Source organism: Festucalex cinctus, chromosome 10 (assembly GCF_051991245.1).
Source record: "Festucalex cinctus isolate MCC-2025b chromosome 10, RoL_Fcin_1.0, whole genome shotgun sequence".
Taxonomy (NCBI): domain Eukaryota; kingdom Metazoa; phylum Chordata; class Actinopteri; order Syngnathiformes; family Syngnathidae; genus Festucalex; species Festucalex cinctus.
In genome coordinates this window covers 21,578,598-21,718,105 of record NC_135420.1, presented here as the reverse complement: position 1 = coordinate 21,718,105, position 139,508 = coordinate 21,578,598, and the positions used below count along the sequence as shown (strand labels likewise).

The window sequence follows — 139,508 nt, the reverse complement described above, 5'->3', positions numbered from 1 at the left end:
ATGTTGTGAAAATGATACAGAGGATTGCTGTTGGTCATTTCTATGTAGGCCTATGTCTGGTTCAAGTATGTCCTCAACGGCTTCGTCGTTTGAAGATGACTGGTTAATACGTGCAAGAGCCCTCTCTAAAGGATTAAAGAAATCAATAAAATCCTCAATGTGTCTTATAGCCACAAACGGATCGCCATCATCGCCGCCGATTTCATCAGGCATTTGAAAAGGCTCGATTTGCATAGAGATCTCATCGTTTAAGGCATTTACAATTTCAGCCAAACCTTGACCTACATTATCTAAATCCATGTCACCCCCCTCAGAGTTTTCCATTTCAGATTCGCTTTCAATCGGTGGAAACCCGACGAATTCACCTTCCTCTTCGGCCCTCACGTTTTCACGCCTTAATATCTCTTCTTCTTCTTCTCCTTCTTCTTCTTCTTCGTCAGATATTATTATGACCTCAGGTTGAGCAGTCTCTGGGACCGTCTCGCTCAGTATATCACCACCTATAATCATACAACATTACCGGTTCATTTAAAAAATAGTAATACATAGGTTTTATTTTATTTTAAAAAAAAAAGGAAATTTACCGTTCACTCCTGCAGATAATTCGTCATCCAATTCTTCCTCATCACTCGTAATTACGAAAATCTCCGGCTGTCTAACCCTCTCGTTCACATCCTCATTCAATTCTGTAAATATCCATTACTAACAGTTAATTTTAAAGCAAGAAAAAGCTCTAAACGTTTCAAAAAAAGAAATACTTACGCCGGATTCCTGTCACAACATCGCCACCTTGTGACGCTGAATAATAATACAGTTGAATTTCATCCAACAACGCTTCTAATTCTGTAAAAATTCAAATTTAAAATAAGAAATACGAACTCATTCACTCATTCAAAAAAAATAAAATAAAAAAAAAACTCTCCTAACTCTATAAAATTAAAATAAAAGTAAAACAAAAAATACATATTAATACAGACTTATTCCAAAATCTCTCATAACTTAAAAATAAAATAAACGCTATAAGTATAAAAATAAAGTCATGCATCATTCCATTAAATAAATAAATCACTCACTAAGATGCTTGCTTTTCCAGAAGCTTCATTAAGATGTAGGGGTTTTTTATTTCATAGCAAAAACATTAATAGAAGTGAATATAAGTGCCACATTTGTATGAGTATATATACATATATAGATAATATCAAGAGTTAATTACCTGGATTCATCTTGGAAGCTCAGAGCCGATACCTCTTGAGAATTTTTCAGAGAAGTGAGTGTGGCATTGCGAAGGCCTCATATTACTTTTCCCCCTTCACCATAATAGAAATGGCTAGTACTTTTCCCCCGGCGGTTTTACCCATACTAAACCACTCCCTCCGATCACGTCATTCAATCTCAATATTATTCACTCAATCTAGGGGGGCGTGCACCGGATCCGGAAGTTAACCAAACAATTAGCATTTGAACCCGGGTCAGCCATGATATCTGCAAAAACAGGTAGGAACACCACCTACACATCATCCATCTTCATTAAGGGGTCATTAATCTTCATTAAATGACATCAGGAAGTCATTAAGGGTCATTCATCTTCATTATATAACACCTGGAAGTCATTAAAGGTCATTCATCTTCATTAAACGACATCCGGAAGTCATTAAAGGTCATTCATCTTCATTATACGACATCCGGAAGTCATTAAAGGTCATTCATCCTCATTAAACGACATCCGGAAGTCATTAAAGGTCATTACCCCTCATTAAATGACATCTGGAAGTCATTAAAGGTCATTAACCCTCATTATATGACATCTGGAAGTCATTAAAGGGTCATTAATCTTCATTAAATGACATCAGGAAGTCATTAAGGGTCATTAATCTTCATTAAATGACATCAGGAAGTCATTAGGGGTCATTAATCTTCATTAAATGACATCAGGAAGTCATTAAGGGTCATTAACCCTCATTAAATGACATCAGGAAGTCATTAAGGGTCATTAACCCTCATTATATGACATCTGGAAGTCATTAAAGGGTCATTAATCTTCATTAGGGAGGGGTCATGACCCATACATGACCCCCCTAATCTAATTAAGAATGTCATCCATCAAATTTTGACAGAAGCGGCCTTGTAATATTCTCTCTGCCGCTGTCTCGATAACCTCAGACGCAGAAAAGTGGGAGAGGAACTGAAATGGGTGCATTTGGATTGGTGGAAGCTTCCGGTGTTCCATCGTGCAGCCTCAAGAAAGTTTTCACTCAGGAGGGTCACTATGAGATTTCCTTTAAAGTCAAATATATTGGAAGGCAATCACTATTTTCAAGAAACGTACGGAATGAAGTGACAGCAACACCATAGTAGCAATTTTGACAGCTAAAACAACACATTTGAGTAAGCCTGGTTTGTTTAAAAACAAACAAAAAATAAATACATAAAAATTTGACAACTAGGAACTGCAATTGTGTTAGCAAAAGTGTGAAGTCATTTCATTTATTAAGCTGCCTTTTTAAAAAGTTGTCCAAATGCTCTTGCCAGTCAAAGTGGGGTACTAGCTTAGCAGCTAGCTGCTAGCCACAAGACGCTAACGCTGGTAACAGGCGTCGTTTGATATTATACAATGTCAGTGTAATCAATTCAAGGTTTTTAACATCCTTAATTAGCGATGGAACATGATTTGAAAATGATGTGTTGATATTGGTGGCGAGTTTGTGATGCCAAAATAAAGTTCACCAATGCATCCGTGGTTTAAGCTAGCAGAAAAGGACATCCGGGTATTCCGTGCGTTCTTGGTTTATACTTTCAATTGGAATGGGACTGATGGCATTTCATAAGATCGCAAGAACGGACAACAATGAGAAATGAGAGTTCACAACAGTTTCAATTACAAATTTAGACTTGCGTACTTGGCAAGTTCACAAGACCGTAATCTGCGTTCTTCATCTTGAGAAATGGACATCGTTTCCCTTCTCACATCGATATCTGTGTTTTTGATGAAGATATAATACAGAAAGATCCCTTAAAATACGATTATTGCTGCATTTGTGGTTTGTGTGTTTTATGTCAGGCACCTTGTTGGGCAGCCAAGTACCCGGAAAAAAACATTGGGTTTGTTCACGGAAATGATTCTTATTTTAATTACTGTTTAATGTACACAGTAATTATTGCATGATTGTTTTCTGCTATAGAAACACAAAATATATTTGAAGTTGTCTTGTGATGAGTGGAAAGGAACGGAGGGTGAGATTGTTGGAGGGAATCCGTAAACCTCATCCCGTCACCCGCAGCTCGTCGGCGGGGAAGGAAGCGGGAGGAAAAGTGCCTTCTCACTGAGTTTCATTAACCTGACCACATGCGCCAAAAGCTGCCGTGTTCGACTTAATCAAAGTGACACCGATACACTCGCCGCAATCTGACGCCTCACCTGGGAAGCTCATCCGGGGGCCTGCTGGCTCTCAACAGCACATGCATGTATATGCTTACACGCACATGCAAACACTATCTGCTGAGGTCCAGTTAACTGGGAAAAAAAAGTCTGTTTGGTGTGAAGCAGTTCTTTAGTGAGCCTCGTTGCGTTGTCTTAATGTGATTTCAACATCAAATGGAGCCTCCGAGGGTCTTGCGGCCTTATTAGCGACACTTTAAAATCATTAGACTGTTCAATTTAACTCATTTGCTCCCAATAACGTGTAAATACGTTTTTTTTTTAATGTTGTAAGTGTCCCAAAGACGTATTTATACGTTTTTATTTATTTATTTATTTTTATGCTAGAGCATACAGAAGGCTTTGATGCAGCCTCTCAACTGCAAAAAAAACGGTTGCGGAAATGGTAGTTATTACACAAACGGACAGCAGGTGGCAGCAGAGCAAAGGAGATCAACCAGGGCCATGTAGAAAAAAAGCTCAATTACTTACAATTTTGAATAGATTTGTGAAAACTGATGAAACTTAGCTCTCGTCTAATGCTAATTGCTGCAAAACGGAAACAGATAGAAACATACTTTTTTTTTTCCTGATAAAGAAGAGACTTTAATCTTTCTTTTGGTAGGTTCCATGCCTTTATAGCAATCGAACACAATATTCTGTGGGCCTTGCAAAATCAGTCAAAATCCAGTAAAACAGCCGGGAGCGAACGGGATTGCTTCTGTGAAAAATGTCTGGGAGTGAATGAGTTAAATACATACAATGCAGACATTCAATAAAAAGTTGTTGTTTTTTTCACTGTGCAAATGTACTGTACACAATTCTCTGTGAGACTAGCAAGCGTTATGTAATATGTCAAAATAGTATCAGAGCTTTTGATTGGCCTAAAGGTACGTTAGGAAGGAGGAATTGGTATTAATGGCACACTAGTCCGCATATGTACTCCACTTTTTGAAATTGGTGAATCACTGGTATATAATGTATTGTTTATATCATGTGTAAGTGTTTAAAATAGCATTAATATGATTTTAGTTGTGCTAAAATGATAGAATGACACGGCCCTCGAGTCCCAGGTGAATCCTTCATTGTAGATGTGAGGCAAAGCGAGCCCAACAACGCCACCCAGTATATTCTGAGAAGTTAAGAATTAGTGCGCGATTAGCCTAATGCTCCGCAAAGAGGAGAAAGTAGCGCTTTAAATGTGACAGAGAGTAAAAATCCACTTCTGTGGACAAGAATTACTCACGCAAAGGAGCAAAATGGGGGGTTTAGATGTGTACAGTAGGAGGACTGCTCGTGTTTAAGCTCCCTGCAAAGTCTCCCGCCGGCGGCATTATGGCGCCCGTGCACCTGTCAGACAACACAAGACGACGAGCCGACGCGCCTTCATCAAAAGCGGCCTAGCAAATATTAGACAACCTTCAAACATTAGCGACGGCGCGGCCCCCCAATGCCTCCGTTTGCATGCGGAAAATAATTTATTTTAATATATTTAAGTTTTTTTGTTTTTTTTACCGTCTCTAAGTCTTGCCATGTCAATATACTGTAATCATGGTTCGATAGTGAAAGAGGTGGTGATCAGGATGTGGAGGGTCAAAGAGGATTTTGTTATATGACCATTTTTGAGTATTGATGGTTTCTTTGATGGCGACGTGATACTATTAAGAGACGGATTAAGTCGGTGAAGGGCCAGGTAGCAAATGCGCGGCCCGTCACTGGCGTCACATGAGGACCTGAGGGTGTTTGCGGAGGAAAAGCACCGAGGTGCAGAGGAACAACCTTCATCTGAGCAGATCAATCTTCCTGTGACACTTCATTTAGGTTGCATTGATGTGGAATTAGGGCCCATTACGGCTATTGGCAGGATCTGACAGTGCTTCCCAGGCGAGGCCTCTGCTGAATAGCGCAGATAAGGCTTTTTTTTTTTTTGAAGTCACGCATTAGTTTTTTTTTTCTATTCAAGCCCGTCATCAGTATTGTTAATCAACTAAAAGAACGCGTAAGGGTTTTCTCCCCTGCAATTCCATTCGGTCAACTTCGGCTCAGGGGATCATATCAAAGCCTTTTCAAGGGTAGATTTCAACTCCATTAACTTTCAATATTTTCAATATTAAACTCCAATACGAATGCACTCTTAGCCAGCTCATATTACTAACTAACTACTAACTTGGGCCTAATCCAAACGGCGGGATTTTTATCATTCAAAGTACTTGAAAGGTTTTAGTCGCAAAATCGCAGGTGCTGAAGTCACTTTGCCTCCCATTTACACGGCAGAAAAGAAAATACAGTAAATGGATGGACCACATTTGGAATCTTACCGGGACACTTTGTGTTGAAAATGGACCCTGCACCAGAAGAACCATGTGACTTGACTAGAAATTAGAAAAATAGGGGAAAAGATGTGATTAATTTTATGCAATTTTAAGGAAATAATTCTACATCAGATCATTCTTTAAAATTATCTGCTTTTGTTTAAAGGAAATTTTATATTCTCAAAGGTACTAGTACTAATCGGTACTTAGTCTTGGTTTAACGTCAGTCTGGGGAAAAAAAAAAGTGGTATCAAACATCCCTCATGGTAATAGAGGTTAGATTCTGTTTTCAAAATCATTCACTACACCAGTGGTGTCAAACGTACGGCCCGCAGGCCGGATCAGGCCCGCAAAGGGATTTAATTCGGCCCGCGAGACAACTTTGTAAAGTAAAAAAAAAAAAAAATTGGGGCAAAGTGTTGCCGTGTTTCATTTGCATTCGTGTTATTTTTTTAAACAATAGATTACAGTTGAGCTCCGTAATTTAGGGCTGGCCCAAAAATCGCAAAAATCTGCATATAATTGACGGCAACTGTTTTTAAGTTATATATCATTATTTTACCAATTCGGCCCACTTAGTAATACATTTTCCTCCATGCGACCCCTAAACTAATATAGAACTACACATTTCCTAATAAACAGCCAACAGACAAAAAACACCAATTTTTGTGTCGTGTAAACAGCCATCCAAGTGTTAACATCCACGTCTTTGTGCTCTTTCCTGCCCCAGTGTTGGCCAGTGCAGGTGAAGGTTTGCCAGAGGTTGGGAGTCAGGTCAGCCTCACCCAACGTCCCCCACCTTGCCCTCCACTGCCTCTCGAGGCTCCACACAGAATCCCCCCCAGCGCATCCCTCACTGACCAAGCGGCTGAGAGGCACACAGATACCCCCTTAAGGAGCTTTGCTTTCTGCAGGAAACTTAATCTCCTTTTTAAACGCCATGCCGAGGCTCCTCACAAGCCCCTGAATGGAGCACGGGGGGGGGCAAGATGCGAGGGTGGGGCTGGTTGAGGGGGGTGTCGGGAGCCGGCGGCAGAGTATCTCCGAGCCCACATGGCAGCACGGCCCAAATCTGAATATGCGAGGCGATGCTCCCGACGCCAGCGCGGGAATTAAACCTCCGACGGGCCACGCCAAATACGCGCCACCTCGATCTCGGGCCCTCCTTCAGCGCCTCCTCGCTTTCAGCCAGCGTGACGGCCTGTGACGGACTGACATGACAACACAGACACCTATTGAAGGGAATTTTATGCTGGCTTTTGAGGAACAAAGATACCTCAATTCACTAGAAAGGAAACATATAGGCTGTTTTTTTTTCTTCAATACTAGTTAGACTGGGTTCCATCCAACAGTACTGAGATGCTGGATACCATTTACTTAACCATGATTGGACAATATCCTTTCAAAATTGTGTATATTTCAATAATATTTTTGTATTTTGTCTACATTTCTAGTACATACACCATCTTATGTCAATGTTTTTTTTTTTTGTTTTTTAAGACATTTCACTTTTTTAACGTAGCCTGCGTAAAAGTTATGTTTGATGGGTTTTGGTTGGTTGGTTTGTTGACATGAAAATGTATTAAAAAAAAAACATATCCATTCATTTTTATGGAGTGGCAAAGCACCCATTAATATTTGGGGAGGAAAAAAAAGGTACAAGTTAACCGTGCATAAACAAAATATTTTTGCATAGTTACTGAGCCTTTTCATAAATATTTTTTCTTGTAGTTTTATTAGTTATATAGTATAGTTTATGTATAGCTCATACAATGTACACTTTAGTAACATTTTTTATCTGAATTGCCTCTGGATCCAAGAGAGAAAAATGTAATAAGATTCTCCACAAGGACAGGAAATACATGCATAGGCCTTATAATACAGACTGTAATTATCTGAACATGTTGAAGTTTGTAAAATAAAAGTTATTTGTAAAAGTGAAATCCGGATTAAATCTAGATCAAACTTGATATCACTTGATACACATCATCCATGTAGCTATCTAGCTAGCAAACATGCTACCTAGCTAGAATGCTTTCATGGAAGCTAGCTAGTAAGCTATCCAGCTAGCTACGTGCACTAAGATTTACCAGTAAATTTAAATACATTTGTATTTTTATAATATCTTGATGAAGGAGGCAGTAAATCATATCAGTAAATGTTGACATCTCTACTATAGCAACATTAAAAAAAAAAGAAAAAATAGCTACTTATCTAGCTACTAGCTTCTAACTAGAAGTTACTGTACGCATTAGGATGCCTAATAAAATGAGAAAACTAGCAATGTCTGCCCCTTTTATTGGTTTATATTTCAGACAGTTGGTATGATACTTGTGAATAAATTATTTATAAAGAAATACAGTAGCCTGACTGTGTATTTAAATATCTTAGTAAAGACGTACATATGACAACATCACCTCTGCTCCCAATTCGAAGGGCAGGAAACTAAGCATGAACCCTGACGAAAGTGTGTCAAAATCTTTGCCGCGTTTTATCCTGGAGGAGGTGTGACAGATTATCAGGGAAGGAAGATTGCGGAATCTTCTGCGGGGAGCAGCAGAAGCACTGTGGGCCCCGTGCACCGACATGCTCCTTTAGCAGACTAGTCCCCAAAGCAAACATGGCCTCGGCTTTCTGCTGGCCCTCATAAACTCACTGAAAAGGACTTTAGAGTGCCGGGGAGCCCCAAGAAAACAAGATGTGTGCAAAGCAAACAGGCCTGACAAAGCCAGTGGACATGGTGTCTTTGGTTAACCTAACAGGAGTTACGGTGTTCACTTGTCGCCGCCTGAATGGAAAGACACGTTTTATCGCGGTGGGTGCAACAAATGGAGAACCGCAGCGCTCTATTTCATGCTCAAGTTATACTGTACTGGGAGAGGAAAGCGGGAAGCCAATATTCATTTGAAAGTGTTTTTAAACCTCCTACTTTATATGCTAAAACACATTTGATATTTGGTTTATCCCTTCGAAGGGTGCATTAAACATTTTAAGGCCAGGAAATTACAGAACACTTTTTTTCCACTTTCTCAAAATTTTCAAAAAGCTCTGTATCATATTTTCTGTTGTTTTATTTTTTTTTAAGCTGTCCTGTATCTTTTTCACGCAGCACAAAATGGAAATTTGCCTCTTGGCTATAGGTGGATGCATTTACAATTTATTTTTTTAAGAAAATGGATGGATGGATGGATGCTCATTAATGTAAACAATTATATAACAATTTATACATGAGCGTTATTAACATGCATTTACTTGATATTGTTATTGGTGATACATCCATCTATTGATTTGGTATTGATATCGACGTTAGCAATCTAGCCTTCAATTTACTTTCTTTTGATATTGGTATGGGCAATACTGGTCCTGTTTTCACTAGAAGGCATGAGAGGACACCACAAACTTGAATTTTTGTCCATCCTCACGCATCCCGAGTATAAGTTCCCTTCATGAAGTCCACCTGTAAGAGACGAGAATATCTCTCATTCTCTGAAAGCCCTTTCTTCTTCATAAGCTCCTTCTACGGATGTACGCCGGACCCTAAAAATTGGAACCCGCCTTTACCTCCCAGATTGCTCATCTTTCTTGAATCACCTCTCATTGGTCCACATCTTTAAGGGTCTTTATTAATGCAGTGAAAGAGATAGGGAGTCTTTAAAGACACATTGGCCAAAAGAAAGGGAAGACGATATGGCCTACTGAAGTACTTAGTTCTGACTAAATGAGTCTTGACAGCGAGGATGCTCAGCCCGGTATTGTAACCAGTCAATGGCCAGCCCACCCCCGCTCACCACCACCCCCAACACCATCTCAGATATATCTCACTACCTTAGATGCTCTGACACCCCCTCCCCCTGTCCAGCAGCAGCAGAGGTACTATTGCCCGACCACATCATAATCCTCTTAACGCTTTGCCTTATTAACCATTCATCTAAATGACATGAAAGCAACCGGAGCAAAAGTGTGTGAGAAGGAGAGCGAGAGAGTTTAGCGGGTGTTTTTCAAGGGAGGGGCGCACAAACATAAAGAAGCCAATGATGCCCCCAAGAATAAAGTGCACCAGGCATCCACTTGCTTGGTATTCCCCCGTTTGATCATGTGACAAGTGTATCTAAGTCCGCTCAAACGTACTTTAAGGCCCATCAAGCAGAGCCAATTTAGCCGAGAGCGGCCGCTAAATTGAATTCCAATTAAGACGGCTGTGCAGATGATGAATACGCCGCTGATCCAACGTGGCTTTTGACTTTTTCAATTTGGGAAATTGGGCATCGCTTGATCCCTCTTGAGCCCCCACCTCCCCCCAACCCCTCACAAATACCAGAGCTGGAGGAAGCCACTCATTAGGGTCCATTTGTGAATCAAGTTTTTATTTCGCCACATTTGGAAATTAATTTGCAGTCTTTTGACCCAATGTGCTCCCCCCTCACTGAGTACTGGGAAGACGATTAGGAAATAATGATAGTCTGATACCAGACTTCCTGATACAGTACTGAAATGGTCAATAAATGGTTAGCAATCTTGCAAGGCAATGAGGATCCAAAGCAAATCAAGTGCCACAAGGTGTTGCTATTGTTAATGTTGTCTCTCTCCTTCCTAAAAGACAGTGATTGAAAATACACTATTAAAACAGTTGGGTCAAAAATAACCCAGTTTGGGTAAAAAAAAAAAAAAGGTCCGCTACTTGGGTCAATTTGACCCAACTTTCTGGGTTGTTTTATACCAAACAACCCCAAAAAATGGGTCGTTATGTGGAAAAACAAAACAAAATTGTGTCGGTTTGAGTTAAAAAAATAAAAAATAAAAATAAAAAATATCCCCCAAAGTTGAGAAAGTCGGGTCAAATTAAGCCAAATAGTGATGAGTCCATTTATGACCCAAATTATTTTTGGCCCAACTATTTTTATACTGCATTTGCAATCACTGCCAGTCTGTCCAAAGTGTCAAAAAGGAACCAACACAACTTTTTACTGCAAGAAGCTGGTTTTGTTTTTTTTACTCAATGTGCGTTATCAAATTGCAATTGCAATTCAAATAGGTTAAATAAATAACCCCAAAAGTTGGGTCGATCTCGTTTGACCCAATTTGGGTTATTTTTTACCCAACTTCTAATTTTTTTTATTATTTTTTTTAACCTATTGAATTGCAATTGTAATTTAACAATCAGAATTGAGTCAAAAATGAATCGACCAAACCTTTTGGGTTAAATAAATAATCCAAAAAGTTGAGTCGATCCCTTTTTGACCCAATTTGAATTATTTCTGACAATCTGGTTTTAAAATGTACATTAAATCAAATGCAAATAACTAAACAACCTCATGAAAAGCCATCAGTTCAATCAAATATCTGATGTGACCAAAGCGCTACATACAGAAGAGAAACTCGATCATTGCATCGGTATCTATATACCAACCTTGGTATGAATATTATCCATATTTGAATCAGTCTGCCTACTGCTATATTGCCTCCTCAAGAGTGGGATATTTTTCCTGAGCCCACTTAAAGAAATCTGCATGACTCGCCCCCCTGCCACCCTCACACCTAACATCCACGCATAGAGAGAGTCTCACGCCTCCTCTTCAACACAACCTGGACTGTGCGGCTGCGCCCGGCACAGGGGCGTCTTAAAGGCGTCTTTAATTCAGCCAACTTTGAAGTGGCAAATGCACTCAATCAATTATAAATGAAATAATCTCCTTATAATATTAGAGATTTTTCCAGTCTAAGAAATAGCGGGAGATTAGGGCGCCCAAATCAGTTTTAGCGGTATCTAAAGTGACAGCAGCAGAATCATTGGAAGGAGCGGCGAGGAACTTAAAATGATTATGTAGATCTGTGTCAAACTGGCGAATGTTTCTGCAAATCCCTCCGCTGGATCGACCGCGACGAGGGAAACAGATTATTCCTGGCCTTATTTAAAGGGTTGCACTTCTTAAGACGGGGAAACATTCATATATATTTACACTTATATTTACACACACTCCCGCGCTACGCCGCCATCTTCCTGCCTCCGGGGTCAACGCGTTACACGAGCCTCCCTTTTGTGTAGAGAGTCAAGCCGTTGTTCGCTAATTCGACGAACGTGCGCGCACGCTATGTGCGTTTATGTGTAAGATTAAGACAATGGACACTTTTCATGTGATGCCTTTTGAATGATCAGTTGTATGGCTTCAGGGACATTCACAATGATGCCGTGTTTTAGAGATTGTGCAAATCACATGAAGTTTGGACGTTGTTCCTATTTAGTTTCTCTCTGTCCTTTTCTATCATTACTCACAGAGCCGGAAATTATGACCCAGCGCACATTTCTATCACGCCGGGGCTCATTCATCTTTGATTACACCTTTCAGATGATATAAATTAGGCCTATCCCACACTGTTAGCTTGATGGATTACAGGGGCCCATAGGAAACACACTGATCAATATCATGGATTAGCCTCATGAGTTTCCAGGCTATGCGATCACGCTTGTCGGGTTTGTTTGCGCGGCGCTGTTCGCCACTAATAAAGACCTCAGAATGCCGCGTTTTGAACTATGTAGCATAACAATGCTTAACTTCAATAGAAGTGATATATACCCCAAATTGCTACAGAGTGGTACGTTTACTAAGTGTGGCCTAGTGAGTGACCTTAGATTGGGTTCCCAGTTAGTCTGAGTCATGGTACAATTGGAATTTGCCCAAAATGGCTACTTCAAACTAAAATTACCAACTGTGTCAAGTAACTTGTCATTTGATGATACAAATGTGCCTTGTTTGTTTGTGTATAATTGCTCAAAAACAAAAAAAAACCCTAGTACAAGACCTGGAAATCGCCCAAAATGGCGAGTAGTACAAGCACTGGAATTCGGCCAAAATGGCTGCTTGAAACCAAAATGGCCGACTAGTACAAGCACTGGAATTCGCCCAAAATGGCTGCTTGAAACCAAAATGGCCAACTAGTACAAACACTGAAATTCGCCCAAAATGGCTGATTAGTACAAGCACTGGAATTCGCCCAAAATGGCTGCTTCAAACCAAAATGGCCGACTAGCACAAGCCCTGGAATTCACCCAAAACGGCTGCTTGAAACCAAAATGGCCGACTAGTACAAGCACTGGAATTCGCCCAAAATGGCTGTTACAAATCATACGAGACCTGGAATTTGACCGCAATGGCTGCTTCAAACCAAAATGGCCGATTAGCACAAGCCCCAGAATTCACCCAAAATTTCTACTTCAAACCAAAATGGCTGACTTCCTGTTTATTTTTGGGCGTCCAGAAAAAAAAAAAAAAGTTTTAGAAAATGATTTTTAGTTTGGAAATCCCTTTTGTTACACTAGTCGCCGAAATCTTACAAATATTAATTCAATTAATGTGTAACTCGGATGAAGGCTGCTGACTGGACATAATTAAACGGGTGAAGGGCGATTTGTTTGATATAACAGATAAAAATGACGCTTGAGGACATTAAATATCGTGTGTGCATGTGACAGGAAGCACACTGAAGCATTTATCAGGCTTCATGAAAACGTTCCCTCCGCACAAAGGAAGAGGCCAAATGAACATGCTTTTAAAAATCAATCTCACCAATTACTGTCCATCTCTGTGTCACGGTTGGCTCGGTATACATTTAAAAAAAAAAAAAAAAAAAATAGGAGGAGGAAAAAAGGGGCAGATGCTGAGGAGGAGGCGCGATGAAGAGTGACAACTTCATGTTTGGGTAATTATCACCACTCCCACCACGTATGTGAGGGGCCTCTTAACAGCCTCATTGTTGGTTAAACACTTTGGGCCACTGATTGATGAATGAAAAGGGAACACGGACACACGCGCACACCTCTCGTGGGACGGGCTGAAAATGCGTGTGTGCGTGTGCGACCCCCGCCAGCTGGGCAGCCTAAACACAATTAACACACCCATGGCGGGATTGTGAGGACGATACCACAGGGGGCTGACGACTAGCGATACATTATTCATAACCATCTGACAGGACGGGATGGCTTCTGAGGTACACGCGCACACACAATGTGAATGCGGCTACTTTATCATATTATTGACGGGTCTGAGTGAGAAGTCCCCATGCGTCCTTTTACTGCACTGTCATCAGCTTGCCTTGTGTGTTTAGTGCGGCTCATTCATCTCATTCATAGTCATGACACAAATGAACTCATATTAGCAAGTCCATTATGACCACATGTATCCCACTTGCTTATTCTTAGAAGCCCCAAAAAAATGGTAGTTGCACTTTCTGTTTGAATCTGCCCAGTAACCTCAGAATCTGTAGTGCTATTAGTCAAAATCTTGAACAAATGAGATTTCAAATTTGTCTGAACAGAGCCAGCTAGCTGGCCCACATAACATCGAGAGGCGTAAAACAAATTTGACTAGATGAGAAACAACGAGAATGTATCGAGAATCACGAGACGCTTAGCTAACTTGGGCTGTGGAGGTGCACAGAGGAACAGAGGTAATAATCCGACAAAAAAACACATACTTCTCAGACCAGCTTATATAGACCGCAAATCGATCTGATTGGTTGTGGCTCGACATGTGGGTAACAGGACTGACATGGAATTATCTGATTGGCTGTTGACCAGATAAAGAGATTAAAGATTCCTGACATCACATAGCGTCTTACCAGTTGAACCTAGATGCTGGTTACATCAGTTCAAAACAGACACTTGACCTCACAGTCATGACCCAAACATAACCCTAGTCATGACAGTAAGCATAACCCTTGCATGACACTAGTCATGACAGTAAGCATAACCCTTGCATGACCCTAGTCATGACAGTAAGCATAACCCTTGCATGACCCTAGTCATGACACAATTTATTCCAAAAATAGATACTATTGGTCTGTACCCACATTGTTATGCTTAACTCAAACAGTAACTTAATATTGCGGTCCACACGTTTTCCCTCATTCTATCCAATAAAACTGTCCCGAACTGTGAATTTGGGAAAGGCTGGCAGAAAATGCTTAATTGCAGTGTCATCCTGCATGCATTCATGCACAGCTCCCACCAGCCCCTGCCTACGATGTGTATTTTGGGTGGCATTCTCAGTTTACAGCTCAGCAGGCAGCTAAGCAGCACTCATTAGGAGTAGACAAATAGTGTAAATACACATCTGCACTGTGAGCTGGAGGGATGATTAGCGTACTCACACTAAGGCAGTGGTTCTCCAAATTACATATAAAAATACTTTTTCATGTATTTTTTTAATACTATGTAGCCTAAAAGTACTTGATATGTATATTATTAGCAGATGCACATGCGTTAAAATGAAGCAATGTCAGAAGTTGAGGCTCAAAGTAGCTCAGCACTAGTTAGCAACAAGCTTCGGCTGGCAATTTTTGCGGCTAAACGCGTTGCGTAGTCGCTCCTAAGTCAGTAATCGTCACCTCCGTGGCAGCGAATAAGCTACATTTGGTTCTGACAAGTATCGTTCTCACCACGGCTTGATGAGGAAAAAATGGAGAAGCCATGCTAATTGCTAAGCTAATATTGACACAGCTAGCACATTTAACACCAGAATTAAGTGCTTGGGTGATCAAATATACTTTTCACTGATGTATGGCTGGAACCGCATTACAATGGAGAACTTTGAACCACAAAATAGCAGCCAAATTAACAAGTTACTGGAATCTGGAGAGCAAATCTACTCCCTAAACAGAGACGGGAGTGGAAATGAATTATGGTATGCTATGTCTTTTTGTTTTGTAGTGTCCTGACTTTTGAATTTCGAAGTTTTCACAATAAATGTTCCCAAATTGCATTACAAGAGATCTTCAATTGAGTTTTGCTTCCAGGCAACACAACAGCATCTTGTTATACACATTGTGAATTTAAGAAATAAAAACTCAAATGAAGTGATTCATGAATTCTCAAAACTAAAATCTACCTGCCAGGTACCATTTGGCCATGCAGAACCTTTGGTTTTGTCTCACACGATTTTTCCCTTACAGTCTGTGGCACAGTGGCTTAACGCCGGATGCGGCTCTTCTCTGGAGGTCAGTCAAAGCCTTTCTAAGAAGGCTTTTTGCAGAACATGGTCTAAAACCAGATTATAAAGCAACAATAAAAACAATCCCTTATGCTCATTTCACAAAACAACACCGTAGAGTAATAAAGCTTACAAAAGAAGCCCTCCGCATGCATATACGCATGCTAACTTAAATATATCAACAGCCATTATTGCGATGAAGGCCTTAAAGAGAAAACTATGCTTAAGCTGCACAGATGAGCCTCAATTCTCTAAATGTCGGAATCCACATGACCCGCAGATGCTTTAGCGCCGATTTGACAACAAAAGACAGATGTCGAGAGGTACCTCGCACTATCACAACCGCCCGTCCGTTTGAATGGCGTAAAGACTGGGAGCTGTTTCTAAGTGCTCCCAAATCAGATAAAAACAGACGAAGAAAACTTCTCCGTGTAAGAGCGCGCCGCTTTGTGCGGCTCATGTGGACCAGAGAGGATTACTTCTGGATGGGAGCCTGGCTTTGGGAGGACTATGAAGACGGGAATATGGAATTTATAGGATCACCAGAGTCAAATAGTGGATGGGAGCCTTTGCGTGCGTGCGCCGCGCACGTTGCTCTTCGAGGGCAATATTCCTCCATTTCCACACAAATTCACCATGTGTGGCAGTGGCTGGTCTATAGGGGGCGCTATGGGTGCCACTGCACCACTCACCCAATATATTCAATAAGATAAAATAAAAATTAAATTAAAAAAATACAGTTAACATCTTGTTTTGTTTTATAACTCGTTTATATTTAATGTAATTCCATGAACAACCATGAGGTGGCAACATAGTTTTAGACAGTGTAAATTTGAAAGAAAAAGGAAAGAGGAAGTAATTCAGCACAGGCAACTTTTTGTTGAGTTGCCTTGTGTATGAAATGTGCTATACAAACTTGAAAAATATTTCTTATGCCATAATTCTGACTTTTATGCCTTTAGAAACTCTGACATTTGTCGGTTAACTTTCTCATATAAATCTTAGGGTATTATTTGATGAATATGAATTAAGCGGCAACCCATTTCTATCCATCTCAAGGGGCGGCCATTTTGTCACTTGCTGTCAAATGAAGGTGACATCACAGCTGCTACAACCAATCACAGTTCAGCTTGCGAATGTCACATGCCCAAACTCAGAAAACAGGTGATAGTAGGTAAGATCGTAATAAGAAAATAAATAAATACATATAAAAATAGAATAAAAAAATAATAAAAGTTTGAATAAACATTTTTGCCATATTTCTGTCATTTTGTTTCATCTTTGCAAATATGGTAATTAGTTAGATCATAGATGAAGTATCCGCACTTGCTGAAAATAAGAAAATATATATACCGGTAAATAATTACACCAAAATGAAATTATGAAAAACATTTTAATCGTAATAGTCTTTGGTTTATTTCTGTCTTTTATTTCTTAGCTTCTATTTTAGCAGATGGCCAATAATATTCGATCTTAAGACACAGACGAGGCGCTGCATGTGTCGTTCTAATTTTATCCATCCATCCATTTATTTATAAATAAATAAATAAAATAAATAAATATAATTTTATTTATTTGTTTGGTTATTATTTTGGGTTGTAATTTCATTTATGTAATTTATAGGAAGGTATTAACCCCACATGGGAATATCATAACATATCAAATATATATTTTGTAAATATATTGTATACCATTGCAATCCATTTGAAATCATCCCAAATAAAAGTGGTGCATGGACTCCATTCGGGGTTCCCCTCTAGTCTGACTCTGCTGTAGGTTTGGGAGCCCCCTTCCCCTGTGTGACAGTTAATTACTCTCAGATAAGTCCATTGGCAATTTCTCCAGTAGCACCGTCAGCCCCCCGCACTTCCCCACCAGACCACTTCCTCCTTTTTGCTCCGTCTAAGCTCATGTAATGAATCACTAATCACTCATTCCCTCATGAGCATCCCCAGCCTGTTATCTCTTAATTACCCCCTTGCAGGGGGTAACAGGGCACCGCGCTAGGGGGGCGGGGTGGGAAGACGACAAATTGCATTCCGGCAAAGTCCATTTGTAGCCAAGATGTATATTAAATTGTAAAATCCCGAAGTTTAGTCTCGTGAGGGAAGCGGACCGTATGTAGCGGCAGCTAGTAAATTATCATCGTCACCTGAGAGCCTCGGAGCGATGCGAGTTTATGGACTTGGAGAAGCGGAACAAAGCGACCTGTTCTCCACGTCAGCACGACTCCTTGGGAGCCAAATCGTCCTCAGGTGGCGCATTCAGAAAATGGAGTGCCGAAGTCGGTCATTTGCCCGACGCGACGCTCGGGATCGCGAAGGCCGAGACGCAAATTGGAATTGGCAGTGAAACGGGGTCACGAGGATTTGTCCGTCATACGCGAGATGGCGCGCGTTGACGTCCGACTCAAACAAAGGCCGACGCGTCCGCAGGCTGGTAGAAGCAGACTTCGGGTTTGTTGCTGCCATTTAGCGTCGTTTGGGAATCGGCTGCATTCTTCCTGACCCGGGAGCTTTTTTCCAGGACAAGCGACATTCCCATACTTTGCCCCACGAGCCAAAGTTCAAGATCTCGTAGTTTACATCATCGGCACAAACTCAGAATCTGACAGGTGCCCCCTCGCAAGTCCTCTTACGGTTCTGGAATTTAATCTGGCTAATTTCAACATATCCCGCCGGGGATCTAAAAGCTCAATTTGAGAATAAAGAGAGACCCTGAATGGCCTTTTTTGGATTCCCAGTGTCCGTTTTGTGTCAATCCTTTTAGTGAAAGGCTGTCAAAAATGGTTAGCTTCTCGGGAGAAACTACTTCTTTGCATCTTAGCTCCCGCTCTCGCCCTGCGTCTGCACAATTTCTTTCTCTCCTCTTGTTTCTCTCCTTTTGTTTCGATAAAGCGAGGGATTAGGGAAGATTTTCCCCCGTAAAGTAGTGGTTTGATGGGCTTTTATCCCACCATGTTGCTAAAGCTGTGTAGCCCCTGGATTAGGGCGCGACAATAGGAACCCTTGTGCTGGGCCGCGGGCCGAGGGGCACAAGCAAAGCGCGGCTCTGAGAAAGAGGGAGGAAACAAACCTGCCAACCTCGATACGTCAACGTCTGCGAGAGGGAGCGTTGGGGAGTGCGGCCTCGTTGTTGCCTCCGCAGGATCACGCCGGATAAAAGTAGTGAGGACAACTTGTGGTCGCCTTCACACAAGTGGACGAGGTCTTTACAGGATGTTCTGCTTTGCTTCTTTCAGCATGTCCTACGATACCTGTCCAGAAACTGAAAGACTTTTATCACTTTAAACAGAATCAAGCTCATCTTTTATTACCTTTAAAACCAAATCAGAAAAATTAATGTGCATGAAAATTCCACCTATAGGCTAAACTTCTTCTACCTCACTGACACGGGTAAATTTAGCACAAAGGTAACTTGCACCTATAAAAAATACATTTTAAGAAGTATGTAGTTGCTGGTAAGAAATAAGTGTATCTGCAGAAATGATAACTTGTAGTAATAGAAATCACCAGTAGGAGTCACAAGTGCTCTGGCTGTTGCTTTTCTATGCCTCCAAGTCATTATTTGACCCAACTTTATGGGTTAAATGAATAACACATGTTGGGTTAGTCCCTTTTTTATTTTTATTTTTTTTATTTTTATTTTTTTACACCCAACTACTTTAGAGTGTTGTATTTGAACAACAGTAGGCCTATGATATTTTTTTCATAACCACAATATGTATTTGATATTCTTTTTCCCTTTATGTGTGGGGTCTCTCACATTTCCAAAATCGGTTAAGATACAAAAAAAAAAAAAATCTGTATGCGTGTACCTACACTCTAAAAACACACGTTGGGTCAAAAGTAACCCAATTATGGATAAATAAAAAATGGACCGATCCAACTTTATGGGTCAATTTGACCCAACTTTGAGTCAAGAAATTGGTCTTTTAGTGTAAAACAACTCATAAATATCGGTCCAATCCTTAACTTGGGTAAAAAAAAAAGAATTGGGTCAAATTGACCCAAGTAGAGGATTGGTCCATTTTTGTTGACACATAGTTGAGTTATTATTAACCCAACTGTTTTTAGAGTGTAGCTTTACAGTAGCTGACCTCATCATTTGTGTCGCTCTAAAAAGTTGGCTGAAAAATAACCCAATAATGGGTATGTTTTGATGGTTATTCATTTGACCCAATAAGTTGGGTCGAATTGACCTAAATTGCAGTCTTTTTAAACCATTGGGTTACTTTTGACCCAACTGTTTGTTTCATGCAAAATGTTGGGCCAAAAGAATAACCCATTGATGGGCCAAAAAGGGACTGATCCACCATTAGGTCAATTGGGCACAACTTTCTGGATTGTTTTATACAAAATGATCCAGATTTTAGGGTTGTTTTATACGAAATGTTGGGTCAAACGAATAACCCTGATCCACTACTTTGATCAATTGGACACAACTTTCTGTGTTATTCGTCACAAAATGACCCAGATTTTAGGGTTGTTTTATACGAAATGTTGGGTCAAAAGAATAAGCCAATGATGGACCAAAAAGGGGCTGATCCACTATTAGGACCCAACTTTATGGTTTGGTTTATACAAAATGATCAAAATTTGGGGGTTTTATACAAAATGTTATGTCAAACGAATAACCCAACAATCGGCCAAAAATTGACCAATCCACTACTTGGGTCAATTGGTCCCAACTTTCTGGGTTGTTTTGTACAAAATGACCCAAAATGTTGGGTTGTTTTACACAAAAGTACACAATTTTTTTGTGTACAAAACAAATTCAGAAAGTGGTCAAATCCGAGTGGAGAATCGCCCAATTTTTGACTCATAATTGGGTTATTTTATTTTTTTAAGAGTGCAGTTGTCAGCTGGCGTCCAGCAGCAAGGGAGGCCTTGGCGACATGATGGTTTGCTGCAAACCTCCTGCATCAGAGCAGAAGGTCGCTCCGTGACAACACGTGGCGTGTGCGGGACAACACGCGAGACCAGCGAGTGAGTTGGAGGGCTAATTGCAAGTCAGACGATCGCTAATGGCAGCTCGCTTTGTTACTCCAGTCACAGGAGTCCCTTGGAAGCGCTCCATTCCGAGCCATACATCAAAATGATTAATTTCCGCCAAATGAGCGCGCGCGGGCTCACCTTGACGGCGAGCACGCGCACGCGGGCCACGCCGGCTAATATATTCATGAAGTTGAAGAAAGCTTAATGGTGCAAGTTAATGGGCTCTGAAGGCTGAAGGCGTCAACTTTCTCCTCGACTTGACGCGCGAGGCTGTACAGTGGCCACATGGAGGAGCGAAAAATGACAAACACGCCGGCGTTATAAAACCTGATTAAAAAGCGAACGAGGTTCATACGTCGCCTCGGCTGAGCCGCCTCGAGTCCTGATGCAGGGATAAAGTTTGCAGGCGGGAAGAGGATGATGGAGAGGAAAGGCGATGAGTTCGATCTGGAGAGGAGCTTAAAAGTGGGGGCTGAATGCGCACGGAACAATGAGAGCGCCCGGGAAATCCACGGAAATCGCAGATGAATTCGAGGTTTAGCAAAAGTTAGCAGCTTGAAGGTGAGCACAATGAACGGCCGCGTTTGCAAAAGGAGAGCCGAAACTTGCACCGCAGCAGCAGCAGCAGAAGAAGAAGACAGCAAAATGGTGGCCACTTGAAAGCCGTTGAGCTGAAACTTTGAATAAATCAATCAGAACAGAAACGACTGCTTGACTTGTTTTTCTTAGTCTAAAATTGTGTGCAGGAAATATTTTATGGAACGCAATATTTACAGTTCCCCATTGCGTTTGTTTTAGCTCGCAGTACATTTGCTATTCAATTTTTGCCTATTACAATGCATGCATTTTTGTTTTTGTCTAACTTTTACTACACTTTCTTTATCTATAACATTCTTTTTGACACCATCTTTAAACGTTTTTACGTTTTAGACAAAACATGGTTAAATCGTCCCTTTGAAAAAAAAACACGTGTGGTAAAAAAATAAAATAAATCAATTGTATTAAATCTGGAAATGACACACAAAAATAGTGTTAAAGATTTTTAGTCCATCTTGGATATTAACACTTTTTTTTCCATTCTTTTTTTTTTTAAATGTAACAACGTGACCAATCACCCTAAAACACACGTGCATGTGTTCCAGTGACGTTTGAAGGTTGATTTGTATTTGTTGTTGTTTTAATTGCTTCCTAAATTGTTTGTCCACATAAAGGGAATGCTGTGGCCTTATTTCTACTGGCTCATAAAGTTAATCCGATTTTCCTTTGAGGCCAAAAGGCAGTGCATGGCAACTTTGTGGCCTTGGAGAACATAAATTAAAATTATGTAAAACAATTGTGATCTGAATGCTTTTATTGATAAAATGAAATAGGCCTGCACTGATAATCATCTGTTGCATGGTTTATTTAAAAAGAAAAAAAAAAAAAAGGCAATGGTTACTTTTCTTCCCCACGCTGCATGTCTGCAAATGTTTCCAAACATGTCAGTGAAATTTAGCATCTCATAGCACCCAACTTGTGCCCCCCCCCCCTTCTTTTTTTTTTTTTTTTGTCCCTCACTCATGCACTCCACAAAATATTCAAGCTTTACTTACATTAAAAGGCTACTTCTTCTCCTTCTTTTGGCTGCCCTTAATTTAAAAAAAACCTAAACGCTTTTTTCCCTCACGGAAAAGAAATCTTTTGAGGGAAAAACCTTGAAGAGGAGCGGGGCATTATTGTTTTAATCCTCTTACCAGCAGTCATTTGAAGACATTTTTTTTTTTTTTTTTTTTTTAGGATAGGGTGTGAGTGAGATGGCGTCTTGTCTACAAAAACCCGACCCCCCCCCCTCAAATAAATCCCTCGGGGGCCCAACCGGGAGATGCTGCAGGCAGGAGCCAGCAGCCTGTGGTTCCAGCTCGGGTGACTTTCCGGTGAACAGCCTCCAACACCGGCCCGAACAAATTGCAGAAAACAAAAACATTATGCACATTATAGAACTATAATAGGTTTTGATTTGTTATTAGTATTAGATCAAATAATACCTGTAATAATAAATATAAAAGATGTGATCGTCCATCGTGAGATGTTGGCATGAAATTGCTACAATTTACGATGTGTACATGCACTTATTTAAATACAAATAGAAATGGCTATAATATAATATTAATTAAAAAAACACTAATTTAAGATTTAATGTTTTAAACAATATTAAAATTAAGCATGCATGGCAGGAAAGTACCGACGCGAAACTAAAGGGGCGGGGCTGCTAGTTGAGGAGAACGACGTGATTGGTCGACACCGTGTCAACGTCACTCCGCCCACTACGTTTTTAAACAGGCCAAGAGATGGACGCCACAAGCATCCGTTCCACTTTTCAGGAACCCACCGGGATGTTTTCAGGATACGCTCAAAGTCGCACGGGAAACTTATAAATTAGATAATAAAACAAATCATGAAAATATGAGGATTTTTGGCGAGACGATTTAGGATAATAATCGAGGATAGAGAGTGGAGATATTTCACTTTTAAAGAGCACGACGGGGAAAGAGGTAAGTAGGGGTAACGTTTTATGTTTTTGTTTTTTGTGACAATGTTCCTTTTTAATTTTGTGGTGCTTATATTTTTTGTTAAAGTAAGGAAAAATATCTTAAAATCCACGTAACAGTTTCTTAATATAATAATTATGATAAATTAAAATTCCCACTAGAGAACAGACCTCCGCCAAGGCTGAATTGTTTCTAAAAGATGGGTGGAAATAACAAGCTTGCATTGTTTTCTTAGTCCATCCATATTGTGACTGAAATGGTAAAAGCAAAACATAAATACATTGTTGTAGCAATTATACACATATTGGTGCCAACAGATTTTTGTTTTCAGATCTATGAATGGAAAAAATAATACTGGTAGCCTGGCCCATTAAACATGATACCCTAATCTATTTTTTTTTTTTATATATATAATTTTTCTATTTCAATTTTCCATCACATTTCTTCCTCTCGTGTTTTCAATATGACTTCCACGCCTGGAGGCAAATTGTAACTCATAAATCCACTGCAATTAGCATAATGAGGGTTAAATCACAGCCCGGAGCCAAGTGTCCCGAAAGACGACAGAAGAAGAAGAAGAAGAAGAAGAAGGAGAGCATTATGTGGATTTTTATTCTCTTCTTGAATGCTTTTTAAAACGGTGCAGATTACAGGAATACTGCCTCGGGCAGATGGAGGCAAAAGAATGGCAGATCATGTTATTTTAGAATAACATTTGATCACAGAAACACGTGCATGCTGGTCGCCCTTTCATGTGTCAGCCGGATGATAAATTAATAGCCCGGTACAGTTCAAACCTATTTGCACCCACATTAATATAGACAGGCGTCCACGGGGGCCCCTGCACGCAAATGTGTCAGCAGCCTGAAGGCGTTTCACGGAAGAATCGAGAGAGAGCTCGGAGGGATGTGTGGGGGGGGGTCTACACGGGTTAAACTGTCCCACAGCAAAGAAAAATATTTATTTTGCCAGGTCATTAATAATGAACAACATCCAACGTCAGTTTGATAAAGAACAGAAATATGTAAAAATATACTTAAAAGATATGAATGAAATCAAACAAAAGTCTAATAAAAGAAGAGCAGAAAAAAATTACATAATCAAGAAAATACAGAAAATAAAAATTATTTTTAAAAATGTATCCCTATACTAATTGTTCAAACTGGCAATTATTTTATATACAGTATATTATTGGGACCTGTAATATTGTAGAATTATTTTACGATGACAAAGAATCATCATCATCACCATCAAGCTATTTATTTTCTAACGTAATGATACCAGATTATTAAAAAATAAATAAAGAAAAAAAAACATTTAGGCTAATTGCAACATTTTCTGAGGGTGGCATTTTAAGGATTTTTTATTTTTTTTTTAATAATCTCGACTATACGACATCCTCATTTTATATTTATAAGGTATTGCCATTGTTCTTCTTTAGTTTTTGTGCGCCTCCCTTTACGTATTTAAACTAACTGGATATATCATGAACCATTAGTTTAAATACAACTAAATTGAACTTTATATTAATCGTAATACATTTTTTTCGTCGTGTAGTGGCCTAAACAAGAGTTTTTTGTTGTTTTGTTTTTTTAACTTACGCATTTGTCCACGGAATACAAACACACTTAAAAACAACAAAAAACAAACCAAGTATGACCAATTTTACTTTAAATGCAACCTTACATTTCTAGACATTTATTCATTTATAATTCACTGATGCCAATTATAAATCACACACACACACTAGTTGTTTTTCCACCTGTTGTCATTTAAGATTCAACGATAAAAATACATTAAAGTCGACTTTTATGTTTTTCAATTGTACTGATAACAGGGCATGTTTTGCTGCACACCACCCAGAAGCACGAATAGAAAATTGTTTATAAATATATCTGTATGTTTACTTATCTTTGTCAGTGACAAAGAACGAAAGGAAAATGTTCCTCCACTCGATGTTTAAAAATGTTCAAACGTAAAATGCACTTTAGTTCAGTAAAGTTGTGAACACTGCAGCAATTAGTTGCCTGACACTAACTCAGTACTTTCTCCAGGTGGGTCATGCAGCACTACGGGGTGAACGGCTACTCCCTGCACGCCATGAACTCCCTCAGCGCCATGTATAACCTCCACCAGCAGGCGGCGCAGCAAGCCCAGCACGCCCCCGACTACCGGCCCTCGGTACACGCCCTCACCCTGGCCGAAAGATTGGCTGGTAAGTATCAGCCACCGGTCACCGGGCGTCGCCGTCGACCACCATGCGTCGGAGGTGGGGGGGGCCTGAATTAAACGTGCCGCGTGGCTTGTGTTCCCTCTCAACGGCTGCACGTTTCAAGACATCATCCTGGAGGCCCGCTACGGCTCCCAGCACCGGAAGCAGCGACGCAGCAGGACGGCCTTCACCGCCCAGCAGCTGGAGGCTCTGGAGAAGACCTTCCAGAAGACGCACTACCCGGATGTAGTCATGAGGGAGCGTCTGGCCATGTGCACGAACCTGCCCGAGGCGCGAGTGCAGGTAAAATGCCGACGCCATCTTGAACGCAAACCTCTGAAGTACACGATTCATACAAACTTTTTGTGTACGCACGCATTAAGATTTTTCGACACTTTTTTTTGTTGCTTTGACTTGAGAGAGGAAAAAATCGACATACAAGCACTGTAATTCAGTAATTCACCGTAAAACAATTCGTAACAAAAAGGTTATTTACACTGTTGAACAAAGCTCTCTGCATTAATAACATCCGTTTAGCTTGATGCTAACAATAATCCAAAATTTCATAGATGGGCTAGCATCTATCATCCGTGCCAACACTTGTCGACTGGGGAACCCAATTTTTGTTGAGTTAAGTCTCTTTTGTTTTAAAACTATTTTTTTGTGTGTGGAATCCCAAACTGATTTATTTTTTTCTCTATCACTACCAGTTTTTCAACCAGCTTTCTTTAAAAAAAATAAAATAATTCAAATACTTCTGATAAGTCCTTATTCTATAAAAAAAAAACAAAAAAAAGACATACAGTGTGAAATAGAGACTCATGACTGCAATGTTCATTTAACACTTATGTTTTTACAAAGGATATGGCTATGCACACACCTGTCACCGCAGATGAGTCCAATCTTGATCATCTCTTCTTACAGTGGAATTGTCGCTTAGATGCTGTGAAGAAAAAAAAAAGTGCAATTTTGTAATTAGCATGCTAGTTTTAGTTTTAATAGGCATAGAAATCTAACTTTACCCTCCAAATTGTTCCCCAGTGAACTATAAGAATACTCACGGGCATATATTCTTTATCCTCTGTGAAGAAAGACTAGTTGCTGATGAGATGACATCCCCTGGCGCTCTGAATTGTCCCTAGGTGTGCTTGTGAGTGTGGATGGTTGTTCTTCTCTGTGTGCCCTGCGATTGGCTGGCAACCAGTCCAAGGTGTGTCCCGCCTACCGCCCAAAAGCCAGCTGAGATAGGCTCCAGCACCCCCCGTGACCCTTGTGAGGAATAAGCGGTCAAGAAGATGGATGGATGGATGGCATCCCCTCTGTCTCCATGTGTCTTTATTATACTGCTCCCAAGTGGCCAAGTCATGCACACTAGAAGGAAAAGCACAACGTCCATTAAACGAAAGCAAAAATGTGCCAAAAACTTCCATTCATTAAATCAGACAATTTACAAACTGTGACCAAAAAACAAAAAACTGCACGTCACCTTTAATGCACATTTTTTTCAGGTGTGGTTCAAGAACCGGCGGGCCAAGTTCCGCAAGAAGCAGCGCAGCCTTCAGAAGGAGCAACTCCAGAAGCAGAAGGAGGCGTCAGGAGCCGCCGAGGCCTCAGCCGACGACGCCAAGGCCGAGCCGACGCCCCCCGCCGAAACGCACGCTACCCCGCCTCCGCCTCCTTCCTCCTGCCACTCCGAGTCAGACAGGCTGGCGGCTGCGACGGTCCTTTCTCACGAGCCCGGCGAGACCAGCGTGGAGGTGAACGTCACCTCCCCCGAGCCGTCGGACGGCGAGTCGGCGGCGGAGGACAACGCGGACGCGGAGGAGGAACGAGCGAGGGGGAGCACCAGGGAGGAGGCGCAAGGGCACGGGGAGACGCAGCCCGGTGGCGGCTCGCCGTCCTACAAGCAACTCAGCCCGACGTCAGGTATGATTCCGTCTCTGCGGGATATTCAGATAGAACTTGTTGGCCTCAATGGGGTCGATGTCACTGACTTCCTGGTTCCACACATCAGCGCCGTTTCCGGCCACTGCATTTCGTGTCACAACACTTGCACCCCCCAACCGCGCGCTTCCGCCCATCGGCGGGAGCAAACAATGCACAACCGAGAGGCACAAAGGCGGAAGCGTAAGTACTGGGACATGGCCCACACGTCTCAAACCGGAAGCGGAAACAAAGCTGATGTGTGGAAAACCGGAAGTCCCGCCTCCTCCGTAGCATATACCCCATTCCAAAACTCTTGCTGTCCCTCAGAATCGCCCCTGAGCTCCCCCGCCCTGCCGTCCACCAGCAGCGTGCCGAGCGGCCCGGCCCAGAGCAACTCGTACGCGTCGTCGCCCCTCAGCCTCTTCCGGCTGCAGGAGCAGTTCCGGCAGCACATGGCGGCCACCAACAACCTGGTGCACTACCCGCCCTTCGACATGAGCGCGCCGTCCTCGCTGCCCTACCTGGGCATGAACGTCAACATGCCGTCCCCGCTGGGCTCGCTGCCCTGCCAGTCTTACTACCAGACGCTGTCGCAGGCCCAGCAGGTGTGGAACGGCCCCCTGCTGCAGCCGGGGGCCTCGGGCGGCCTTGCGGGAAGCCTCAACAGCAAGACCACCAGCATCGAGAACCTGCGGCTGAGAGCCAAGCAGCATGCGGCCTCGCTGGGATTGGACACGCTCCCCAACTGAAGGTGCCAAGTGCGCTCGCTCTCCGTGTTCGCCCTTCGATCCGGGCCCCGGGGACTTTGGCCTCATTTAACCTCCCGCCTGCGCACAACAACTTCACACGGCCTTCAGAGGCCACCTCGGTTTGAACTTTTCAACTGGCTTTGTTCTTTTTTTAAAGGCATCCGTCATGAGCATGTGTCTGCCGGGAGGACATAAAGAAACCTTCAAATTAAAAACAATATATATATTAAGATGAATCCACTGGACTGAAGTACAGTGAAGCCCAGCTATTCGTGGGGGATCGATGCCAAAATGCTTGTAATTGCCTGTAGATGCCACAAGAGAGTGCCAAAGCCACAAAACTCAACTCCATTGTATATGACAACAATATGGTCCGGAATAGGTGAGTTTTTCCCCAACTAAAAAAACCACACATGATAGTTTCAGTAAAGAAAAAAAATATATGAATAGGCAAATTTACACAAATAAGCAGTAGTTGACCGTACTCTACGCTTGTAATATTGTGTTTCCGATTCTATATTTGCTGCCGCACAAACAGAATGAGATATTCTTATAAGCCAGAACCATGCATGCAAAAATCTTGGACTGGAGCATTGCCATTAGCTTTCAACACAAAAATACGTCAGAAATATTAATACAAATTGGTCGCTATATAATCCAAAGTAATTTACATGTTTGTTTACTTTAAAAAATAGCTTTAGCTAAAAAAAGAATGCTTGACATAATTCAAAATGGCTTTAAGGTCAATTATAAACTCATTTTTTTGCTCAAGTGCTCCTCCAATTGATGTGAAGTGGAAATTTACTTTAAATAGTGTAAACCGTAAACTTATCACAAACCATGATCATAACGTTTCAAAATATTCTAATTACCCTTAAAAATTTGCTTCCAAATTATGTGGTTTAGGAAAAAAAATGCACGTAAAGCAGATTTTCCGCACCGTTTGTCTTGGACGAATTATACTATTTTCCAATTTTGACATATCTTTGGCGCCATCTTGTGGCATTTGCTATAGAGCACAAATAAGTGAGTTTTTCATTAAACAAGATAGGCTCCCCCCAAAAACGAATAGGCGAATTTGTGACATGTGAACGTGTGAGGGATTACTGTATAAAAAAAGTAAAAAATAAAATGCCTTTTGTTTTTTATTCAAATACGAATGATTATATTCACATTTGTTTTAGCGCTAAATAAGTCAAGCAATGAATGTACGTGCTAAAGGATAAAAAAAAAAAAAAGTCATCAGTTGTAATCCTAAATCTTGAAATAAACATTGTCTGAAACAGAAAAATTAACGCGAGCATCCATGTAAGCGCAGGTCTACCAAAATTATACACCATAAACGCTGTCAAAATTATACAACTTGTCGCTTAAAAAAAAAAAAAAAAAGCTGGTGGAATTAAATATGAGCAGGCTAAGTCTATGTATATTACCTCTGTAGATTTAAGATGTGTATCTTTCAATTGAGTAATTTATCTGTGAAATGTAAGGAAATAAATCAAGCCTGACAGATGAAAAAGGTTTGCCTCTTTTTTTTTATTTATTTATTTACCATTATGTTTGACTTCACAGCATTTTTTTTGGTATAAAATCCTAAAAATAATAATAAAAAAAAAATAAAAATCCACCACAAACACGCACAACCGTCGACATCAACACATGGCGCAGTTTGCTTTCATCGCACGACCCGTAAATAATTCCGACACGCGGGCGTCCCTCGCACCCCAGGTTGACGACGTGGCGCACGGGGGAGAACCCGCCGCGGTAGAGCTAATCCTGAATGAAGCGGGGGTGTCACAGCCATCCATACCCCCCATCACCCCGCAGCCCCGCCCTCATTCCACATCCACCCTGTCAGCTGAGGTTTGGCTGCACCGAAACCGAACGCTTTTGCCATAAGAAGATTACCTTGGGTCGGGATATCGATGGATTAAGTAAGAATAGAAGGAGATAAAAATGGAGTGAAAGGGTTCGTGCAGTCAGCAAAGTTCACACTTCTGTTTGTTTATTTATTTATTTTTCCATCTAACCACTAAAAACAAGCGAGGACTTCTCTGCTGACCTATATTTACAAAATAATTTACATTTGTTCACTGAAATGAACTCATTCACTGCCAGCCATTTCAGAAAATTTCAAAATTTTTAATACCAATGTGATATTACATTCAATAATGATATATAAACCGAATCTACCAAATAACAGAATAGACTTAGAATGCCTACATATAGTCCCGTCCCGTTCTTTTATAATTGACAGTAGAAAAATGTAGGTTTGCCAAACAACAGCCATTTCTCCCATGGAGTCTGAAACTGTTTATTTCGTATAAAATAGGGCAATGATGTCATCTACCTTTTTCGCCCAAAAAGGTGGGTCAAATGAAGAACCCACAAAACAACCCAAAAAATGGGTTGATTTGATTAGTATGTTATTAATTTCATTTGGCCCAACCTTTTGGGCGAAATACCTCAACAAGTTGGGTTGGTTCACTTTTTTTTTTTTTACCCAATTAAATTGGGTTAGTCAATGAACCCAAAATGTTGGGTCAATAAATAACCTACAATAATAAAACCCTAAAGTTGGGTTTGCTTTGAGGGTTATTTCATTTGACCCAAATTTTTGGCCTAAATGCCTCAAAAAGTTGGTTCATTTATGATCCAATTCAATTGGGTTCTTCAACAAACCCCAAAAGTTTGGTCAAATGAATAACCCACAAAACAACCCAGAAATTGTGTTGCTTTGAGTTATTAATTTAAATTTTAAATTTTTGGGGCTGAATTTGACCCAGTTTGTGTTATATTTCACCCCTCTTTTAGTGTACATATTGGTCTGGCCCATTTGGGTTTTAAGCGGCCGCTTAATTAAAATGAGTTCGACGCCCTTGTTCTAAATCATGTATGCATTATAATCAAATGCTATGATTTTGCATTTTTTTTATTTTCTATAATTGTGACACGACAGTGGCAGTATTAAGAGTTCGATTAAGTCCCCACTGAAGGCCCACCACAATAAACTATATTAGATCACTTTCTTGGAGGAAGCGATTGTTGTTTTTACTAATGGGACACGTTTACACAAGACTACACTCTCTTTAGCGCATGCACTTCACATCCTTTTAAATCTGAGGTCCATTTACCATCAACAACTCGAGTTTTATTTGCAGCACGGTAGGGTGGAAGTTAATGCGGTGTGTGTGCGCGCGCGCTAAGCCGCTGAAGGTTTCCAGGAGCTCTTTGATGTGTATCTCGGCAATGCGCTATTAGAGGGATTTTCCTAGTTGACAGCTCAGAGAATGTGTGGAGGAATTGCGATGCCAGCGGGCCTAAAAGAATGCTGGAAACAGGATTAGGATCATATTCTGGCAGCGCCTGTCACTTCATCAATGGCTAAGGTTTCCTCAGTGACAGCCCTCCTTCTCTGCGAGCCTAAAACCTTTAGTGGGACCATAAAAGGGGTGAGAGAGGGCGAGGGGGGTGAAAAAAAAGGGGGGGAGAAACAACACAATGATTGAATGGCGCGCCGTGATTTTCTGGGCCGGTTTGGGTGCGAGGGGCTTTTGTGCCGGGAGGTCGGAGAGGGGCGGCATTGATTTGGAGGGAGGGGTAGGATAGTCGGGATGAGAACGGGGGTAAAGGAAGGGGGGGAGATTTACACCAACAAACACATGGTGAGTGTTTTTTCTACGCACCCTTTTTTTACGCAAAGGGGAAAGAAGTTTGGTGTCCTCCAGCAGGTGCACGAGGGAGGGTCTCCTGACAGACAGACCAGGATGTAGCCTGCTTTCAAGTTGTCGAGTGAGATGTCCTATCAAGGTGGTTCTCAAACTGGGGTTTGGAGACCCCCCTAGGGGATCATGGGCCATAACTTGGGGGTCTATTAAAGAATTAATTAATTTTGACTAAAATCAATTATCCCATAATTTGAAAATTGAAATTCAAATGAAGTAATGGGAAGCAAGCAAGGGGACTAAATAGGACAGGAGATTTGAACCACTCCTTTTCTATGTTCCAATCAACAAAATAACAGCTGCTCAAATGACTGCAGTTGTTTGTTTACATTCAAACTCATGTTAGCTAGCAGCCAACATGAGGAACAGTTTCGGCATAAAAAAAAACTTAAAACTATCGAAAACATCATTTAAAAGTGGGGGCAGGGGGCAGGTTTTATTAAATTGGATTACTGTAAGTGCTTGATGTTTGTCGTTTAGGGGCGTGGCCCAATTTGTGACATCAGGAGCTAGATTTAAGCTAGCTGATTATAGTCTGATTGTGAGCGTCTACACTCCTTCTAAGTGTCCTCATTTTGCATTTGTGTGTCTGACTTTTTTGTCCTGTTCAATGAACGGCTGAAGACTTAAGATTTATTTCTACATTTGAACATTTGGTAAAAGAAAAAAAATCTAGTATGCAACTAGCATCTTGCTCTGCCTCACAAACTGACATCTGGAATTTGGCCTGTTTTACTGCTGCTTCTCCTCTATTCTACTGCTCATATGAAGCTCGGTGGTGAAATCGGCTTTTTTTTTTTTTTTTAATTGTTGTTCAAACTAAACAATTATGAAATTTGTAAGTAGAATCAAGAAAACGTGCCATGAACGCACCGCACCCCGAAAGTCAATTTTTGGGATATTTTAGCCACTTCCATGCGTCCTTCACAGACAGACTAGTCTGAAAGATTTTTGATTCCCCAGAGCTAGCTTCATTTTACATTAAATTTAGTATTCTATCTCAAATATAATCATGAAAAAGTCTCAAGAAGCCATGTAAAAAAATAAAAATAAAATAAAATAAAAAAAATAAAAAATAAAAAACAGGAAGTCAGCCACTCTTGTCTGAATCAGACATTTTTGGGGTCATTTTCGCCATTTCCAGAGGTCGAATTCATCTGTAATTATGAAGGACTAAACTGCAAATAATTTTAGTTGTCATCTTTGCACATGGGTGAAGTTTGCTGACTCATAAAAGAGTCAACTCTAATAAATCAACTCCAAAAGGTCAGATCATGAGCAATGTTTTGAGTCTGAGACTGTGCTATGCTGTGCTGATCAGGTGGTCTCGTTCAACTGAGTGTCTTCACATTGCGAACAAGCCACAGCGCCAAAACAACAACCGTCTTTGCAGCAGGCGTCTAACTGCACACATTCTGAAACATTACTTCCACAATGCGGCAGGAGTTTGATTGTTGGCGACAAGTTACATAATGCCAGGAATTAGAACCTGGCATGCAAATGCGAAATCCTCCCCTGGTTCTCCCGACGAGATGGACTCTATCTGCAGGCTTCACTCGGGCTCCCCCAGCTTTGTGCTAACAGAGGCGCTCTTCCTTTCTCCCCACCGACTCGGGCGATAATCCTGACACGCGCTGTCTGCATTTTCTTACTGTACGTCTTTAAGCGCATTTGCAGAGCATTTATCTCTCCAATGTAAACCAATTTGCCTATAAGGGCCCGGGGCCAATCAAGGCGCTGGAGGGGGAAGAATGTGGGAAAAAAAACAAAAACAAACGTAGCAGATGTGCAGCAGAGAGGGCTCGATGGGAGAGCTTGGCAACGATGCGGGCTTTGACGAACGAGTGAATGCAGAAAGTGGGGAGTAAAGCGGAACCGACTGGAAGAAAGAGTGTCCCTTGTCCGAAGGGTAAGCTTTTCAAACTTGGGATAGGGGCCTTTAAAGCCGATAGAGAGTGGATCAAGGAATTGTTGAGTCACAGAATCGGAGGGAATCATACCGAGCTCGCTTGGTAATCCTGTCATAGGGAGAGAGAAAAAAAAAAAAACGCCGGGCATACTTTGGGAATCCCAGCCTCCTTGAGAAGCTGCTGTATTGACAGAAGCTGTTGTTCAATAGCGGCTGTGCACCTGTATCAGCTCTCTGGTAATCTCCAGTTGCCTCCTCCCACTACAGCACTGCGCCGCCAGTGAAAGTAATGGCTGATGCAAAATAGGATGACAACAAAAATAAATCATAAGAGTTGATATTTAGCTATCTTCCATGTTTTGTTTTTTTTTGTATAATAACCTAAGTTCATGACAACGTAAGCAGTCAAATGAGCAATGACGGTCGGACATTTCACGAAATTCTTCTCCAATTCAGCTGATTGGAAGACGAGATGGCAAAAAACGTGATTAGCGTTAAACATGGACACAGAACACCAGTTGACTAACACCCAGCTAATTACTGTACAACTACATAATGGACGTATGTAATACCGATTTGTTGAAATATTGCTTCGCGTGCAACCAAACTGTGGCGCAAAACAGGCTGGGGATCTAAAAGAGAGGAACCACCCGCTGTGACACATATAACTGTGGAGGCCATAATGACCACAGGCTCCTTGGTCCCTGAAATGGGACATTAAGACAGAATCATCCCAGGTTAGTTGGGATGACAGCAAGGTGTTTTATTTGCTCGCGCAAAAGCACAAGCACGGTAGGAGCGGAGCCGGATGGCTTTTGAAGTACCCGATATTTTCGCCTAAGGTTCCTGGAAATGAGGTGTTTGGCGCTCTTATCAAGGCTGAATGCGTTCAACAGGCTGATCAGCGTCGTCCTCCATCACGGCGCGCACTTCATATTTCACGATACACTAGCTCGACACTTTGCCTTCCATCCCGGGGAGGATTGGAATACTCACACAACAATAACTAAATCAAGACGTCTGGAAAGTTTTCAAGCCATAATGACAATGGGGGTTTATGCCACATGATATCAAGCAATGAGGGGAAAAGTATAGAAATCCTTTGGTTAAAAAGGATGTTGACTCTTTACGAACCATTAAGTTTTTCTCCGTAATGTGTTTGATTGTACAAGCTGAGAGTTCCCAATGTATGTTTTTGTTTTATTCATGTTTTTTTTAGCAACACAAGAACTTTGATTTTAACATTAAAATCTACAGTGAAACCTTTATAAACAAAAGCCTTTCTGAGCCGTTGGAATGTTGGTGACAGTAATCGTTCATTTTTCTTTTCAAATTAAGTGTAAGTTAATTAGAACATGAAGTAACTTGTGGACTCATGCCGATTTTGGTCAATGAAATTAAAAGTAGGCCCCAGGCCTCACAATATATTTATGATTGTAAAATTGTGTTACAATGACACGTTGGCACAAGAATGCAGGTATGGCTTAATTTTGCTAATTTTTTTAAATTGATTCATTAGTGACAAACGAGCCAGAAATAAAAGCCGTTTATTTTCTGGAATTACTCAATGAAATACGCCTCACGTTTAAAGAGTAGGTGACTTGGAGTCACTTGACGCCTGACAGATAGATACTAGATAGTCTCATTTTTCTATTTAAAAAAAAAAGAAAGAAAAAAAAGGGTCATATGAAAAGGGGTGTGTAGACTTTTCTTTTTTTTTTTTTAATATCTACTGTTAATAGCTATAATATCAAAAGATAGCTGGCTGGCTTCCTGGCTAAGCGAGAGCTAGCTCTCTAGATAGATAGTTAGCGAGATAGTTAGCTAGCTAGCTAGCTAGATATAGCGAGATAGTTAGCTAGCTAGCTAGCTAGATATAGCGAGATAGCTAGCTCACTAGCTAGCGAGATAGCTAGAAAGACAGATAGCCAGACAGACAGATACCAGAAGATGCTACTTTCTTACATTAAAGCCTGCAAACATTTCACCATTTTTACAAAAATGTTTGAGTATTGACGTTTGATAATGGGTCTTTAGTAAGTGGAAGCCCACACTTCGTGATATAAACTAATTCAATAACAAATGGGTTAAACCCCCCAAAATATAATTACTGTATGTTTCATTTGTGTTCTTGTGTGATTGTCACTGCCATAGCTCCACAGTTCCTGCGGGATTTATGAACAATGTCAAGTTCCCCGAGGACCCCGCGAGTCTCTCCAGTGCCTCTTAAAGCTTAACGCTCCCTGACTGAGTGGCACAGCGAGAGCCACTCGCTCTCTCTCCACGCGCCTCCGATAAGAGCCGAGAACAACCTCTCAATTGCGACTCCCCTGCTCGTCTCGTGTGCCCGCCTTTTTTTTTTTTGCTATTTCCCCATTCAGGCGATTGTAATGGAAAACGCCGGCGCTGTACCTAATGGCTTGGCATCCCTGCAAGAGCTGGGGGGGGAAACATATGTAAATTTATGTAAACCCAACAGAAAACACATATTTACAATAGCGCGGAGGGTAATGTGACGACACGCTAGATGGAGGCGCCATGTGTCATTAGGCTGCTTTATCGCTTTTCTTTTACCTGGGAGGTGCGACAATCACTCAGTGAGCGGAGAGGGAGAAAGGAAATGATGTGAAGCGGTGATGAAGAGGTGGGATACAAAGGGAGAGTTTTGGGAGGGAAAAGAAGGTGCACAAGTCATTTATTACATGAAAATTCATTGACAAAAAGTTTACTATCAGATATAGAGTACATGACACACATAAGAATGTGTGCTGTGTTCATAATAATTATACATAATGCTACAAGACACGTTTTTCCTGTAAACCTTAGAAATTCTAATTTGGGATCTTCCAAGTGTTTGTTAATTGACCTCAATCTAAATATCAAATAATGTCAAGAAAAATAAGCAATGATCATGTAAGTGCCAATCAAAGAAAAAATAATCAGTGAAATGTGAAAACTTTCAAGTTTGTCATTTCAATACTCAAAAACAGGAGTGCAGTATTTTTGTCTTGTTTCAACTTGTTTAAGTCTGTAGTGCAGCAAAAGGAGTGGATACACACATGGTAGCTACAATAGTGCCTTGAGAGAGAAATTTAATTCGTCCTATGATTAGGTCTGTAACGTAAACAATGGTACATGTTTGACAGTAAACCTGAAGTGGGAGTGGCAATAAACTTGAAGCCTTTTTTTTGTTGTTGAGAAGAATACTTTATTATCTACCAAAGTACGTAGTGCTTGCTGTGAGATCAAAGCATCTCAATGCACTACTGTAGTTAGCCACCAGATGGTGTTCCTTTTTCACACTCAAAGCATGCCGAAGTAATTCACACTTAAGTTGTATATATACCTTTACAAAAAAAACATGATAGACTCAGAGATTTTTAGTGAGTTTCCTATTGTTTTGCATGTAATAACTTCCTAAATGTCAGTAGTTTAGTTATATTGCAAATAATAGACAACCAGAAACACATGGAGGAATAAATCGAGTCATTTCCACTCCTCTGATAGCTTTACAGTACTGTTACATTTTCAGCAGGACACAATTTCTCATTCAATAGCACTAGAATGTAAGTTTAATGTTATGCATTGTGGTTCCTTATTAAAATAACCACAGTGAAATAATCTCGAGTGCAAAGGGGAAAAAGGATGTTTTGCGATAAGGTCGCAGACTCACTTATCTTAAGTGTCCCGACGTTCACTTAACAGACTGATACCTGAGGGCGGCCTCACTTGATCCTGCTCTGTTTAACAAGCTCCTCCACCTCCTTCATGAAGCGCAGACACAGCTCGTCCTGCCACGGCGGGGCCACACACTGCACGGCCATGGGCAGACCTTGGCCTCCCGACAACGCCTACACACAAACACAAGTATGAAAATGTCAGTGCACAAAAACAAAACAAAACACAACATTTCTAGACGCCAGATAACAGTTAGGGCACGGTCTGATGTCTCCATCTGTTGGCTGAGAGTGGAACTACAGCTAATTTCTGCCCATTTGAATATAAACTAACTAAAAACCCTGTAAGATTAAAGAAATACTTTACTTATTTAGCCATTTTTGGCAGTCGAATATTAATATTTTGCCTATAATATATTTGATATTTTCATTATTTTTTTTAAGTACAATTAGTACCTTTAAAAACACATTTTGCAACTTGCTGTGCCCTTGTGATGTCATTTTCCTTCGCCAGCAAGATGTGAAATGTAAATGTAAAATGTGTTTTTAAAAGTACTAATTGTATGTGAAAAATAATGAAAGTATCAAATTAATTATTGACAAAAGATTAATTTTTTTATTGCTATAATGTGCTAAATAAGTGATGTTTCCCTTTTAAATTTCTGTTTGGATTGCTGGCTTGCAGTTTTTATTTATTTTTTAATAATATGCACACCACATATAAATGTAAAAATAAAGGGTTGAAATCCCACAAATTAAATATTTTACACGTTGTATTTCAGGGTAAAGTATTTTTCTCTGTTCAAGTGAGAATAAAATTATAATGCATAATTTAAACCTGTTAGATTTTGGTGGGAAGTTAGGAGCTGTAAATTGGACAAAATGCTGATGATGTGATACAAAAGCAAAGTATATATTAACGCAAATGATTCAATGACCTAATCAAGAGGAAAAATGGTCTATGGGGGCACAGCAATGAAAGCTAAACTATAGCTAACATGTAACACAGAAATGATGATTATTATGAATGTTTTCCAGTTGACGTGTTCATGAAGTCCCCGCTTACTTTTGCGTGTTGCATCACCTGTTTGAGAAGCTTGTCCCAGAAGTCCTGATGCAAGCCTTCGTAACGGCTCAGTTCCTCCTCATCCTCTGGCGTCACCGTGGAAACGGGAACGACGCCGGCGGGAAAGTTGAGCAGATTGTAGATTGCCGTGTAAGCCAGAGGAACTGGATGTAAACAGAACAAACATGAGGGTTTCACGTTATTTTAATTGCAATCGTGACATAATGCAAAATGTGAATAAATCTCACGTACAGCTAAGCCTGCCGCAGTATAAGAAGTTGTAGGCAGGTCCGAACATGGGGCAGAGCAGCACGTCCATCTTGCATCTCCTCCATTCGGCCAAGGTCTCATTCATGTAGTCCTGATGGACACGCACAAGAAGACGCTTCAGTGTCTCCTTCAAACGTCATCTGCTCACGTTACCTGCACAGCCGAATGTTGCTCCCACAGCTCCGCAACCGATCTGAAACATCAGTGGAGAAATAACGAGTATTGTTGCGTGTTATTCATTGACGAAGAAAGCTTTAAAAAAAAAACTTCTCACTCGAGTCCGGTGGTGCCTTGCAGGAGGAGAGAACCACGAGGAGACTGCAGACAAGTGAAACCGCTTTTAAATTAAAGCGGATTCATCAAGCACGGTGGAAACAAATCTTGTCGCGTAATAATGTGGCCACATTTTTAGAAAGAGCTCTCAGTATGAGATAGCAGTTGGACAGCACAAAAACAGACTCATTAGATTTTGCTGGTGTGCAAAATGACTCACCAGAGGCCTCAGCAGGAACGAGAGGGTTTTCCTCAGCCAGCAAGGAAGATAGAAAGGGAACACTTGTAGTTTGAGAGTAGGATCAAGAGGTCCACCCTTCCTAAAAATATGAAGCAAGACGGTCTTAATATTTCTCTGGTTCAGCGCACACAAATTGACAAGTGGAATTTGGCACCCTGGAGGAGTGAAAATCATTGACATGTGCAAAGTTTATGGCTTAGAAAGTACAACGTGTTCCTAAACATTAACACGCTACATGACCTACAAAAACTACACCCAGAAAAAAAAGAAAACATTCAACTTAAACTCAAGTTTAACATTAAACTTTGTTCGTTTTTACACGTTAATATTCAAGATTATTTGAGAAATTCTTTTTTGGGAACAACCTGTGATATTCGAATTCACTCAGCTCCAAACTTGGATGACCTGCTAACCAAAGTCATTCTCGCGCACGCACAAGTTACACGTTTCTTCAACCAAACATACACGAGAAAAGAGATACAATGCTGCCATCTGCTTGCCATAGTTAGGTGTTTTTGATTCCACAATCCATTGACCAGGCATCACTGCCCTGCACATTAATAATAATAATAATAATAATAATAAAACATCGTTGTCGTCATTTAACGTTTATGGCGGCATACATCGTGATTTTACTAAAGGTTTTTAAACGTTTTTAAACGTTTTTGGCAGTCAAAAAGTTAACATCGTGACATGATGACAACTATATATGGTTGCAGTTTTAATATCGCAATATCACGACATCGCCGTTATCGTTAGATCCCTATAATTTACCAAAACAGTAATCAGAATTAATTCCTAAACTTCAAGCAACACTTCACAAAACTTATCACATATTTAAAAACTCACAGTTTTCGGACCAGGCTGGCCCCTCCATCTGCAAAGACGCCTTTGGAAATGAGCAGAAACGCCTCCCTCAACCTCGGAGGACTGTATGGCACCACCTTTGTGTTGATGGAATCATAACAACAAAAAAAGATGTAAAGCCACACTTCAGTTCTCGTTGTGCGCTTACGGCGACGACGACGACGACGAGGTCTTACGGTATGGCCTGCCTTCTCCAACAAAGCTTTGACTTCTCTGAGGATTCGGGTCATGCTGGGCGTCAGTTGATTAAGGCCATCGCTTTCCAAGTAGCCGATTCTTAGAGGCTTGGTGCTCTTATACATCTGACACATACGTACGTTGAGACAACACCATCACTATTTCTGTGTACACTTATACAATGGTTATGAAACCTCAAATTTACTGGACTTGGTGCGGCAAAAAGATTTTACTCATGTCAAATTAGTGAATGATTCATCAAGCACACACCTGCACATTAAAAGGCACGGGCGGGACAGTTGGGTCCAGGGCAAACATGTGGTCGCAGAGCAGCGCCTGCATACACAGAGCCAGGCCGTCCACATCCTTCGCTAATGGGCCAGGTGTTGCCGATACTAATTAAAAAATAAAATAAAATAAAAATACTATAATGTAATTTTTTCTCTCTCTCCACCTAAGAATGTTGCTGTTAAGTTTAAACTATCGACGTTATTATATATTTGCTAAAATGCTTCATAGTCATATGAACATTAAGTGAACTATTTTGTACCCATTTCTTCAGATGAACTGTACCAGACAGTGTGGCTGTGTTTAAAATAAGTCACAAAGTCTGGAGCAGAAGCGAAAACGAGAACTTTCATTGCTAATGGATAGTCACATGCTTACTTGCAACACACATCTAAGCAGACAGATATGTTATTTTAAGATAATGCAGCGTTGCACTATTGTGCTTTCCCCACCCCTGAGTAGTGCAACGCTATTATTTGTAACCGGATATTAACAGTCCCAAATAAAAGAGAATCGCCAGAGCATCTTTGACATCTTGTACCTGGCAACTGCTCTCCTCGCTGCGAGTAAAAACGAATAAGTCTTGTCTTCTTATCCTTGTGTTGTCATTTGTATGTGTTTTGGTGTAAAAGCTAACAGTTGCTAACATTAGGACCAACTCTTGTCCTTTTTACAAGTCTCTTAGACTAGAGATAGCGCAATTGCGGGCATTTAAGGTGGCATGAAAAGATGATTTGACGGGAGAGCGACCGTGGGGCCAACTTCAGCGTCATTTGAAACGGAACGCCCTGAAATTGAACTGTGATATAGCGAGGACAAACGGCCAAACAGGCACAACACAGAGACGTTACTCACCTGACTTTTGCCCGGGACAAACACTGCTCATGCCCAGTTTGCTAAAACACAAATATGACAATTTATTGTGAGCGTTGACTGCAACCTCATCAAAAAATCAAACGATGATGACCTCAGTCGCCCCGATGTCGGCTTGAAGCTGCAGATCCCGCAGAATGCGGCGGGGATCCGGACGCTGCCCCCGATATCGCTGCCTATGCCAAGGATGGAGCCGCCTCCGCCGATGAGAGCCGCCTCACCGCCGGAAGAACCGCCGCTGGTCTTCTTGAGGTTGCGGGGGTTCACCGTCCGCCCGTAGATAATGTTGCTGCACTCGTAACTTGACACACGAAGGAAAAAGCAGTTTGGCGTGACTGCTTATTTTCACCCCCAGGAGGACAAAGTGTGCAAATGTTTAATATGGAAAATGGTCGACATTACCTTAACATGCCTTGGGAGATGTTCGTCTTCACAAAGGGAATGGCGCCTTGTCTCCTCAAGACTTCCACAATAACGGAGTCCTTCTCGGCCGGATGGCCAAGGTTGGACACCAAGCCGCAGGAGGAATCGTAGTTCTGTGGGAATGGGACAACAAGCCAAAAAAATTGCACTCGATTTTATGAACCATTTGCAGGTGAAGGTGCAACAAATGAATGTCGGCCGCTACTAAAAGATGTTATCTGTCAATGTGTAACTCTACTGTTGTGATAACTTTTATTGCTCCTCTGCCACTTCTGTGGTTCTTGCATGGGCCTGTGCATCGACACTAGTAACGATTTCCTTTGTGGTTCGATAATGCAAATACAATGCCTCAAATGGCTGAAGCATCAAACGTATCGATGTTTAGACTTTTGAGAACCAAGCTTAGTTGTATTAGCTCAACCTAGGCTCCATGATATCGATGATAATCACGTTTCCTTTGGCCACAATTATACAATTTAAAAGTTGTTGAAATTAGCTTACAAATAAATGTTTACTATTTAAATCACACTTCTCTTTTTTAATTTTTTAAACTTTCTTCCCTAGGGGCTTTGCTAAGATTGCTAAACATTGGCAAAAATGCTTGAGAACACTTCTGTTGATGCTCAGTAAACAGTACACTAGTTTACTTAAAATGGTACAACCTGAACAGGGACTACAAATAGTAGGCAGGACTCAAGGATGTTTTTTTTCCCTCTCTCTCTTTAGAATATCAAAATGTTGGAGGAGCTGGTGCGACGCATTTTTAACAGGGCTATAGCACCTCCTCGCCCCAGTGTAGCACCATCCGAGACAGATAGAAGTGACACATATTCATGACTATACATTGTCCCCTTTTAAACATGGTAAATAAGCAAGTCATTTAAACAGACATATTGCTCCATATTATGATCTGATTGGTCTCAATAATCCTGATCATGCAAAGCCTATATAATAGATCTTTAAAACTTGTCTGGAAATTCAGCGTACACCTTACTATATACAGTGATCATCTGTGTCAACGGTATGGCCGATAAGCCACCTTGCAATTACCTTATACGCAACGTTATCCTTGACGCTAACGGGAACGCCATACAGGAGACCTCGCTTGTTGGAATCCAGCGTTTTCACATGGTCAAAACTCTCCAGCAGGATGGTGGTGCAGCAGTTCAAACTTTTGTTTTCATTGATAGCCTGTCAAAAGAATGACAGAATAACCCACTTTATAATAAGGACAGACCAATAATTAACTGGATGGTAAGTTGTTTTTTAGAATGTTATTTTGCTAAATATCTAAATGGGCATCGGCCTGAAAAAAAAAGTCCAGATTGGACACATTATACACTTGAAATAAATTAATTAAGAGTGGATTTGGTATACTGGACCTTTTCCATGTAGGAGTAAAACACATCATCTGGTCTCAGCAGGCCATCCTGCAGTTTATTCGTCAGCTCAGTTAGGGATAAAGACAAAATAAAAGATGAATCCATCTTTGGATGCTGAAAGGAGAGTCACAAGTTGAAGTAAATATAACCTCATTTATTGATTCAGTACACGCACACACCAAAGTCAATAAACTCATCCTTAATGTATGCAAAATGATATTTCTCGTTAATGTTTCAAAATAAGACGATGAAAATCTAGTGTACTTTATAATGTAGGCCTATCTAAGTATTTTTTTATGGTACTGTAGGCTACTTCGTTTAAAAAGTGTGAAAACCACTGATTTATGGCAAAACATTATAATTTTTTTTTTCTTTTTATTATTATTGTATCTCAACTCACTGCGTTCTTGTAATGAAGCACAGCCTCTTCCGCTTTCAGCAGGCTGTCATCTCTCAACTTTCTGGCTCTTTGAATCTTCCTCTTAGCGTCCAGGCGGCCGTCGACCGCCCGGGCGAGCACCACCAGAGCACCCGCTAGGCAGGTGGCAGCCCCGGCGAGGATTGCGGCTGTGGGGCGGCTGTCCAGCTCCAACCCCGGGAGGAACCGTTTGACATTGTCCATACTCGATAGCTTAGTCCGCTAAAGCCAATTTACAATTGAATTGCACTGTGCTGCAACCTGTCTGTATGGAGCCACAACAGTCTGCGCCAGGTTGACTGCTCGTCTTGTATTTATGAGGCGGTTTTGGCTCGTTTTTAAAATAGGGATGTTGTCAAGTCTTGCGCCACCTAACATCGGTCATCGGCGTTTCCTTCAAGAAATTACAATCGACGCATGCGCATTTTGGATCCAGAATAATTACCTGAAACGGACCACTAGGGGGCACTACTGTCGCCCTCCTCTCATACAGTATTTTCTAACCAGTTCCAAAACTAATTTTATGTATTTTGCCCTTTATTTTATTTAGGGGGAAAATGGATGGAACATGATTATGAAAATATTAAGTGTTGATAAAATGCAAGTATTTATTTAATTCATTGAAAATGTATCCGTACTTGTATTTTTTTTTGCACAAAAAATGCCATATTGTTCTAAAATAGATTTAAAATGGGAATTATAAGTTTCAACCTACCGTCATATTTTTTTCTGAATAGTCCTTTACAGTGCCATTAAAAGTTTTGCCCCTTCCTGATTTTTTTCAACACACAAATATTTATGAATAGATCATTCAGAACATCTCAATTTTACCCCAAGTGAATATAAAACTAGTTTGATCGTCCAAAATATGAGTGTGAGAAATGTGCATGAAAAAAATGAAATCATGATAGAGGCAAATACTTTCTCAATATGTACTAAAGGAGCATGATTTAATTCTTAAGTAAATGAAGCAATACCTTACTTTCCATAAATCAAAAAAATCTGGCGTTTTAAATTAGAAATAAAACACCAGGCAAAATGTCCTGAGCCTTCCACTTTAATATTTGCTTCCACTTGCTCTACAGTTTCATCACATGATCATAGATATAACAACATACAGCATATTCATATACATACAGTAACTATTTTAGATGCATTGAGAACCATATTCTCCTTTCTTCAGGCCACTGGCACGGCCAATTGGAAGAGAGGATTCATTTAACAGAATGGAAAAGTTTGTGCGCCACCTGGAGACAACAAAAATGGGGGAAAATAAATTATATGAGTTGACTGCTCGTATCGCCAAAAACTATTAAGTTAAACCAGCATTGGACCATGCAGCGTTAATCCAGCTCGTGAACCATAAAGCAATCACTCACACAGTGGTCCCGAGCATGGAGGAAGTCAAAAAGTTCCTCTGTGCAGTCTTCCGTTGTGGAGGAACGAGAGTTCACTCGGGTCTCGCATTGCTCCAGACGTGCCTGAGTGTGGACGCAGTGCTCTATCTCTGCACACTTTTCTCGCATCATTTCCAGTGGATCCTGAAAAATAGCAACATTAGGCAAACTGACAGTCATTGATTATTTCAAATTCATTCTGTAATAAACAGGGTACGGTGGATGGACGATATGGACTTAAATTATTCGGAACACGTTTTATTGTTTTCCATTCTGAGATTTCGTTTGACGCCACACACACTTTGAAACAGCTTTTTTTTTCTTCAAACATTTGACTTGCATCGACTTTTACAGAAGTTAAAACCTATACCGTAAACAGAATCCTTCATACTGCATCGCTTGGCTTTTACAATTTTTTTACTGTCAAAGCTTATGTTCATACCCACCTCACACTCTTTCCTCATGCGGAGTTGTACAGGTGAGGCAAGACATTTTATTGTCGCTGGAGGGGTTGGGAAAGTTGCCAATTTAGTAACAGCGACCGGGCTTTTGTAAACTAGTTTCTCTCTGTGAGCATGTGTTGTTGATGAACTCAATAAAGTAAATTTAACACCCAGCCCTACAGGCTTGATACAGTTTCTCAATTGCATGTGGGCTTTTCAATATTCTAAATGTGACAAATTGGAAGCAGTACACGAGTACCGTAAATTTACAGTAACATATTGGAGGTTTATCAGCGGTTTTTGCTTTTAGGTTAAAAACAAAAATAAAGGCATTTTAGTGGGGGTCAATTATATGCGAAATTTCGCTATTTGGCGTCGCAGCTCAGTCCACATCCCCAGCATACCACTAAGTCTTCTGCATCCTCTTCCTCCTGAAAACAAACAGCGATCAGAGTAGTAATAGTTAGTTGTTCATATGTTCATTCATACAGGTCATTGTATTCTCATGGCAATAAATCGACTACAACTGCCATTGCGTCCCTTCTGAATGAAAAGTCCCCACAAGCTAGCAGTTACACTAACAACAGTGAGAGCTCCAGTTTTTAGTCAACGACAAACACGTTTACTGATGACAATTTCACACATAAAATGCGTCACAAAGCAAAATAGACGAACGTTAATAAACGTAAGAGACGAAGCTTCCTCCTCATCTAGCTTAGCCGCATTCAGCTAACTACAGCTAGTTTTAACACACATTTTAAAGATGAGAAATTCGTTATTCCGCCTTTATAACATCTACTTACCTCGTCTGGCTCTCCGTTCGTGATCATTTTGTCGTCAATGACCATATTTGCTGTCGTCCAGTGTTTTTACTTGATCATAAACCTAACCGATTGTTTATTTGGAGGACACTGCAGGAGGTCACACCGGTGAGAAAGCGTGTGAGCCGGTCGTTTCCGCTTTCAAAATAAATGACCACCACTATCCCTCGATAGTGTCACTGTCACTAATATGGTCTTATCTGTACTTAACATTATCAATAAATCGTATGACATGAAATATGTCACTAATAGCCACTTATTTCCTGGGTTATCTTCAAACGATAGAACATATATCTTTTAATTTGTTAACTCGAAAGCGGAATTAAACTGCGCAATGTCATCAAACATTCTTTACTACCATCGTGTGGCTTAAAAAGGTACTACACGAATTCTCCGGCTGAACAGTTTGGCCACTTGTGGGTAATTTAAAGCTAAACAGCAAAACGGGTTGACTCAATTGCGTAATGCACATAATTTCAGAGGATTCACGGCTGTTTACATTATGCATGCTCACATGGCTTTCATTTGACAAATGCTTGCCAGGTGTCCTGATATTATGGCATTGCAATTTGCAGTTTGAGCCCTTGGCTTGGCCAAAAAGTGGTAAAGCAATTCTCCACTGTCATTTTGAAACTCTCTACAATAAATTCAATAAAATAAATTAAAATTCAATTCAAAGTTCTTCCAATGTATCTCCATCTATCAATTCATTCAAGTCAGTGTGGATATAGTAGCTATTAAGTAATAAAAACAAAGAACGTTTAATCCACCATTAAAAAACAAACAAACATAACAATATAAAGGGTGCATTGTATAGTCTACCTTCAAGGAAACATCACTGAAATGGAAACAAAGATAATTGTCACTGGCTTGTACAGTAATCTTGCCTTATTTCAACAGTTTGGCAAATTGCGTTCGTCACAGCAGTTGTTTGTTTCTGCACGGGCTAAAATGTTGTTTTTGAAATGTTTACTTCAAACAGTTCGTCATCTGCCTTTCATTTCTGGACACTGGATTTTGTAGCCCACCCTGTATGCTTGCAGGTACACACGTGCCTGGTTCATCCTGTTGGGGAACACCACATCACATTATAATTAATCAATTGAAATGCTAGTGCTCCATATGCTAATTTCCATATGCATTAACCTGTATTTGGTGCAAAGCTGAATCCCCATAGGTCCGCAACGGTCAACGTAACTTTCCCTAAACGCTTTTCTCACCGCTCGAGCCATGCTGACCACGGTGGTGACCACAGGACAAGTCCTTCGCACGTGACATTAGAAGACCAAAATAGTTTCACACCATGATTGATGCTAATATATAATACATTTGTTGAGTACTTACAGTCTCTCACAGCGCAGGCCCGCGGTGCCCTCTGGACATGTGCAAGTGTTGAGAGGACCGCAGGTGGCTCCGTGCCGGCAGGGAGGAACGCACGGGATGATCACCGCTGCGCATGAGTGCGCCAGAAAGTCAAGACGTGCAACGTGCAACGCATCGTGGCGCAAACACACACTGACCTGTTTCACAGAGGCTTCCGGTGAACCCTTTGGCACAGCGACACCTGTTTAGGCCTTCGCACACGCCGCCGTTTTTACAAGCCTTCTGACACTGAACAGGCTCTGAATGAGGAGAATTAAGTGTAAAACGGAATGCCGGAATGGCAGGGGTGTAAAATTTAGAAGCTGCTACAAAGTACGAATACAAATCTTGGCAGAATCGTACCTATCTGGCAACGAGCTCCTTGCCATCCGCCAACACACGTGCACTTATTGACGTCCGCGCATCGGCCGCCATTTTGACAGGCGGGTGTGCACAAGGCTACGAAACACACACAAACAAACACTATCTTGTAGCCGCTTGCTATAACTGGCCAGGCTGTATGAGTTACTCACGCCAAAGGCACTGGGGACCTGTGTAGTCTGAGGGACACTGGCAGGTATCAGGACCCACACAGCGGCCGCCATTAGCGCACGGCAGCTCACATACGGCTGAGAGGAAGGGTTTAAAAATACAATTCATTTAAAAATGTACTTGATAGCAGTAAGAATGTTATCGAAACACCTTATAAGAACATGTGAAAATCTTGAAAAATGTCGAGTACCTGTGTGGCAGCCTTCTCCAGTCCAGCCGGGAGGACATAAACATTTGTTCCAGCGCATGCATGTACCTCCATGCGCACAAGGTGGGGAGCACATGGCTGAAGTGCACATAGAACACACTCCAATAATAAAATAATTGTCGAAATAATACCTCTCTGACATTGTCAATCAAAATCTGAGGGGTATATGCACTAAAGGTTTGTGTCGCTTTTGCGCGGCGATAACCGATAAAAATAGAGCATTCAGCGAGTGCCTAATTCACTAAACATGCGCAGATGGGGAAATCCGTCACTAAGGGCGCTGCCAACCAGAGCGCGCCGCGGTGTGCCGGTGTTGTTTGCGCGTATGTAAATTAGGTAATTTGCATACATTTGACGCAAAATATGCCCACCCCAATGCAAATGAGACTCATTGATATACAGCGTCTAATTTACTAACGCCAGTGCAAATTGCCACACGGCGTTTGCGTGACGCAAATAACGTTGATGGAAAGCATGTATTAACCTGCCGCAACCTCGATCCCGGGATCATGACAGCAGTGCATGGCATGGGGCATAGGGCATGGGGAGTGAGTGAGTGAGTGAGTGAGTGAGTGAGTGAGTGAGTGAGTGAGTGAGTGAGTGAGTGAGTGAGTGAGTGAGTGAGAGAGTGAGAGAGTGAGAGAGTGAGAGTGAGAGTGAGAGAGAGAGAGAGAGTGAGAGAGAGAGAGAGAGAGAGAGAGAGAGAGAGAGAGAGAGAGAGAGAGAGAGAGAGAGAGAGAGAGAGAGAGAGAGAGAGAGAGAGAGAGAGAGAGAGAGAGAGAGAGAGAGAGAGAGAGAGAGAGAGAGAGAGAGAGATACACATAACGTAGTGAATAGGTGGGTAACTGGGCGCAGACTGCGGGTGCAGTTGTGTTATTGCCGGACGCATGTCAGTACAGAAAGAAACCTGAGCAGCCAAGACCCGGGTAGCCCGGAGGACAGGCGCAGCTGTTTGGCGCCAAACACACGCCGTAGTTTTGACAAGGGGGATCACACACAGCTGGAAAGACAGAAGAGCACATACCTTGCGTCATGCCAACTGGAAAACTGGCCCGTACTGTACTCGGGGCTGTGACATTTGACTCACGCCGGCATTTGGTGAGGTCTTCGGTTTGCACTTGATAGCCCTCCTTGCAGGTACAGTTGAAGGCGCCAGGGTGATTCTCGCACAATTGCTCGCAGCCTCCGTTTGTGAAGTCTCCGCACTCGTCCACATCTTATGACAGAAGACAAAGGTACTAAAGTATCCTTTGGCGCCATATTGTGGCAGCTATAGGTTGTCATAAACCTTTTAAAAAGATATAACGTACTTTCAGCATTCACACAATGATGACAAGTACCTCAAATTTAGTCACGTGTTGCAAGGTGTCAATATCAGTGTTCGGTTACGTTTACTCTATGTAGCCAGTTCGCTCTTACCCTCGCAGCTTCTCAAGTCCTTGCTCAGTTTCCAGCCAGGGCGGCAGCTACACTGAAAATGGCCCTCGGCCCTGGTGATGCATACGTGGTCGCAACCGCCGTTTCTCAGTTTACAAGAAGTAACATCTGGAAAAATGACAGGCGAGTGATTCGTAAAGACGGAACAACATCTGCAAAATGCTTGAAATTGTTTTGGCTTTCAATCCTGTGGCGCTAACTGTGCCGGTAACATACTGCTGCATGTGAGGTTGTCGGTGTCCAGCAGCAGAGGAGGCGGGCAGTGGCAGTTGTGTCCCCCGGGGGAATTGGTGCAGGTGTGAGAGCAGCCGCCATTTTGCAGTTTACATTCGTCAATGTCTAAGCACGCACGCACGCACACACAGATATTCAGAGAGAAAAAAAGTAATTTTGAACAAACTTTTCTCTCTCTGTGCAACCTTTCAAATATCACTGAACCACAAAGTGGGCTCTTCGTACACACGAGTGGAGACAGTGAGTGATTTAGTGATGCTCATCCGTGTTTAAATGGTTGAAAATGAGTAGTTAGACTGCAGTGATTGAGTGTCAGCAGGTAATCTGACCTACGCAGGTGTGGCTGTTGATGTGGAGCTGGTAGCCGGGCCTGCACGAGCACTGGAAGGATCCCGGAGTGTTGACGCAGAGTTGCGCGCAGCTTCCGTTCAGGTACAAACACTCGTTCACGTCTAGACGAAGAAATTTCATGAGCTCGACTGACACTGTGAAATATAGTTCATTCATATTTGAATCCGGCAAAGTGAAAATTCAACAAGGCAGAATGTGCTGTATTCGGCAAGTAATTTGATTAAATCTTGGGTTTACCTGTGCATCCGTGTCCATCTTCGTTCAGTTGGTAGCCAGAAGCACACTGGCAGCTGTAACCTCCTGGCTCATTTGTACAGTTGTGCTCACAGTTTCCGTTATTCACAGCACACTCGTCAATGTCTGCAAGCAAAAATAGAATTGGGAAACATTAAGTGCTTTTATCACTGTACGGCACTCAATCTGTTTAGTTCGTTGGCTTATCTAGAGATAATACCAGATGTATACCATGTTACTTTATAAATGCCCGTTTTTGGTCACATTGACTCCCATTATAAATCATATTTTTTTTTATATATAATGGAAACCATTGTCAAAAAACAGGCATACACAAAAAATTATTCGGTTATGATTTTTTGACTTTTTCAAGGCTCCAATAAATATGACAATTTGAAAAAAAAAAAAAGTATACATACATATATATATATATATATATATACATATATATATATACATATACACACACAGTATAGTTAGTTTTGTTTATAACACAATACTGCTTTTATTGGCCATAGAGGCCATCAAAAACAAAATAAAAAACAAAAAAAAACACGCACATACACAAACTATATATGTACGGATAGGTCTGATGACACTGAACATTTTGAGTAGATGAAAGCAAAAATATATTCATAATTGACTAAGTAATAATAATAATTTTAAAAAAAGATACAATCCTCGAGAAACCACAAATCATCAGATTCTGCCCATACCAGCCCACTACTCACCAAAACAAGAACGTCCATCTCCATTGAATCCTTGGTAGCACTGACAGAAGTAGGAACCGATGATGTTGCCGCAGCGAGCGTTGATGTCACAGCCGTGAGCGCCTGACGCACACTCATTTGTATCTGAAAAGAGGAACAACAAAACCCGCTCTCGCAACAGGAAGTCGAAAAAAAAAAGATCAATAAGGGATAATTGCTTACCTTCGCAGTGCGTGCCGTTTCCCCGGTAACCTGGCGGACACACACACTTGTAGCTGCCCAGCGTGTTGTCACAAACACCCTGGCCATCGCACAGCGTCGGACTCTCCGAGCATTCGTCCACATCTGGGAAAACACGAGTGGCAGGCCAAATCGTACTTGACAAGAAGCACAAGCACATTTTCTACCTTGACACACGGTGAAGTTTGGACACACAGAACCTGTCAAGAGAATTAGGATGGAGTCATTACGAATGAAATCAGTCATCAATGTGTTGGGTTAAGCAGCAGAGCAGCACAGCCAGCACATGACGCTTATCCCGAGAGGTCGAAGCTCAACGCCAAACTCACCCACACAGGCAGGGGCCTCCGCTCTGAAGCCAGGGCGGCACTGGCACACGAAGCTCCCGGGTATGTTCGAGCACACGTTTCCCAGCTCGCGGCGACACAACTCCTCAAAGCTGCACTCGTCCACATCTACACGAGAACAGACACGGCAAACAGGCAAGTTAATTACTCAGTTCAAATATATCAGACAAAAACAGACTGTAAAGCAAGGACCAGAGCAACAGGTGGTGCAAAGACCCCTGAGACTGTCCGTGGCAATCAGAAGCTTGAGGAATGCAAATTTAAGGAATTATAAAGTCAAACAGGAGGACATTGGGGTGATGGTACTGCATCTAAATTAGGGATGAGCAAACTTGATTTTTAAAAAGACAGATGAGCAAGGTCATCTGTAGAAGAAAAGAATGTAAACTATTTTAAATAATCTGCACCCGCAGATTCATCGAATTGCAGATTTTTAAACAATAATTACATTTCTCATTTCATTAATTCTCTCCCTCTTTTTTTTTTTTTTTTTTTTACCAACCTGCATTTAAAAAAAAAAAAAAACTCTTTATGCAGCGTTTTTCCCCCTTTTTTTCTCAAATGCATTCATAATGGCCATCAGTTTGATTTGTATTGTCGCTATTTGTCTGGTCCCAATCGCCCATGAATAGCAGGGATTCACTGCATGTACTTTTTAGTTTATTTTAAATAATACAATAATTAATTCAAGCGTGTTCACCAATTATTTAATAAATTAATTAATAGGAAAAAAAAATGTGTTTAAAGATGTTTTTTTAAATCAATCAGCCCGTTATATAATGAGTAGGGATGTTTGATACCACTTATTTTTTCTTGACCAACACCAGTACGAGTACTCAACTCTTGAGAAGTCACCGATACCAAGTATGGATACCACTAGTACTGTTGATACATAAAATTACCCCCCCCCCCCCAAAAAAAAATGACAGATACTTATAAAGAAAGACCCCAATATAGCATTTTTTCTTAAAATTGCATGCAATTAGTGGCAATTTCATATTCTTCTAATTTATAGTTCCTGATTGTAAAACAGCCACAAGAGGGCGGCGAATACTGTATCAGCTGTTACGAGTACTGATATCTTGAAATAAGGCCGGGAATCAGCCCGATACGATCTTTACTCACCCATCCCTAATAAAGACATGAAATAATTTAAATAAATAATAATAATAATAATTAAATAGAACATGATGCCACAAGATGGCGCCAAAGCAATACTTTTATATTAGACATGGTTTTGGCCTGAGTATAAATAACAGTGACCAGGCAAATTTGCGACTGCCCAGTGAAATGTTGTCACATATGGACAAAATCTGTCATTTTTGAAGGAGAACAAGAAATGACCAAAATGATCCCAAAATGGCCCCTTCCAAACCAAAATGAAAGATGGTCAAAGTAGTATCTTTCTTGAGGTGGGTTTTTAAAGGGATACTTGACTCATTGAGCCATTTTCAGCGTTAAAAGTTAATATTTTGTCAATAATTAATGTGGTAACTTCATTATTTTCAATGTACAATTAGTACCTTTAAAAAGTAATTTTTCTACTTGTTGTTGACTGATGATGACATCACCTGTGGTGAGGAAGTAGGTAACCAATCATGGCTCAGTTTACTGACCAAACCCAGAAAACAGGTGAGCCATGATTGGTCATTATCTACTTCCTCAGCACTTTTTAAATGTACTAATTGTACAATGAAAATAATGAAGTTACCACATTAATTATTGAAATATTAACTTTTTGCTCCTAAAAATGGCTCAATTAGTCAAGTATCCCTTGAAAAACAAATACCCCAAATGTTATGTTGCTGAGCCAAACTCACCTTCACAGTTTTGTCCATTCTGCGCCATGACGTATCCCACAGGGCAGGAGCAACTGAAGGAACCGAGGGTGTTTGTGCACTCGGCATTGCCGTCGCAGGCTCGCAGGCCCGTCACCGCGGCCAGAGCGCACTCGTCGACATCTGCCAAACCGGCAAAGTACGCTATCAGCAGAGAGACACGGGGCCCCAAAACGGCACGGTTCATTATTCCTCATCATCATGCTCTAAAACACACACAAACATCGTCGCTGCGGACGGACCCTGGCACCCTCCTGCGCCCGGCAAGTAACCGCGGTGACATCGGCACGAGTACGAGCCGGGCGTGTTGGTGCAGTTGGCGTGAGGGCCGCACGGTGCATCTTCGCCACACTCGTCCACGTCTGCGGATGGGAGAGATGGAAATGTTTATATATCATGGAAAACATTATTTATTTCAATAGCTCAAGTCAAAAAGTGAAACTCATATCGAGTATTATATCTCCTTTTATGTTGCAGGTCAAAATGACCGGTTTGGAAAATCTAGGGACAAAAAAAGTACAAAAAAGGTGTTAAGGTGTTGAAATTTGACTGTCTTACAAATATGTCCTTTAATATTTGTTAAACTATAGTGAGAGAGAAAGAAAGACAAATTGGCAAAAATTGGCTAATTTATTTGGGGGATGTTTGAATGACGTCTAATGCGGTTTTGTGTTAATCTGAAAAAATTAGCTAATTATAAAAGAGTAATATTAGCGGCGTAATCGATCGGGCCCTCGTTATAAATCCCTTTCGGCATTGAATCTTTGAATAAACAGCAGAGCAACATTTGTACACGGATAATATAACGATACTCACAGCACAGGCATATATTCTTTATCCTCCGCAAAGAGAAACTAATATAAATGTAGTTTTATGAGGTGCACTTTATATTTTATTTAATTATGTTTTTGTGCTATTTTTCTTACTAAAAAGAAGATAATACTGTACTTTTTTTTTTTTTTTTTGCGGTTCTAAAAATACACTAATATGTATACTAATAAAGACCAAAAGTTTTGGTTATATTGACATGTACCTTTGCACCCTGCTGCTCCGTCAAGACTGAAGCCAAGCGGACAGGTGCAGATGTCTCCGGTCTTCAGCATCTCGGATGGGCAGCCGCAATTCAAGCTGCCCTCAAGCATCAACTGGTTGCCGGGACACTGAGGAGCAAGACTGGACAACTGGCGGGCAGAGCTAGTGGGTGCTTGGCTGACAGCGGTAGTTGGTAATTGGCTGAGCGGAGTAGTGGACACTTGGCTGAGAGCAGTCGTGTTGATGGAAGTGGCTAATGTGAAAGAAAATGTGTTAGGCGGAACATTATGAATACAAATGGAAACAGAGTTGCTTTTCCAAATCACCCATAGCAGGCGCGCAAGTTGTGATTTCGCTGAGATTTCCGACGAGATTCTCAATCTATAATAGAAAATATTCAGTTAGGGATGGGCATATAGTCAGTATGAGTACAAAGATATATTTTAGGACTCACAGCTGCCATTAGTCTTGCAATTGTGATGAAATGTGTTTTATTTTAATCAAATATTGTTCAAAAACATCTGCTGGAATAGACTCCCAATTCATCACTGACCCAAATAGGATAAGCGGTAGAAAATTGCTGGATATTGTCCTCCCCTTGTAGAATGTAAGATTGTTATGTCGCAGCCGTCGGGTTAATCAAGTTCACCTCTACGTTCTTGGAGCTCAGTCACTTGCCTGGTCCTTGACGAGGTCTGGCTCCGTGCTTTTTAGAACTTCATTTTCATCTCCCTTGGTGCTGTTCAGTGATTCGGTCGCTGAGGCGGCAAGCAGCAGGGCTGACAGGAGGATGCAGAGGTCAGGCATGGCTTGATGAAGCGGAATGGGAGAAGCCCTAACCTATAAGAACAAAACATCGATTGATGTATAATAATTTAAATCAGATATTGTTTATTATGCAGATTAGATAGAAAATGACATTGCAAAATAAGTACAATCATAATCGTAATATTGAGTTTATCACAATTGGATTTTTCAAAACCATTCAGCATACAAAGTAAAAAGAATTCGTGAATACTGAACGCGAATTTCCACATTTGAATTCAGGATTTGAGGAATCAGTGCAACCACTACCACACTGTGCCACTCAACCCAAGCTAAGTTAAAAAACGTGCTAAAGTTTGCTTTGAGGATTGTGTGACGAGTCATTGTAAAAGAAAAAATACACTTTTTATAGGGGGTGGGGGGGTGAGACCCTCATTCATAGTGAACGTGTACAGACAGGCACAATAGTACAGACGTGAATGCACCCAGTTAACCCCCTTCCGCGAAGAAAATAAAGGAAGCCACAAAAACCGTTCACAATAATATGAATTGACAATTAGTCGTCCATTAAACACGGAAGTGTTGGGCGCGAGGACCCCCGTGAAGAATAGTGTATACTCACTTTTAAGCTTATTTTTCATACCTTTAGCGTGATTGAAAGTGCTAAAAAGCATACCTGTAACCTGGTTAACTCGATGGTTCCACTTCTAAGTTGTTAAAAGTTGTCTCGTATGGACCCACGACAGACTTTTCCCACTCTACTCTCCTGCGGGGAGGGAGCAGAGCACATCCTGGCCCCGCTACAAACCGTGACACGGGGGGAGGTGGTTGAATGAGGAAGGGGGTTTGTGAAGGTTTGTGAAGGAGGAGGTATTTTGGGTTCTGGTAGGACGTCGTCGTAGAACAGAGGTTGGGTCAGCAGTTCGAACCTCTTCAAAGGGAATTTCATGCCAAAATATGCTTCAAAAGTATGTTCGTGTTTAGTGGGTATGAACGAGGCCACATGGGGGCAGCAGGTGACTGAGTTCTCAAGCAAATCACCGGACCTCGTTTTACGCGGTTTTTGTTTTTGTTTTGTTTTTTTACATTTCCGCCGTTTTTTAGTTTTTCCATTTGTTGTTGAGGACGTCAGAATTAGACCTCTTTCTTTCCACTTAATTTCACTAAAAGTTTGGTGTCTTTTTACTTTGCATAAAATTATCATAAGGTTTGTATTCATTTTTGCAACCAGTTTTAACACTTAAAATATTCACCACTAGAATGAATCTCAACATGCTAGCACCTTAGGACACAATTTCCCTCTTGTGTTTAAGAAATAGAAAAAAGGGGCAAAAAAAGACATTTCTCAAATTGTTCCTGTAATCCGATTTACTTGAAACACTTTGGAGCTGCCATAGCTGTGAAAAGTGAATAAAGCAGCGGTGAATTGTCCCCCCCATATAGCATTAAAAAAAACACAAAAAAAACATCATGAGCACACTTTGAGACACGTATAAGTACACATGACATACATCACAAGCTCATACATTCATATTAAGGCAAAGGACAGATGTAGGCTACCCAACAAGGTGCAGAAGCGGACCAATTGGACAGACAGAAAGGCAGTTTTTCCTCATTGTTTTCGTAATCTTTCCATGCAGTAGTACAACAGAACAACATATAGGACTCAGCTAGCAAAAATCTGCGTATAATTAACAGGCATTTAAATAAATGCATTGGTTTGGGAGTGGTGGCAAATATAACCCCTCAAAATGGTTTAAATAAATAAATAAATAAAATGCCTATGAACAGTAAATATACACTTTCCATAAAAAACGATGGGGAGAAAAGATCCACCGCAACAAAAACAAAACTGAAAAACGAATATTGTTAAACTGCCTTCAAAAAGATAGTATTTCCCCCTTTTTGGCTCAAGATCTCAACCAAACATGACTAATGAGGCCACCAAGTATGTCTGGAGGCATAGCTACATGTGAGTACGTGTTATATGGTGGCACGTCTAGAAGGGTGTGTCCATCATGCTGCCCTTTGCCGCGGGGGACACCACGCCGTAGCTCCTCTCCTGCCACCTGAGCCACTGCATGTGCACCTCATTTTGTACCTGGAACACACACGCCAGCCATTTTAGTTTTCGTCTTTTGTACAAAAATGCTTATTAGTTGTAGTCACATTTTAGTTATTTCCTTCCAACGAATAGATGGTAACAAAACGGAACCTTCGTATTCATAAAGATATGTGAGGGTAATTTCCATCTTCAGGCGAATGTGCCAGTCGAAGCATTTGTACACCCGCAGGTGAGTTATTACGTTTGTTGTCGACGGAATTAAGCACAGTGTAACCTCGTGTTAAACATGCTCTTACCTATAAGTGCTCAGGGTCCTTCTCAAACATGAAATGACGGCAAGAAGAGCCGCAAATTATTTTTGCTGCCACAGCGCGATAACATGCCGCCCCTCGTATCTTTTACCTCAGCCCTCATTTTCAGGTAATCTCAGGTCACACATTGGTGTGATTTGCGTGCACCCACCTCTTGATTGAGGAAGCAGTAGAGGATTGCGACAAGCAGCCCCTGAAAGAGATGCAAGTTTTCCACGTGATTTAGCTTACAAAACCTTAAAGGCGACATATGGAAAATTGACTTCATAAAATCAAAAATAATATCCAGCAAAAAAATGTTAACGTAGGGAAGTGTATTGCATTTTTGCATTTACTTAAAAAAAAATAATTAAAAAAAATCCTTTTTTTTTCTAACTAATTTTTTTGGGGGGACTTTGTTTTTTTGAGTAATTTTTTTTTCTGTTTTTTTTGTTTTTTTCCCTTTTTCACTGAATGGTTTTTTTCTGTCATAAAAAAAAATATTCTGAAAAACAGGAGGAAAAATTACTCAGAAAAACAAGGGGAAAAACATTATTTAAAAAAACAGAAAAAAAATATTACAAAAAACAGGGAAAAACAAATATTACAAAAAACAGAGCACCAACTTCTGTTTTTCATTGTTGTTGTTGTTGTTTTTTTTTGTTACCTCTGAACTCCAAGTGACTTATTGCAGACCATTGACCTGTATATAACCCCCCATTATAGCATATAGTTTACAAAGTAGTCTGCTTGTGAGGTGGGAGTAACAAGATGGCCACCCTGTGACTTCAACGGCTTGCACTAACGTGTATGTGCTTGTGGCTATCCAGTCATATATACAGGTCAGTGGTCTGCAACAAGTCACTTGGAGCTCAGAAATTAAAAAAAAAAAAAAAAAAAAAAGTAAAAAAAAAAAAAAATTACTCCGAAAAACCTAATTCTCTTTGCTGGTTTTTTGAATAATGTTTTCCCCCCTGTTTTTCTGAATATTTTTTTCTCCTGTTTTCCTGAGTAATTCTTCCTCCTGTTTTGATGAATATTTTTTTAAGACCGGAAAAAATATTCAGTAAAAAACAAAACAAAACAAAAAAACAAATTAATCTCCCCCCCAAAAAAATTAGTCAGAAAACAGGAATTTTTTTTTCAAGTGAATGCAATACGCTTCCGTATTAATGTGATCATAATGTAGTCATATATTTTACAGTCACATTTGAAAAATTAGTGCAAATTTAGAGGTGTAAATATGGATGAAAATAACATAACATAACATTGCATGTTAATGTCCATAACATTGACTGTACACATGTAATATCATAACATAATGTATAGCTTTAAGATTTGATTGAAAATGTATTTGTCCGTTTACCAAACAGAAAACACCTGTTTGAGCTGATGATGCAACATTACCCTCAATCGTCCCACTTCCTCGCCTAATTACTAGACAGGAAGATCTTTAATTACCTTGTGAGCCGCCAATGAAGCATCCTACGCTTACAAATGATAACAACCTGCATTTAGCGTCAAGAGAAATATCTGGCCCGACTAACTAATACATTCATGCATTATTCATTTTCCTCCATGGAGATGTCTCAAGATGAGCGTAATTCATTGAGTTGAATCTGTTAATGAACATTGCATTTACAATGCAGTTGCTAACCAGACGTAGCAGGATGGTTTGTTTCCAATGAAAAAAGTTCATTAGAGCTTCTTAAAGTGGGCTATTATTATTATTATTAATAATAATAATAATAATAATAATAATAATTTTCCGCCCTGGTTTGCTCAGGTATAAAGGGCTGAGTGTGAAGATGCTTTTACGTTCTACCCTCTAAACTAAAAATAAAAGATATAAAATAAAATGGTTGAATAAACTCTGAATATTAAGAATACTTTTTTTCCCCACTAAATATACACAGAAAAGTCAATTTAATAAATATTGTATGAGAGTGACAGCTTAACTTTGAAATAAATTATTTTTAGCTCCAACATTTTCTCTTGGGGTGGGGTGGGGGGGACAATTTGGATTCAGTGTTGCGGAGCGAATTCAACGCCAGACGTTCTGCTGTACTGCAAACGGCACTACTTTTTTTTTGAAGGACTTTTGTGAGAGCAAATGAAAGAAAAAGTCAGGTATACGAGTATGGCTGCAGCTACCTGGAAGGATCCGATGCAGAGCTCAACGCAGAGGCGCAGGTTGACGTTAAAGTAGTCGGGCAGGAAATTGAAGAACATGTAGTGGGTTCCAAACAAGGGGATGAGCAGCAGCGTGGACTTAGTCAGGCGTCTGGTGGCACAAAGAAAAACAATGTGGTTCAGAAAGAGATACATTATGTAGTTAAACTTGGGTACTCTGCTAGCTTAATGCGAACATACAAGAATGAAAAAGAGGTTTAGACGAGCTAACGTACATCAGATAGATCAGGCACATGAATTTATTCTGCGGTCTTCTTTGTTGGTGTCTTTATGACTATTATACTGCCCCCGGTGGCCAAGTCACACACACCAGTAATTCGCTATAAATTCATCATGATGCACAAACTACGTAATTCTTTACTTCTACTGAATTATTTAATATTTGTATGTTTTATAAAGTAGATATTGAAGAGCTAGCTGTCTTACGGGATCACCACCACCACCAAAAAAAAAAAAAGAAAAAAAAGAAAAACATGGGACATGTTGCTTCACTTAGTCATGAGAAAGAAAAAAAAATACTGTTGTTAGCATATCACATGCAGCATCCTGCTCTGGTAAATTTCCATTCCAGGAACACTATCTACCTATTATGACATGTACCAGTCTGGGTATGTTTATGATGGTAATAGAACAAGAGTGCGAGGAGGAAATGTAGTTTGTGCGTGGTCAATTTAGCCACCTACGGGCAATTCAGCTCAGAACCAGTGCATGTTTTTTTTTTCTTCTTTCTTTTTCATCACGTACACTATGTGCCCAAACACTTTCCGCTAATCCGCCGGCTCATTTCAATTAGGTATTCCTACTCAGCCTCTCGTGAAGCGGAGAGCGAGGCAGACCAGCGCATGAATGAATTCATCACCATTTTGCACACGATTTGCATGCTTTCAATCGAAATGAAAATGTTGACACGTACGTTTTATGAATGGCGAGATTGAAGCGCGGCCAAATTGTGGCGCGCCGCCCGCCTAATGCAGCTTGATAGTCGCAAAGAAATTGTGTATGAATACTTATTTAGCTCTGTGCTCATTTTGTGCTTTTACTGTCATGTATACCTTGAGATTTAATTTGTTCCGTTAAGCTATGATTCTGTTGAATGAATGGCAACAGGTGGACATACAGGTTAATTGTTCCTTCTGCCACCTAGTTGGAGAATATTTAATTGCTCTGTTCGTCACTATACGTCACTGGCATAGATGCAGAAAAATATTTTATCGTGACATATTGCATAACCTTAACGAGAAATTCAGCAAGTTGCTTTCTGGATGAGTGCGCCTCCATCGCCAGTATTCATTGAAGCAGAACATCATAGGAGAAAAATAGCGAGAAAGGAATCACCTGTAGTGCGACGAGTTGTTGAACTGGATCAGACGGGGGCTCAGCTTCTGGATCAGAATTCTGATGATGTTGACGAAGAGTATGAAATTGACCTGAAAGAAAAACCAGAATGAGGGGGAGGAGGAGGTTGGCGGCCTTTATTGCACACTGCGGCGGCAACAACAAGCGCAGCAGAGCATATAATGGAATGGGCCGAACGCATCTGGCGTGCACACGAGACGCTTTATTGAAATTTGTTTGTGATGCTTTATCAGCGGAGGAAGGCGTCTGGACAAAGGCGACGGCAAACAAGTCATCTGCATGACAATCTGGGAGGTGCGCTGTGTGGAGCGAGCAGTCGCCTCGAGTGCAGGTGTGAAACAATGGGCAGCGTTTACCACAATGGACACCACGATCGGGCCCTTGATGATCCACCAATACAGCGAGTCCTCATTGATGTCCCAGCATCTGTATGGAGGGAGCAGGGGGGAGACGTTTAGAGACGGAACCTTTCGTTAATATGATTTAAACTACGCTCTTAAAACTGCCGGTTTAAAAGTAAACCAAATTGGCTGAAATGGCTAACCCAGCATTGGGTTCAAAAGGAACTGAGCCAATGCTGGGTTATTTATCCACTCTAAAAACAGTTGGGTCAAAAATAACCCAAACTGGGTCAAGCATGGACTAACCCAACTTTTTGAGTTATTTAACCCTAAAAAAATAGGTCAAATTAAATTGATAAGCTAAAAAGCATCCCAATTTTTGGGGTTGTTTTGTGTGTTTTCATTTGACCCAATGTTTGGGTTAACTGAATAACTCAATTGAATTGGGTCAAAAATGAACTGATGCAACTTTTTCAATTATTTAACTCAAACAGATGATGAAATTAATAAACAACAAAGCAACCCAATTTTTAGGGCTGTTTTGTGTGTCATTCATTTGACCCAATGTTTTTGGTCAATTGAATAATACAAATAAAAAACTGGGTCAAAAATGAAGCGACCCAAATTTCTCAATTATTTAACTCAAACAGTTGATGAAATGAATAAGGAACAAAGCAACCCAATTTTTATAGTTGTTCTGTGGGTTATTCATTTAACCCAACTTTGTTGGCATAAATAGCTGACAAAGATTGGGTCAGTTTATTTTTTACCCAATTCAATTGGTTTAGGCAACTTTTGGGGCTAATTGATTAACCCAATATACAACTTTTTGGGTTAATTGCTTAACCCAATATACACCGTTTTGGGTTAATTGAATAACCCAGTCGAAATGGGTCAAAAACAGACAGAACCAATTTTTTGGGTTACTTAACCCAATAAAAGTGGGTGAAATTAAATTAATAACCTACGAAGCAACCCAATTATATTGGTTGCTTTGTGTGTCATTCATTTATTCACTCATTTCACTTGACTGTTTTGTGAAATTTACTCCATCTTCAGCAAACAAAATGTCCAAAATGAGGACCAAGTTTCAACTCTTCAGCCTGCTCCAATCCAATTTTCATCCAATCTGCTGGGTCAAAACATTTAATCCAATTTTGGTTAAGAGTAAGCTAATCTGCTCAAACTCCACAGCTACCCAGCGAGCGGGTTATTTTTTGTTTTTGTTTTGATTTTGTTTTGTTTTTTGCGTGTGTGCAAGGGCAGTAATCCAGTTTCAGATGATGACGCACTTATTTGAAAGGTCAATTAAATCTCTCGAGTGCACAAAAAATGTTGATTTCGTCATAATTAGGCATATGTCTGACATTAAGAAGGAGAAGATACAAACTCTGTGTCTTCAAAATACACCCTGGACCCAATCCACAGTACGATGAAGAACACGGGAACCCCTGTGGAGTAAAAACAAAAACAAAACAAAAAAATCTTGTCAAGACATAATCTATAGCAACAAAAATACGAAACAGTTCTTATTAATGTTTTTTTAACAGCCCTAATAGTGCTATTGATTCCTCTGTCCCAAAAAAATCAATCGTAAATTTAAGATGATGTCAATGTTTCGCCTCTTGTCCATTGACTGGACTAAGGAAAGAAATCTCTCTTTTGTCCAACATAACTGGGCTCGTTTTAAGATCAATATGAGATTTTCACCATCCTTGCTGCCCTTTAAATTCACACAGAAAGCGCACTTCATATCTTTTCTTGGACTAATCCTAATAAAATCATGAAATGCTCCCCTTTTCCTTCCATCTCGCTGCTAGAAGTAATCTCCTCCCCTGGTCACGCTGAGGCAAAGCGAAATCTCAACTCTTCTATGCATTTTATCTCTGTGAGAAAAGGTGAATTATCTTGCGTCTTATTCTTAAACTGGACACGAGTGTGTCTTAAAGGAGACATATGCGTTTATTACACTTAAGTAGCGAGTATGTCACTATCAAATATTTTTAGAATCGATTAATCAGGTTAATTTTCATTTTGCCTTAAAATGTATTACAAATGCATATCTTTTCCCTGTTTACTGTTTATTAACCGGTGATTGGTGTTTACTTCGTACTTCGTATTCGTATAATGATCAAAAAAAGGGGGGATCGATGTTGTACTATGTTACCAGTTTGGTCTTTGTTTTCCAAAGTAAAAACAGATGTTTGCAAACGTCTTATGTTGATTAAACACAGAAGCTAATGAGTATTCTTTCATGAACGACGACAGAAATGAGTGAACAATTACAGTTGATATGCTGAATTTAGAGGATTTGTACAATTAAAAAAAAACAAAAAAAAAACGGCTCCAAACGATTACACAATTATTAAAATAGTTGTCAGTTCATTTAATAATGGATTAATTTTGACAGTTCTAATAGAGAGTGTGAGTACATTTTCCAAACCTGAAAAAATGCCAAACAAACGGCGGAATGCAAACAAATTCAGGCGTCTCACCCCATCCCAGCAGGCTGAACCCCCACAGGCACCTGCGACTGCGGTAAAAGGAGGAGAGCAGCAGCGAAGTAAGGTAGACCGCCTCCACCAGGAGCCAGAAGAAGTTGGCCATAACGCAATAGTGGCAAAAGACCACGGCGGCCTTACAGGCAAACTGGGGAGAGCAGAGAAAGGGCGAGCGGTTAGGGAGCATGAGCCGCGTTTCAACGAGCACGAGAGGAAGTCGATGGCCTCTCGACTTACGGTGGAGAGGGTGCAGTGGTTGGTGTCGTCGCTTGAGAACAGGGTGGCGTCCTTGATGAACACCGCCGCGGATTTCAGGATGAACGTGAGGAAGAGTTGGATGTGGATGAAGTTCCTGGCGCAACGGAGCCTCCTGGTGAAGGAGAAAGAATGCTTGATTTCTGTTTTAATTATAGTTTTACATGACTTAAATGATGATAAAATGAATATCAAATTGTCCTCAAATGATCTTTTCATATAGGAAACGGTTTATTATTATGAGGAAATTATGATCATAGGGAGGAAGAGCTGATATATAACACAGGTTGTGTGCGTACCTAAAGCACAGCAAGACGACCACGGCAGCAGTCAGCACCAGCAGAGAGACGCTGTAGCCGATAGTGTAGATCAATTTCACCGTGGCAAAGTAGGACTGCTCTGTCTGTACACACAAGAAGAAGCTTTTTTTTTTTTTTAGTTCCAAGGAAGATTATATCACACAGCTGTGGCATGACTTGAATATCCTTTTGCATATTCAAATTGTTACTAGTGTCGAAAGACAGCGTGATAATTCGACTCACGTGAAAAAAAAAAAAAACCCTCCTTAATTCATGTAAAATCAGCCCTAGCAATCACTCGGATATCAAGTGGCTTCTTATTATCTCCACAGAATGCACTGCGTGGAACCTAAAGTAGTTTGCTCATAATGATCTCTCAGAATGCACTTGTTTTTTTTCTTTTTGATTATAGCACACGCTCTCTTTGGGAAACAAGATAATTTCAGCTAGTATCGGATGGATGACAAGCGATTCACTTATTGCTTTGCTCAAGTATTTGCACATTAGGTTCATTCATGTCTTATGAATGTCTCATTTTTGTTTCTCTTCAGACCAGTGTTTTTCATATTTGATTGAGAACATTTTACATTAAAATAACCACACAGGGGTAAATGTCACAGAACAGTTTACGGTATATGCTGTATATTTTATGAATGGCAGCAGGTGGATACGCAGGTTAATTGTATCTTCTGCTATCTTGTGGAAGAGCATAATTGTTTACAATAAACAGACACGGACACTACTTCTCACCTCCGGTATGTCATCGTCCACGCTGCAGGCGACGTGGTATGGCGGGAAGGGTCTGGACCAACCAACATCGGTGCAATTACGGCTCACTTGTCCTTATGCAAAAGAGGGGATTAATTAAAATAGCTCTCACTCAGGGATATGGCATAATCACAAAAAAAAAGGAGGAAAAAAATATTGCGCTGGGAAAGCGGCTTCACGGCCAGTCTCGTGATTAATTGTTTTAATCTTGATGAAACTGGAACTGGAATGTGTCATTAAATAGCAAACAGAATTTGTGGGCATGCAATAGGCTTAATAGAATGGGCTTTCCTCACAAAATAGTCAAGATGTCAGGGGAAAAAATAATTTTATTTTGGGGCCACTTCAATCATTCATCCTAAATTTATGAAAAGGTGGAGGTGCTGTATTCGAATGTCAGCTCTGGATGATAGGCTTACCTCTACCAAAACCTGAATGAGGACAAACACTACAGAAATGTATGGAAGGGTAATACTTGTACCTAATCGTGATGTGGCTGACGATTCGAGTCCTCTTAAGAAAAGAAAACAAGATAAATCAGATACTGCATTTGTTTTATGTCTGAATTTGTTTTGGATCAAGTTGAATGCAGAAGGAACATTCAATCTGAAAACAAAACTGTTAATGTTTCCAAATGTTAGTAGCCAAACGATCATATTTTGTGAAATGTGTCCGGTGAAAAAAAAAAGGTTTTTACCTGGTGGATTAAAATGCACTCCATTTAGAGGCATCACTATCCTTATGCAAAATTGGTCTCACACGCCTATAATTTGCCTGTTATTTATCCTAATGACTTAGCCAGCTTTGTGATTACAGCACTAATAAGCAAACGGGATGCAAATTGGCGTCAGGAACATAATTAGCTTCAGTCGATGATCAAGTGATATAAACGCCCTATTTGGCTGTCTCCTGCGACACAACATTATATTGTTCAGTCATTGAGATCTGATTTTTGATGGCACTTTCTAATCACTGACTATTTCTAAAACACTGCTTACCCTCCCACAGCGGATAATTAAGCGGAGACCCCCCAAGCATCCAAGCTACACGAGTCATTCTTTCTTTATAAAGAACAGGCCACATGAATGAATAAATAAATAGACAAGCATGTGACAGAAGTAGCGTTGCCATTATTGGCTAATCTACATAACAACGGTACTGTAAATGACATTGCGGCCAAAAAGTCACCTGTGCTGTTTCTGAAGAGGGAAAACACGGCAGGACAAGCACTGTGAACCGTTTCCCCGACGGTAGCTTGAGGCCAACACACCACTGCGTCCCAGAATGCTCGACAACCTTGGGAGGTGGGGAGGGTTGGAATAGCTTGTTGTTATTTCGAAATTTTTAACTTTGTCCACAACACACAAAATTATATTTCAAAAAAAGATTAGATGTTTAATTTTTATTATTATTTTTTTTAATTCCTTGGTAAAGGTATGTTTTTTAGTTGATAAAACAATGTATTTTTTGAATTTTTTTCTACAGAAATGCACTGCATTTAGTTAAACTTACAAATTGAATTTTTCTTATTTTTCTTTTGTAATTTTCTTATTCTCTCATCTTTTACATTTCTGTTTTAAACGTTTTTCTTTCTTCTTTTTTACTTTTTTAAACTGAATTCTATGAAAATGCCCAATATATATATGAATATGCATTTCTTCTGCAATTTTTCTTTTTTTTTAATTTTAATAATAATTTTAAATGTATTTGTTATTTTAACTTATTGACAAAGTTCAAATTTGTTAACTGAACTCTATGAAAACACCCAGTATTCTTTTTCGGGAGCTTACAATTTTTAAAATTATTTGCCAAAGCTCAATTTTGCAGCTGAATTAGAAAAAATAAAACAAATCAATGTAGTTTATCTTTATTTATTGTTATTATTATTATTATTATTATTACAAAAACACTACATTATTTAGAGTACTGTATGTTTATTTTACTTAAAAAATTTACCAATTTAAGATGTTGAAAATTAGTAACTAAAAAATACTTTTTTTAAGTTAATAATTTTCAACATCTTAATCATCAAACATCTTTATCCTAAAAAATAATATGACCTTGGAGATGCAAGGAGTCTGCTCAACAGCAATTATAGAACATGCTGTACAAAACATGCATATAAATTTTAAAAGTGTAATGAAAAAAAAAAAAAAGATTGCTTTGTGTTGGTCAGTGTGATTCATAAAAGTTGGAATATAAATTGGTCAGCACATCCCTATTATATCTGGTAAATTGCCTACTGAAGTGGTTGGTATCCCACCAATATAATTATTCTCATACAAAATGGCACCGCAATTTGCTTCAGAATGAATGACAGTGAGTGAGGCGATAGTCAGTTGTGTAGCCTCTAAATTTGCTATTAAAGGGGACATAATATGCAAAAGTGACTTCTTAATTCCTTGTAAGCAAATATTTGGCTCTTCGGAGTACCTGCCCACACAAGCAAACTGCTCAGATTTGGTGCTGCTTGTGACATCATAATTGCTAGTTCGCTCGTTAGCTAGCTACTTAATCGTCAGCTAGTTTACATTTGTCAGATTATCAGTCGACAGTGCATGTGCATTGGTTAATTTTCCCCATTGTAAAGACAACATACTATCTTTAATTGGCTCGTTGACAGCAGACTTTCTTGTTGAAACATTTCACACATACGCCGGGGGATGTTGTCTGAAAAGCGAAAACACACCTTGCGCACTCATGTTTGCCTGCTCGGCGATGGCGCGCAGGCAGCGGTGCTCGTCCTTCTCCAGCTGGAAGATGAACTCGCATTCAGGGTGGAGGCTTGTTAGTGCCTTACAGACATTACAAAGGGAAGAAACACACTTTAAGCAATCAGACCTGGAAACTCATTGGGAGAAAAGCATGTTTAGAGAAAAGCGAGTTATTAAAATGAAGATGGGATGTTTTTCACTACGGCACACGAAATAATGCTGGGATGTTTTCCTAACCAACTCTTTCTGAACAGTTTTACTTTTACCAAAAGTGGGGTTATTTCACTTGAAGGCTTATACTTGAGACCTATTTATGACATGCGCACATGCCCCACCCCTGCGGCAGCTTGCTTAATCCATTCAAGGAGGGTTGTCCCGGAGGAGAAGGGCCAAGATTGCTTTGGCTTCCAGCAAGTTTGCGCTCCATCAAAGTCAGAGTCACTGGAGATGCCGTCTGGCACTGCTCACGCCACCGCGGCGCCAAATAAACACTCTTCACCATCACTTTTGTACAGTATTTGATTACAGAGTGACGTTTGTCTTGCGGTATGACAAATAAGAACGCCTTGTTCGTCAACTGGGGAGAAGATGGATGAATAACATATTTAACATTTGTATTGCTATTTATTAGTGGATAGTTGCCATTAAAACAAGTCATCTATTCAAATAGAGGATTTGCATTTAATTAATCACAATACATGTTGTATTAAGTGTCATTTGTATCATATATAATGGTTAAAACATACTCATGTGATATTGCTCTCGATTTATTCTGCTCATTCATCCAGTTATGTGCTAAGCAAATGTGACAGGTGTGATTGATTTGGATGCCCAGGCTATTTCACATTTTTTTTGGTGCAAGAGACAGCATTAATCTCAGAGGGGTTCTACTTTTGCAATCTTTCACAATTTGAAAAAATATTGGCTGAAGTCAGACGTTGAAATTGTTTACTGTCCCATAAATGCAAAATGAAGATCTACAAGTACTTTGACTTTTGAACCATTTTCCGAGACTGTATTCCAGATAGTTGAAAGGGTTCACGGCATTCGTTTTATAATGTCCCTTAACTGGGAAAGGAAAAGCTTTGTCAAGTATCTACTAATTACTTTTGACACAAAAATGCAACTAAATTCTCACGAGAATAGTCTTTTGATTGCTTCCTCTCTTGAATATCTTAAGTGTGTTTTGTGTTGGCCTTTAGCCCAAAGTCAGCTGGGGTAGACAGGTAAAGAAAAATGGATGAAAGAGAGCTTCACAAGAAGCTATTGACGCTATTGTATGTGACACTTACTCAGTTCATATTCACACCATTCCCCAAACTCCTTCACTCGTGCAACTCAGACTGCACAGTATATTCAGCCGATGCGGGTGCGGGTGAGTTACATTTGGATTCAATTTACTAAGCAAAAAAAAAAAAAAATCAATTTTTTTTCTGTAAAATGTACCCCAAAAGGTCAGTGTGGCCCAGTGAGCTACATAATTATGTATTCTATTTTCCTTGGAAATGATAACTCTTCTACACTGAGACTGTGAATATACAGTACTAGTCCTGGTCCAGAAAGAGAGCATTGAGATGCAGAGTGATTGTCAACTTTTAATATTTAATTATTTGATTACATGAGGTGATTTTCAAAGCAGTTGGGTCAACTATAACGCAATTATGGGTCAAAAATTTACAGATCCTCTACGTAAGTCAATTGGACCCAACTTTGGGTCAAAAATTGGGTCATTTTCTATAAAACAACCCAGAAAATTGGGTCACATCTCTACTTGGGTCAATTTGACCCAACTTTGGGTCAAAAATGGGGTCATTTTGTATAAAACAACACAGAAAATTGGATCGGTCCATTTTTGTCCCATTGGGTTACTTCAGGCCCAACTGTTTTCAGAGCATGCAGTATCTACAGATGGAGAGTAAGGAGAGTTGAAAATGTTTCCACAAAAGAAAAGAATAGTTGAGTGTACTTTCTTTAGAACCCCAAAAGGTCAATATTTTCTTTTTTGTAAGGGATACTCAGGACAGAAAAGTAGAGAGGAAAAAAACAGCCACAGTAGAGAAAATGAGGAAAAAATTGAGGCACTTTTACACAATCATGACGATCTTCCATTTAGAAAAATACTGGACATTTTGGAAATTATTTGCATTCTTTTTTTTGTTAGTCCAATTGGTGTTGCTTCACAAGACTCACAATATCGTGTTTGAAGATACACAAATCAGCCTCAGGAAAGCTTTTTTCTTATGCCCTAGATCCACTACAAACTATAGTCTTTATTGAGTAGTTTTAGAACAGCAGCCGTTCAATGCGGAACCGATTGTTTCAATTTTATTTCTTTTTTTTTTTTTTTTTTTTAAAGCAGCCCAAAAGCACCACAAAACATATTTTAATGTTCCATTCCAAGGGAATTAAGGGTGAAAGCACGGGGTCAAAAAGTCAATCCAAGCCAATTAGGTTTCGTGACATGAGCACACATTTGCACACGCAGACATAATAATCGGAAGCTTTCATTTAAACAGTCCGTGAGTGATCACCCACATTTTTCCTTTTAGATCAACGCCAAAAAGGAAAAAAAAAGGTGAAATACATCATGCCGTACAGCCACTTTGGCTTCAAATGCACCACAGTCGGACTTGGTGTGTTTCAGACAGGTAGAAGCTTCTTATTTATTTCCCTTGACACGTTCGCCTCAAATTGTTTTGAGCACCGTAACGAGCTTAAGAGAAAAACAAAGCAAAACGCACAACTGGGAAGATTAAAGTTCTGCGTACGATCCTCTTGACGCTAGTAGGCAGCAAAGAAAATTAAGATCGGTGTACGCCGGCAACATTTCCGTTTACATCTGTGAGGTTTGAGGAAAGAGGGCCCGGAAAGCAACCTGAGCAAATTGCTGCTCTTAATGTCGCCCTAACGATTTAATGAGAGCCGTTAGCTTGAGATATGATGCACAATTATGATCTGTTTCTCTTCAAAGTCAAGGGATGAATGGATAAAAAAAATAGTGGTGGGATTTAACTGTTACTATACTTGAGTAGATTTTGTTTTTAGGAGTTCTGTACTGAGTATTTAATATATTTCTGCAGACTTTTACTCCCTATATTTGAAAACAGATCTGTACTTTCTACTCCTAATACTTTCACCTATTTGCAAGTACTTCTTGAGAACTTATCCTCTGTTATTCGCCAGAAAACACACAATTTCTCTGTTTTTGTGCTCAGGCCAAAGCAATAGAAGTGAGTCAAGGATTAATTTCTGTATTTGACTGGTGGGTTAAGCAGAATGGAAGACAACATTATTGAGTATTTCATGACTACAAATTAGCATTTAGTTGCTACAAATTAGCATTACAAATCAAGGTGGTGGACATAATTTAGGTTAGTTATAGATTCAGCTCACATAAACAAAAAGAGTCTAAATAGTGAAATATTCTCAGTCTCATTAATTCTCAAATGCACAGCAAAAACTGGTCATTGTCGTCCCGTCTATTTGGGTGTCTAAGGGCAAATTTTCAATCAAAATGAATGAGCAAAATGGCCGGTCGTTTTTCACGGTGGCAGTTTCTTTGTGTGCGCTTGCTTTGGTCCGAGTGCACTTATGTGAGTGTTTTGCTGATGATTATAATCCCCTGCAGTTGCGTGCAGTGAATGGGAATAGATTGAAGTGGAACATTGTGATGAGCGGCTGCCTTGTTCACCATTCTCGCTCCGGCGACGTTTGATCACCGCACTGATCGATTGTCCGCGTCTCTGAATTCTATTTGGTTATGGAAATAAGCGGAAGTGGTCGTGGAGTGGTACGGGCTGCCGAACAACAGCTGCGGATTTAAACACATGAGCATCCGAGCGTGTGCACGTGCATTGCAAGTACAGTTTGAGTATGCGCCTTGTGACTAGCTGCGCACTTGATTTGCCTCAAACAAATTGAGCATACTAGAAATTAAATGGCAAACACAACAAAACGAAAGACACTCTGCTCTGTTTCTGTAAGTGTTCGCTCTCTCTAGTTGGTAGTAACGTTCATTCTCAACATGAATAATGAATGAAAAGTTTCAATGAGCAATCAATAACTGAATTTTGAATTTGAATTTTATTTCAACAGCATTATGCTCGTATGCAAAAATATACATATATAACCCTTGAATATGGTACATTAAAAACCCTATAGCTGGCGAAAAGTCTTCGGGCTGAAGCAAATGCCTAACTTAGATCACAAACTTAATTTCAAAGAACAAGAATTTGTTTTGATTTAGCCTACTCAGCAAAAAAATAATGTGTCAACAGAACCGAGTATCAGGTAGACCAGGGATGGCGAGATCCGGTCCTCGAGGGCCGGAGTCCTGCAGGTCTTGGATATTACCCTTCTTTAACACAGCTGATTCATGATCAGCTCATTGGCAAACTCTGCATAAGCCTGATAACAATACTGTTGATTGGAATCAGCTGCGGTTTGAGTAGGGAAACCTCTAAAACCTGCAGGACTCCGGCCCTCAAGGACCTCAAGGACAGACAGACAGACAGGCAGTTTGCGATCCCTGAGGTAGACCATTCCACAACCTCACGCCATCATGGTGCAATCTGCACATGTTGTTAAGTGCAGTGTGTACATTATTGTTAAAATTCAATGTCCTCTTAACTTACATCCTCATCTCTGTCAATGAATCTTTTTTTGGATGCTAGATGGTAATAGATTATGTCTTGCCTTATGTATTATATGCACCATTTGTAAAATCTCCTAGCTCCTGAAGTTTTATCTGATTGTAGAAACATCTATTAGACCCCAAGTACCACACTGTATGCTCAAACTAGCAACATTTTCAAAGCTGTAACTGTAGATGTTTGTATACAACAGATTTCTGGAGAAAAGTCCAAAGGGAGTAAAATTATTGGCCATAGTTTGCAGTATATATTAATTCAACCAATCGATTGAATAATCCTGACAATGCAGCACGTAACCTTTACCTGCATCCTTTTTAATCAATATTTATGGATGCGTTTCAAAACGCATTCTCATTCAGCTCACCATTAAAGTGAAAATAGCCTGTCAGACGACATTTAACTTTCATTCACCCATAAAAACACCTAAATGAGCTCCGTCAGGTTATTTTCTCATTCCGATTGAAGCTTATGCCACAAGTCAAAAAGAGGAGTAATTACACGGAAATAGAAAAGAACTCAAACTCAATTTGGGTCACCATTTCAGCAAATCAATCACTCACAAGCTCAATTTTCCAGTAAACACATTAAAAGAAGTTTAGAATGTACTCACAGCAGGAGCCAAGCACAGAGTGAGGAAAGCCCCTCTGGAGCATAGCCGCCGCATGTTGGCGTCAACTCGGCGTGGAGCCTGTGGAGAGTGGAGCCCACGCTGGATGCAGCTTGGGGATGCTGAGCCCCTCCCTTTCTCTCTCTCTCTCTCTCTCTCTCTCTCTCTCTCTCCAGGTTAATATTAGTTCCACCTGTCAATCTCACAGACATGGGAAATAAAGACTTCCAGGGTGTGTTTTCAGAATAAAAGCACTTATTATCAATTATGAAATGAACATGCTTAAGTGAATACAATAACCCGTATATACGGAAACAATGGTGTACTTACCGGTTACTTTCTTGAGTAAAACTGCACAATCAGAGATCATGAATTACAAACTCACAGAAATAAAAAGATTTGATTTTAGAGGGACTATGGAAAAATTTGTTTCACAATGTCATTATGATGAAGTCAAACTGAGCATTATTGTTCAGACAGATTTGTTAGTGTAGTTATTGTTCAGTTTATATTGTATGCATTTTGTCATTCAAACCTTCCTAGTCCTTTTTGTATTTTTCCCAATGCAGTATTATACTAAGACTCAATATTGGTGCAGCTTTAAATGAATGAGAGGTTACGTAACATCCTCACCACAAAAAAGGACAAGAAAAATGGAACAAACAAAAGAATCTGTTGTTGGTTCGTTTCCCTTCAAATGCAAAGGACCATCCAGTACAACATAAAAAGTCAACGCGTGGATCATATCATTAAAACATTTTATATTTTTAACATGTGCAGCTCTGTAGAGAAAAATAGCTGTGCATACAAATTTGCGTCAATCAAAAAGACATCAGAAGCCCTTTCTTTATCAAGAACAGCATTCCAATGTATATTTGTAAACTATATTTTTTTTCTCTGAATACAAAATAGACATAAAAATACAAATACAAGACAATAAAAGTTCTTAAAACATATTAAAAAGACTTGTATAATAAAACCCAACCTAAACATACACACAATGTAGCCCAAAGTGAACCTAATACAAGCTATTAGAATCAATAGGCACTTGGAAGCTAAAGAGGCTGCAATATCTCATCTTTTTACAATAAGATGGTGGTGCTCATTTAATGTTTTACTTTGTTGTGTAAAAAAAACACAAAATGACAACTAAGGGTCATTTTTATGCCAAACTCCTGAGAAATGTGCACAGTGCAAATAGTGTTCAGACAAAAAAAAAAAAAAAAAAACTTTCAATGTTTTCTACCTATTATGGGTGTTTGAATTGGAAGACTGTCCAAAATGAACAGTCGGTGTGACTGTTCATTTTAAAACAATGTTGCTTCGTAAAAGAAAAATTAAAATATATTAAAAAACCACACATATTGGCTTCATAGACTTCTTGTTTTAGAGATATAGTAAATAGTTGCCAGATTTCCTTTTGCTAGTTACTTCTTCCTCCAATCTAATGACTCAAATTAAATCAAACAAAGTGCACATTTAAACACTGTTCAACGATAAAAATGTTACTTGGTGATTATTTTGTTCATAAAGAAAGTCAACGCTGTCAAAAAAAATAAAAATAAAAAATATATATATATATCTGCAAATTTTCTGAAACAGTTTGTTTTTCTTTGCAGGTTGAAACAAAAACAAATGTCACTCAGGCTGATTTTTTTTTTTTAATCTCCCTTTAGTTGCTATGGCGATACTTATGTGACGTCGAAGTGACGCGAAAGCTTCAGGGGAAGTCGCTTCCATCATAGATGATAGGCTTTTCCATGGTCAGATGATAGAAGACTTTCTTGGAGATAAACCTGCGGGGGAGAACGTTTCCATTCAAACGGACGCAATCCCATTAACTGATGCGTCACAGCTGGATAAACAGTAGTAGGACATCATCATGGTGAGGGTTTGTTTAAACAAAAAAGCTCATTCACAAGCGTTCGCCCACTCCAAAGGAGAAATCACTTTGCAGATAAAGAAGCCTACCGTGAGAAAGAGTTGTCGAAGATGAGCGCGTAGGTTCCCGGCCGGCGCACTTTCAGCTGTCCCTGAATGGTCTCTTTGTGGGAATTGCAGCGTGTCAGTGGAATGAGGACCTTGAAAACAAAAGAACCGAAAAATGTTGGTTTATGGTTAAAAATAAATAAATAAATAAAATGAAATAAAAAATCTTTGCCCCCAGATGCCAATCAGCAGGATCAAAGCAGTCTGATTACTGCCTGTAGGAACGCCAGCGAAAGCCTACTGTGTGTGGTGTTCAGTTCACATTTTAGGACGCCGTGTGTAGATTTTTAAGTGATTTGGACAGATTTTTATGAGGCAGCACTGTGGGAGAGCTGGTCTGCCTTATAGTCGAGAGGTCCGAATCTCAGCTATGCTGTTCCGCCTTCCTCCCATATTCCAAAAATATGCATTCACTGAAGACTCTAAATTGTCGATAGGCGTTCTGAGTGCGATTGTCCGTTTGTCTATATGTGCCGCGACAACCAGTTCAACTGTGTCCCTATATAAGACAAATGCTTTAGAAAATGGATTGTCAAGAGACAATTCAATAATGTAGGTGATGATGGATTATTAATGTCTCCATCCTGTACTTCAGTGGTTCCAGAATCTCCACGGAATCACATTCTGTCGAGCGTGAAAGTACACTCCTCTTCCAGAACATTAGCTACACCTGCACAAAAGAGCTGAATCATAACTGTCAAAGGAGAACGCATTCGTTTTCATTTTATAACATGCTTATTATTGTGGTTGGAAAGATCTAGCACAGAATTTCTAATGTTATTTATAAGCTGTTGAAAACCCATCTTAAAATAGAATTAAAAAATAACAATTTTGTTAAATTGCGATTCACAATTTTTTTCTTGTGGAACCTTTCCTAAAAACTCACTGATTCACACATTTTCTTGCTCTTTGCGTAATGCTCTAAGATGCCACAAGATGGCGTCAAAGCACTGCCTCATAGGAAAGTAGTAATTGGTGTCAAGGAAGCATGCTATTTTTTTCTGTGGAACCTATTCTCAGCTTCATGGTGGGTTTGAATTTATATTACAGTTTTGGGAACATAATTTGCAGTATGTTTATGGTTCAAACTATTAATAAAAGCAATAATGTACATCTTTTAGGGGGCATCAATTAATCCCGATTTGTGGCTTGGGCTATATCCTCTTTGTATGTGAATGAAAGCACAGCCGGTGGGAAACTATTCATTAATCCTTTCACAACTTTGTCGAAAAAAATGGATAGATAAATATATAGAGCCCGTGTAGCTGAAGTTAACCTAGGTGCATCTACCTTTGATTGTTCCAAGTGAGCTTCAGCAGATTCTTGGTAAACCACACTGAAGGAGATGCTTTTTGGTTCAGAGGAGAACATCCAGCTGATGGTTGGCCCCGCCTCAGCCACAGCAACTGTCACCATGCTGTAACAGCTGGATTTGATGAAGAGTTCCCGCGAGCCGTCGCCAAACTGGGAAATATCCTCGATACTGAGCGGGACGGCCATCCTGCAGGATGTCGGCCATTTTAATAGGAAAGTCAAAAGTCACGCACGGGTTGATGTCAACACTCACGTGAGTTCTCCTGACTTGAGAAGGTTGATTTCCGAATCCTGCACAGTGGCAACGTTCTCCTCCGGCTCGTCAGGGGTTAATTCTCCAACACCTCTGCAAAAATTCATCATACACAAAGAAAAATAATGTCACAATGCCATCCGCATGATGGAACCATAAGGAGGGGCAGCTATCTCTAAAGATGACTTGGCAAAACCCTTCAGCATAATGACTAATGCACTCGGATGCTACCCACAAGTCCGCGGCAATCTTAACCCAGCGTCGCACATCGACTGGAGCCTTTTTTTCTGGGGCTCTCAGACAAATCTTAGCAGCCAATGATATATGCTCCGTCGTCATGGAGATGGCAAAGTTGTCATTATGTGTAACCATCAGGACCCACTGATAAATAGTGATATGCAGTTGAAAGCTCCTCGAAGAGATTATTTTGACCCATTACGACGCTCTAAAATGACGACGGAGTGTGACTCTCCCATATTTACCCGTAACAGCTATATTATTTCTAGCTTTAGGCCTGACTGTTCTCGAAGGCACATGTGAAACCAAGATGAAGATGACAAAGTATTTGCATAAGAGCCAGATGCTTCACTTTCACCATGAATTTTATATGTTAAGCCAAAGACTTATTCTTGGCATCCTTGCCAGAAGCTGAAGATTTCTGTTTTCCAGCCTGCGGAGGAAGGCTGTTCGTATTTTGTTCTATAAAAGTCACAGTGGGATGTTCACAGCAGGAAACAATTGATGTTGTACCTAAAGCAACAGGGAACTTGTGTACTTCCAGATATTCTACTTCCCAGCTTTGTGGGTGGAGAAGATTACCATAAAGACAAAACTGCTAGCCTGCTGGGCTAAAGGTTACAAGCCCTGAACCACACCAAGCAAACCAAATTGAGTTTGAAAACACGGCTATAATATACTTACATGTCCACGGATCCAGGTGGCCTTCGCTCCTGTTCTCCCTCAAAGGAGCCTCCTGTGGTCTGTGAATTGGTGTCACTGTCATACACTCCATTGACCTCCTCTTCTGTGATGATATCAAAAGTGCCGTCATCAGGCTTGTTGCTCGGGTCTGAAACTGGGAGAGAACTTGATGGTGTGATTAGGTTGAAAAAATATGGAATAACTATGTAGACAAAGTACAGTGAACCCCAATTAATCACAGTGGATATGGGACAGACTCCAGACCAACACACTATAGTTGCCAATTTCATTGTGTTGAGAATGGGGGGGGATAGTTTCACCCCTCCAACTGGGTTTAAACACATTTAAACAGAGCAAAACACATTTTTTAAACACAATGTAAACACACGCACAAACTGCGAGCAAAAAAACGTATAGAAAATACTGTATGTATTGTAGTATCTCTGTGTTAGGTATGACATATGCCTAGAACGTATGAGTTATCTTTAAAGAGGAAGTCAACCTTAAACATTTCTTTACAATATGTTATATGTGACCTCACTAGTGTAAACATGACATTCTGATTAATATTACATATGTGGAATATGAGTTATGCAGCAAAATCCAGCTGTTTTTGTCCATCTCAGGGGGCGGCCATTTTGCCACTTGCTGTCTAGTGAAGATGACATCACAGTTGCTCAGGGCTCAGGCAACGACCAATCACAACTCACCTGTTTCCGGAAGCAGGGCTGTGATTGGTTGTTACCTGAGACCTGAGCAACTGTAATGTCATCTTCAGTCCCTGGGATGATAATGATCTTCCCAGTTCGCCTCGTACCTGTGACACTGGGAGTGGGTTTATAAGGGGCAGGCTCAGGGGTAGGATGAGCCCCGGTTCCGGGTGGGGAAGGCTGCTCGTCAGATGGGCTCAGCTCGGCAGCAGTGAAGCGTTCCACCACTGCACTGTGTTGGCTGTAACAGTCCTTGCAGCAGCGCTCCTTCTTACCGCTGTGCTTGATCATCGCGTAGTTGTTGCTGCAGTAGTAGCAGAAGATGCGACCACAGAGTCTACAAAAAAATAAAAAATAAATGTTACTGGTGTGTCTTCAAATGCGTCTTTTTGGATGTGGAATACCTGCAGTGATGCCTGCGCAGCCACCAGGTGAATTGGCCCTGACAGCAGAGGCAGTGAGTGGCATCTTTATCCGCCAACCACCAGCGCTCCTCCGCTCGCAGTTTCTGCTCAAACTCCAGCGCATCCGACTTCTGCCACAGAGCATCTTTGTCCCTGAGGGAAACGGAGACGCATTTAACGGACATCAACCATAACAGTGAAATACAGTATATTGTTTGCCAATTAAAACAGAGCATTATGATATGAGGGAAGTGAGAATTTTTGATAAAGCTTTAGTTACGTATGGTATTTGTGTAGGTGTACCAAAAAAAAATTATAGGAGTAAACAAATACAAAATTGCAGATCAGTGTCTAACAAGAAAATTGGGGGAAAAGATAAACATCAATATTGAATTAAGCAGAAATAGTCTCGATGTTAATTTGGCAAAAAAAAAAAAAAAAAAATTCTACCAAAAAGGACATTTTAAGATACATTAAAAGTGACACCTGCACTAAATAGTATGTTCAGTTTGTTTTCCAGGGTATATAATCGGAAAACCTGCTGAAGCCAGAGCCTGACATGTAATAATGAAGTCAATCATTTTTTAATTAAATCTGAATTTAATCGAGAATGATGTACACAAAACGTATAGAAAAAAAAAATCATTTGCTTTACAAAGTAGTCTGAGCATAGTTAGTGAATGAGGCCCATTATAGTGCAAAAAAATATATATATATACCATCAAATACAGTGATAATTTTTATTAACTCCTATGGAAATTGGCCAACTTTGGATAATGGATATATTATAAAATTTCTTTAGAAATTTACTGGAAATCATCTGCACGTTTGTCACCTAAGGTGCACGAAAATGCCGTGGGGCATGGGAGTGAAAACACAGTGAATAAACTTTTGTGATTGGCTGCAATGTGCTGTCTTAAAAGGGGGAAGTTGTCAAAAGACCGACATGCAACATTTGCAATTATTTTTTTATATGATTGATGTATCATAAAATATTCCTGTTTCAGCTTCAGTTGCTTACAGATTTAATACAATAGTTCTATCAAAACCTTTACCTTTACGAAGATAATAATGCTGGCTTTAGATTCACGCTGTGAGAGGTATGAGAGGAATCACTACAGCACATCACAATGAGAACTCTTTCTAATATTGTTGTGAACATGAATATAACTGCAATGAATTTAAAGTGCAAGTGTACCTGAGGTAAATGTAATCGTACATAGGAGAAGCAGATTAATTTCACAAACCAATGTAGGTGTGAAGTAATACATGATACTACAGTGAGATCGCGTGGGCTGATCCAAGGGGAAGTGATTAAAACAGAATCAGACATTCATTTGTGTTCAACTTTGCCGTATGAAAAAGCCTTGCGGGCGCCGAGGCAACAATGGCTGCTGATACTAGTATAATGAGCGAAAGCTTCTATTCTCTTTTCTTGCCTCTACCTGTACCTCTTGCCTCCTGCTCTCGTCTTCATCAAAGTAGCTGCATACGTTTGCTCACATTCAAACAAACCTTGCCACCTTTCAATTGGTGCCTTTACGCCTATCTTGTGAGGAGAACAAAATCCACTTGCTGCTCTTGACTAATATTAACATACCAGTAACTCTAGGCCAGTCATTCCCCAAATTTTACGCCAAGTAACATCTAAAATGAATTCTGAGTGCTCAAAGTACCACCATAATGATAGGAAAATTGTACTAGAAAGTTCAGTACAACTGAATTGTAGTTTTCAAGTACCACTTGAGTGAACCCGAGTACCAAACGTTGAGAATCACTGCTCTGGACTCTACCTTATAAGCTCTATGAGGCGCTCCTCCAGGTTGACCTTGGTCCTGTTGAGGTCATCAATCTCAGCTGTCAACTTTAGATTCTGATTTTCTTTGGCTTCTTGGATGGCGTCCAGTTTCCTCTTCAACTCCTCGCATTCGTTTTGCGCTGCCAAGTGTGAGCTTTCAGCACTGAGGTAGGAGAAAGACTTTTGAATCAGTACACCCCCATTACGCAGGGAATTCCGCAAGCGTTGGTGTGCTGGAACCTGGTCAGGGCGTCTCTCAGCTGTTGAATGGCATCGTCGCTCTCACGAACGGTCGCTTCAGTCTTGGTGATATGAGCATCCTTCTCACCGCTCAGCTGCAGGTACTGATCATTCTCAGCCTGTTAAGAATATTAGCAGAAGGACAATTAAAGAGGATCATGTTGTTCAGACTCAATCTTTATTTGTTGAATTTGCCTTGAAATAACAAGACAGTGGGCGTGAAAACTATTAAAAACATTTGTAATTTTAAATTTCCTGATCTTATTGGTGATTACAAGCCAATTTTAGGTATTTATTAATTACATTTGGGCAGCTAAAGTCCTCAGTATAATTACTATGCTTGCTGCCATCAAAATAAGGTACACATCTTATTACTGGTATGTGAGAAGATAGATTACAACTGAATGTTAAACAAGGAGTGCAACTCAGTGCATTTATCTCCCGGGGCATTAATGATGAAGGCAACGTCTGTTTTTCTACTCTGAGTGGAGTCTTGCACTCCGCAGCAGTAATTGGGTCTGCAGAGGCTTCCTTTGACTTCAAGTGTATATTCACACATCTACATATGAACTCTCCAGAGTATGAAGATGCCATACTACTACTAAATGTGTCGTGTGATGCCTGCAGAACACAAACCTCAAGTTCAGACACTCTGTCCTGCAAATGTGACACCTTCTTCTTCTCCTCCTGAAGCTGGCTTTTGATCTCAAGTAGCTGTTTCTCCACATTCTAAGAAATGAGATGAGTGGATAAACATGGCGGAAAAAATTTGTCCAACTTGTATTTATTTATTTATTTAAAAAAAGAAAAGAAAAGTCCAATGTATTTTTTAAAAAAAATGCCCAATTTATTTTAAAAAAATCGGACTGGCTTCTAAAAAAAGGAAAGAAAAACAAATAATAAATCAAATCAAGTACATCAAAGTTGGACTTATATTAAAAAAAGTAAAATAAAAATAAAAAAATTGAAAAAAAACAAACAAACAAGACTTCAATGGTTTTGGACCAAGTCACCTTCATCTGTACTTGATGGTTCATGTTCTCTGAGCTCATCTGGAACCTCAGGGACTTCATCTCCTCTTGGCTGGAGACTCGGAGGTTGTGCAGCTGGTTCTTGCTCGATTCTAGCTGTTCTTGAAGTTCTGTGATAGCTTCCGGGAGTTTCTCTTTGTGGCTCAGCTCTCCTTCTAGTCTGTCATTCTCAAGCTGCAACTGCCCCGTGCACTCCTCCAAGCGCTCCACCTCGTGCCTCAGTTCTTCAAGAGCGGCGGCGTCATCAGCCCAGTGCTTCCTGGCCTCCTCTTTCTCCGCGCTCAACTTGCAGATGGTCATTCCCAGCTCGGCCATCTCCGTGTTGGCCCTGTGCAAGCCTTCTCGTGTTTCGGTGTTCTCCAGGGCCAGACGGTTGTTGTCGGCTTTGAGGGCGGACATCTCCTCTCGGAGTGCGGCAGCGGAGATGGAAAGCTCGGCGTGGGCGGCCATCTCTCTGTCGCGCTGCTCGGTTAATGTCGCTTCTTTCTTTTTGCACTCAAGGAGCTCCGCTACATGCTTCTGGTTCAGGGCTTCAGTCTGGACTTTCAGTTGCTCGGTCAGAGTCCGGAGCTCATCTCTTTGGGCCTCGGTCACTTCCAGCTGCGCTTGGGATTTGAGCTTCTGCTCCTCTGATCTCTGTAAGTTCACCTTGAGGTCTAAGATGTCCGCCTGGAGCCTGGACACTTCTTTCATGCTCACGTCCAACTGGCCCTCCATCACGGTCAGCTTGACAGCCACTTCATGGTTCTCTTTAGCCTGGACAGCGCTTCTCTCCAGCTGGCACTTCTCCATCGCCTGCTTCTCACACGTAAACGTTGCAATCATTTCGATCTGTTTTGCACAAGCTGCTTCTGCCTTTGTCTTTGCTAACTTCAGATCCTTCTCTGTGGCCTCCAGAGTAGTCACTCTGGACTGGACCTCAACAAGCTGCTTCTCTTTACTCTCCAGCTGCGCCTCCATGGCCCGCAGTTGCTCTTGAAGGTTGACTTCACTCTTGCGCGAGTCTCCTAAGCTCTTCTCCAGCTCGCCGATCTGCCCGTGAACGCTCTTCAAGTCGGCCTGCATGCGAAAGAGAGATTCTTTCACAGTGTCCTGCTCCTCTCGCAGGCTCTGGTTCTCCTTCTCGAGCTGCTTAGACGTAACATCCGAGAGGTTGGCGGCGATGCTGGCACGCTGCAAGCTCTCCTCCAGTTTGAGATTATCCTCACGCAACCCTTTTTCTTTTTCACCCACAGTCATCTTGGCATCGTCCAGCTGTCTCCTCAGTTGTTTCTCAGAGGCCCGAAGTGATGCTAATTCGCCTTCAAGAACTTTCCGGTTCTCCGCCATGCCCTTCTTTAGCTCCTCGTTTCTCTTCGCCGCGTTCAGCAGATTCTCATTTAATTCCATTAGATTGGCACACTGTGTCTTGTAGTCTTCAAGCTTTGTTTCCTGTTCTTGAACGCAACTCTCAAGATTGTCGAGCTTTGAGGTCAGTTTGTCCCTCTCGGCGCTCAGGCTTTGGTTGCGGTCTTCAAGACGTTGTAGGTTTTCGCAGGTGGAGGTCAGCTCTGCTTCTTTGATCTCACATTGTTCTTTCAGAGACACAATTTCTCCTTCTAACGTCTCCCTCTGGCTACCCAAGCTTTTGTGCAGCTCCCCTCGGTCCTCTTCTGCCCTCCTTTTCATCTCCTCTGCCTCTTTGTCCTTCTCCTCCAGAGAAGTTTGGAGGTCCTGCATCTGCCTCTGTAAGTTACTGCTCTCCTTCTCTCTCAGCGTCAAGGCGCCCTGCAGCTTTTCAATGGCGTGGCACTGTTCCTCTACTCTGGTCTGCAGTTTGCCTTTCTCCTCAGTCTCAGATGTAAGCAGCACTTTGAGCTTTGTTTCAGCATCTTTTGCCGCAGCCTCCTTCACCCTCAGCTCCTCCTCTATCCTTTCCGTGTGCCTCCTCTTCTCCTCAGCCTCAGCAACTGCCTCCATTTTGATTTTTTCTGCCTCCTTCAAGCTGTCCAATAACTCGTGTATCTTTTGCGCTGAATCAAAGAAGCTGGCCGCCTGCTGGCCCTTCTCACTCAGAACTCCGTCCAACTTGGCCAGTAGCTCGATGTTCTTCCCCTCTGTGGCAGCCAACTTTTCCTGGAGGAGTTGCTGTTCGACCTCCATGTTTTTTTCTACCGTCTTGAGCTTTTCCACCTCTCTGGAAAGGCTCTCCTCTCTCCCTTGCAGCTCTCCCTGCAAACCCTGTTGTTCCTCTTGCGTGGTCAGCGATATATCCAGCTGCCTCTGGAGCTCCACCACAACCCCTCTGAGCTCCTCGGCCTCCGTGCTAAGCTGTTTCACTTTATCCAGGAGCTCCTGCTGCCTCAGATCGGAGCGGTCCAGCTCCAGACGAAGGTCTTCGACGGTGCTGACGTCTTCGCTGCAGGGGGGCAGGGAGTCGTTTAGGTCGTTCAGTAGACCCTGACCATAGTCGGGGCTGGAGAGGAACTCTGACGCTTGCTAGATGTTTGCAAGGAAAATTTTAAAATGTAAAATTAGTAATGATGAATTATTTGCTTATTTTTTATGGATTTTTTTCCTAATCCTGAGAAATTGGAGTCCAACCAGCACACTAGAACATAGTTTGCTTGACCTTTGATCCGTTACCTGGGAGTAACTGCTGGCCAGACTGTTAATACTGGAACTGCGACTGGGTGGTTTCCACGAGTGTCCAGGTGAGCTCGCACCTCCAAGTGTCCTCCTGTTGAAAGGTGCATTTGTAATTTCAGTAAATCTTAACGACCTCAACTAAACATCAATTTCCCAACCTGATGGGTGTTTTTTGATTTGTCCTCAGTTACACTCTTACCGTGCAAAAGTAGGCCAGGCGGCATCTAGGTCATAGCCTCTGGAAGCGACATCGAAGTGAATCTCGTTGAGTTCGTACAAGTGATTGATGATATCGACACTGAGGTGAGGCTTCAAGAAGGGGCTTCTTGCATAGTACCAGTCACTGTGGGGACATTGGCATTAAAAAATGAGGACAAAGATGACCAACATATGAATAAATAAAATAAAATAAAGGCCCTTTTTAAAGCTCCTAAAATGGTTCTATTTTTTTTTTTTCCTTGACAGAAATGTATCTTAGTTTCCTGTTTGTGGCTGTTATCCTTTTTGCTGTTGTAAAAAAAAAAAAAAAAAAATGTAGACAAATAAAGGATATTCTACTATAACCAGGCTGTCTTAATTACTGTACAAACATCTCATCAGAAGTTGTACCTGGTGACTCTCTGGTTCATGAGGCACTGCTGCAGAGTGTCAGCCAGTCTCTGGTGCACAAGTGAGTAACGAATGAATGCCCGGCCCTTCCCGACTGATGTTTTGAGCTATCGGAGGGAGGAAAGGTTAAAGGTGAAATGCCTTCAACAAACAAGAAGTTGGCGTTACAGTTGCTTCGATTTGAACTTTTGCAGATTAGCATGACATTAATGACTGAAAATCTAGACAGACATTGTCTTAGACGTGGTTCAGTTACTCTGCAGTGACATTCAACGATTAGCTGTGATACAAATGACAATTTATCATGCTCTCGCGCAACTCCAATTTAAATCACATTAAGCCACATGACTAAACGCAATAAGCATGCAAACCATTTTGCACAGACGTAAACGGACTAATTTGATTTGGTCTTGTGATTCCTGCCGTATAAATGTCAATGTACAGCCAGTGGCCGTTGTGCATCTTCGCCAGCATCCTTTATGAGCAGCTGCTGCCTTTGATTTGACAGTTTTCATCACTTTCAAACTGTTAAAATTGATTACAGTGCAATCGGGGGGTGATAATATAGCGTGAAAGTGTTCATACCTCTGATATGGATTTGACAAAGCGAATGCCATCGTTGGCACCTTTAATTTTAGCCAAGCAATCAGTGAAGTAATCCCAGTAATCTTTCTTTGTACCAAGAAATGTTGTCTTCTCCTTCTGGTCAAACTGAAAGACAAATAGTGACATAGTTGTCACAAGTTAATTGGAATGACTTTATTCAGCACAGTATATGACGATAATAACTGAGACACACACCTGTAGCAGGTACTCCAGTTTGTAGGAGAATTTGTGCAGGCTGGTGCTGTCATCTGTGATGGGCTCCCCGGTTTCCTTGTACTCTTTAGAAAGCTCCCCAACAGCCTCTGCAATTATAAAGAAATGTTTTTTTTAAATTCATTAGTGAACAAACTAAATATTTATGTACAGTGGAGAATAAATGGTACAAAGGCTCGCCCCAGTTGTACAGAAAAGAATCACTGCCTGAGTAGAGTTCAGTTGTACAAGTGATTAACTTTTAAGTACAATCTGCATTTATTCTTGTTTATTTCTAAACTATTAATTAGGTATAATTTTCATTTGAACTTAATGTACAATACCTTTTAATTGTTAAACACAGTTTTAGAGGTTAAATGTTTTGACCGTAAATGTGGGTCTAAAAAAGTGAATTGAGTGTGAAAATCCTCATCCCTGCTCCAAAATTTTAAAATGTCAAGAACGTCACTGAATACGTAACACTCTGTATTATTATAGCACTTTGTGGCACAGGCACAGCAATTAATGCTTACTGGTGACCGGTTCTTCTAGAATAGCAACAAGTTCCACTGGGACAATAACTTGCCACATTTTAAGTTAGTTACAAACCTTTCTGTAAATATTTCTGATGTATTATAGCACGTCCACTTCATGTGCACAATCTACTTGCCTCGAATCCACCGCAAAAATTGGAAGGACACATGCGCTGCCCTCAGCACACGATCTTTGTCTGGCTGCATGCTGACACAGACTTCGCCACTTTTCTAAACGGACACTAAGTCACATCCACCGCCAAGTTTGTTTGTTTTGTTTTTTTTAAACCGGATGAGGTGAGATTAGAATGGATCCAGGCGTGCCGAGGACAGTCATAGTGTGATCGTAAGACCTTGTGACTCTCCGGTTGCTTCTCCGTTGACAAATGTCAGGACACAACTGACCAATGCTGATCTATTCACACACACGCACGCACCCGCATCCCCCCCCCCCCCCCCCCCCCCCCCCCACACACACACACACACACAAAGCTGATGGCGTACCATGTAGATCTCGGATAATCCTCTGGAGCTGGCTCTCCCCAACCGTAGCCCTGGCAGCCATGGCCCCACCTCTCCTCCCTCACTGGAGTCACGTCCAGTCTGCTGAATCAGAATATTACAATCAACAACACAGTAAAAAAAAAAAAAAAAAAAAAAAAAAGATAGATACTTTCATATCATATATATATGTATACTTTTTTCCTTTTTTTTTTAAACCTAATATGCATGCTATTCATGGAGTCATGTTTAAAAATGACATCACTCTTTTCATTCTAACCCAAGATCAATTTTATTTGTGGATTGACTGCATAAATGATGCCACAAGTGATACAGAATTTCATAATAAACACTAGAACTGGACAAACTGTATTCCAGTGGCTGGCTGTGCATTTGGTAACTGGGCCTTCAGTGCGGATTTAGCTGACTTAATCCACCTCTTAATAACATCACTATCACGACACCATCAATACTATACAAAAGTACTGTATAACAGCAGGCAACTGTGCCACATATATCATCTGAAGCAGTTCAGAATCTAATATTTATTTAATAATATGACAAAAACATTGAATATTGAAATATCATACATCATCATACTCACCAGATACTCAAATTATTAAATGTATGCATGTATGTAGATTGCTACAGACGTGTTGTACTAGTCGAAACAAGCATTGCCGTGACCAACCAGTCAGAGGACAGAAAAATGCCAATGTCATCGAGGGCCAGTGCTATGGCCTTGTGAGGATGAATGTAGAATCTAATTGGTATTGGTAATATAGTTGCAGTTACGTGGGCTACCTAGCATGACTGATTCTGAAAGCCATGGGCAGATTAGATTGACATGGCAGTACATGGAGGCTGAGATCTGATTGGACAAAACAAACAAACAAATAAACAAACAAACAAACAAATAATACTATCTAATATTCACATACTGGAAGCAGTGCAGCCAAGAGAAATGCTAGGAAATTAAGAGAATAACTGTTGGCAAATAAATTAATAAAATTTCACGGAACATCCTGCAATTTAAATAGAAGTTTTATGATGCTTCACTTTTAAGGTAATTAACAGAAAGGTATCAAATTATGATTTATTAAGGTTATTGGAAGCTAAGTTTGGAGGGGGAAATCAAGCATAGTATGAGGAGGAATTATAAAGTCGAATCAAGTGATACAATACAGCAATGTAAACCAAACGTTATTCATGTTCGACTACTAGTTCATTTAATTAAACATGGATACTTTAAGAGCAAGGTTACGATTTATAACGTTAGCTAAAAGCTAACTAGGTTAATCTCCGGCGGCTTTGTTCAACTCTGACAACATATTTGACCCCTCGAGCAAAAACCAAGTGACATTAATAACATCATCTGATAAATGTTGATACTAAAACGCGAAGAGAAAACATTTAAAGCTCCCACAAGCGAGGAGTCGACTTGACTAACAACTTGTAATTTACCTTTAAGACGGTAAACATTCAACAAGCTTGACAACTCCTATCACCTGTACATAAATTTAAAAAACAATATTTTAACATTTCAAACATTCTCTCTACTATTGTTCTTAGCGGAATTAGTAAACTTTAACATACTTTCCAGCATATGACTCATGTCCATACCAGCCCAGCTGCCCTGTGGGATCAACGGAGCAGCTGGTGTGACTGACACAAGACGCCAACCAGTCACAAACCGAGTTTTATGTCGCCGACCAATGATTTTGAGGAAAGTAGGCGGGCTCTAACGACCCAAAAGGTTGATTGTCCTCCGAGTGTAAACACTGCCGTCATGTGATCGTTGGCATCCAGCAACACTCGTTCGAGTTTTGTTGCTTGTTTTGACAGTTTAACTAACTGTCGAAAATACCACGTTTACTCACAATTTAAATGCTATAATATATATAATTGTATTTTTCTTTAATAATTGTATAATTCTTTAAATGACATTCATTTAGGTATTTATTTTTACTGTTTATTCATTAATTCTGGCCATATTGTATTGTCTCATGACCTTGTGTTCCCTCCTTACATTCCTTACAGACCAAACCTTTGATTCCTTCACTTTTATGCATTCATTTATCCTTACATCTCTTCATGCATCACCTAAAAAAAACACTAGATCCTTAATCATCCTTCCTTTCAGCTTTACTTTGTTGGAATAAAATCACTGTCAACCTGCCTTTCTGGCCTGTTTTCTTCCTTCTTTTTGATTTATTGCTTGCATCTTTACCTTCCAAACCTGCTTCCACTAATCATTCCTTTCTTCAGACTCACTTTTCACTCATGCATTCTTAACGCTCTATATGCATTTCCATAAACCCATTTTTGTGCATTCATTCCCTCCTTCTAGATGTGACTATCTAGATTGGTAATATGAAAAAACATAATGGGTTGAGCCACTAAAGCAGAAGCGGAAATAAAGCTGTCGTTGAATGATGCAGCCTCTAAGTACTCAGAATGACCAAGAGCCAACAACGATCCACATCACAAAAAATCAGGTAGATTCACTGTTTTGCTTTATATTTATAAGAACATTTTTAATGTGTGAATGATTTCAAAATATTGTGTGTGTGATACACTACTCATGAAGTGATGAAATTATATGGAGCTTTTGGGTGAATTTAAGAGTGAATCTAAAATGTTTGAGAACCTTTACCATGAGTTTAATTTAACCTAAACTTGTGAATGCACGTCCCAAAAATATAACTAATTGTTTCTAGGCACAACGATGAATGATTCAGTTTCAGACACTCCCTACGACTACGACTATGAAGATGAAGTATGCGAAAAAGGTGAAGTGGTCCAATTCGGCTCCATTGTGGTTCCCGTTTTCTTCTCGGTGGTGATCACGCTGAGCCTCGTCGGAAACCTCCTGGTCCTCGTCATCCTGGCTTTGTATGAGAACCTCAAGTCCCTAACCAACATTCTCATTCTCAATCTGGCCGTGTCGGACCTGGTCTTCACCAGCGGTCTCCCCTTCTGGGCCACGTATCACATCACAGGCTGGCTGTTCCACGAGGCCCTCTGCAAAATCGTCACGTTTGTCTTCTTCATCGGCTTTTACAGCAGCGTCCTCTTCTTGACCGTCATGACCGTCTACAGGTATCTGACCGTGGTCCGCCCGCTGTCAGACCTGAGACCAAAAACTGTAACATCGGGGGTTCTGGTCTCTGTCCTGTTGTGGATCGTCGGCGTCGAAGCGGCCGTCCCCTCGCTTCTCTTCAGTACCGTCGTCTCCATCCCCCACAAGGACAAACACTCCCTGGGCTGTGAATACAAAGACAACCTGTGGGCAACGGTTGGCGTTTCCCAACAGAACATCTTCTTCTTGGTCGCCTCTACGGTCATGGCTTTCTGCTACTGCAGAATTCTAGGCAGGATCACGAGAACCAGATCGCACACAAAGAGCCGAGCGGTGAAACTCGTCTTATGCATCGTGGCCGCCTTCTTCCTGGGCTGGGTGCCGTACAACGTGGTGATCTTTCTGAGACTTTTATCCAACAAGTTGGTTCGGCCTTTTGAAGACTGCGACGTAAGTATCGGACTGGATTATGCGTTCTACGTGTGCCGACTCATCGCCTTCTCCCACTGTTGTCTCAACCCGGTCTTCTACGCACTGGTCGGCGCCAGGTTCAGGGGTCACCTGAAGACAATGTTCTGTAAGGTGTTCAGAGGACCGAACCCTGTTGAGACACAACAGGGAAGTAAGTATAACTTTCTTTCACAGGGATCAATGTATTAGATGGTGTAAGGTGGTTAGTACCATGTGGCAAATCCAGGTCCTGGCTGAAAGTAAAAACCCTGACACAGATGCTTCTAATTTGCGCGTAAACAAGCTTGGATCTCGTTGTTTAATTTAGAATTTTAGAAGGTTGGCAAATATTTTTTCGTGGCAATGCATCGCAGTAATTGTGCCCAAAGATATACATTATAAATTAGCCTTACAGCCGTTTCTGTGGGAATAAAATGCAGGATGGGAGAGGATTCAGACATTTCTCAACCTTGTCCGTTCTTAAAATGTCATCAGTCACGACTCACAGACCAGTACAGTTCCACTGAAAGTAGTAAAGTACACATTAAACAAGAACTTACGGTATAAAAATTTACAGGTATAAATCAGCAATGTGCTGCCACCTAGTGGTCGAAAGTGGAATGCCACAAAAAAAATCTTGTTTTGGACATGCTCGCAGCTGAGCTCAACTGAATTGAGAAAAGAACGAATCAGTTCATGAATTGATTCCATTCAGTACATTCCCTCAAATTTGTTCAAATTAATCGCTTGCCAGCGGCACACTACTTGAGCCCATACGGACGTCAATTGTGATTGTACATTTGTATAAAAATGAACCGGTTATTGTAGATTCACAACTACTGTACATTTCAACCTGTGTTACGTGGGGGAAAAAAATGCATCCAAACAACTAATGGTATGAAGACATTCAGCTTTACATTTTTTAAACTACTTGATATAATACAATCTCAATGGTCTATAATTTTGTGTGTGGACGTTCTAATCTTAAAAGTGTTGACGAACAGGGGTAAAAAAGCTTTTATTGCTGTTCACAAAAACAGTGTGGATGATATATTAACACTTGTTTTTGTTCCCGTGTCTTGCTGCCAAATTATTTGATTTGACTGTACTTACTGACCAAATATACTGTATCGGAATATATTTTATTGTCTGAATCATTTTTCTTGCAATTGTACATTTGCCTACAAATTAATAACAGGCTACTGACATAAAAAAGTGGAACCTTTATTGTGTACAAGGGGAGGAAACTCAGTTGTAGGGTGTCACATACAAGCAATTAACATAATCCTGCATAGAAGACAAAGGAAATTAATTAAATTAACCAAGGACTTCTGTAAAAATAGCAAAAACAAAACAAAACAAAACAAAAACTCACATAAAGAACTGCTCAAACTGGTCTTCTTGGTGCCAGTACAGATGGTACAACGTTTATTTGGACACTTCTTTTTTTTTTTTTTTTTTTTTAAGCAGTGCATCACACTGCCATTGACTCATCACGCTGTAAAAAGTTCACACGTGCATCGCGTATAAACCAACTCATGACATCAACATTTTAATAATTACTGTATCTTCAGTTATTGCTTATATCGTAATAGATTGGGAGAGCAGGGATCAATTAGATGGGGGGCATGTTCGGACAGTATTCATTTCCCCTCAGACTAATTCATGCACCCCAAGTTAACACCTTCCTTCTTTTTCTTAGTTGCACTTTAGTGCATTCCTTAATTCCCTCCTCCAAGAGGTGGATGAAATTACTGCTGTCATCAGAGTAAATATGATGTAGCTTTGAAGTACTTTTTGAATGACCAAGGGTGAACAAGTCAAAACAACTTCAGGTAGACTTGTGCTTTGCTTCATAGTGAAAATAACAGTTTTCAAAATTATTATTTTAATATATAGTGTGTAAATACACTATTAAAGTTAGTGATTTGGGGGCTTTTGGATTCATTCAGGGTGAACAAAAAATGCCATAGAACCTTTAGAGTGAGCTGAATTTGACCTCTAAACTGCATTTGAGTGCAAAATATTTCAGCACTTTTTTTTTTTTTTTACAAAATAATCTTTATTCAATATATTCAGGAGTTATAAAAATGAAATCAAACAAAAATGGGGGAAATTTAAAAGCACAAACCATAAAAAATAAATTCTTTTTTTGGTCAACATCCTCAATTCATCAACCATCCTCAATTTATGTTTTGCATAGTCTCTTTCTCGCAAGTCTTAAAGGCACATGTTAGATGTAAAACTGTACAGTGTATGTACCATTTCACAGACCACAGGTGCAAAGAAGAAGTATTCTTACAGTATATCCTATATTTCACACAAAAATATACAACTAATCTCAAGCTATTACAAGATACAAATTATTATGAACAAAGAATATAAAATATGTTCTTAATAAAAGCCAGCTACTTGATTAAAGGTCCATCATTTTCAGTGCAAATCCGTCTGTTTGTACACAAGAGGAATGAAAAAAGGAATTGAGACTTTAACAAGAAATGTATCAATTATGTGAGCTGTTGGATGTACAAGAATAAATGCGGATTTTCACTCCAAAACAAAAGAGGAACACAAGGATGCTTCCTGATGAGTCAAATGAAGATGTTGAAATGTCGTGAAATCAAAAGTAAGAGCGTAGTACAGCTGGACTGCAGTTAGAGTTCAACAAATAAGCGCTTACATTTGACAATCGGGTCATTCCATGTTAACTCAAGAAATGTACCTCCTGAAGACTTTCTTCTAATTTTGAGGTGTGGTTGGACATGAAGGAAAATACCACAACACCAAACAGTTTTGTTGTCAACCTCTTAATTAAGTTTTTCAATGGCATGAAAGAATTTGAACAAAATCTGAGGGGTGAAAGTAAAATTCATTACATGGACTGACCCAGTGAGGTTCCGTGTGCCTTCTCAGCATCCATTCTTCTCGACTTCCTCCTCGGCCACCACGGGCAGAACGAGGTGGGAGATGCGGCTCCACAGTCCGCTGAATTTATCCGTGTCCATTTCGTTGAAGGCCATGCGGTTGCTTGTGCCCACCAGCCTGTCCTTCAGATAATCCTGAACCGCCTCCTCGACAGCCCCGAGCTCACCGCTGACCTCTTCCCGAGGCAGCAGCACGGTAAACAACAGGAAGACCTCCTTGTAGGCGGCGTGTTCGTGGTCACAGTAGCGATAAAAAAGGAGTGTGGAGCCGGGCGGCAGCTCCTCCAAACGGTGGATGACAGCCGCCGTTTGGTTTCCGTCAAACGCCGCCCGCAGCTGCCCGTCGACGTCCAGCTTCACCTCGTCGCTCTCCACGCCGGCTTTGGCGGCTCCGTCGATTTGGAGCACGGAAGCCGCCAGCGCCGAGGAGTAGGCGGACGCCAGTCCCTCGGCCAGGCAGGACAGCGTCTTTTCGGCGCCGCGCCCGGACGTCAGGATCAGGCTGACTGGCTCAGTGGGCTCGACGCTTTTCAGGTGCTTCTCCAAGTGGATCTTGCTCCTTTTCCACAGTTCGGGTCTTTGACTGCGGAAGCGAGCCTCCAGTTGTGACAGGAGCTCCGTGAAGGGCTCGAGCCTCATGGACCTGGACGGACGCCGTGCTCCTTCGTACTGGGACATCAATTTGTCCTTGAAGAGCAGCAGCACAGCTGAGCTGAGCAGCAGCAGGATCACAAGCGACCAGCAGAAATAATGACCACAGCCTGACAGAACACAGGACCATGTGCATGCATGTTTAGAGGTAAGCCCTCAATGAATTCATGGCAGTGCAATAATTTGATCTTTACCTCGTGATGAGCCTCTCGCGCATTTCCTGGCAACCCGTTGTGTCTGATTCATTTCTGAGAGATGAAAAAAAAAAAAATAGCAGCATTGTTTCCTAATTTAAACAACCAGGTGGATTCTCTTGAGAGTCCAATTACCTTTTTTCTTGTGGGGGACCGGTTCCTTCTCGGTCGGAATGTTATTGGCTCTGTGTCGTAATGTGTAAGATGGCACAGAGGGTGCGTGCACACTTGGGTCGCTGTGATGGTTGACTCTGGAGATATCTACACATAGAGGAGATTTTGAGTGCTGAAATTAAGCAACTTCATTTTACTCTCAAGATCGAGTAACTTTAATACCATACCAACACGTTTGGCTTTAGCCTCCATCTCCTTCTTGTACTCGGCCAAGCTGGTGATTTTGCGGCTTTGCACATTGTGTATAGTCTCTGAAGCTCTTGTTGGTGCGCTGGGTTTCTTGTATGAGGCAGTTTCTTTAGTTGATGATGCCTTGACTGAAGAAACAACAAAACAACTGTCATACCATTTAAATCTATACATTTGAATACAGAGTGAAATGGGTCATACCGTCGTTGGGTTTCATCAAAGGATTGTCTGTATTTTCACTCAGACAGCAGCGTTCGCCAAGCACAACAAACGGTGACAAATTCACATCTCCTAAGGAGCCTATTTTATATGAAAAGAAATAGCTGAATGGTCGTACGTGCCGTGGCACATTAACCGCTCGACAAAACAAAATAGGTCACACAATGTTTAAGTCAAATAAAAAATATTGGAGCGTGTGAACAATTTAAAGTGTAAATTTGTGTCTCTTCGACCAAAACAAATACTTGAAAACAACCATAAAAGCCTAATCACAAAAGCTCTCCATGTCACTTTGAAGCACTTACCAAGTGCTACTTTTGGCTGATGCGGACTGCCCACAAAATCTTCCTCAATATCCATTGCCTGGTCTTCATCTTCTTCTTCTAGTGCTGCTGACTCCTGGAGCTCCATCTCCTTTTTATCACCACTGCCAAACAACGATTCTTCTTCCTCCAGTCGCTTCTTCTTTCCAAGGGATGCTGGAAGACAAGTTTTGGACAATTGAAGCACTTTTCATTCAGCGTGAATGGTATGACATCAAGTTTAATTGTCGTTGAAGCCAAGAAAATACAGTCGGCTCACCTTCATCTTCAGAGCCATTTTCCGCATTTCTGGATCCATTCATATTTGGGACAGAAGAAGACGCCGACGACGCCGCCTGCTTTTGTATTCCCCTTTTAGTCCTCTTTATTGGAGCCCTTGGGGTAGCTTCATAAATTACAGCTATACAGGGAAGGATACTTTTAATTTAGCGAGAATGATTGGATTTTAATGTCTTCAACAACAATTAAATCATGGCATTGGACGCAGAGCCGCTCAATAAAACACTTCGAAGCCAGAATATAGTAATTCTGAGCTAGCCTAGCATGCTAACGTCAGTGAACTGTCTCAAGTCTGTTACACTTACTCCTTCCCATTGACTGCCGTCTCGTCGACCTCCTCAGAGTTCGGGGAACCGTATCTTCAGAAACGCCCGTATCCATTTACGGTTTTAATTTGGCCGAGAAAATGTATAAAACACGGATTATACAATATGATCAAACATTGTGCTCGGGTGAGCCAGGAATTATTGGGGAAGGAATTACGCGAGGACAACGGAAGAAAAACCTTCCACCAGTTGTAATCGTCCCCCTAGCAACAAAAAAATAAAGATCCGTCAGCGACGGATCCCTCGCGAAACACCGAAACAAGGCGACGTTGTTGTTCGTCATATTTCATGGTGATGTGATTGGGGGTGAGTTTCTAAATTTATCTGACTTTATTTATGTAGTCATGTGCCCGGTTGAGGGTTTCCACTGCAAGGCGGCTTGCTTCTCATTGCACCTCTGCTCTTAGCATAGATTTGCTAATGTGCTAATTGGCTGGAATTTCATTTTGTCGCCATTTCTGATCGTACTTGTGTCGGTGAAACAATTCAGTTGGACTAAGTTTGTTCTTGTTTGTATATATTTTACATATGGGTTTGCAGCTTTAATACATTATCGATCGATATAATCTTGAGGGTGTATGTTTGGACAAATCGTCTTGGACTCTGGACACTTTGAGGAGCAGTTGTCCCCATGTGGATCAATGTACAGTTGGTGTCGTCATAACATGACAGGTTTGTCCAATTTTACGCTACAAAGGATCACTCATTGGGCTCGTTTGAGTGAAGCTCTCAACCAGTCATGGAAGGCCCACCAGACCCAGCTGTCAATCACCATCAAGAAGCAGCAGCAGGTAAATGCAATGCATCGTGCGTCTACAGATGTTAAACTTTCAATTGAAACATATCAGGTATATTGGTGTTTAACTGTGCACCTAATGTGTCATGTTGTCAGGTATCAAGGAAGATGACAATCAGTCTAATGAGACATTGTTGCAACATTGCTCAGGTAAAATGTTCGAGGTTTTATTGTCACTTATCAACTTGCAGCTATATTTCCAAAATTTCATTTGAATCTCTGATGTGTAACAAAAATAATACTGTAAATCAGCAGTCTCCAACTTTTTTTTTTTTTTTTTTTGCGGCCGGTTTCACATGAAGCACTGTTGTGACCACCCTCATAGAAACAAAAACAAATGATTCATATTCATAATACAACAAACAATTTTGCTGAATGTAGTTTTCCTAATTAGTGGGAGCCCTGTGCTTTTCTTTTTCCTCTTCAATGAGTTGGTTCCGTCTTGAGGTAATGGAACAGGTATTGTCATATGGCCGCATTGTTTGTGCTGCAGATAGGGATCAGTCCGAGGATAGGAGCGTCATTCTGACTCATGAGTCGAGGCAAGGCCAGTTGGACGAGCCAGTTGTGGAGAACGGCGGCAACACTCCGCTTGATCTGAATGGAAATACTGACGAGTTGGACTATGATTGCACAGTGGCACAGAGAGACGAAGAACCAACAAGGAAACAAGAATTGTTAGCTGGTCAGTGGTTCCTGTCATGATAAGTAACTTGCTTAATATGCCTTCAGTTTACCTCAATTTCTAAGTGGTCTGTAGGGAACAGTTCTTTAGAAAGGAGGCAACAAGCTGTTTGTTGACACTCTCAGAAGTTTCCTTTCAAACTAAATAATCTTACTAAGCAAGACCTGAAAAAAAAAATAATCTCTGCTGTAGCTGGGGAGGACCAACCAGGGGATGAGGAGGCACCGGAAGACACCACACCAGCAACAGAGAACAACGCAAATCCCAATCATGAAGACGGCCCCATAGAAAGTCTCCACAAAGGCCTTCTGGTCCTTGACGACACAAACTGTGATGATCAAAAAGGTGCGAACTACACATTTGATATTTCTCTCATTTGTTATCTATATACATGTTCACCAACTTAATCATTTTGATCAGAATCCAAGAGTTGGAATCCCGTGGAAGAAGAGGTCACACGGGTGCCGCGGAAAGCCTCAACGGGGGAGCTTCTGGATGATGATCTGAGGATGAAAGTTGAGAAAATCGGCCCCTCATCTCAGGAAACAACACATTTAGGAGTTACTGGAATACCTGGAGGTAAGTCAAAGTCATTCAACCATTTTTTGTTCTATCTTGATCAGGGTTATATGCAAACTAGAGTCGATTGTTATTTGCGCTCCCAATAATCTAAACACGGTGTTCTGATGAAAGGGATACTTTACTTATTTAGCCATTTTTGGCAGTCAAACATTAATATTTTGCCTATAATAAATTTGATATTTTCATTATTTTTCATGTACAATAAGTACCTTTAAAAAAGACATTTTGCAACTTGCTGTCGATTGAAAATGACATTACAAGGGCTCAGGTAACCAATCACACCTCAGCTTGTGAATACCACATGACCAAACCTAGAAAACAGGTGAGCTGTGATTGGTTACCTGAGCCCTTGTGATGTCATTTTCAGTCCAACAGCAAGTTGCAAAATGTGTTTTTAAAGGTACTAATTGTATGTGAAAAATAATGAAAGTCTCTAATTATAGACAAAATATTTTTTTATTGCTATAATGGGCCAAATAAGTAAAGTATCCCTTTAATATTGTGTTTGTGGAATATGAATCGAGCCTCAAATTCCGCCCGTTTTTATACGTTGCAGGGGGCCGTCATTTTGTCACGTCCTGTTGGCTAAATGAGTTTTGTTGTTGTTGTTGTTGTTGTTGTTTTTTTTTTTGTACAGACTGTTATTTATGGGATTTTACAGTTATCTGCCAATTAATCAGTTACCAGAAGTGTGTTCTTCCAAATATTAGAATTGGCGTAAAAAAAAATTCCTACCGGTTAGGTCTTCTATTTTATTACAAAAAAATGCACATACATGATGAATAGTGTTTTTAAAAAAAAAAAACCTCTTACTTCTTACAGAAAGTAGATACCTGATGGGCATCGGCATAGTGTTGGTACTCGTCGCCATCGTCACGCAGTACTTCCTCCGGCCCGAGCCTTCGCCTCCGAACGCCACGCCTCCGATCGACATTTTCCTCAGGCAGTTGGACGGCGTCGAGTCTCGCTTCCCTCTCCAGCGCCCCGAACTGTGGAGCCGAAGCCGGATCCACCTGAAGAGGCACCTCCTGACGCAACGGCCCAGCGAGCCCGTCAGTCTGATGCTGACGGCGGGGTCGGCGGGCCGCCGGACGCTGCGATGCCTGGCCCGCGACCTGGCCTCGGCCTTCTCCTCCGCCCTGAACGCCTCCGTGCTGCACATAGACGGCGCCAGCAAAGCCGGCGCGGACAGCGACCAGGTGAAACTGGACATCGACGACGAGCTGCAGGGGGCCTTCAAAGGGGACAAACCTGTGGCGGTGGTTCACCGCTTCGAGCAGCTGCCCCCGGGCTCCACCCTCATTTTTTACCGCTACTGCGACCACGAGAATGCGGCGTACAAGAAGACGTTCCTCATCTTCACCGTGCTGCTGGAAGATGAGGATGAGATAGCCGCCGGCACTTCTTTGAGCGCCGTGGAGGAGATGGTAAATGACCACCTCCAGAGGAAGTTCCTCTCGCACAACCGGCCCCTCGCCTTCGACAGGATGGACCTGGACAAGTATAGCGGACTGTGGAGCCGCATTTCGCACCTCATCCTTCCTGTTGTCGCCGAAGCGTGGACAGAACGTGAAAGCTGCTCGTGAACATTCGGATTATCTTTGGGGTTGGTGGCGGAATTTTTTGACAGGTTTGCTGATAAAGTGATGACATTTTATGGACAGTGATTAAGTCGGAGTGAGCGCAATTGGGGGAATGAAGGAAAAACTATATATTTTTTTAATCCAATGGTTTTAATCTTCAAACATATTTAAAAAAAAAAAAAGTCTTCATGAAATCAATTCAATATCTTTTTGACATACTATACTGCTCGGAAAAATTACTTCTATGGTCACAAATAATGCAAAATATGACTGATTCCCGTGTAGTGGTTGGCTTGATTCTGTTCAGCATGAAAAGGAGTTTCAAGAACCTTAATAGATAAACAAAAACAAAAAAAACAAAAAAAAATTGTAATTTACTTTCCTGTGCATAAAGGTATAATTATAGAAGCCTTGTTTAGTCCAAAGTAGGCATTTTAATATTCTGATTGAATTAAGTAGCAGCTCTGTGCAGGATCGCAATAGGAAAAAAAATGTTTTACCAGTCTTTTAGTTTATTTATATAAATATATATTTTCATCATGTTTTTCTCTGATCAGCGACTGCATGAAACTTTGCAATACACAACACTATGTCTCTTTTATGCAATTTTCAACCCTCCTGTGGCACCACACTACGGTGTGCCTTAACCAAACTTCCCATGTCATAACCCTGGAAGACAGTACTATACTGCTTCATAGTGTACATGTGCCTTCAATAAAGATGACAATTCTGAGGCATGTTTGTTTCATTGTAGTGTATGCCAGTGCCATATAGAGGGCAGCATTAGGCAGAGACACGGTTAAAAACCCGGGTTGGGCAAATTTGCGTGTTTTTATAATAGAGAGTTGGGCCAGGTCATACATTCAGATATAATGGGGGGAAAAAAAGTTACTATGTGTATTTTGTACCAGCAGTTAAAATAAAAAATAATGTAATTAATAATTAGTGCTAATTATTTTTGAAGTAGTTTAACAATTATGTAATAAAATTACAGTATTTTTTTTTTTAATTTAATGTGAAAAAAAAGTTAATTTTATCAGCATTTTATTTTAGCATTTATAATAAATCAATTATTTCATGAGCTAAATTATTTAAAAAATATCCAATTTTTGAAATACTAAAATAATGCAACAAGTAGTTTCCTTTAGTAATAAATTAATACATAAATTAATTAAAAACAATTTTACTAGTTTTAGGAATAATTTGCTAAATTAATGCAACAAATAAAATAGTTCATACAACCTTTTCTTTATTATTCAGTGTTTATAATTAATTAAAATTGAGCAATTATGTAATATAAAACGTGAAATGTATATGTAAAGTTTTTCCATTCAGATTTTTTTGATTATTTAAAATATAACTCATTTAATTAGAATCAAATTAATAGCATTTTAATTAACTGACTGTAGGAAGAGGAATTTGCTAAAATAATGTAAAAGTTTCTTTACTAATATATCATGATTATTATTTATAGTTATTTTATTTTGATTTTTAGTATTTACAGTAAATTAATGCAAAAATTAAACAAATATTTCAATAACAGTACATACTAGGGGTGTGAATTGCCTAGTACCTGACGATTCGATTCGTATCACGATTCACAGGTCACGATTCGATTCGATACCGATTAATCCCGATACGAATGGTCACGATTCGATACCGATTAATCCCGATACGAATTTATAAGTCGATTGTTGCGATTTTTTCCATTCAAATTTAGAAAATACTATCAGTAAATTTGTACATGTACACTGTAAGATTTGTATGAATATATTTATCTAAAACTTGAGGCTTATAACCGTGAGCCACTGTACACAAACAGTTTGCAATCTGTTTCACATTTGAACAGCATTAAAATAAAAATATTAAGGCTTAATGTGCCGTTCATATAACATTCTTCCATGCTCAAGGTGTGAATCCTAAAAAAAATAAATAAAAAAAAATCGATTCTGCCGATTATTGAATCGATTCGAGAATCGCGCGATGTAGTATCGCGATATATCGCCGAATCGATTTTTTTTAACACCCCTAGTACATACTATATTATACTGTATAGAATTGATTTAATTCTGATCAACAACATATTTAATCAAATACATGTAAAATGTATATTTAAATTTGTTATGTTGTTAAATCAATGTGTGAAGAATTTCATGAGATAGAAAAATAAAAACGTATAAATACATTTTAGGAAGGTGAGAAATTTAGGATGCATTTGTGAAATTGATGCAACAAATGCTGGACAGGCAATACTTAGCGTTCCACTGCTTGAAACGATCACATGGTGCAACAGATTGCTGTTGTCATCGTACAGATGCTGACCGGCCACTACATTAGGTAACCCACACTTTGGCATCAGAGCCAATACAATTCGAGAGGTAATAATTGTACAGTAACTTGAAGTGACGTATGCGCTGCATCCTAATGAGAGCTTTTTCTCATATTTTGTTTTCCCTACCCAATGAAGCAGTCGCTCACATCAAACAACATGGGACAAATTCATTGCATGACACTTACTTGTACAGTTATGATGTATTTTGAGTTGAACTCCTCCTCACTCCTTCCATCAGGGCCCGCCTCCTGTCGGCACTCGCACAGCTTTCACACGCGCGCTCTCCCTGCCTCCACTCTCCATCAGTGCATTGACATCATGGCCTCATAGAACCTCATCTTCAAAGTCTGGACTGGCCATGAGGAGGCCAAGGACTTTTCTCGGCTGCTAACTTGAACAATCAGCAACTTTTTTTTTTCCTTTCTCTTTCATCGACATCCAAGGGACTACAGTACTGGCAGCATGTTGAAGTTGTGTGTTGTGATCTTGGTGCACTGTGCGCTTTTGGCGCACGGAGTCGCCGTGCCAGCAAACAGCCTGGCTGCTGCAGACTCCAGGCTGCAAACTGACACTGAGGCAGGGCAAAGTGCCAACAAGCTGCAGGAGGTGACAGACGACGGGCAAAACACCCTCTCCAAGGTAAGGTGTGCACTCACAATGCATCATACAGTTAGGTCCTGATGGGTTGTTTGCCTTTATACACCACTGCAATGGATTTGAAATGGAACAATCAATATGAGATTGATATGTGAATGAAGTGTAGCTAAGCAGATAAAATTCAATCAAGTCCAACTGTGATCTCAATGCAAGTGAACAAGGCCATCATTAGTCTCACCAAAATGAAGACAACTCAAGTCGATGATGGTAAATCATCAACACAAGATAAGATTACCACAGAGAATGCAGATGCGCCGGTTCGCTTTTACAACAAGGTGTAAACCGCTGGTAACATCCAAGAATAAATCAAGACACAAAAAGAAAATTGTATCATAATGAAACAAAGTGTGGCAATCAAAGAAATGTACATCTTGTAACCCAAAGCATAACACATCATGTGTCAAATATGATAGATGAGCATGTCTGACTGGTAATGGAATGCGCTCACTGTGTTTATTGATATGAATGCCTGACAGAAATAGCTAGATAGAAAAAAAACAAAAAACAAAAAAAAACGTAATGTTACGAAACTAATGGGACGACGACTGTTGGTTCTAACTATAAGTACGAAACCAATTTGAGACTTTCTGAAGAATGGAATATTCTTAAATGCTTATATGGAATATTAATATACTCAATCAATATCGAATCGATTTTCCTTTTTGAGCCCAAAAACTATTCATAAAACCATTAATCAATAATTTTAATATGTCTTTTTTCCCCCCGATAAATTCTTAAGAAAATAGAATTATAAAGGATTTTTTTTTTTTTTGTATTTTAATGTTTTCCTGAAATTTACTCTTGACATGAATTTAAAATGCCATCCATCCATCCATTTTCTTGACGGCTTATTCCTCACAAGGGTCGCGGGGGGTGCTGGCGCCTATCTCAGCTGGCTCTGGGCAGAAGGCGGGGGACACCCTGGACTGGTTGCCAGCCAATCGCAGTGAATTTAAAATATTCTTACATTTATGCAAGACCTGACCTATTGCACTTTAAGACAATTCAGAATCTTTTTAGTTTATATTTACAATTATTGAAATTGAATTATGAAAATATTTTCATCCCACCCTTGCTGACTATAACAAGTGTTACTTTTATCAAACTAAATCATTTGACCAATTACTGCTTCCACAAAATTTACTATATTATTAAAGTTTAATATTTGTGGAACTTTTATCATGTCCATTTAAGAAGAATTGATGTTCCATAATTAGTCAATATCTGATTGAATAGAATCGAATTGAATCGAGAAAAATGGAATCAAACTGAACTCTTGTGAATCGAAATCGAATCGATTGAGGAAATTAGAACCGATATCCAGCCCTAATAATAATACCAAGTATTGATTTGAAACATAAAATTCCTACCCCAAAAAACAATGACAGATAATTTTAAAGAAATACATACTGTATATATCCTAATATATATTTTTATATCTTATGTTTGTTAATTAGTTGATTTAAGTAGATGTATTGAAGTGAAGTTGTGCATTAAATGGCTTTAAAAGACAGTATGATTAAAGTTGACAGTCTACATTTCAATGACATACTGATGGTACTATTGTGGTGTATAAAGGCAAAACAAACCTAAATCCTTCTGGATTTAACTGTATGTTGCGTGGACACCTGACAACTTTTTTTTTGTGCACAAACTTGAGCGTGGTGGAAAAAATACATACCGTCCTTTTCTCTTTGTAGCTGCTGGGTGATTATGACAAAGTGAAAGCCCTCTCGGAAGGCTCTGACTGTCGGTGTCAATGTGTTGTCAGACCCCTGAGCAGGAGCGCCTGCCGGCGGATAGAGGAGGGCGGCGCAACCGCGCACGACTCGTACACGGTGGAGACCATCACGTCCGGTCCGGAGTGTAAGTGCGCCTGCGTCGCTCCTCCGTCTGCAGTCAACCCCTGCGAAGGAGAGCTCAGGCTGAAAAAGCTTAGGGAGGCTGCGAAAGATGATGTCAAGGTGAAGTGTCGTACCTCCATCCCCCGAAAAAAAAATTGAAAGGATCATCACGGAGCTTGATTGGCATTCTGGTCTCCAGTCAGTCTGCACGTCTTTTGACCCAGTCCACTTGATCATTTTAGTTGGCCACCGTCCTAGAGCTTCTGGAGGGTTCCTATTATGGGATGGATCTACCCAAGCTGCACACCATCATCAGCAATCTGGTGGACCGTGTGACACACATTGAAAAGGTACCAGATGAGGGCGAAGGATCCAATTTGTGTCATGATGAATTAGTTCTAGGAAGTTTCAGCTAGGCCTGAATAGACGTGAGGACAAAAGTATTGGGACACCTGGTCATTACACCAGTATAGAAAGTCAGTCCCTCTCGGCTTTGGAATTTAAAAAAAAGAAAAAAAAAAGCTTCCACTCTTCTGCAAAGACCTTCGACAAGATTTTGGAATGTCTATGTGGACAACTTTATGCAATGCACAGGACATCATACCCTGACCACAGTGTTCATAGGATAAGTCAAGAGTTTTTAGTATGACGCTGTTTAAAATGGCCACAGATTGACACACAAATGATTTCTCCAAACAATTTTCCCTGTCAAATTGGACCATCAGCCTTTTTAGTTGTTCACCAGTTGCTGACCCCCAGTCAGTCCCGGATCAGTCTGTTCCGAAAACTCATCCATGCAAAAGGAATTTAACCATATTTCGCTAAACTGAAGATATGAAAGATTGTCCTAGGTGTCCCAATACTTGTGTCCATATAGTGTTACATAAACATCACCGTATGGTCAATATAACAATCATTAGCGTAACTATTGGGTCATAAAACACCAACTAGCAAACCAGATCATTTTTCAAACATGGTGGAGGTAGCGTGAATTTGTGAAAGGGGCAAAATATTACTATAATAATCATAACTCTTCACTCTTGCATCAGAAATCATAAAAGTCCCAGAAGAATGTGGCGGTATGCGTCTCCTGACTCCATATACTCAAAATAAATCCCAATTGTAATCATGGCCGGGACAAATTATGGCGTCGTCGCCTCACAGCGGAGGCGGAAAAAAAACAAAACAAAAGGAGGAAAACGTGCACACGTTAGTAGCCATGTGTGGAGTTACTCTTTCGCGATGCGTAAATATTGACTTGATCGTCCACTAGCTGGCTGAACTGACATGAGATGTGACACAACCATTGTTAGGCACACTGAAAATAGATGTGCTTTTCCCCACTAAGTGGCCTCTGGAGACTTTTTTTTTGCATGGGAAAACCTGGAGAAAAATGAGCCTCCATTTAGACTTGAAGTATTTATACTGTACATAGCCTAGACAATATACTGTACAGTATACCATATTACATGGCAGCTGATGTCACTTTCCCACAAAGCATGAAGGTGCGTGATCATATTGTTTACATTAATATAAAGCAGGGTTGTACAAAATAAACTTGGGCAATGAGCCAAAATTAATCGAGTATCACCAATTAATTGATCGTCAAATTAACTGACAACTATTTTGATAATCAACAAATCATTTAGAGCCCTTGTTTCGTTTAAAATAGTCCAAATCCTGTTAAAATGGTCCAAATCCTCTAATTTCACGATCATCGAGATTCATTTTCTCATTTAGAAATTCTGTTCAATGTTAACCATTATAATCACACGTGTTTATAATTGTGTAAAGGTGATGGACTTGAAACAGACCAAAGATGAGTCCCACACAAACCCACCGAAGCCGACAGATGATGCAAAAAGGCGGACCACGGCCCCGCAATCACCTTCACACCACCAAGATGATCAGGAGGGAGAGAAACGCGGAGGACCAGAAACGTCTCAAAAAGCAACGGTAAATGTAATGTCTGACACATAACCAAGTTAACAGATGCAGTGGTCACCAATCCAAAAAGTAAGAAACCTTAGTATTAATGTTTATAGGTTGTTAGATTCAAGTCTTTCCTCCACGTGACCTATCAAAATTCCTAATTTGCAGGTGATTTTAATAATATACATTTTTTTTTAAATCTTTAGCTATGGATGAATAATATATTAAATTGTTCTTGATAAGAAGGAGGTCGGGTGACTGTAGCACCGCTGACCCCATGACAGCATCCAAGTGAAATGACGATCCACTCCAGAAGTGTTGGGTGGGCTTCTTCCCCAAAATTGAATCACCATACTGGTATGCTCTCTCAGGGGCATTACGCAAGGTTATTGATGAAAACTGAAACTACGTGGAACAAATCTAACGTGATGATGAAAACATGGCAACAAGATGCGCCCTTTGCTGAGTCCAATACATAAACTCGAAAGTTAAGTTTGGAAACTCTGTGTATGTCCAGTAATTACAAAAAGCTAGACAACACTAGCGAAAGCTCTGACTGCTATAAACAAAAACAAATTCTGTCCCTATTGTCATCTCATTTGGAATCATTTTCAACAAGTTTATCTCAGAGTTACACAAAGAGCGCCAACTATTGCTCCAAATAAATATTTACGAATGAAAACTGTTTTTGTTTGGCAAACTTTGTTCAAACATACTCGCTAGATGGTTGTGAAGTTCTTCCTCTATCTACAAACAGGAGAAGCATGTGGAGAAGTTTGTTGCCAGAACTCTGTCCGACGGTTCGGCTCAGGTCCCCAAGGTGAAGCCGCATGCGGCTCAGAAAAATGGGGTCAACAAGGAGGTTCCTCATGGTTCCAAGACTGCTCTTAATGGGATGATTATCAGAGGAGTGACTTTTTACAAGTCTGAGCCAGAACCAGAACCAATGGCCACTGATGACGGGGAGCATGAAGAGAATGGTAAGTGCCACCAACTAAGGTCTTCAAGCAACAGGAAATGGAGTATTTGTCCAGCCACTTTGTTTTTGCAATGAGCAGCATGCACTCTGACAAGAACCAGCTGGTGGTAATGAACGATGTTTATGAAGAAGTCAAATGAAAAAATGTGCGATCTCTGTCTTACTAAATGAGAGATAATTTATGGTACAATAAAATCAATTTTCTATTCTGGGGCAAAGCAGAAGTTCCTCAAAATTGCTGTGTGTAATCTGTCAGTCTACTTTTATAGACAAAGATGTTGAATTCCATCCTTCTGATTGTACCATTTGAAATCGAGTCGAGGGAAAAAGAACAAAACAATACCTCGAAGTGGTGGTAAATGTGAACATAGACGGATGATCAAAAATGTTTACGATTAGCCTCAGCTGCCTTTGAGTAAAACTTCTCCATCTTCTGCAGATTTTGAGTATCACGGATTCAGTGGCGATGGTCCAATCGACCTCCTCATCGAGGAGAATCTTCTTCAACACAAAGCTCGTCCCCGTCCCAGGGAGAAGGCAGAGCCGAGGTCATTCCACCCCTTAACGACTGGCCTCATTTATGACTCCAAGAAGGCCAGCGAGGATACAATCCTAACAAACGATCTGAGTGATGAGATCCAAGACATTGATACACCATCCGCTTCCAAATGGGTCGAGAGTGACACAAACACAACGAGTGAAGTCACGTTTGCTCCCTATGCAACCTCGATGAACCCCACCACAATGAACTCTGCACCGCAATCCGTTCCTTCGGACATCAGCCAGGGGACTTTGATAGTGGACCCTTCCCCAGATGTAACTACAAAGGAGGTGACCATAGCAACCCAAGCCGATGATAAGACAACCCCTATAAGTAGTACACAAACGATCACAATGAAAACCCAAAAACTGAAGATTAGTGATCAAATGCAAGCCACAGGGGCACCAAGCTCCACTGTGAACGATGTGACCACCAACACTGGGACCCAAACCACCAACAGTCCAACAACTACAGTCACTCAAGTTGCCGCTACAACACCACAAGACACTGAACCGACCTACATTCCAGTATCTTCTACAGAAACGCCACCACAAACTTCCCCACCTGTCACCACCCCCACCACCACCACCACCACACCTGCGACAACTTCTCCTCCGCCCACTACCACCACTCCCAAGACCACCACAACGACAACCACTACGACCACGGCCATCCCCAGTCGGGCACCTACTGTAAAACGGAAGTACAAGATCAGCTGGGAGGAAGAAGAGAAGGATGCGGACTGGGAGTTTGATGACATAATGCAAAGGCAGGAGGGAGCAACAACAAGAAAACCGGGTAAATTGAGTCCTCATAATTCTGCATTTTGTGTTGCATGGACACTACATCTGTGTCCCTGAACATGATCTGCTGTAGAAAATGGATGGGTTGAGTCATTAAGTACTGAGAAATTACAGAAGAATGTAAATCTATGATCTGTACCAAATGTTAAGGAGTTCTTCCTTAGCCTACACCTCACGCTACAACAAAATTAGTTCAGTAGTTTTTGTACAATCTGGCTAATAGACTGTTCAAAATCTACAGTGTAGAAATCTACACTATCAATTTGGTGGGAAAGTCCAACAGTCTTAGAATAATACAAAAGAGTATTATTTGGACTGTTCTGTGCCAATGTGGCAACCTCGCGTGCGTCAGGCTGGTTCAAATAAAAGCCTGTTAGAGTAATTATTGTCAAGAGTCTTTGAGGTGGGTCTGGAAGATGTTGATGCTCTTCTAAATCCTCACTCATAACACCCGGGGTCTTTTGCAGAGGAATGTAAGGACACCCTGGCAACCATCTCCGAACCAGTGACTCACAACAAGTACGGCAGGACCGAAGGGGCTTGGATGAAGGATCCCAAGTCAGACAAAGACAGGATTTATGTCACCAACTTCTATTATGGGAACAACCTCCTGGAGTTCAAGAACATGGAGGTTTTCAAAAAAGGTAAAGCATTTTTGTTGATCCTGAACTTTTGATTGCTCTTATTCCTTCTTACCTTTCCAAAGAACTATACCAATTATTTTCTATCCTCTCTAAGTGGATTTATCAACTCTGACAATTTCCGTTTTCCTTGGCTGCTTTGCCAAATCCTATTCCTTTCCTATTTCAAATCTTTTCCAGCCTACTTCACCAACTCCTATAACTTGTTTGGCAACTTTCTCAGAGCATTTTACCAACCCCAACAAACATCCCTTTTGTATATTTTGTAGGTTGTTTTGACATCTCTTCCGAACGTCCTCATTTTTTTTGGGCCTTTTCACCTACTCCAACAAATTTGCTATTTAGATTTTTTTTTCTTGGCTGTTTACCATTTCCTTCACTATTACACATTAGACCTTTATACCAACAAATGTCCTTTCCTTAGCTTATCTTTAGTCATTCTTCATTATGCACCAGACAGATGTCACATGTATCCTAGTGAAAATTGAAAGTCTCAAGGACCCGTGTACAAAATTGAACAGGAAGTCATCCATTTTGATTTGAAGCAGCCATTTTAGGAAAATTCCAGGCTCATAGTTTGCTAAGATACTTCACACCTAGACAAACTCCAACACCTCCTAAAATTGACTTCTGTCTTTCTCTCTAGGCCGTTTTACCAACTCCTACAAGCTTCCTTACAACTGGATCGGCACCGGTCATGTGGTGTACAACGGCGCCTTCTTCTACAACCGCGCCTTCTCCCGAGACGTCATCAAATTTGACCTGCAGCAGCGCTACGTGGCTGCCTGGACTATGCTGCACGACGCCGTGATGGAAGAATCAACGGCGGCGTGGGAGTGGCGCAGTCATTCGGACATCGACTTCGCTTTAGACGAGAGCGGTCTGTGGATCATCTACCCGGCGATGGATGATGAGGGCTTCTTACAGGAAGTGGTTGTCCTGAGCCGCCTGAACCCAGTGGACCTGAGCATGCAGAGGGAGACCACGTGGCGAACCGGGCTGAGGAGAAACCACTACGGGAACTGCTTCATTGTGTGCGGGGTCTTGTATGCTGTTGACAGCTACAAGAAAAAGGATGCCAACTTGGAATACGCCTTCGACACGCATACCAACACTCAGATGATTCCCAGAATGCCCTTCACCAACAATTACACCTACACGACCCAAATTGACTATAACCCCAAAGAGGGCGTATTGTACGCATGGGACAATGGACACCAAGTTACATACGATATTAAGTTTGCATATGTAGACTCCAATTAAGCTTTTAATTGTAGAAAATTTAAATTCTTAAATGGATTGTAGATCAGTCCAACTAGCCTATAATGGCTATTTGTTCAATTTGTATCTGAATTTAAATAAAAAGTGAGCCACACTGGTCAGTCAACACGTTTTGTAGTGTTAAGCCAGGCGCACACCAACAGACACAACTGAAAAAAATAGAACTGGCAAAACAACTTATCAATAGGGCATATTATGATAATAAAACCCTTTTTAGATCAATTTAGAAGTGTCAAATACTTTAAGGTGGAACGGGAAGTTCAATTGGTCCGACTTTTAAACAAATTCCCATTTGCGCTCCACCTAACCAGTTAGCCTTCAGTTTCAAACATTAACTGATACAAATGTCTAAAATTACATTTAACACATAATAGAATGCAAAGCTTACGTGTTTTTTTCACCTGAGATTAGTACAAAACAGTCGGTGGCTAGCAAGCTAACGGCTAAAAGCGACCTTCGATAACTCAAGACAAACACAGGAAGTAGAAACTCACCAAAATAAAATGATCATGATTTAATGGAAGCAATATTTCTGCTCGATCTTTTTGACTACAGTCGATCATCGCCGATTATCAGGTACAGATAGCGAGAGAAAAAAAATGTTAAATATAGGGGGGTGTACTTTCATTGTGCCCGGAGTCCGCTTACCTCACGGTAACTTCCTGCAATTTCATAAAAAGGTTCCATCCACTATATTTTTGCCTTCACAATTCAATAAATTGTGCCTCCCAAACCAACTCCCATTGTGTGCACAAGTCCTTACATTCTGTACATGTTGGTTTTGTTCTTTGTAAAAGCTCCTGTAATTTGTAAAACCAAATCGCATCTGTCGGACATGCACATTTCCTCCGGATAACTACCAGTATTAGAGGGTGATCTTGTCAACTTCAGAAAACGACAAAAGACTCACTGAAATCAAAACAAAACCCCAGCCAAAAATAAATAAAGCATCTGATATGCATACAGAAAATCCAGTGTTTATTTTGGTGTATGCACAAAACACACATCTTCCATTGATTGAGTACAACTGCAATGACATTACTTGGGAATCAAAAATATATTTCTGAAACACAGACAGTGTTTAAACATGAAATATTGGGATAAAATAACCATGTAGCAAAACAGAGCTGGACTTAACTTGTTTTCACAATTGTATTTCTAATCAGAACTCGAAAAAATCCCATCTCTGCACGGCAGTGCAAACTACTAAAACTTTCATAAACTCTATATATACACATTGTTTTAAATTCAAAAGACTTTAATTGCACTGTATGAAAAGTGCAATATATTGTTCACATTTCTCCCCCAAAGGACACCTTTTGAACTAATTCAATCTGCGAAATCTTTTCATATAAACAACGCAACAAAAAGACACAGATGAAAACATACAATTTTGTCACACAGGTTACGACAATAGAAATAAATACGTACACCATCTAAATTGTTGAAATATTTTCAAATAAAGCGACAATCTTCATCAAGAGTAGAAAAACAAAAAACACCAAGTGCATACACTTGTGGTCAGATGTTGGAGAACACGTGACTTCTTGAGCTTCCTGTATGTAGCTGTGCTCAATCTCGCAGTATTTCTTCAGAAATTATACATACAAAATTAGCTGTAAATTCAAATCAAATTTTGCATTTTTAGAAAAGATGTCTGTTGAAATGCTTCAATATTTTTCTTTAGCTTGGTTGATTCAGACATGAGGACCAAAAAGTGGACTTGAGGATAGAGCTGCTATGGTGTTGTGACGGGGTGACTCAGGGTTCACTGCTCAGCCCCCTGCTGCTAAGCAATTACCCGCACGTGGGACGTCTGAGGTTATGCGGGGAAGTCAATGCAGCTACACAAGGAGCTAGCGCCCAACACTTTACATGGTACCTTCCGGAATTCAGGCCACAATGAAGAATGTGGCGACTGGACTAATGCATCGTTTTTCTTCAAGTCTTTTGTTTTGTTTTTACCGATGGTAACCGTTGACAGTGACCCTAGGCCGACCCCATGAGCACGCCGACAGGAGGGGCGGCCTGGGCATCTGCTGGTGAGTTCTGATAAAATGCTTGCGTGCGGTTGACCCGGAGCATTGGCGGGATGGTGGCTGAGCGGATGTGGAGGATCCTGGTGTCGGTCACTTCGCAGTCGATCTGCATCATCACCTCAAATTCCTTGTCTTCGATGATGCGGTCTGTAAAGACGAGATGCAAATGTTATTGCATGGGAGAAAAGTGGCTTTTTTATTACTTGTGTGACTGTCCAACCAATCAAAGTGTAAAATTTAGGGGTGCACTGATTACAATTTTCTGGCCTATCACCGATCTTTCAAATGTTAGACATTTTTAATATGTACAGTAATTGCAAATGTCTCCTTTAATTCATCTCCCAGTTTCTCCCCTATCAATATCGTCACGCCTTAAAATAAAGACTGAGAAAGGACTTTTTTGAGGCAGCTGGAGGTTCGCTTACTGATGGGAATCTGGAGGTGAGTCACGCTGGATTTATTCCTCATATAAGACAAAGCGGCTTGCTACGTGAGCTAGACACGCATATTTGCGAGGAAAAAGTGGTAAGAGAGAGAAAGTGGGGGGATGCGGAGCTATCGAGCCCCTTGTGGGTTTAGAAGAAGAGACAGTTTGGACCGAGACAGTAACTTAACTGACCCATCTTGAAATTTACAAGCATGTGGTTTTTTTAAACATTGGAGGCAAACATCCATCAAAAGAAAATATGCTTGTAAAAATCCTTCGGGAAAGGCAAATCTATTAAGAATAATAACAGTGTCACTAAGATTAAATTAAAGAGCCATTCATCAGCATGATTTGGGAGAGTCCACCCCAGAGGCACCAAACTGTTTCAAGTCTACTGTATTTTTCCTTCCACCTGTGCAAAAAATCAGACTGCTCCATAGCTTCGCAGCATCTTCACAGGCTTCTCTTTTGGAGGGACAATACAGGATTCTCCCTCTACTGTCTGGAAGATTCCGCAGGCGTTCATGTCATTAAATGCCCGTCCTGACTATGACCTCATCTACTCTACTCGCACCTGCAGTGGAACACACTTAGCAGACCTCTTTGGATGGGATCCAAACTGAAGATCTGTTACGTTTTGGCTATTTAAAAGCAAGATTCACGCTACTCCATTAAGAGTTTGTGAGATAACACAGGTCGGTCCAACTTGTACTCTAAATGGGCAAGCAGCAGTGGTGCTTCACAAATTTTAATCCACAAGCCACTGAAAATGTGGTTTAGGAGAGCACGGATTTCAACTCTTGCATTGGATATCAATATGATCGGCAGCCGCTGTGAATAAAATGCTCAATGAGATGAGAGATGCTCTGCTTTGCTAAAACCAGATGTCAGAAATGACTGCACGCCTCTTTGTCCATTTGTGCCAAGTTGTTGGCTGCAAGTACATAAAACGATCATTTAACGAGTCAGAGTGACACAGTACGTTTACATTTGCGCCACCTATCAAGCAGAGTGATAGTTGTACTCTGAAAATAAATACAACCAATCTGTCAAGAGACTTTTTTTGTTTTTTAACATAATGCGAGTATTCCCAATTCCATATCTTGGATACCTCCATAAAGAGCACGGGTCATATCTATTAAACCTATCTCCAAGGGTGTCACGCACACTTAAGACTGCAACTGATCTCTGAGAATGAACGGGTGACTTTGTCATACAGAATGTTCCAAGAAAGGTTAGGTTGACGTATGCCAATTCCTGTTTTTGTTTTGAGACTTCAAGCTCAACTATTGCTACCCTATAATTACTTTTTAAAAGACACCACAATTCTAATAATTACTCTGTAATTTGCGGGCTATGATCTAAAAGAGATCACATCCCGTTTCAGGGCCCTTATTTGTTTCCTCTTACCGTCAACCCTCAGTCTTTCACCGAATGAACCAAATAATAGTCTGAAGGGCACGATGGAACAACTACGAGACAACATCAGACCCTTTGGTGATGCTGCCAAATCTGCCCACCGCCCCTACACGGTCTCCTTCACTCCTTTACAGATACCATCTGGAGGTGTTCCACAACATTTCAGTGACACCGCGAGCTGCTGCAGCCTGATAAAGACTGGAGGTCTGGCAAGGATGCCTCGGAGTAATCCGGAGAGCCATTTCAAGAGGATGCTATCTGCCACACTGGCGCCAATGCTAAAATAAACGTTTATGGGTGACCTGACAATGACCTAACATTTTTAACCAAGGATGTAAATAGCCAATATTAAATAAACCAATGCCACCAAAAGGTGAAGACTATACGTATTATGCATAATCTGCAGTCCAAAAGAAGAAGTCAATTTAAGATATGAGCGCTAGACGGTAGCGAACTCAAGTCAACTCGGTTCACAACAAGTAGCAGTTTGGAAGATTGTAAACAATGTTTGCTTTCAAGCTGTTTATCACCACTGCCAATTGATGTCAAACAAAGACAATTACATGTTGTGTATTTAAAACATATGCTTTTGAGTCTGCTAGCTTAATGTGAACGCAAATGCAAAACAGCATTGGGCTAATGGGTAGCAGAGATGTTAGAGCGTTATAAATGGTGAATATTTGAACACTAAAGTGCAGCAACACATGTAGACAGACAATCCAACAATACCCATGTAAATATTCTTCACCTTATACAAAAAAACCCCAACAAATATTACTTCATCTTACGTAACAGTTGTGACCGTCCTCTGTTTATAGCTGTATGTATTATAATGCCCCCGGTAGCCAAGGAACGCATACCAGAAGGAGCTGCACAATGAATTAATCGTGACGCACAATGTGCTTAATTCTTTACATTCTATTTAATTTTGTTATTATGTTTGTGCCATTTTTAATACCAAAATTTATGTTGGTGTTTTATAGGCTACAATGTGATTAATGGAATTTCGAATAATTTCAATAGGAGCATCTTTTCCAGCTTTCCCAGCTTCGTACACCTTTTTGAAAAATATATAATTTTGTTATTGTGATAATTATTTTCTCGATAATGGACATTTTAATACCTATGGAATCAGAAATTGAGGGAAAAATGCTCCCCTGTACAGGGTCCCTGGAGTCAAAAAGTTTGAGAACCCACAGTAGTACACCTGGTTCAAATTTGGGCACAAGCCGGTGAATTCCCTTGGAGCAGTCTGTTAAGTAGGAACCATGGAAGGAGCCAAAAAGGCCTTTTTTTTTTCAATTGTAATGATCTTTCAGGCAGAATTGGTTATACTTCCCCGGGAATCAGATCTTGAATGTTGTTGCCATTTTATGTACATACAGTACGTGATATCTGAAAAAATAGCACCAACAAAGCACATTTACTTCGTAAGTACAGCAAAAAAGAATCACTCATGCTGGTGAGAGCTCTAATGGGGATGCACTGTTTAGATTCGGAAAGTAGGAAAATCTGAATCCGGCGCTTTACCTGAACCCCCAAGTGACTGCTGCCGGTTAGCCGCAGAGACCATGCACTCAAGAGTAAATGGACCGTCTCCCATGCTTGATCCACCTGTAAATGATGTCATCGCCCAAACATTCCTCTCCTTCCAAACATGTCACTTCCACTTGATTGAGCTACTTTCAAACTCTACGGCTCATTAAATAAACACACACGCAGTCCTTATAAGGAGCCATTGCTCAGTCTGACACAACTCCGGAGAGATGCCAAAAAGGCCGAGTAACTTTTACTCGAAACCTTTGTATGCATTTCGAAAGCTATACTGTTCAGTTGGTAACCAAAGATCACTGCATGGTAAGTTTGTCCACCACCAGATGAAAACCATTTAGTGACTGGAAGCGAAAGGCATTCCTCAACGGGGATCTGGAAAGTATTAGGATCCACTGTGGAATAATCAAGCTCCAATGAGAGGACAGCGTCGCTCACCCAAGTTGCATTTAATCGCTTGGAAGTTGGGGAAAAAAAAAATAAAATAAAAATCCATGCGAGAAGGCGGAGCCATACCAAACAGTCACCATCACAATTTTGGTTGCTCGCCTTGTGGCATCTGGAGCAGCAGCTGCTGCGCTTGCATTTGTGCTAACTTAAACCTGGTGTGAAAGTCCTCACGCTGGGTTCACACAGGTTTGCTTCAAGATCTTTGGGGATGTTTATCTTCAATTTTTATCCCAAACACCCTTTACAAAAAAGGAAGGAGGTCTATTCCCAATGGGCAAGTCTTCTTTGCCGACTACAACACTTCTATGATGATTAATTCCTTTCTATTGGCTTTGAAAATAGAGCAAATATGCTATTGGCCACCTGCCAGAGACAGATAAGAGAAAGTCAACAGAATAATAGATGAAACCGGCAGTGTCAGACGAGGACGACTTCCAACAAGTCTCTATTGACATGCTTTGGAAATGATGACGCAGCAGATCTTGGAAAAGAACTTCATGAACTCAGAAATAAAACACACGCACACTTGAATGATTCTATAGAAGACGCAGACGCAGCAGATCTTGGAGAACTTCATGAACTCATAGAAATAAAACGTATGCACACTTGAATGATTCTCAAGACGGGTGACAGCCAAATGGTGACCTAAGTGTAACAGACACCGAGGGGTTTTTACCTCGCGTCCACCAGTTTTTCTTTCCAATGGGCTCAAGGAAAAGTCCCCGGTATCCACCAGAGATGGCTCACAGCCACCATGTTAGATTAAATAAGCTAAGTGAGCTTGCACATTACTTGCAACTTTTGCATTGCAAAGTACCAACTCAGCGTCCTTTGGGGTGGATTTTCCATCTCAAAAACTACAATGGGAAATTATGTAAACCCTGCCGCATTGAACGGATCAGTCAAGGGAACCTCCAACATACTATACAATGAGGTTTATTCTATATTTACTTCTCAGTATGTGGCTGTCTGACATACGGAGACTAGTTTCATTCGAGAGGAGACCGCAAGTAGAATGAAAACAGACCACTGCAACAAATCAGACGGTGGTGGAGTAGAATACTGTAGCATCTAAAGGTAAGAAACTGTAAAAGGGCAAATAAACAATAGCATGTGTATTTATTTTAGTGTATTCTACTGAAAAAAAAAGGGTCTGCCACAGCAAAGTAGAGACTGCAATTGACACTTGACCCTGTTGATGTGTATTCTACTCCGCAAAGTTGAGGAAGCTATGAATTAGCGAGAGTACGCTAACATAAGCATGTGTATTTATTTTTGTCATTTCTAGCACAGAAAATGTGCCACTAGAGCACAGTAGAGAATATGGATTAGAATATTGTAGCATTGAGAGCTAAAAAACGGCAACAGAGTTCGCTAATATTAGCATGGACATTTTTAGCTGTGTAATTTAGCAAAAGTGAGTCCATACCAGGGTTATTATAGTTTGGGAATTTTCATTTTACTTGGTTCTGTTAGTTTTAGTTATTTTTAAAAATGCTTAGTTTTAGTTAGTTTCAGTATTATTTTTCTTATTTCTTTTTAATTAAATGTGTATTACTTAATATTTAATAAACATCTTGGTAAAATGAATGTAACACATTCCTTGCCTAGCGTTGCATTTCGGCTAAGTTAAATGAAAAAGCAGGCGAGTCGAGCTATTGGAGCCAAAAGCCAAGAAAACAATTTGTCGCCAGGAGCGACGTCATCTGAAGGTGCTTTTCTATTGGCTGCTGCTAGATGACATCACTTCTGTGTAACACACTTCCAAACGTCTTTATTCCGGCTAATATCGAAAAATACTTAAAATCACATTTAAAATCATCCCCAAAGGCTCATGTATTTAATTCATTACCAAAGACTAAAACGAAAATTTTCGCTATAATTATTAGTTTTACTTTTGTAAACATAAAATGTAGTTTCAGTTAGCTTTTGTTTTTTTTAAAAAGCATTTTTGTTTTTATTTTATTTTTGATACATCAAATTCCAGAAGTTCTGGCAAATTTTGAGGGGAATGGGGTTCTACTCAATAATATATATAAGTCAAACGTTAAATGTATCTGGGATGATTTGCGATTTTGAAGCTGCCTCACACAGTTCAATTTTTTTCTTTAAAGGGATTTTTTTTCATGTATTTTAGATTCCTTTTAGTAGTATCATTATTATATAAACATGTCAGGCCTGGCATCTGTTAAATTATTTCAAGTACAAGATTTACAAAGCCACCGCCAAAAGGAAATCACAATACTAAAAAAGCTTTTTTTTTCTTCTTCTTTTTCTTTTTAAGTCTTTGTGCCTGTATGTGGTTTGGACAGTGGCTGTGGAGCCACGTTGCAGCTCAGCTAAATGCAGCAGGGAGAAGAACAGGCTGAGGGACTTGACAAAGGGCACTGAGGACTCCAGATGTAAAATATTTTGGGTAAAAAAAGAATCCAACAATGATGATATTACAGTTTAACAGGCAACACACATGCAATAAGTTGGGTCATGGATGTTTTTCATTCTAAGTGTTAAAAGTACAAGTAAGGCATTCATATGCAGCGTTGCTGAGCTCCCGGCTCGCCATGCATGCGTCCAAGTGCTGACTGATCCATTTCCACAACTGTTGTGAAGAATCCTTAGTGCTTACCGTTTATGTTCATAGCAGGCAACACCACAGACATCTTCGGGCGACTTCCTTTATTGTGGCTGGTGGCAGGAAGTAGCAGATGATCCTGTGAACAAACACGAGAAGGTTATGGAAAGTATTCAACTGGTATTATCCTTTTATAAATTAGAGGCTTCTCATTTCAGGGTGCTGAAAAGATCCTTGTGGTCAATACAATATTTCTTAGAAATGTCACAAACTCAGTCCAATTTCCACGCTGCAGCCTATAATCAAAATGGTCTTCGTAAAGCACTTTTCTGTCCTTCATTCCCAAGAGACGAAAACGGCAAAGTGATTCATTTATGACATTATACATTCAGAGTACTGTGAGATGGAGGTCAGATTTTAATGTTTATTGCGGCTGAGTGCCGTGCGTTCATGCAAACACACGGACGACTTAAAAGCAGCAACTGTGACTGTTTATCATCGCCACTAATGTCATACGATATGACACAATGTGTTTTACTGAGGTTACTAAGAGATCAGTGAGAGCATTACTACTGTACAGGATACGAGGATAGAGAGATGCCAATATTTTATGCCAAATCAGTTATACTTGTCAACAAGCCCAAATATCAGGACGAGAATATGAAATCCACATCAAACGTGAAATTTATGGAGGATAAATCATCTCTCACTAGTAAGCTTGGCGTGTAGTATAATTTATTATTTAGTGGAGCAAGCGGCAACAATTTTTTCATTTCAAAACTATTTCCCATGGGAAACAATGTAAATCGGTTTTTAAAAGTCAGACCTTGACCAGGATAAATCCTCAATTAGCACGAGTACTTCAATTTTTCTCCTTATCGAGAGGTACATTTTCCATCACCTCAGCTCATTTCACGCTCAAACGGAGGCCACAGGTGCTTGTTTATCTGTAAAGGGCTTAAAACGTGATCTGGGGTTCCACAGGAATAGATCGGCGCAGCATGAACAACGAGCTGAAACTGCTGGAGAGGGCAAAAAAGGCATCATCTATCCACAAGACAAAAATCTAAAATTAATAATGATTGCCTTCAAATTCCAAATTCAATCCAGAACCTTGGCTAGTCTTGTAATCACATCATACGGAGCGGGAAAAAAAAGACCCCCATACTTTCAAATATGTGGATCCAGGAACCCAGGAAACAAAACACACACAAATAAGAACTTGCACGAGAACTGATTTTTGAAAATTAAATTTACCACAATGAGTAATAGTGTGCTGATTTGAACCACGTGGATTATTGCATTATAAATGTGCCGTGACATATCATCCATCAGGTGTGCTCCGGCAAACGATCCAAATTTGTTTAGTTAATCTGAATATTAAATGTCAAAATTTTTTAAAAGGTGTCTAAAAATAAATGACACCGCTAACTGCCTAATTATGTCGCAGCATCAATATTATACTTTTCTTTCTGACAACTCTTTCAATGTTAAAAATGTCAATGTGAATGCAAGTGAACCAGGATTAATATGGCATACATGACGTACCAATTCAGGCTTTGCTACAGATGGGAGAATCTTATTACAAAGCAGCTGAAGATAATTTTAGTACAGCATATTGTCTTCACCACTGTGACCTTCTTGGTGAGAGAGTCTTGATCTTGGACCACTTGATGAAAAATGACAACTAAAGGAAACCTGTTGCATTTTCTTCACACAATGTTACATTAGGTCCTGTATGAGTATTTCTCTGGGAAGGGCAACATTAAAACCCAAGTGATCAAAGACCTTTTATTGAGAGTGATGTCCAGTATTAACCATGTCAGGCGAGGGAAAATAAAAAACAGGCCCCTTGTCTCAACTGAGGTCAAGAAACCTAATGAAGAAAGGCAGAGGAGATGAAAAATGACACGTAGTCGTGCATAAAACATGTACCTCATGATTAAAACGGGCTGAGAAAAAAGGACTAGAAAGAGGTAGTTACACCCATGGGTGTGTGAACATAATACCATTCGCCGCTGTGGACTCACATTAAATTTTCATGTTAAGGAACAGACCTATTACACACTAATTACGATTCATTTGTTAGGCCATATTTTCTTACTCAGTGGACAGTTTACAGGAAAAGCCAAATTTAAAAAGGTTTTTGGCGTATCATCAGTGTCGAGATGTGAAACCTTTATGAGACCTATATTTACGCGATCATTGTTAATATGTCAGATTCGGTTTTGTGAGGCTACACAATCTAAACTCACCCTACGGAAAGACACGACGTAGAACGTGTCGCCTCGCCGGTTCATCTCGGCAAAGAAGTCACTGTACGTGTGAGTGGGTCTGTAGTACACCTGCAGCTCACTGCCAGGGGTCCTTGGGAACAAAAATATGAGATCAGCAAGATGTCAATAGAGTTGTGATCTATCCATCAATTTTCTCATCAGGGTCACAGGTAGCCATTCTAGCTGAAGGCATTTCCATCCTCCATTCAATCAGCATAATACATTGAAAACAAAATGGAGACAAATATGCTAATAATGTTACTGATTTCAACGTAGCTGTATAAAATAGTTGCTTTTGCCTAGTGATTTGATATCAATGACACCTGGGAACTGTTTTGCTGAATATATCTACCTAACTTTTAGCTCCTTAGATTTGAGTCTACTTTGGACTTGTCATTTCAATACCCAAACCTAATAGGAAATATGATCATCGGGAGGAATGCTAATACAATCTGTAAAGTCCTCTGCCTACAATATGAATCAGAGAGAGAAAAATCCTCATACTTGACCCTAGACCGCTGGACCTGTTAAAATCGTTTCCCCTCCGTCCTTCACATTTTCTAGCCAAGGAGGGAAAAAAACTATAGGGGGCCAACAAAACCTATTGACTCCATCTGTCTGATGTGAGTGCAGCTCAGCAGAAAAGGTTTTGAGAGCCAAATCTCTGAAGTCAAGTACTGGGGTCATCCTTTACAATCTGTGCTTCATTAAACTGTAAAAAGCAAGAAGGGGGACAATTTCCAAAAAAGGAGATGAAATTTTACCTCCCATTATGGTTCCATTTAAAGAGCCACTTAAGTCAAATGCTGTTATATGGACAGTTGCTTTATGTAATGGTGTTGTGTCATGGAAAATGTGGATTTTTCTGGTGCAATTTTTTCTTCTTCTTCTAAGTTGCCCTCCGGAAGCCTTTTAAAGCAATATTATCATTTAAAAATCATCTTGATATTGCATTGGCCCGCTTAAAAGGAGAGCAGTATCCTGAAAATCAACCACACATATATATGTACCAGACAAAATTTGTTCGCGTTAGCTGATAAATGCAACTTTACCTCTGTTGAGCTATATTTACTGCAGTGACCTAAAAGCAAATTAAACTTCATTAACTGTAATGAGAGCCTAGAAGTGTTTCTATAAATGAAGCATACATTGCTGGTATAGTAAAAACGAACTTTCTGAAAATAAATGACATCATTACTCACTTTTCTTTGGCAGTTTTTGCGTATGGAACAGTCACAATTTGGGAGCCCTCGGCATCCTTCTGTTCAGTTTTCTGTAGGAAAATTTAAAACATGGTCTCAGTATAGTACCACCGATTAACAACAATAACATTGGCCAGCTGACAAAGTCCAACCTCCTGATTAAGTGTATTGGTTGGGGCAGCTAATGTTTAAAAAAATATATCAACTTTTTTATTATTATTTTTTAAATCACTACTTCAAAAATAATGATAGACGCAACCAAATTCAGACAAGACCGTAAATGAAATATACAGGTGATAACAAAAAATAAATCTACATGTCTAAAAACATACCAAAAATTACAATATATGTGCAGCTATTAGTGATTTAGAGCTACCCAGATGGACATTGAAAAAAAGGACAGAAAAAAAAAACGGAGCAGAAAGGTGGCGGACTGTGCTAATTCCACAGATCCCCCCTGAGTGTTGTACTTAAGTTTCTCATGGTTGCCAGATTAAATTCAGCTCAAAAAGGAGGAATGAGAGAGGGAAAAAAAACGACAAAGGTGTGTGTGGAAGTAAAACGGTGGTGAAAAGACAGGCTCTTCTTTGCAAACAAAGACCTTCATGATGAATACGCTTAGTTCAGGAATAATATTTAAAGGTGTATACAAGGCAGAAAAAAATTGCAGAACGAGCTGATGGGACTTGCCAGAATGGTCCTGGAGGGTCTGAGGTGGCTGTTACTCATGTGCCTGGATTTGGTCAGCTGCAAGTCATGACGGTGGACCCAACCCCTCAACTTGTGGGCCAGCCTGTTGATCAAAGTCAGCACACATTTACCGGTAAACACTTTTTTTTTTTTTTTTTTTTTTTTTTTTTAACTACAGAGCTGGATCCATTTATTATCTATTGTGGGCGAGTAAAATCAGTAGGCCACGCTTTCATACTCACTCAATACACTTGGTCCTATTAACAGGCGGCAGGCATGGGGGCGGCGGCCTGAGGAAGTTCAGCTCCTTCACCACCATCAGGGCCTTGTCCTCAGCACTGCAGCACCACAAAGAGATGACAGGAGACCGAGAGAACATTGATGAGAGTCGAAAACATGTTGAAAGGCTTGGACATGTGCATGTGGGAATTCCGCATTCGTTTTAATGAGCTGTTGAAAATGTTCTTCTCATTAAGGACACGCTTTCAATCCAAAGGGAGCGCCAACATGGCCGCCTGCCTTGCATCTGCAAACACCCGTGACGAGTGGGCAAAAGGAAAGCCAAAGACAGATAGATTTGGCTTCATTCTGGGCACAAAGTGTGACTTTATTGATTTTGTTTAATGCAATGATTAAATTCTAATGGATACCATGTGTAGTGACTAAGGCTTCTGCCAGTCAATACAGTTTGAGCATATGGCAACAGAACATTGTTGATAATAAAAGCTATGTATCCAACAATATGGGTTGAGCTGAAATTGTTCCATGACCAAATTTAATACGTCCCACTTTACTCGTCGTACATTGGAACTTTGATTTTCGTATGGCCTAGATTTAGTATGATTTAGTTTGCATCAATGTATGCATCCGCTTGGTTTTCGTATTTGACTAAGGTTTGTGACTTGGCCATTCATTTCCTGGGATTTATCCGAAAAATATCGTAAATTCGGAATAAAAGGTTCAACAGATGGCAAGACGTATTCCACAATGCAAGCTTTTGTTAACAACTCAAGGGAATAAGCCATCTGCGTAAAAAAAATACGGAACATTCGACAATGTTCCGAGCAAGCGCAAAAGTACAAAAGTCGTCATTAGCTATAAATTGTAGTTTCGTTAAAATGCAAGCACACACTTGCTTTCTTTCCACATGTGTTGGGCCTCTTATATTAAAAAAAAAAAACAAAGTCAGACAGTAAAATGTAGTTGGAAAAAACAAAAACAAAAAACAAATGTCAGTTTCCTGCTTTAGATAGTTTCCACTACCAAGTGACGCTCGACTTTGTTAAATTAACATATCGTAACAGTTTCTTTACATTACCTTTATCGTTTGACCACCTGGACCTACAAAACGTAACCAGCTGGGTGTTAAATATGGTTTGTATACAGTCTTCTATGCAAGTCTTTTACAGCCACCAAATGACAAAATCAGAAGTTAATACCTGTCAACATATACTGTTAATATAACTTATGGAGGGAGTTCCTGTAATTGCTTGCGTGCTGCTGATGTTGAGTGTCTACATCTGGAGCCCACCGGCAAAGGCGCTTGTTACCAAAACGTGGGCCATCAAAGAAATCCCCCTCAACCTTGGCCAACTCTCAAGGTCCTGGAAAAAGTTGTGTTGGACAACATGTCAGACCACAGGGGCCTGATCATAACGCTCGCTGAGGGGGCCCATTATTAACCTTTCTGCACACACAGCTTCCAATTCAGGCAGACCCCCCCAGAATAGGTTGCATGATCCCCCCCAAAACCTGTCCTCGCTGCAAGCATTTGGCACTGTCACCCCCTTTTGAAAATGCTAATGTGTTCCTTCCTCCCGGCATTGGTTTAAAGAAAGCTGATACTACAGGTGACTGGCTTGTATTAACAAGTGACATAGTGCTCATGTATATCTAACAAAACACAGGCTGACAATATTGTGGACTCTAACCACCTTGCAAAACATCATTTTCAGGTCATGGGGGTGCATGTACCAAATAAGAATGTTATTTGTGCAATTTACAAATGAGACTTGCTGGGCCTTGATTGCGTTTAAAATAGAAAGAAAAATATATAAGCCCTTGGAAAAATAAGCTGTTACTAGTGATATAAAACTGGATGTCAAACATGGCCTGACCCCAATTTCCCACCATGTTACTCAAAGCACAGCTCAAGGGATGTTTGAAAGCAGACGTTTGGATAAGAGCCCCTTGCGCTCATGTTTACGCATGTCGTAATAAGCTGGTACCAGTCCAGTCCAAGCCCGGAGCACAGGTGCATCCTGGGCCGCAGAGTCAACGCCACGCTTGGGTGTCGAGCACGTTACCTGTCAGCCATCTCGACGCCGTCGTTTCCAACAGGCTCGGGGCCCGCCACGGCCTTGCTGTCTGCTTCCGGGGAGAAACCTAACAGGTGTCTGCTGCGCTGCACGTTCACAACCTCTAGCCCGGAATCCGAGTTTCCCTGAAGCTGACTGAGGAAGGCGGAAATAAAGAAAAAGGAGAAATTAGGACACTTGGGATGATGGAAAGCAAAAGGAAATTCCAAGTGGCCCTCATCCTGTGCACATAGGAGTTAGTGAACTCTGATCTAGTCTGTGCGATCCAAAGCACACTGAAGAGCCCAGGCCGTGTCCTTCAATGCTTTTACAACACCAGGTGGCATTTTCATTTTCCATTTCAAAAAGGAATTTGGCATGTCAAAAGTGGGCATATTTTGTATGTTTTATTCCATAAAAACGCACCAACACAAGCAGGCACTGTCACTCAAGGAAATCTCAGCTACAATGTACACCACATAAGCAACAAAAGGACAAAGTTTGTATATGTAAAGTACAAAGTTTTTATAAGTAAACGCTTCATAGCTCAATCTTAGATCCAGCGCACATTCCGAGCACAGAGTCAAGCTTAACAAAGTCAACAAATCCAACTCGCATCCCTTGTGGAGGACGTCCTCCCAAAGAGAAAACAAACATTTTTATAACATGACATCAGAGAATCTGTTGTTATACTTGGAATAAAAAAAAAATCCCAGCATTTGCAAACTGGACCGAATTGAGTTCTTTTATATAACCCGTCTTAATTTGTCTGATGTGGTAATAGTGAACGCGGGGATGAAAAAGGAACGGCCGCGTCTGTATTTTATACCACTCGTGGAGCGTGACATGTTTTGTTCTAACGGTCACACCGTGTAAATGTTTACATCCCATCAAACCCCAGCAGGGTTGTTCTGAGGTTTATTCACCTATTAGTCACAAAGTCCTATAAACTCTGGAGAGAACATCAGAGGAATGACTGCAAAGATGACTAAATGAACATTTATTTTCTTCAGAGAGCAATCTTACTCAAGGATATCTACAGAATGGACCACTAAATTCTTTCAGTTCATGGATTCATTGCAACACATTGTCTGCATCAACCGCTTTACTGTAATCAAGTCTTCGCTAAACCTAAAGTTGGCCAGTGATTTGACAAACTGTCAACAGACTGATTCAATACAAACTAGTTCGCACTGTTTTCAATTAGCCTTTGGATAATGTCGAACATGACAGGCAGGAGTCCCACAGTGAATCATCAGGATTCCCATTTATTTCCTCTTGTGAATCCACCGTAAATTTTACTGCCAACAAAATAAAGACACCCGCAAACGTCTACTCAAGTATTACCTTATTGGTCCGATAGAAAGCACGAGGAAGACCAGGACCGCCATGAGGCACACAGCTCGTCTCTTGGGAGCCGTTGCCTTTAGCACAGAATTCTGCAGGGCGGGGGGGGAAAAAAGACATTTTAATTCAAACGGCATGTCTAAGGCTAATTATGCATGGCGCCATTTTGTGCATACATGTGGGACCTTTTTACCAGTGGTGGCAAGTACTTGAGTCCATTTTTGGTACCTGTATTTTAACTTTTTATATTTACTCCCTTACATTTGAACACAAATTACTCTGAACTCCTTTTTTTGTCAAATTGGCTAGTTCTTTCTTCACCGAGAGCGTTAACATCGCCTCGCAGCTCGTCGATATCTCGTTGCTCACCTCACTCCGCAGGCCTTCCAGTTGCTTCTTGAGGCTGCCGTTCTCGCTTTTGAGCACCGCGTTCTCAGACAGCGCCATTTTCAGGCGCGCTTCCAGTGACAGCAGATACTCTTTCTTCTTTTTCCGCGACAGGGACGCCGACTCGCGGTTCTTTATCATGCGTTGCTGCCTCTGGGAAAACTTTGACTGAGGCCAGAAAAGCGGGACAGACAGAAAACAAGGGGTGGGAGAAGAAAAGAACAACACGTACGATTATGACTCATGTCACAGGATTCATCACATCTGGAGGCGTTTGGGGAGCACCTATCCAAACAGGACGAACGGGGACGGCTGTGGTGTGAGAAGGCAATTAATGCCCACACGAGCCACCTGCTGAGCTCCTTACACTGGTGTGACATCATGTTTATACATGTTCTGTATAGCTTTTCATTCCTGTGATGGATGTCTCCAGTCTTGTATAGTATATTACATATTATCCAAATAGAAAGCCACAACTTCACAGTGCAGCTTATTTGTCGTGGAAATATTTTCTGTATTACCGTTATGGAGAACACCACAAGAAAGGAAAAAAAGTGTACAGAGCAAACATCCTACTTATACTAAACATTGCGGCAACTTTTGATTACAAACATACAACTACAAATGTTGACAATTTCTTAGACCAACCCAAAAGAGCAATGTCACGTTTCATCCCATTGTGTTAAATTTCCATTACATTATTCATCTTCTGGGTGTTTGTGGTCAAGAAGTGTGACAAAAGAGGAGTGACAAGAGCAGAAAGCTGGCGTGAAAAACAGAGACCAGAGCGCCAGTAAAAAGAAACACGAGATAGAAGGAATCAAATGAAGGAAAAAAGGAGGCCAGGGTTGCCTCACTCACATTCTTGTTTAAGACAAATGATGGCAGTCTTAAATAGAAATGTTCTGCACATCTGTCAGTGGGTTCACGACACCCCTGTACCTACTTCACACCCCAAAGAGTCCTTAAGTGCACGCGAAAAAGCTCCTGTTGAAAAGTATTTATATCAAGATGCCTTGAGGACCTGAGGAAGGATGTGTTTATGGAGCCTGTCATTCCTTTGAGAAATGATTTCCTATTAGATGCACAAACTCCTCTAATAAATGATTGAAGAAGTTTAGCTACATTTGAACACTCAGTGGAAGTCATACAATTTCAAAGCCAACTTAAATTTCAGGGAAATAAAATGGCCAAAAGGTTGGACACGACAACTTCAATCAGCTGCGTCAACTGCTTTACTTTCTTCAGATATCTTCATTTTATAGGGAGAGCAAAGTTAAGTACCATTGTATGTAAATACATACCTTCATTAAGTACCTTACGTACCATTGTAACTTCGTTATGTTCATGACTGGCAATTTTTTCTTATCCATCTTAATAACAGTCTTTTTTTGTTGTTGTTGTTTTTATTCCCCTAACACTGGAATTCTCCAGTACCGGTACGTTCTACCGGGTAAATTGTGTGTCCCAAAATGTTTTATGTTCAACCTCAGACGGCCTCCTTGATTGCTATAATTCTTCCACACTGACTTTATATTGTTAACAAACAAAACCAAAAACATCTTCACGGATTTTTTTTTAGCGATTTATTTAGCAATTTAGAGTCCAGTGTTGTCTGCATGCTATATTTAAGATGGCATTTCACACAATGACACCTTAACTCATTCAAACCCAAAAACGTATAAATACGTTTTTTAATACTTTGTCCTGCCCTCATAAAAAGACTTTTTTTCCTTTTTTTGGCAATGCAAGAGCATACATCAGGCTTTGATACAGCTTCTGACATAAAGAGGTCGCTTAAGCAATGGTAGTTATTTCAAAAGAAAGGCCAGCAGGTGGCAGCAGAGTATAAGAGATCAGCCAGGGCCATGTTGCAACAAGCTCTTTTTCCCAGTGTTTTCAACAGGTTTGTGAACGATGATGAAACTGAGCTATATCTAATGCTAATTGATGAAAATGTCTTTCTTTTGGGAGGTTCCATGTTTTTATAGCACTAGAACAGATTGAATATTCTGTGGACCTTGCAAAATCAGTCAAAATCAAGTAAAACAGCCGGGAGTGAAGGGGGTTGCTTCAGGGAAAATGGCTGGGAGTGAATGAGTTAACTCATTCACTGCCTTTGACAAGTATACTTGTCAATTGTATTTTTTAGAGCGGTGCTAAATGGGGGCGAATCTGAGCATGCTCCACTGTAAATATCAAACTTGGAAACAACTTTACTGATGCCCAACCACCGGTAGATGACATCATTGCCCCATTTTATAGGAAATAAACACAGTTTCAGAGTCCATGGGAGAAATGGCTGTATTTTGGCAAACCTACATTTTTCTGCTGTCAATTATAAAAGAACGGGACGGGACAAAAAGTAGGGAGTCTATTCTGTTATTTGGTAGATTCGGTTTATATATAATTATTGAATGTAATATCACGTGAGTATTGGAAATGTAAAAATTTTCTATAATGACTGGCAGTGAATGAGTTTTAATAACTTCATTAATACTAGTGTACTAAACTACTACCACAGTAAGACACACAAACGTTTTCCCTGGGGCCTCTAAGATGTCAGGATAAATAGTCCCGGCGGTGATTAAGTTATTTGAATCCTCGTATTTGTATTGCGTCTCTGAGAAACTCCTCAGTCTCCCAGCCTGGATCTGGGAGTCGTGCCACTGGAGCGAGCCTGGGAACGCCACAACTACGCAGTTACCAGGGAGTGGAGCGCGGGGTGAACGTCACCTCGTCAACCACAGTGAGGCTGAACAGAGCAAAAGCGGTGGTTGCGTCTTTGCTGCTGAGAAAATGTTCACCATGCAAACCATAGAAACACATCAAGTCTGCCCATGAGCGGATTACATGGCTCGAGCCGGCCTTTAGAGGGGACCAGCTGCTAGCTACCAGCTGTCAGTCGGTCATGCAATTGTGCAGATGAAGTGCTACCTATGGAGGAAGTGTGTGATTAAACCATCATAAGTGGATGGGCCTCATTTAACGAGTTGACGCGAGTTCTATTGGATGTCGTAAACAAGGATCATGGTGGCCTGGGTGCGCATGAAAGTAAGATGACTGTCAGTCTGCAGAGTTTAAAAACAAAAACTGTACAGACGTTACGTTAGAGGTGTTTTCACAGTATAGGTCAATATTGAATGCAAATCCTTTAATATCAGCTCACCAACACTCATCTTGCACGCCGTGCGATTTACTCAATCACCTTTGGATAATTAAACATGATGTCTTTTGGCTACACTGCCCCTCAACCAAAGTCTGATGCGATAGGCGCCAACACACCGGTAACCCCATCTTGATTCCTTCATTGGAAATGCCTGCACTTATTTTTCTTTTTTTCGTCCCGCAGATGGATAAGGTGCTAAATATAATATTTTGGACCTTCTTCTGACTTAGAGCCAGTCACAAGAAGGAGTCATGCCATCCCACCAATGAGAAAACAGCATCATCTCTGCATTTTCTTGCATCTGGGTCACTTCAGCATAGGAACAATTGGTGCTGGCCTCTTCCAAGTTTTAAACACAATGCTATGCAGGATGGGAACTAAGACGCATCCAATTCCCACACATTCTAGGCGAGTTAAAGCAACCAAACGTTGCTTTTATGCGGTTGCTTGCAAATTATGGGATCAATAGCGTTCTTTTGTGTAAACTCAGAAATGTTTGCCTTTCACTAACACTTCAAATTCCATCATTTTGCACTTGCAGTGCAAAATTTTTAAAAGCCTCAATAGCAAGCCTCAGATGCTGTCACAGACTAACACAGTTCAAAAAATAGAGGTATCCAAATGCAACACACTAAAAATGAACAACTGTCAATCAATACACCACCCAATACATTGCTGGGGTCTCCCTTAAATCCCCTAATCCTGCAAATGGAAGATTTATGGAGGCTGATGAGATTCATTCTGGAGCAGCCAAATCCCCCGGCTGTGCAGGAGCGGCATTACATAGCAGGGACCCCAATCCCCGATGGCTGTTTACAGCTGTTGCAAAGGCTTCATCCTGCACAACACCTGTCTGAGGCACGTAATCGTTGGCAGCCGTTTAACACCCAGGCTTATATAACCGAACTATAAGTCACGATACAGTAACACATAGACACACGTAGAGCAGATACTAACACTTGGCACAGGAAGGCCATGTTTAACAGGCATGTGACGTTAGATGTGACCCGGCATTTCACGGCTGAATAGATTCTCAATAAGAACGGTGTGACCTACTTACAGGCTTTTTTAGTTGACCTTCACCATCTCTTTGTGATGCTTAAAATAAACTGATTTAAAGAGGAAGTCAACCTTAAACATTTCTTGACAATAATATGTTATATGTGACCTCACTAGTCTTAAAATGACATTCTGATTAATATTACATTTGTAGAATATGAGTTATGCAGCCAAATACAGCCGTTTTTATCTATCTCAGGGGGCGGCCATTTTGCCACTTGCTGTTGATGTAAGATGACATCACAGTTGCTCAGGGCTCAGGAAAAGACCAATCATAGCTCACCTGTTTTCTGTAACTGAGCTGTGATTGGTTGTTAGCTGAGACCAGAATAACTGTGATGTAATTTTCACTCAACAGCTAGTGGCAAAATGGCCGCCCCCTGAGATGGATTAAAAACTTAACTCATATTCCACTAATGCAATATAAACCAAAATACCGTAGTTAGACTAATGGGGGCTGCATAGAACAATAATTTTTTGGAGGGTTGATTTCCCCTTTAACTCATTCGCTCCCAGTCATTTTCACATAAGCCGCCTCCATTCAGATTTTTTAACTACTTTAAACAAATGTCAACAAGTACCACACCTTCTATGAAACTTTATTGACTAGTTTACATTTACAAATGGCTTCTGACCATTTTTTCTCTTTTTTCACAATTACCTTTTTGTTTTGGCCTAAAATAAACCACTGAAAGACAAACTCTTCTCCACTAATAATTTCTCCATTTCTGAAATTCATTATCCTCTTAATTATTGTTTCTTCCGAATAGCACACAAAGAACTCTCGAAAAGCGCTTAATGAAACGTTTTGGCAACATATTAAACAGCAAACACAGCATGTGGAGACCCATCTCCCAGGAAGAAAGGCGACAAACAGAGCTGTGAGAACATTTCTCAAATCATCAAAAAGGTCAGACGAGAGCGAGCAATTGCGAGCAGCGACGCTGCTGTGGACCGAAGCCCGAAACAACACTCAGGGTCTGTGTAACAGAGGCAAACAATCCGGACAGGCGGAGCAAGATTTGTAGATGTAGTTTAAACAGAAACAATGAGGAGGATGTACATGTCACTGCACAGACGGAGCATATCTGGCCGTCCTTGGAGCATCCTAACCTACACACATTATTGTTAAGTCTGCTAGAAAAATGATAGATTCCAGATGTAGATCATGACCAAAAGTTACTATATTAGTCCTTGGGTCACACAGAAGCCACATAAATTGCACTGTTTTTCTTTCCTTCTTTCCAATATTTTAAATATAATGCAGAGTACTGGCTTTGTTGCAAAATGAATGCGTATAAATAAATGGTTCCTATAATCATTATTGCACTGTTTCGGGAATTTACGTCCTGGCTTAGAGTACGTGTGGCCGCATAGTGGACTTGTGGTTAGCACTTCTGCCTCACAATTCTGAGGTTCATGCTTGAATCTCTGTTGCCTTCCTGTGTCAAGTTCAGTTATTCCCCCTGAGCTTGTGTGGGTTTTCTTTTTACGTGTATTCCAGCTTCTTCCCATATTCCAAAAACAAGCATGGGAGTTTAATTAAAGACTTTAAAGACTATTGCTCATAGGTGAGTGAATTTGAATGTGAGTGATTGTTTGTCAAAGTCAGTTGGGTTGGGTTGGGCTCCAAATCACCCGCGACCTGAATGAGGACTAGCAGTCTGGAAAATGGATGGACAGAGATTGTCTGACTTCCAGTTGCTGACAGTTCTATGTTGGGGTCTAGTGGGTGTGCCGTTATTTTCGCTGGCATATGATGCCGTTTTGATTGAACTCTACCTAGCAACAAGTGGCAAATGTGGCACTCTTATGTCAGGCACTGAGCATAGTATTTCCATTCCAAACAGTAAAAACCATTAACTCACATCGTCATCCGAAGAAGGGCTTCGAAGCGTGACCACTGGTGGCGCGGCGACAAGCCTGTCCTGGGCCAAGGCTGGCATGGCGACCATGTTGCCATTAACAGCCTGGGGGGTGCTGATCTGTAGTAACTGGCTCGGTTGTGACAGCAGGATTGGCTGGCCTAAACAAAGAGACATCACATTTGAGTCAATATCACCAAAGGGTACATTTTGAGATTTTATAAAACAAGCTGTGTGCAGGTATATGATAATATAAGCAACATGCCATATCAGTGTTGTGTTTAAATAGCTTCGGGCTGGCACAGAACCTCCATTAACCTCTCATCTTTTAACAGCTCTCACTGTTTACAGGTGGAAGAGAAGTTGACTATCTTCGACCTGTTATTTATTTATTTATTTATTTATTTATTTTTTAGAGTCCACATTCCAAGTGGGAGAGGTGTCTTAGTAAATGTGCATGTGTGACCATGTTTGAAAAACACAGGTTAGATGTGAGAAGAGGCTACGCCAAACGAAAGCACATTAAAACAGGAGGTAGCCCCACAGGAACTCTACTTCCAGGAATTATTCCCAGTGATTCTTAATACGAAACTGCCTGTCAGAGCTAATCAAGTGTTAGCCACCTCAGCTAATTAGTGCGAGTGTTGTGCCAAACACTTCGAAATTAGGGCGTTGGATATAAAAGCCTCAAAAGACCAGTTTGTTCTTTGCAAAAAGTACATTACAGCACAGGCAAGACTACAAAAAGAAAACATTACTGTTATTTTTCTTCCATATGATTGATGCAAATTGCTTGATTCTGTGAATAATCAGGCAACTTTAGACTTCGGTCTCGGGTGCAAAGCTTAGATATATCAGATTTGGCCATCTGTAGCCTCGGCTATTACGAAGTGGACGGCGGAGGAGCCAAGTTCCTATTCAAGGCAAGAAAAGCTCAGCAGGACGCCGCCAACTTGGATGAGAAGTATTTACATTGGCCTAGGTGTTAAAGATGGAACACATCATAGACCAGCCTGGTAAAGCAGGACGGGAAACGCATTGAAAAGGGAAGACAGATAGATATTGAGCTAGATACGGTAGATGCATAAACAGTTTATCTCCTATCATAGAGACACAAACCTATGCATGAATTCAATCAGTAACATGAAGGCATTATACACTGAGAAACGAAAGCAAAGTTGATTAATAACTGCTAAGTAAAAGCATTTTTTTTTTGTCTGATTGTAATATAGTGTACTTGAATCAATCCCTGGGCTACTACAACTAATGATATTAATACTAATAGTAATTATTATTATTAAGTTTGTCAGCCAAAAAAAAAATATCAACAACTGGTCGGACAGCCTCAGAAGAGATGAAATGTCTCAAATTTTAGGAGTTAAATGGTCTCCAGCCCTGAGATCATCCATCCATTTTTATTTATTTTGTTTTTTTTTTAAATATCTTTGTCCTCATTAGGCTTGCCGGAGAGCTGGAACATACCCCAGCTGACTTGAGTGACAGAGGGGGTACACCCTTGGAATGGTTACCAGCCAATCACAAGGCATATTTAACAACCATTCACATCTACTGAAAAATTAGTCTTCAATCAACCTAACAAGAATATTTAGCAATGTGTGTTTTTTTTTCAATCACACATTTATTTATGTAATTATTATTGTAAAAAAAAAAAAGCTTTTGAACATAACAAATGTAAAATGATAAATTCTAAGAGAAATTAGAGTAATTTAGTTCATTTAAAGACTATTTGATCGTTTAATGTGGCACTTTCAAATGTGAGCCAACAGTACCCTCTGCTGGTTACTTAAAAAATGATGCTCTTTGTGTGTGTGTGTGTGTGTGTGTGTGTGGGGGGGGGGGGGGGGGGCATATACATTGGTAATACAACAGTTTTTGTTATTTATATTGAAAGTGTTAACCAAAAGTAAAACAACACAGCAACAGATGTGGCTTTCAGGCGATAAACATACTTGTCTGATGTAATCAAACGTAACGTACACATCCACGCTAATACCTGGGGAGGGCGCTGGCTGAATGTTGATAGGAGCTGCTTTGACCACAGGCAGCATGGTGGTCTGCAGGGGCTGCAGGATGATTGTCTTGGGCTGCAGGGAAGCGGCTGCGTGAGCCAAGGGGACAGCTGCAATCACCGGTTTGGGCTGGATGGAAACTTTGGCGCTCATCTGAATGGGCCTATTGCTTGACTGTGCTGGTTTGGCTGTTTTGGGAAGCCAGGGAAGGAGACAAAAATACATGACAGGTATTATTTATGCTGTGATTTTATACTGCGATATTATCATTTTTGTTTTTGTGATTTAACCGTTATTACTACCCCCTGAAAGGCAATCAGGAAGGAAAAATGCACAAACCAAAGGCCGCCATACAGTCACAGACAGCACCTGTGATTTTCCTTTTGTGCAGCTGACCAAAGAGGTTCCCGAACATTGTTTTCAAATAAAGTCACCACTGATATCTCTCAGAACAAAAACAGTCAAATTGGTGGTGACCACAACTCACATCGTGCTGTTTGGCTGGTCCTCTTCGGCGCTTTCTTTGCCGGCGGAGTGATTTCCGAAATCCCACTGGAATCGGAGCACACGGACACTGGGGAAAGTTGCGACTGCGGAGACAAGGCTTCATCCTGCAGGGAAAATGTACATTCAGTATATGGAAAGACGGCACATGTGTTTATCATGAGTTGAGAATGAATTTAACTTGTTAGTCAAGAGCCACTGTCTTATAAAAATTATTTAAAAAGGTATTTGCAAAAATGAAGTCTCAGTTAATAAATCTGGTCCATTCTTCAGTCATGTTAATAAACACCCTCAGCTACTATTAAAAAGGAAAGCTACTTGACATGATGATTTATTGGTTATGAGACAACAGAAATTATAATTAATAGAATGCTAATGCAAACTTTTTGCAAATATCATAAAAATAGCAAATGCCGGGTCATAATGGGTTCATTGTAGCACAAAAATAGTGTAACTTTTATAGTGCAACATTTTCTTTACATTCAGAATATTAGTCAGTCGCACTTTTTTTTTTTTACTATATTAGTTACAATTTTATTATTATATATTTATCACTCTGTTGATTGTGACAAACCCACTCCCACTGCCTCATAAAAGGCATCAATTTTGACAAGTTACAGAGAATGGTCCCTTGCCACTATAAGAGAACTACCACCTGTACATCAATTTCCTCTAAAAATGTAAATAAAATAGACTCAAGGTCCTTTTTACATCCTTGAGACTGTCTTCTTATTGTTTGCAAATATATGTGCAGCTCCTTGTGACAGTGTGAAAACATCTGCCCTTTAAATTATGCTAATTTGACAAAACCTGTCAACACTTTTTGTATTAAAGGAAGCAATGAGGAGGTAACATCCATAAGATGGACCATAAATACGAAGTTGACAAGGTGTTTACAGCTTTTGCTAATAAAGCGTCTCTCAGGAGTGAAGAGTGTGCTGTATACAGTCGGTGTCTGTCAGCCGTGAGCATCTGTCCATGTTTGGGTACCATCTGGGTTTGTGCACATATGTAAATCGGACGCAAGTTGGGGGGGGGGGGGGGGGGGGGGGGGGAATTGAGGGTCAAATTTTCATTGAAAATACAAGTCAAAAGGAGAAAACTAAGAAGGTGTGAAGGCACTGGACTTACATGTAAGGAGTAAGGGGACGATGCATCCGCAGCTGTGGGGGATGGGATGGAGCTCAAGGTGTGAGCAGGTGATAGAGAGTGCACGCTGCACTCACCGTCTGGATGCACAAGGACAAAGACAACACAGGACATTTTGTTCACGAAGCGTGCGCGCAACCAACATACTTCTTCGTTAGGCCTCGCTTCGAGACAATTAGTTAAACAAGGCCTTTATCAATACCAAGAACCTGCTTTTCTTGAATTTAAATCTGCATTCCATCGGATCTCGTATGTTTCTTGCTTGTGTGGCCAGACTTTTAAGGTCACACTGCACATGTACTACAATGGAGACATGTTGTTCTACCTGTACTTGTGCCTGTGGTGCTTGTGTAGCAGCCTTCAGTCCATGCAGGTATAGAAATATCAAAGTCAAGGTTTGGACCGCCGTATGTCTGAAACACCAAAAAGACATGTTTCTTATGGCAACACACTCCACTTGAATACATATTGTAGACTAAATTGAGAGCAATTTTCAGCTTTGTCTGTTATGCAGCTGCATTATTCACAGTCATGTCTTTTGAAACCTAAATTTGAAGATAAGTTAGTACTCACAAAGTCTGTGTTCTCAAGGATTTTGAGCAAATCGTCTGCGTTCGCCAGGTGTTCAAGTTCATCCCAACGGGGTTCATGTTCATCAAAAAGACTGATGTCTGAAGGAAGAACCAAAGTAGAATTTAGGGGGTTGAACGAGACAAAGAAATGTTTATATAACAGATAGGCAGGCAATATTTTTGTTTTTATTTTATTTGAGCTTTATATAACGGTAGTTTTATTTAGTATCTTTCTCCTTAGGACATAACAATAAAATGTGATATACTTGAAAACAGTTTTACCATTAAACAGAGCACTGCCATCTTAGTCATTTTAAATTTGTGGGAGTTCACATACAATAAAAACAGCTACATTGAAGCCATTTGCATTTCCTGCCGACATGCCGCTGGGAATGACACAGAATGACATCCTATTACATCATCACGGTTTAGTTGTTCATCAAAATAAATACAGATTTAATTCCTAAAATGTAAACTTAATATTGTTACTTGCCACTAACATTTTGGCGTTTCAATATAATCACTAGTCTTATATAATGGATTGTTTAATAAAAAGTACTCATTTTTTTCGCACAAAAAGAAATGGATATATAATTTTTTACACGCAAATGTAATAAACTTGTAATATGTCCTACTTTGTGAGAATCACTGACGTATATAAAGGCTAGTAAGTGCCTGTACACATAAAGCTTACGTTTTGAGCATATTTAACTAGCATCTAGTAACTGCTTAATGTATGCAATGCATTATACATTTTTTTCCCACTTTGTATGGTTTTGAACTTATTACATAAATGTTCGTCAATTTGTCGCAGGGTCCTACCTACATTTGAATCACAATTTAAATACACATTTTGGCATAATAATGTAAAAAGTTCTCCTCTGGAACGAGCTTGTTTGCTATGTATTGCCTTCGAACATGCAATCTATTACATCATCGCCTCATTTCCAGTTAGCTAATGCTAACTCAGGCTAACATGAGGAGCAAGGTACACCACCGCTACTTGTCAACCACATTCCACATTAGTGTATTGAAACTTATTAAACGCTATCACGACGCACATGTTGATATTTGTGTGGTGTTCTTGGGTGGTTAGAGAATCACATCAGTTCCGATTCCGAAGAAAGTCGATAAAAACTTACCCCACTCGCCTCCCTGGTCGATGGAGAAGCCCGTTTCCGGGTTCATCATATAACAAGGTTGATGGCTATCGAAATCTAACGTTAAATTGGACGACATTTCCCTTCAAATTCATTCGTAAGTTGAATGTCAAAAAAATTATAACCCGGTGAGATCAAACAACGTACATCAACCGAAACCGACCGGAAGAAAAGTGTTATACATGACGTAATTTTTACACGTCTGACTTTTGAAGAAATTACGGCATTCACGGAGGGACAAAAGGTGTAAGGGCCGGTCGCGCTGCTGTGACGCGTGTTGACCAGTTGGCGGCGGTATTGCATTACGAACGTTTCTTTCTGGATTTTACAATTAAAAAAACAAAACATTGTCAAATATTTTGTAAGAAATGAAATGTTTACAACAAAACTGACTGAATGACAAATGGCGCAAATAATAACATTC

The 139,508-nt window shown here is 40.5% G+C and overlaps 12 protein-coding genes and 2 long non-coding RNA genes across 30 annotated transcripts in view; 4 read left to right on the top strand and 10 right to left on the bottom strand.

The window, feature by feature from the left end:
- The window catches only part of LOC144027328 (uncharacterized), a 5,535-nt gene extending 4,112 nt beyond the window's left edge, over positions 1 to 1,423 (bottom strand). The window contains exons 1-5 of one of the 3 annotated variants that reach the window (XM_077534746.1): positions 1,214 to 1,423; positions 1,074 to 1,096; positions 763 to 843; positions 585 to 686; positions 1 to 500 (exon numbers count right to left, since the gene is read on the bottom strand). The exon at positions 1 to 500 is cut by the window's left edge and continues 4,112 nt beyond it. In XM_077534746.1, the coding sequence (XP_077390872.1) occupies positions 1 to 324 (324 nt within the window). In that variant the 5' untranslated portion in view covers positions 325 to 500; positions 585 to 686; positions 763 to 843; positions 1,074 to 1,096; positions 1,214 to 1,423. Of the gene's footprint in view, positions 501 to 584; positions 687 to 762; positions 844 to 1,073 lie in introns of all 3 variants that reach the window. The other 2 variants (XM_077534745.1, XM_077534744.1) reach the window with 2 other exon arrangements.
- Positions 1,424 to 23,065: 21,642 nt separating this feature from the next.
- On the top strand, positions 23,066 to 29,641 carry LOC144027479 (diencephalon/mesencephalon homeobox protein 1-B-like). Its single transcript, XM_077535034.1, has 5 exons — positions 23,066 to 23,238; positions 25,290 to 25,450; positions 25,572 to 25,750; positions 26,956 to 27,373; positions 27,701 to 29,641. The coding sequence occupies exons 2-5, from the start codon at positions 25,297 to 25,299 to the stop codon at positions 28,120 to 28,122; spliced, it is 1,173 nt and encodes a 390-aa protein (XP_077391160.1). The 5' UTR covers positions 23,066 to 23,238; positions 25,290 to 25,296; the 3' UTR covers positions 28,123 to 29,641.
- Positions 29,642 to 36,434: 6,793 nt separating this feature from the next.
- faah (fatty acid amide hydrolase) lies at positions 36,435 to 44,403 on the bottom strand. Its single transcript, XM_077533197.1, has 15 exons — positions 43,694 to 44,403; positions 43,294 to 43,407; positions 42,962 to 43,102; positions 41,891 to 42,024; positions 41,583 to 41,789; positions 41,471 to 41,511; positions 40,598 to 40,722; positions 40,327 to 40,452; positions 40,133 to 40,227; positions 39,263 to 39,362; positions 39,044 to 39,087; positions 38,923 to 38,962; positions 38,752 to 38,860; positions 38,518 to 38,663; positions 36,435 to 37,607 (listed from the first exon to the last, which is right to left on the bottom strand). The coding sequence occupies exons 1-15, from the start codon at positions 43,913 to 43,915 to the stop codon at positions 37,482 to 37,484; spliced, it is 1,770 nt and encodes a 589-aa protein (XP_077389323.1). The 5' UTR covers positions 43,916 to 44,403; the 3' UTR covers positions 36,435 to 37,481.
- A 349-nt stretch (positions 44,404 to 44,752) lies between these two features.
- LOC144026528 (cytochrome b-c1 complex subunit 6, mitochondrial-like) lies at positions 44,753 to 46,887 on the bottom strand. 2 transcript variants are annotated; one of them, XM_077533199.1, is made up of 4 exons: positions 46,355 to 46,887; positions 45,555 to 45,982; positions 45,091 to 45,252; positions 44,753 to 44,958 (listed from the first exon to the last, which is right to left on the bottom strand). In XM_077533199.1, the coding sequence occupies exons 2-4, from the start codon at positions 45,756 to 45,758 to the stop codon at positions 44,926 to 44,928; spliced, it is 399 nt and encodes a 132-aa protein (XP_077389325.1). In that variant the 5' UTR covers positions 45,759 to 45,982; positions 46,355 to 46,887; the 3' UTR covers positions 44,753 to 44,925. The 2 variants fall into 2 exon arrangements, with proteins under 2 accessions (XP_077389325.1, XP_077389326.1); XM_077533200.1 differs by having other exon boundaries at positions 45,956 to 45,982.
- Positions 46,888 to 47,044: 157 nt separating this feature from the next.
- On the bottom strand, positions 47,045 to 56,509 carry LOC144026525 (uncharacterized). Of its 6 annotated transcripts, none has more exons than XM_077533191.1 (23): positions 56,366 to 56,509; positions 55,596 to 55,757; positions 55,244 to 55,298; positions 54,919 to 55,170; positions 54,128 to 54,247; positions 53,868 to 54,008; positions 52,030 to 52,155; positions 51,868 to 51,900; positions 51,683 to 51,805; positions 51,482 to 51,604; positions 50,754 to 50,876; positions 50,495 to 50,650; positions 50,148 to 50,270; positions 49,914 to 50,039; positions 49,582 to 49,710; positions 49,402 to 49,494; positions 48,477 to 48,572; positions 48,268 to 48,363; positions 48,098 to 48,193; positions 47,893 to 47,994; positions 47,717 to 47,822; positions 47,519 to 47,635; positions 47,045 to 47,437 (listed from the first exon to the last, which is right to left on the bottom strand). In XM_077533191.1, the coding sequence occupies exons 2-23, from the start codon at positions 55,722 to 55,724 to the stop codon at positions 47,359 to 47,361; spliced, it is 2,544 nt and encodes an 847-aa protein (XP_077389317.1). In that variant the 5' UTR covers positions 55,725 to 55,757; positions 56,366 to 56,509; the 3' UTR covers positions 47,045 to 47,358. The 6 variants fall into 6 exon arrangements, with proteins under 6 accessions (XP_077389317.1, XP_077389316.1, XP_077389319.1 ...); XM_077533190.1 differs by having other exon boundaries at positions 56,359 to 56,505; XM_077533193.1 differs by having other exon boundaries at positions 50,495 to 50,617; positions 56,359 to 56,505.
- Positions 56,510 to 57,636: 1,127 nt separating this feature from the next.
- ghrhrl (growth hormone releasing hormone receptor, like) lies at positions 57,637 to 74,324 on the bottom strand. The gene is made up of 13 exons (XM_077533198.1): positions 73,727 to 74,324; positions 68,440 to 68,545; positions 66,939 to 67,046; positions 65,733 to 65,824; positions 64,983 to 65,086; positions 64,666 to 64,798; positions 64,423 to 64,576; positions 63,318 to 63,378; positions 61,943 to 62,012; positions 61,566 to 61,657; positions 60,192 to 60,321; positions 58,210 to 58,251; positions 57,637 to 57,783 (listed from the first exon to the last, which is right to left on the bottom strand). The coding sequence occupies exons 1-13, from the start codon at positions 73,778 to 73,780 to the stop codon at positions 57,682 to 57,684; spliced, it is 1,248 nt and encodes a 415-aa protein (XP_077389324.1). The 5' UTR covers positions 73,781 to 74,324; the 3' UTR covers positions 57,637 to 57,681.
- A 140-nt stretch (positions 74,325 to 74,464) lies between these two features.
- fyco1a (FYVE and coiled-coil domain autophagy adaptor 1a) lies at positions 74,465 to 89,109 on the bottom strand. Of its 6 annotated transcripts, none has more exons than XM_077533186.1 (19): positions 89,049 to 89,092; positions 88,917 to 88,960; positions 87,456 to 87,554; positions 86,422 to 86,528; positions 86,206 to 86,331; positions 85,621 to 85,727; positions 85,211 to 85,354; positions 85,009 to 85,102; positions 82,366 to 84,861; positions 81,989 to 82,081; positions 81,353 to 81,471; positions 81,108 to 81,275; positions 79,315 to 79,467; positions 79,018 to 79,247; positions 78,201 to 78,354; positions 77,280 to 77,372; positions 77,003 to 77,213; positions 75,695 to 75,804; positions 74,465 to 75,519 (listed from the first exon to the last, which is right to left on the bottom strand). In XM_077533186.1, exons 3-19 carry the CDS (start codon positions 87,514 to 87,516, stop codon positions 75,444 to 75,446), a joined length of 4,542 nt encoding a protein of 1,513 aa, XP_077389312.1. In that variant the 5' UTR covers positions 87,517 to 87,554; positions 88,917 to 88,960; positions 89,049 to 89,092; the 3' UTR covers positions 74,465 to 75,443. The 6 variants fall into 6 exon arrangements, with proteins under 6 accessions (XP_077389312.1, XP_077389314.1, XP_077389311.1 ...); XM_077533188.1 differs by lacking the exon at positions 89,049 to 89,092 and adding an exon at positions 88,394 to 88,419 and having other exon boundaries at positions 88,917 to 88,971; XM_077533185.1 differs by lacking the exon at positions 88,917 to 88,960 and having other exon boundaries at positions 87,456 to 87,557; positions 89,049 to 89,109.
- Positions 89,110 to 90,180: 1,071 nt separating this feature from the next.
- On the top strand, positions 90,181 to 91,566 carry xcr1a.1 (chemokine (C motif) receptor 1a, duplicate 1). The gene has a single exon (XM_077534419.1). The coding sequence runs from the start codon at positions 90,181 to 90,183 to the stop codon at positions 91,192 to 91,194; it is 1,014 nt and encodes a 337-aa protein (XP_077390545.1). The 3' UTR covers positions 91,195 to 91,566.
- Positions 91,567 to 92,187: 621 nt separating this feature from the next.
- On the bottom strand, positions 92,188 to 96,519 carry LOC144027061 (torsin-1A-interacting protein 2-like). Of its 2 annotated transcripts, XM_077534340.1 has the most exons (8): positions 96,243 to 96,517; positions 95,918 to 96,058; positions 95,641 to 95,814; positions 95,318 to 95,416; positions 95,095 to 95,244; positions 94,889 to 95,014; positions 94,754 to 94,807; positions 92,188 to 94,669 (listed from the first exon to the last, which is right to left on the bottom strand). In XM_077534340.1, the coding sequence occupies exons 1-8, from the start codon at positions 96,316 to 96,318 to the stop codon at positions 93,894 to 93,896; spliced, it is 1,596 nt and encodes a 531-aa protein (XP_077390466.1). In that variant the 5' UTR covers positions 96,319 to 96,517; the 3' UTR covers positions 92,188 to 93,893. The 2 variants fall into 2 exon arrangements, with proteins under 2 accessions (XP_077390466.1, XP_077390467.1); XM_077534341.1 differs by lacking the exon at positions 95,918 to 96,058 and having other exon boundaries at positions 96,243 to 96,519.
- LOC144027063 (torsin-1A-interacting protein 2-like) lies at positions 96,009 to 100,642 on the top strand. The gene is made up of 7 exons (XM_077534342.1): positions 96,009 to 96,569; positions 96,961 to 97,054; positions 97,156 to 97,209; positions 97,553 to 97,744; positions 97,937 to 98,089; positions 98,165 to 98,323; positions 99,149 to 100,642. Exons 2-7 carry the CDS (start codon positions 97,003 to 97,005, stop codon positions 99,910 to 99,912), a joined length of 1,374 nt encoding a protein of 457 aa, XP_077390468.1. The 5' UTR covers positions 96,009 to 96,569; positions 96,961 to 97,002; the 3' UTR covers positions 99,913 to 100,642.
- LOC144027064 (uncharacterized) lies at positions 97,223 to 101,133 on the bottom strand. Its single transcript, XR_013285364.1, has 5 exons — positions 99,578 to 101,133; positions 99,160 to 99,480; positions 98,148 to 98,247; positions 97,797 to 98,058; positions 97,223 to 97,682 (listed from the first exon to the last, which is right to left on the bottom strand). It is a non-coding gene; the product is annotated as an uncharacterized LOC144027064 (long non-coding RNA).
- Positions 101,134 to 101,995: 862 nt separating this feature from the next.
- LOC144026788 (uncharacterized) lies at positions 101,996 to 111,405 on the bottom strand. 2 transcript variants are annotated; one of them, XR_013285302.1, is made up of 4 exons: positions 111,308 to 111,405; positions 104,877 to 105,062; positions 104,580 to 104,804; positions 101,996 to 102,946 (listed from the first exon to the last, which is right to left on the bottom strand). It is a non-coding gene; the product is annotated as an uncharacterized LOC144026788 (long non-coding RNA). The 2 variants fall into 2 exon arrangements; XR_013285301.1 differs by having other exon boundaries at positions 101,996 to 104,804.
- Positions 102,501 to 111,016, top strand: olfml2ba (olfactomedin-like 2Ba). 2 transcript variants are annotated; one of them, XM_077533787.1, is made up of 8 exons: positions 102,501 to 102,880; positions 104,599 to 104,862; positions 104,985 to 105,092; positions 106,537 to 106,698; positions 107,432 to 107,654; positions 108,093 to 108,992; positions 109,465 to 109,641; positions 110,285 to 111,016. In XM_077533787.1, the coding sequence occupies exons 1-8, from the start codon at positions 102,704 to 102,706 to the stop codon at positions 110,899 to 110,901; spliced, it is 2,628 nt and encodes an 875-aa protein (XP_077389913.1). In that variant the 5' UTR covers positions 102,501 to 102,703; the 3' UTR covers positions 110,902 to 111,016. The 2 variants fall into 2 exon arrangements, with proteins under 2 accessions (XP_077389913.1, XP_077389914.1); XM_077533788.1 differs by having other exon boundaries at positions 102,745 to 102,880; positions 104,670 to 104,862.
- Positions 111,406 to 111,876: 471 nt separating the features above from the next.
- On the bottom strand, positions 111,877 to 139,274 carry atf6 (activating transcription factor 6). The gene is made up of 16 exons (XM_077533789.1): positions 139,067 to 139,274; positions 137,926 to 138,023; positions 137,678 to 137,765; positions 137,335 to 137,432; positions 136,187 to 136,310; positions 135,684 to 135,887; positions 133,673 to 133,830; positions 127,559 to 127,744; positions 127,190 to 127,281; positions 125,852 to 125,998; positions 123,788 to 123,883; positions 123,546 to 123,648; positions 122,856 to 122,926; positions 121,633 to 121,744; positions 119,432 to 119,516; positions 111,877 to 113,105 (listed from the first exon to the last, which is right to left on the bottom strand). Exons 1-16 carry the CDS (start codon positions 139,161 to 139,163, stop codon positions 112,909 to 112,911), a joined length of 1,956 nt encoding a protein of 651 aa, XP_077389915.1. The 5' UTR covers positions 139,164 to 139,274; the 3' UTR covers positions 111,877 to 112,908.
- Between the last annotated feature and the right edge of the window lie 234 nt (positions 139,275 to 139,508).

Coding starts and splice junctions, on each gene's coding strand:
- LOC144027479 (XM_077535034.1), top strand. CDS start 25,297: ATGCAGCACTACGGGGTGAACGGCTACTCCCTGCACGCCATGAACTCC. Junction 25,751..26,955: donor TGCCCGAGGCGCGAGTGCAG/GTAAAATGCCGA, acceptor CATTTTTTTCAG/GTGTGGTTCAAGAACCGGCG. Junction 27,374..27,700: donor GCAACTCAGCCCGACGTCAG/GTATGATTCCGT, acceptor GCTGTCCCTCAG/AATCGCCCCTGAGCTCCCCC.
- faah (XM_077533197.1), bottom strand. CDS start 43,915: ATGGACAATGTCAAACGGTTCCTCCCGGGGTTGGAGCTGGACAGCCGC. Junction 41,790..41,890: donor ATCTCCCAAGGCATGTTAAG/GTAATGTCGACC, acceptor TCGTGTGTCAAG/TTACGAGTGCAGCAACATTA. Junction 38,861..38,922: donor AGCAACATTCGGCTGTGCAG/GTAACGTGAGCA, acceptor CGTGTCCATCAG/GACTACATGAATGAGACCTT.
- LOC144026528 (XM_077533199.1), bottom strand. CDS start 45,758: ATGCAATTGAGAAACTGTATCAAGCCTGTAGGGCTGGGTGTTAAATTT. Junction 45,253..45,554: donor GCATGAGGAAAGAGTGTGAG/GTGGGTATGAAC, acceptor GCTATTTTTCAG/GATCCACTGGAAATGATGCG. Junction 44,959..45,090: donor TCCATGCTCGGGACCACTGT/GTGAGTGATTGC, acceptor TGTTGTCTCCAG/GTGGCGCACAAACTTTTCCA.
- LOC144026525 (XM_077533191.1), bottom strand. CDS start 55,724: ATGCCTGACCTCTGCATCCTCCTGTCAGCCCTGCTGCTTGCCGCCTCA. Junction 50,651..50,753: donor AGATGGACACGGATGCACAG/GTAAACCCAAGA, acceptor TATATTTCACAG/TGTCAGTCGAGCTCATGAAA. Junction 50,040..50,147: donor CGACAACCTCACATGCAGCA/GTATGTTACCGG, acceptor TCATTTTTCCAG/ATGTTACTTCTTGTAAACTG.
- ghrhrl (XM_077533198.1), bottom strand. CDS start 73,780: ATGCGGCGGCTATGCTCCAGAGGGGCTTTCCTCACTCTGTGCTTGGCT. Junction 67,047..68,439: donor GGCAAACATGAGTGCGCAAG/GTGTGTTTTCGC, acceptor CCACCTCCCAAG/GTTGTCGAGCATTCTGGGAC. Junction 65,825..66,938: donor CCTCTTCAGAAACAGCACAG/GTGACTTTTTGG, acceptor CTTTTGCATAAG/GACAAGTGAGCCGTAATTGC.
- fyco1a (XM_077533185.1), bottom strand. CDS start 87,516: ATGGCTGCCAGGGCTACGGTTGGGGAGAGCCAGCTCCAGAGGATTATC. Junction 81,276..81,352: donor CTGAGAGACGCCCTGACCAG/GTTCCAGCACAC, acceptor CTCCTACCTCAG/TGCTGAAAGCTCACACTTGG. Junction 78,355..79,017: donor ACCCACTCCCAGTGTCACAG/GTACGAGGCGAA, acceptor GTTCTCTCCCAG/TTTCAGACCCGAGCAACAAG.
- xcr1a.1 (XM_077534419.1), top strand. CDS start 90,181: ATGAATGATTCAGTTTCAGACACTCCCTACGACTACGACTATGAAGAT.
- LOC144027061 (XM_077534340.1), bottom strand. CDS start 96,318: ATGGATACGGGCGTTTCTGAAGATACGGTTCCCCGAACTCTGAGGAGG. Junction 94,808..94,888: donor GGTCCCCCACAAGAAAAAAG/GTAATTGGACTC, acceptor TTCATCTCTCAG/AAATGAATCAGACACAACGG. Junction 94,670..94,753: donor CGCGAGAGGCTCATCACGAG/GTAAAGATCAAA, acceptor GTGTTCTGTCAG/GCTGTGGTCATTATTTCTGC.
- LOC144027063 (XM_077534342.1), top strand. CDS start 97,003: ATGGAAGGCCCACCAGACCCAGCTGTCAATCACCATCAAGAAGCAGCA. Junction 97,210..97,552: donor ATTGTTGCAACATTGCTCAG/GTAAAATGTTCG, acceptor TTTGTGCTGCAG/ATAGGGATCAGTCCGAGGAT. Junction 98,324..99,148: donor AGTTACTGGAATACCTGGAG/GTAAGTCAAAGT, acceptor TACTTCTTACAG/AAAGTAGATACCTGATGGGC.
- olfml2ba (XM_077533787.1), top strand. CDS start 102,704: ATGTTGAAGTTGTGTGTTGTGATCTTGGTGCACTGTGCGCTTTTGGCG. Junction 104,863..104,984: donor CTGCGAAAGATGATGTCAAG/GTGAAGTGTCGT, acceptor TGATCATTTTAG/TTGGCCACCGTCCTAGAGCT. Junction 107,655..108,092: donor CGGGGAGCATGAAGAGAATG/GTAAGTGCCACC, acceptor CATCTTCTGCAG/ATTTTGAGTATCACGGATTC.
- atf6 (XM_077533789.1), bottom strand. CDS start 139,163: ATGTCGTCCAATTTAACGTTAGATTTCGATAGCCATCAACCTTGTTAT. Junction 133,831..135,683: donor TCAGCCAGCGCCCTCCCCAG/GTATTAGCGTGG, acceptor CTCTTTGTTTAG/GCCAGCCAATCCTGCTGTCA. Junction 123,884..125,851: donor GGCGTCGAGATGGCTGACAG/GTAACGTGCTCG, acceptor GTGGTGCTGCAG/TGCTGAGGACAAGGCCCTGA.